Source organism: Lampetra planeri, chromosome 42, assembly GCF_965212315.1.
Source record: "Lampetra planeri chromosome 42, kcLamPlan1.2.h2, whole genome shotgun sequence".
NCBI classification, from domain to species: domain Eukaryota; kingdom Metazoa; phylum Chordata; class Hyperoartia; order Petromyzontiformes; family Petromyzontidae; genus Lampetra; species Lampetra planeri.
The window spans coordinates 6,630,000-6,751,895 of NC_136148.1; the positions used below are offsets into that span (position 1 = coordinate 6,630,000).

The 121,896-nt window shown below is 46.9% G+C and overlaps 2 protein-coding genes across 2 annotated transcripts; one reads left to right on the top strand and one right to left on the bottom strand.

The window, feature by feature from the left end:
* Nucleotides 1–50,820: 50,820 nt before the first annotated feature.
* Nucleotides 50,821–69,111, bottom strand: LOC144732342 (uncharacterized). The gene is made up of 2 exons (XM_078613821.1): nt 68,917–69,111; nt 50,821–52,786 (listed from the first exon to the last, which is right to left on the bottom strand). Exon 2 carries the CDS (start codon nt 52,766–52,768, stop codon nt 52,100–52,102), a length of 669 nt encoding a protein of 222 aa, XP_078469947.1. The 5' UTR covers nt 52,769–52,786; nt 68,917–69,111; the 3' UTR covers nt 50,821–52,099.
* Nucleotides 69,112–74,240: 5,129 nt separating this feature from the next.
* LOC144732343 (cytoplasmic dynein 1 light intermediate chain 2-like) lies at nt 74,241–112,848 on the top strand. Its single transcript, XM_078613822.1, has 14 exons — nt 74,241–74,415; nt 74,540–74,613; nt 76,818–76,934; nt 78,522–78,752; nt 90,029–90,210; nt 92,228–92,321; nt 93,794–93,929; nt 94,792–94,903; nt 95,467–95,526; nt 96,395–96,439; nt 99,595–99,706; nt 100,934–101,059; nt 102,216–102,368; nt 105,073–112,848. The coding sequence occupies exons 1-14, from the start codon at nt 74,312–74,314 to the stop codon at nt 105,180–105,182; spliced, it is 1,656 nt and encodes a 551-aa protein (XP_078469948.1). The 5' UTR covers nt 74,241–74,311; the 3' UTR covers nt 105,183–112,848.
* The last annotated feature ends 9,048 nt before the right edge of the window (nt 112,849–121,896 follow it).

Here is a 121,896-nt window from a genome sequence, read left to right on the forward strand (position 1 = left end):
AATGAAACTGAAAAAAACTGAAACGTGCCAACGTTGAATATTTCCTGGGACGCGTGGCGATGAGGCCTTTGTCCAGCAAGGTAGGTCGGGAAAAAAAAATTCTTAGTAATAAAAAAAAACACATTCCTGCGGAGGGAGCTGGTAGGAACGTTGGGTTGCTCGGTCAATGGCCAGGGTCAACGACGGCGTGGTGTATTCCGCAAATATGGCCGACTGTGAGGGCGGGCACAAGCCGGTGTGAGTAGGTTAAACGTTGAGTTTTATAAGGGCACCACGGGGTGACCAGCCCCTCCCCACCCAGCCCCACCCTCCTGACGCAGCCCGTCCCCACCCTCCCCACCCAGCCCCTCCCTACCCTCCCCACCCAGCCCTCCCCACCCTCCCCTCCCCACCCAGTCCCACCCTCCCCACCCAGCCCCTCCCCACCCTCCCCTCTCTACCCAGCCCCACCCCTCCCATTGTTGGATCCACGACGGACGGACGGACACAATAATCCCCTGTGGGCTGGTGGAACCAGGAGTTTCCTACCAGTAAAATATTGCATTTGTACCTGAATTCGAAACGAGATCATCTGGAGGTTAAAACCCACTCTGGTCTGACACCGGCTTCTGCAAGGGCCCCTACGTCCCGTTGCCATGGCGACAACAAGTCGCTGCGTGGGTGTGGGACGGAGGCTTTGGGAGCTTTAACGTGCAACAACGATAATCAATAATGTTATCAATCATTTTACAACAACATTGCTTTTCACTTTCAGCATCGAGTCACGCCGCGCTCAATTTACTACACTCGTTCCAGATGCAGCCTTTTATCTATTATCTATGTATATAATAAAAGGGAAAATTGTGATTATGTGTGTCTGTTCAAAATGTTTAGCGTACTTCCCGACACGCAACAAACTTGAAATGTATACTCTTTGTTTTTTTTTCGGTAAAGTCACGTAGGTAAAACAATAAATAAATGAAATAAATGGGGAAAAAATTCATTTATTTCATTTATTTTATTTATTGTTTTACCTACGTGACTTTACCGAAATAAAATGAAATAAATGAAAACAGCTAAAATTGTTTGTTGTTTTCATTTATTTCATTTATTTTATTTATTGTTTTACCTCCGTGACTTTACCGAAAAAACCAAAGAGTATTAATCCTTGCAGTCATGACATCTTCAAATCTAGAATAGAAACTTGAAATTTGCCATGTGGGTACTTTCCAGACGGAACACCATGCAAAAATTATAAAAATACACTTTTGTCTCAAACACACGCACACACACGAGGGGGATGGGGCAGCCACACGAGATTGCACGGCGAACACGCAGATCGTATCGCTGCTAATCATTTCACGTTTATTTAACGTTAATTGTGACCCCACCTCCACCACCACGTCAACAAGGCCATGCTGCAGGGCCAGATATATATAAATATTATATTATTAATTCTCAGAAATGTTCCGTGTAAATAACCTTGCTGGCTGCAAGGTAGCGTAGCGTCGCCACGAGGGAGACAAAGGCGGCCGGGAGTGGTGCTGCCCCCCCCCTACCACCTCGTGTGCCGTGCCGGCCTTCATAGGTGCTCGCTGCTAACAGCACTTGCCCCAGTAGTCTGTGAAGGCTACACGGGGGATCTTTGTCTTTGTGTGTGGAAACGGCAGTCAGCACACCAAGCCATGAGGTCTGCCACTTTCTAAGGGCCAAACAAACATGCGACGATGGGATGAATTTTAATAAACAAAACCATAACATGAGAGAATTGTCTCTGCATGTTGAACTTCTTTCGCACCGTACGTAGCCAACCGTGTTCGCTGGAGATCAACAAACTATACGTCTACACGAATTGCCCTGTGTGTTGTGTATTATCTACACAGCCGTTTCATTTTTCATTTATTTGGAATAACCCCGTGAGCCAATCGGCTCTTGATTCGAGTGCAACCGCAACAAACAATAAAACTACAAGATACATTTAAAATTTACTGTACGCAAATTGAAACATCCCCTACAAAAAAAACAATAAAATCTTCCAGAAAAAGCACCATTGTTGCGTATTATCTACACAACCGTTTTGTATTATCTACACAACTTGTGTATTATCTACACAATTTGTGTATATTGTTGTGTATTATCGACACAACCGTTGTATATTGTCTACACAACTTGTGTATTATCTACATAACTTGTGTATTATCTACACAACTTGTGTATATTTTGTGTATTATCTACACAACCGTTGTATATTGTCTACACAACTTGTGTATTATCTATATAACCGTTGTGTATTATCTACAAAACTGACAAACAAAACTGTGGACTTTTGACAGCTTCCGCATGAAGGGAATGAAAGTGGTAAAGCCAGGACGAGTGGCCACCCCAGCAAGCTCCCCTCTCTGCTCCACAAAGATGGCAGCTGGGCCGTTAAGTGGGCCCCGTTGAGATTGACGTTCAGCTCAAACTACGAAAGTAGATTATTTTATTTGACCAGGTAAGACCCACTCAGATATATTGTAGATTTTATCAGAAGCGACCTGGCTGTCACAAATAAGGGGCCGTCCATAAATGACGTCACGTACCTAGGGGGGGGGGGGGGTCAGACATTTGTGGCGATTAGGGGGGTTGAGAAATGTGACGTCACATCAAAATGCGCAACTTTAAATAAATATAGACAACACGTTCTACTTAATTAAATATACTGTTTAATAAATGTTTTCTCCTACAACATAAAAGTGCATCGCCACATGAAATACACACTACAATGACAATAGTTTAAAGCTATTTGAAGCATGTTTTATATTTGGGGGGGGAGTAGAGCTTCTGTATATGGGGGGGGGGGGTCAAAAATCGTCCAAAATCGCGTGACGTCATTTGTGGACGGCCCCTAATAACTCAACGAGGTGGTTTATCACGTGGAAATGTGTTGCAGCTAAATACTCCAAATGCATGTTTCTAAATGTGGAGGGGAAAAAACCGGAGGACCCGGGGAAAATTCCAAGTAAACAGGCATTCAGGGTCGGGATCGAATCCACGACCTCCTGCACACCAGGCAAAGCAGTTAACATCTCGCCACCATAAAGCCCCTACTAACCTGTCAGGTCCACTACTCAAAACTTTACTCACTCGGCCATCCAAGGGACAAATCTATTCTAAATATTAACTTTTTACTGGTAGGAACCACCTAGTTCAGGGGTCGGCAACCTACGGCTCCGGAACCGCATGCGGCTCTTTACGGGCTGCTTCTTGACGATATGTACGTATGTACAGTATGTACATAGATGCATTGCGGCTCTTGAAATACTGAATTTTGTACCAAATTGGAAAGAAATGGCTCTTCTTGTTATTTTGGTTGCCGACCCCTGACCTAGTTCCACCAGCCCATAGGGAATTATTGTGTCCGTCCGTGCGTCGTGCATCCAAAAATGGGAGGGGTCGGGCTGGGTGGAGAGGGGAGGGTGGGGAGGGGCTGGGTGGGGAGGGTGGGGAGGGGCTGGGTAGGGAGGGTGGGGCTGGGTGGGGGTGGGAGGGGTGGGGCTGGGTGGGGAGGGGCTGGTCACCCCGTGGTGCCCTTATAAAACTCAACGTTTAACCTCCTCACGCCGGCTTGTGCCCGCCCTCACAGTCGGCCATATTTGCGGAATACACCACGCCGCCGTTGACCCTGGCCATTGGCCGAGCAACCCAACGTTCCTACCAGCTCCCTCCGCAGGAATGTGTTATAGCGCCGTTCATTCAAACTGCATTTCATAATTGACGAGAAACCACAGACAAGCTGGAAGGCTGCCAGGAGGTGAGTGGGCCCCAACAATTGCTCTTCAGTGCTCTCTATATTCAGATGTGTTCAGCCAATTCGTGTCCACACGTGTGTGGAAGAAACGGGTGCATCTGGAGAATACCCACGTATGTGAGGGAGCAACACGCGATCCCGTACAGAATGGGCAGGTGATATCAGTCGACACTTTGCTGTCCTGCATTCTGCTGACGAGCCGGGGGGTACGGCACCTCCTCGATGCTCACGGGAAGAGAATTTCAGATCCCATCTGTGTGTGATCCACCAGCCATCGCCTGCACAACGCTGGAACACATTCCTGCGGAGGGAGCTGGTAGGAACGTTGGGTTGCTCGGTCAACGGCGGCGTGGTGTATTCCGCAAATATGCCCGACTGTGAGGGCGGGCACAAGCCCGCGTGAGTAAGTTGAACGTTGAGTTTTATAACGGCATCACGGGGTGACCAGCCCCCCCCCCAGCCCCACCCCTCCCACCTCCCACCCAGCCCCACCCTCCCTACCTAGCCCCTCCCCACCCAGCCCCTCCCCACCCAGCCCCTCCCCACCCTCCCCTCCCCACCCAGCCCCACCCCACGCTCCCCTCCCCTCCCCGCCCAGCTCCTCCTTCCCCACCCAGCCCCTCCCTGCACGACGGATGGACGGACACAATAATCTCCTGTGGGCTGGTGTAACCAGGAGGTTCCTACCAGTATAACGTTACACTCACTTCGTTTAACTCACATTCACTGTTCGGCCCGTAGAGGCAAAAAGTGCCATCTTGTGGGTTCGGTCGCGTGCTGAGGCATTGCTTCTCTCGGGCTCACTGCGAGCATCTTGTCGGGCTGCAGATCTTCGGGAGTTGAAGACGCCCCGCGGACGTGCGTGGCGATATCTCCTCCCATCCCCTGCGCAGTTGCACCGCCTTCACACTCGACGTCTGCGTCGTCGCAGGCTTAGAAAACATCGCCACGACGCGCACTGTGAACCGCGCTGTTCTTCGGCATAGTGCCCGTTGGACCGGAGCACTATGAAGTGAGCGAATAAACAAATATAATAATTGCGTGTTTCCGCTAGCTTGCAAGCACACGACAAACGCTACCCGCCAATCCCCTCTCGTCACCCCCGTGGCCACGCGTTCTGCCATGGATCAGCAGGGTTGGCTACGTAGGGTGTGAAAGAAATGCAACATACACATCCACAGGGCCACGTGCTGCCTATTGACGCTAACGCCCGTGCCAGTGTGTTGTGATCGCGTCTGTTTTATTTTATTAATCAAAAATAAACCCGGCAAAACATTCGCCAATAAAACTATGGGGGATTTTTTTTATTTATTAAATCAGGTAAGGCCCACTGACGTATTAGTTCTTTTTCAGACGCGACCTGTCTAAACATGATAGCTCAACGAAGAGGCTAATCAGGTGGACATGTATTGCAGCCAAATACTCGAAATGCACGTCGATTGTAAATGTGGAAGGAAAAACCGGAGGACTCGGAGAAAAATCCACGCGACAATGGGGAGAACACGCAAACTCCAGGAATCGTCAGGGTCGGGATCGAACCCACGAGCTCCTGTGTACCAGACGAGGTCGTTAACATCTCCTAGCCACCGTGGCGCCCCTAATAATACTGTGGCCTTAAAAGGGAAAACATAAAGTAGGCAACGTTTCGAGCAATGGCCCTTCTTCGTAGCACGTAAATGTATTTATTTTTAAGGCGATGTTAGTTATGAATGTGTTTAGTTTATGTTATTAGTGCTTGAGCATCACTACCAGCGCAGCAGTAGCATAACCAAACATTGTTTTTTTGTTATATCATGGTTGTGAAGCACAGGCCCAAAGCCTCACAAAGACTGCACAATTAAGGGTATACGAGATAAGAGATAATGTTTCTCAATCGAGCAGGGTTATTAGAAGAACGCGTGGAAAGAGACGATGGGAGGGGATCCAAAAGTGGAGACGTATGAGTAAATAAGCAGATAGAGAGAAGGATTTTGACCTGCGGTGTGGTGGTGGTTGGTGGTGGTTGAACACAGTGTTATCAGGGCCGTCACGTTAGCGAGATGTTCACTACCTCGCCTGGTATACAGGAGGTAGTGAATTCCATCCCCGACCCTGAGGTCTTATATTTGGAGTTTGCATGTTCTCCCCGTGGTCGCGTGGGTTTTTCTCCGGGTCCTTCGGGTTTCCCCTCCACATTTAGAAACATGCGTTTAAAGTATTTGACTGCTATAACTTTCCACGCGATAAACCACTTCGTTGAGCTATCAGTTGTGACCAGGTCGCTTCTGAAAAAGAGCTATATGGCTCAATGGGCCTTACCTGGTAAAATAAAGAAATGTAACAAAAAAATGTTGACCTTCTTTCGTACCGTACGTAGCAAACCGTGCTAATCAGAGATGCAATACTTTAAAAAACATATATATAAGCGAATGCACTTGAGGTGACAGAGTGGCTCACAGCGTAAGAGCGACTGAGCCGACATCGCTGAGATCGTAGACATGTATCCTGCTTTCAAGCCATCCGTGATTAAACTGGGTTCTCAAGTGAAGTGATGTCAAGATCTGATCACTAATGCCGGCACATAAAACATATTAGGTTTAGTTTTTCACTACATTTTACAACATTCCAGCTGTGAGAATTAAAAATTGCTTCTTTTTCCTGTTTGCCACGTCACACATTTCTTTACGGCAGGGTGCGTGGAAAAGTGGTCACTTGAGATTCCAGAAGGAGTTCTGTGAATTATGCTTCTTTGAAAGCCATTCCTCCACATGCACTGCTCTGAATGGACACTTTTTCTCGTCACATTCCGCCGGTTGCACAATTGACATTAAACTGGGGTGAGGGGGGCAGCAAGAAATGTAATAACGAATTAAACATCGTGACCTGGATTATCAAGGTTGCCACACACACATGACCCCACAGGCACATGACATCGAATATGCCAGCCGTGATGGTCCCAGTTCCGGTCCAGCAAACACCCGCAGTGCCGTCCCATGCAGATAGAGCCCAATTACCCATCAGTCAAGGTTAGGCTGTTTGTTGCATTGTTATCACTGGGTAGGGTGGCACACGCCTGTGATCCAACACTTTGGAAGCAAGTGTTGGTTGATTTGTGAAACTCATACCCCCCCCCCCCCCCATTGGCTTGCGATGTGGCTAAGATAAAGTAGTCGAGCAAGTGGGGGTTTGAATACGTCCAATACTTAGCTCTGGTTGTTCCCCCCGCATATGCGTGGGTTTTCTCCGGGCGTACGAAGACGCCGCCTTTGTCTTTTTTCTTTCGTTTTTTTTTCCCGACAACTTTATCTCGATTGTGCTATCGGTGTCACGCGGCGAAGCGTCCGTGAAAATCTCTCGCAGAGCAACGAACCCCTTCATTTTGGGAGGAAGGCCCACGGAAGTGGATATCACAGAGTTACCTCTGAGATCCCTTTAAGTTATCTTGGTCCATACAGCAGGGGACAGCACTTGCCCACACACCGCTACCACGCAGTCATGTTCTTTGCGTGACAGTCGCACCCATATATTTGTTTTTTAATTCTCAGAGCTCGAACACAGCCCAATTAACTGCAGAACTTATTTTAATTTCAAGGCCGACCGGACAATCAACTCACTGCACTTGAGAACCCGGTTTATCAACAGGTTGCTGGAACCTCGACTCAAACTCGACATCTCTGTAGTGACAGCTTCGCTCTCTCACCTTAGAGCCACCCATCCTCCTCCACACTCCACACTTTTAAAGGTATCGCTCAAACTTTGCATTGCTGGACTCTCTCTTTAAAAAAAATACACAAAGTCTCGACGCTCAATGAGGTTTTCCTGGAAAAACAAATATTATTATTATTATCCTAGGGGTTACAGCGAAAGTGGTAGGGTGCTAAGAATGTGCGGAATGCGTAGGATCAGGGGGCGTGAAGTGAGCCTGGGTCAAGCGTAAGGCGAGGTCTGCTTCGTGTTTTCCCGATCTCCCCTGCTGGGCGATGTGTGCTTAACGAAGTCATAATTGAGTTGGAAAGGGCCAGAGTTTAGCTCGGTTGTTGAGCAGCAGGGCTCCCCCACTTGAATCATTCTGAGTTAAAATCCTAGCCAGGGGTCAACCCAGTCCCATCACCATCGTCATTTATCCATTAGTGGTTGGTTGTGAGCCACGTTGTGAACATCACTCAGTGGAAACCAACAATGGTTGGTGTATGGAATGATTTGTTCCCTCCATGGGAATGTGGAATTTCCACCATGGTTGCAAGTCATCCGATTAGCACGGTTGGCTACGTACGATGCGAAAGAAGTTCAACGTACAGTACATAATGAGCATATTTTAACAATTGGACGGTAGAAATGCTTGGACTTATCATCATCATCATCACCGTGGTCCTGATGAACCATGTGACCATTCAACCCCCCCCCCCCCCCGATGAGCCAATTAATTGCTGCCGTTCGATCTCACGAGTCAATACAAAAATGAATGGCTTCATTGTCTCGATAATACCATCTCGTTTGTATTGTTTATTTTTTCCGTCTCATTTGCAATGGTGTGTCTCTATCAGTCATTGGACCTACATATGGCATTATAGTGCATCACTTGAATATAATTTGCGTAATTTTTTTCTCGATGACTCTCACACGCGCGATGGGAATTGATGGTGATGGCTTCTGGAGGTGTCGGGGGGGGGTGGAGGGATGGGAAGACCGTGATCTGGGCGAATGTGAAACTTCAAACACTGGGCGAGATGGAAGCGATCTCAGTTGACAGATGCAGGCACGGACACAGAGAGGGTAATGCCACGGAGATATCGGTGAAGGAAACGGCTCTGCCCCAAAACGGACAATAATCGTCCACCACTCATGGCAATGGATTTACATACAGACCTCCCCACGTTGGGTGTTGTGAGATATTCTCCCTCCCCATGTTATGCCTCGGTTTGTTTACGCAACAGAGAACGAATCTCCGCAAATGACGAGAAAGCCCCATCCATCGTAACAGGACAAAAGCGCAGGCCGGAAATCCATAGCTTTCAATGAACAATGCATAAATGTGTAAGGAGCACTAAACTGTTGTGCATTATGCAAATACGACTGCCACACAAAAACCCACCAACATTTCCTGAAAAACTGCAATTGTGGTCCTCTTTCCTCGTTGCGATGCTCGCTTCTTGTGACCGCGATGCGGTTTTTCAGGCAACGCTGATGGTTTTTCGGCGTAATGCCGCAGAGGCTGAGTGCTTTCTGCACGCGTGAGGTGACAAGCCTTTAAGCCAGACCACGGAGTGCTGCTGCACCGAGCTTCGGAGCCCCCGTCACGCTAATCACCCGCTCGACCCCCCTCCCCCCCCCCCCCGGGGTTGGCTTTTAGAGCCCAGCCGTAGCGGCGCACCGCCGCGGTCAAATGTTAATGAGTGATAGGACGCGGTGGAGGGGTGGCCGATGGGTTGGTGGGGGGGTGAGCCATTAGCGACTATTGATTGAACCCTCAATTTCGCGTGTGCCACTGTGGGATCTGGCACTGAGGTCTAACGCCAAACGCGCGCGCGGCCACACTCGCCTACAGCGCCAGCATCGTCACGGGCCACGGCAGTGGTACATGCGAAGAAGGGGGCTGAGTTCGATTGCTGACTCGGGTGCCTTGGAGATTGTACGTTCTCCCCCTTTTCTGCATGGCTTTCCTCCGAGTCCTCCGGTTTCCTCGAGTGAGCGGACCGAATCTATCTGTGGACCGCACTCATCGCGAAAACTGGCATCTTGCTAGCACCTCGCAACCATCGCAGCCCCACACACGCAACCGTCGGGGCTGTGTTGCGGTCGTGTCGATCTCTGGTGGTCACCCATCCAAGCGGTGAGCAGGCACGAGCCTGCTGAGTTTACACGAACTGGCGAGACAGTTCACATTCAGGGCGATATGGTCGTAGGCAAACTGAGCTGATTGTAAGTGGCAGTTGAGTGACGCGTGCTAATCGTCGAGTGGGTTGTGTTTGATGAAGCCGCCCGCCATCACCCCCTCGGAGCCCTTGACACGCGATAAGCGACTCACATCTCTCCATCTCATCGCAACACAATTCAAGGTGCACCCCTGCGGCAACTATTTGTGTGTCGCACGAGGTGACTCAGTTCGTGGCCGGCGAGGGAGCATTACTCTACCAATTTGTGGGGAAGGGACGATGTTTGCTGCTGTGTGTGATCCCAATTGACTAATTTGCTGTGTAAATTTGGAATGTTGGAGATTTAAAATTACGAAACAGTTAGATTTTACCAGGTAAGGCCCACTGAGCTATGTAACTCTTTTTCAGAAGCGACCTGGCAACAAATGATTGCTCAACGAAGTGGCTTTTGTGGAAATGTATAGCAGCCAAATGCTCCAAACGCATGTTTCCAAATGTGGAGGGAAACCCGGAGGGACCAGGAGAAAAATCAATGCGATCACGGGGAGAACATGCAAACTCCAAAGATGCAGGCGTCAGGGTCAGGATCGAACCCACGACCTCCTGTATGCCAGGCGAGGTAATTAACATCTCGCCACCACGGCAATATGTTAACCATGGCCGACTCGTTTTTATTCACATCCGGGGGTCTTTAACGTTCACTCTGAGTGGGGTCGACGGCGCGTGGGATATTATTGTTGATGCCACATTCACGGTAATAACCAGGGCGGCCGACGGGGTCGAACCGCGATTTTCTACATCAAGCGGTGAATCACAATTCTGGCTAATCGCCTGATGAAGCTCGTTGTAATCACCAGCGAAACGTCGTCCTCGAATTGTGAATGTTTATGGGTTTACTTTCCAGCACACTGGTGTGCCTAAAGTCGTAAATAATTGGCACGTTTTGTTCAAGTGACAAACCTTACTAACTGATTATATATTTGAAGCTTTCGTGACTGCAAGGATTCATACTCTTTGGTTTTTTCGGTAGAGTCACGTAAGTAAAATAAATAAATAAATGGGAACAACTCTATTGAATCAAGACGTTTCGGGCGCAACACAAGCGTCCGTCACCTGATGACGGACGCTTGTATTGCGCACGAAACGTCAGTTAGTAAGTTAGTACTTAGTAAGTTAGTACTTACTAACTGACTTTGTCGGGCAGTGGTGGGTGAAGGACACGTTTATATTTAAGCGATCTAACACACGCACACAAAACAAAAACCTTTATTATGGATAATAAACTGAGCGCCAGGCCACGTTAGCGCTGGAGGTTGATAATGAATGACGTCATCATCACGCCGTTTGTATCGAGATACCTGCATCGCGGTCCAGTTGCTTGCCAGGATCATGACGCCCGACGATTTTGTTGGGGCACGGCCACGCGAACTGATTTTTTTCTCCCCTCCCAGTGCCGAAATGCAATTACACAGCAAGAGTTATCAAGAACGTTCCACGGGAAACGCTGAATAATTTACGAACGTATTTTATATTTGCCCCACAGTGTTTAATATGGCCATCGCGCACATTGATAGCACCCTCCGTAACCCGTTGGAGGTTATTAGAATCTTCATCTTCGTTATTTTAATTACTGTGATCCTGAGAAAAGCAATCAAATATTAACATACTTAAATACATTTATTCAGACGAATGCAATGCTATTGCATACTGTGCATTTAAAAATGTGACTTTTTTTTCTTCTATTTAATAATACAGACACACACACACAACATAGTTACTCATGAATGTAGCCAAACATCCCAAGGCAGAACCACGACAAAAATTTGAGCCTTGACACTCAGGGAGGCTTTCTTGTTTCAGTGGTGGTTCAACCTGACCACATGAGTTCAATTCCCGGCCACGGCTAACATATGTGGTACTCTTAGGTTTTTTCGGTAAAGTCACGTAGGTAAAAATAAATATATATATAAAATAGAATTAATAATATAATAAATAACTGTACAGTGATTTTGCTGTGCCTTTTTACACCTGATGAAGGAAGCTTGTGTTGCCTCCGAAACGTCGTGATTTATTATTTTAATTATATTATTATTTATGAAATTAATTAATTATTATTTATTTATTTTGCCCTATGTGACTTTACCGAAAAAACCTTAGAGTATGAATCCTTGCAGTCACGAAAGCTTCAAATCTAGAAAACATATGTGGTGTCTGATATCGAAACGAGTTGTTGGTACCTCCTCCATCAACCTGCACTGACCAGCGTGGTTTGCTGGCAAGGTGGCCCAGTGGTAACACTTGGAGTCTCGCAGCAATAACCCCTGGGTTCGATTCCTGACTCGGGTACCGTTCTGTGTGGAGTTTGATCGTTCTCACCCTGTTCTGGATGGGTTTCCTCTGGGTGTCTCCCTGTATGTGTTCTTTTAGATGTCCCTTAAGGGGCCGTCCATAAATGACGTCACGCGATTTTGGACGATTTTTCACCCCCCCCCCCCCCTTCGTCACACGGCGTCACAAAAAGTCAGACGCCCCCTCAAATATGACGTCACAAAGCTCTGCGCCCCCCCCCCCCGCCAAAAAAAATAAAACATGCTTCAAATCGCTTTAAACTATTGTCATTGTAGTGCGTATTTAAAGTGCCGCTGCACTCTGATGTTGTAGGACAAAACATTTATTAACAAGTATATTTAATTGAGTAGAACGTGTTGTCTATATTTATTTAAAGTCGCGCATTTTGATGTGACGCCACATTTCTCAAACCCCACCCCCCCTCGTCACACATCGTCACAAATGTCTGACCCCGCCGCCCCCCCCCCCCCCTAGGTGCGTGACGTCATTTATGGACGGCCCCTAACCGCATGACACGTTTTTTTTTGCCGAGCGTACGCCGAGGATTCTCCGCACGCCCACAGCGACCGCTCTACCGATGGAGTGCAGAGGCTGAAGCTGTCGCTCAACGCCGAGTGATGGTGACTCATGTGCAAAGGGCCCAATTCGTGCATTCCTATGGACCCGCCATGGCTTGAAGTGGCAGAGCAATGACTCAGCCGTGTGTCATTCCACCGCTGGATGAAGTTCAACCCAGCCAGCACAGATTCGTTATCAGGGTGGCTACGTGTTTAAATAACTCGACCCCTACGACACAAAGACACAGATCCCCCGTATAGCCTACACAGGCCGTTGGGGCAAGTGTCGCTAGCGAGCACCTATGAAGGCTGCCACGGTGGCATGCAAGGGCATGGCGTGGCCAGCACTACGCTCGGCCGCCTTTGTCTCTCCGCTGCCGATGTTTACACAAGGCGCAAGTAAACACTGAGAGACTCGGGTTTCCCTGAGAGAATCAGTTCAGATAATTACCGCTGATGTGTTAGCCGTGAAACGAATGGGGTTCATAACAGATTGCGCTAACCACTACACTACCACTCCCCACGGAGCACGGAAAAAACAAATATCCCCATATAATCTCAACAGGCTTTTGGGACAAGTGCTGTAATCGAGCACCTATGAAGGTCGGAACGCACACGAGGGGATTGGCGGCCAGAACCACGCCCGGCCGCCTTTGTCTCCTGATTGGCGATGTTTACACACCGCACCAGGTACTCATTTGAGGCTGAGTCGGCCTATGGGAGGCCTAGGACCGATTTAGATCATTGTCACCGGACACACACACACAGTAACGTTTAACTAACAAGACACACGTGCACACAAACACACGTGTGCGAATACACACATGTGACTGCAGCACCCCCCCCCCCCCCCCCATATATATACTAGACTGCCCTCTACTGCCCACCAATTAGCCCCGGAGCCTACGACAGCATGTTAGACAAGTACGACCCTCGCCCGTCCAAGCACTATCCAGGCTCAATCCAACTTAGCTCCCGAGATGTGACCAGATCCGGTGCATTCTGGGTGGTTTGTTAATTCCCACACATCGTGCAACGTCCACGTAAAGCGATGGCTGCCACACCGAGCGCAGCGTTGTGAATAATAAGTCAGTCCACGTTGAGGACTGAGTGCCCGTTTTGCTCATTCCGCACGGCAAATGACCCAGGCGACCACGGGAGTCGGATCACACAGCGGCTCGGTGGTGAGGGCCACTAACATCATTGCCATGTCACGTGACAGCGTCCCACAGCGGTGTTTAACTCGCCAACATTCTGCCTGTGCAGTGCACGATAGAGGAAAATGTGTACGTTCTGCGATTCCACTCTTTCCTCCCCGAAATGTCAAATCGCTTATTTTGCTCAGCGCTAATTTGTCTCGTGTGTCATGCAAGCCTGCGACCCGCGCAAATATCATGCACGGTGCGCCCCCTTTAAAGTTCGACCGTAATTGGTGCTGAGCCCTCTCCACGGAACGGTTTTTCCACTGGCTATTTGCCGAGCTGATTCAGAACCAACCTGTGATATGCTGGCCCCACAAGACATCGGAATCTGGCTAGTGGTCAAGCAGGGCCAGGGGCGGGGCTATTGAAGCATTCATTGCGTGTGACGTCAGTCGATACGTCGTAGGGACGAGATGTTAACTACCTCGCCTGGTATTCAGGAGGTCGATAGTTCGATCCAGGCCCTGACGCCTTGCCGTGGTCGGGGTTTCCCTCCACATTTAGAAACACACGTTTAGAGTATTTGACGGCTATACATTTCTATATGATAAGCCACTTCGTTGAGTTATAATTTGTGGCCGGGTCGCTTCTGAAAAAGAGCCATATAGCTCAGTGGGCCTTACCTGATAAAATGAATAGTTGAATTTAGTCACCGTATCATCTATACACGTCTCGAATCGTTTGCTGTGAGCGACGTCAGTGGCATGGCTCAGCTTATGCAGTAGAAAATCTGCGTCAGGCTGGCTGTGAACTGCCCTGACCTGGCTCGGTAGTACAGCAGGAAAGAGGTGAGAGTGCCCAGCGAGGAGCCAAGCTCTCAACGCAAGGATCGGAGCAGGGCCGGATAAAGACAGCGGCTTTAGGGGACTGGAGCACATGGCCTCAGATAAACGAGAGGCCCTCAATAATACATATACTGCTTTATAATGATTTAAATGCAACACTGTAGTGCTATGATTAACCCTATAGATAATGTAGTAATTAATGCCATAGCATCACTGTGGGCATCAATAGAAGTTTATTGTATCGATGATTTCAATTAATAGTCGAACATCAAATTAAAAATCAGAGCAGAAATAACCACGGTGAATATCAAAGGAGAGCTTGGAATCGGCCACGGGTGGCGGTAAAATGGCCAAATGTCGAGGAACGGAATCGATAAAGGGGGCCCCCCAAAACTATAACCCCCCTCCCCCCCGCCGTCAAACTGAATTCAGCCCTGGAACCAGACCCACGGAAATAAATCATGGCGAGGCATTTCCGCGTGTCAGTAACCGAAAGGGCACTCCTTGCAGAACAAACATCCCACAGTGGCACACAGCTGAGACAGCTCCTCTGAGGTTAAAGGTTAAAATTTTGTCATTCTCCCCTCCCTACCCATCCCCTCCCCCAAGCGGCCTGCCGAACGTTGTGCATGCGTAAACAAATCTGAGTGTTTGCTCACATCAACCGTTTTGCAGTCTTCGTTTGTGCACATTTGAAGCAGCTTATGATGAGTATTTCATTCATTCAATGACAGGTAACTGCCATTGATGATACACGAGGCCGTTGGATGGAGAAAAGTGGGCGCCAAATGAGATGAGACCTTTCAAGTGGGATTTCCATTAATCACGCAACTAAGAGACCATTATTCATGTGTTTTTTGTTCAGCTATTCAATTGAACAAAAACAGTCTGGTACAATGCCCAGCCGTAATTGCAACAAAACAAATCTATTAATGCGCTGTATTGTATCTTTTTTTTCTCTCTCTCTCTCCAAATAAAATGCATTCCAATTAAGACTGCGATATAACGCCATCATTTTTGTTAATTATATTTTATTTACTGAGAAAATAAATCCCGGGCAAAGGATGATGGAACAAAGATGGGTCAGCCATTTTGTTTTTGCTCATTGAACTTTGCGCGTAACCTCGATTACACAACGGTACATGAACGTTGAGAGGTCCTTTTTGTCCACTTTAATCCTGCAGACGTGCAGAAATGTCAAATTAAAACGTGTCATCCTGTGGCACGGATTCTGTCCCACGCGGGGTCCATAATTGTCCTTGCAACATGACAGCAACTGCTCCGATAAACGAAAACACGAAAATATTGCAAATAGTCGCAAATGTTCACCTCGAACTGCAATCCCCGCAATAAATTCCCAGTTTCGTTCGCATTCGTCTTTCTCCATAATTATACTTTTGTATATATATGTTTTTCCATATTCTTTGCATTTCTTGATCGTATCGTAATCTTCGTTTGGGCTCATCGAGTTTTGGAAGCTTTCGACAACATGGCCACAGCGACTTTCGTCAAATCCCTCCCAAGGCCGAGTGAGTGCAAACAAAGACAAATATTCCCCGTGTAGCCTTAACAGACTGTTGGGGCAAGTACTGTTGGCGAGTAGCACCTATGAAGGACGGCACGGCACACGAGGGGGTGTGTGGCCATCACGACGCCCGGACGCCTTTGTCACTCCAGTGGCAATGTTTTTACGCACCGTGCCTGGTACTCATTTGAGGCTGAGTCGACCTAGGGGAGGCACAGGACCGGTTCAAAATAATCATCACCGGTCTTGATGGCCGTGAGCGGAAATCGAACTCGGGTCACCGGGTTCGTAGTGCAGTGCAGCGTGCTAACCACGACACCACCGCTCCCCATAGCTACCACGGCAGGGTGAGTGCAAACAAAGACAAAGATACCCCGTGTAGCCTGAACAGACTATTGGGGCAAGTGCTATTTGCGAGTGCCTATACATGCCAAAACAGCACATGAGAGGGGGGGAGACAGCACCACGCCCGACCGCCTTCCTCCTCATTGGCGATGTTTTGGCACACAGCACCAGGTACTTATTTGAGGCTGAGTCGACCTAGAGCACACACACACGCACAGACACAACCAAAAAAAAACCCAAACCTGCCATCGCAACAATAAAAAATCGTGCGTGGCTTCTCTGGAGTAATAAACGGGTTCATGCGAGGGGATTCATTTCCGTTGAGCGAGGCCAGCAGGGACGGCTGGCCCGGGTATCAGCAGGTGTGAGTGTGTGAGTGTGTGAGTGTGTGTGACAGAAAGACAGAGAGAGACAGAGACTTTTGACTTTTAAACCAATTTTATTGCTGCCATCAGCAACAGCTCTGAAGCCACTTGTGATACGGGGTCACCAACACGTGCGCCACACCGCCACGTGCCGTGCGAGCACCACCTCGTCACGCACATCGCCCGCTTAAAGTCGACCGGTCAAAACGTGAAAGTCGTCGTCGGTGCACCGTTTTTTGTTGGTGCAGAGGGCCTGACCGGGCCCCCCAACGTTCAAGGAACACGGCGTGCGCGTCCCCGGCATAGGAATGGAGAGAGACAGAGAGACAGACATAGAGAGACTTTTGACTATTAAACAACTTTTATTGCCGCCAGCAGCAACAGCACTGGAGGCGATTTCGATTCGAAATACACAGTCACCAGCAAACAAATGAAAATAAACGCTACAAATCCACGCGATGTGGCGCTAAATGCACCGCGCACAACACGAAAGAAAAGTCATGTGGCGGTGGTGGTCATCGCGCACGCCACGGTGACGAGCGAGCGCTTCAGAAGGTGAACACGAGGGTGCCGTCCACGCTGGTGCAGAGGGCTTTTTCGGCTCCCCAGCGTTCGAAGAAGACGCGCACATCACCGACATGTGTGTGGTACGCGTGCTCCAGCCGGAGCCACGCCTTAAGCAGGCTTTTGAACACTGGAAGCACAGAGCAGCCGTCAATGTCACCCTCCAGCATCTTTTTTTCTCGTTCTGTACACCGCCATCTTCGCCTGAGCATAAGCGAAGATAGCGAGGTCATGGCGCTTGTTAGCCAGGTAAGGCACCACCCCATGTACGAAGCTGCTGCTGTTGTAGAAGGGCACCCCCAGTTTCCTGAAGATGTCCCCCAAAAGGTGGAACATTGGTTTGAGCCGCTGGCAGTGTAAGTACTGGTGGGGCAGATCCTCACTGGCACCGCAGGAAATGCACAAGTCTGTTACCCCCGGCGAGATTCGGCTGAGCCGCACGGCCGATGGCAACGTGCAGTGTGAGACAGAGAGAGAGACAGAGAGAGAGAGACAGAGAGAGACAGACAGAGAGAGACAGAGAGAGACAGACAGAGAGAGAGACAGAGAGAGAGACAGAGAGATACGAAGGGGGTCACGGCAGGGTTGGAGCGCCAGACCCTCGGGCCCCCAAGCGCCGTCTCCACGGAACGCGGCTTGGCAGCTCCCAGCGGCGTCGCGCGCGTGACGTTGGCGGCGGTTGCCACGGCAACGGAGAGCATCGCGGACGGTCTGAAGGGGGTGGGGGTGGTGGGCAGCTGTGTGGTGGGGGTGGTGGTGGTGGTGCGGCTGTGTGAGTGTGTGGGGGTGGTGGTGGTGGTGTTGCGGCTGTATGGGGGTGGTGGTGGTGGGGATAGTGGGTAGCTGTGTGGTGGGGGTGGTGATGCGGCTGTGTGGGGGTGGTGGTGGTGGGCGGCTGTGTGGGGGTGGTGGTGGGTGGTTGTGTGGGGTGGTAGTGGTGTGGCCAAGATGGCTAACGTTAGAGAGCAAGAGAAATCACATGTTTTAATTAATTCGTTGTTATTCTATATTATCGTGATCCTTGCTATTATACAACGATTTTTTTTGCACGCTAGATGCCGTCATGGTTGTTGTGTTGGTCAAAAATGGTATTTCATTTTTTGTCTCGGCTTGAGATTTATTGATAATTGTGCTGCATTAATGAAGGTCGTTATTACGAAAATAAAAAAATATATATTCAAGTCATCATTATTATAATTTAATCATTCATATTTCAAGGAGCTAATCCAGAATTGACTAGAAATACTTGACCAAAAAACAGCCAATAAAACATCATCAATACAGTAATATACGTACGGTATATATTTTTACGAAACTAATTAACGCTTTAAGAAATCTGAATATCACACAGGGCAACGCATCTGCTCCGCGCGGGCATTTAATTTCTCATCATGTTGGGGCAAGGTGCCACGGCCATCCAAAGGGACGCAGAAAATCTGCCGTTCTGCGTTGCAAGCAGCAGCAGAAGTGTCTACCCAGGAGATGATTTCTGCGTTGTCCAGCAATGATACAGGCTGGCCCAAAAGTCAGGACACATGTGGTGATTTTATTTATTTTAACGTTTGAGTGGTTTATTATTTAAGTTAATATATTGTACCTATTATCATAATTCATATAAAAAATATATATTTTTCGGTTGGTATTTAAAAATGGAAGGAAAATTGACGAAATAGCTAAATTCGTTTTTACTCAAGCTAAATAAGACAGCTGCAGTCTGGAACCAGAAAAAAACTCCTCACTTCATTTCAAAAGATCATCCATGCACCATGCATTCATGTTAAGGGACGTCAGTTTGAACATTTGCTAGAATAAATTAAATAACTGTGTGATTTATTATAATAAATATAATCGGCCGATGTGTCTTGACTTTTGTGCCACCCTGTACAACTGTCGTGACATTGAATGGGTCACTGGAGCGTGTGGCGCTGGTAGATTGGTAGACAATTAGATTGGGGGTAGCAGCCCGTTCTACCACTTGGAGCTGTGCGCGAGGCACGGAGCCTTCTGGGGGATCCAGAAGGGGGTGGGGCCGAGGGCGGAGCCTGGTCATGCTGGCGAGGATAAAAGACTAGCTCCGACTCACAGTCGGGGCTGCTGCCATCTGGAGTAGAACTCGTCGTGCTGCCGTTGTTGTGGTCTTCGCCTCTTCGAGCAGTGGGTCTGGAAGCATGTTGGCTGTCCTGACCCGGTGTGTAGTTATCCCCTATGGCTGTGAAGGCCGGAATAAACAAGAGAGAGTGCCTCCAACTCGTGTATCTGAATTAGTACACTACACAACGACCAGGTGCAGCGCCACGCCCGCCCGGCACTCAGTAGTGCACGTACATCCACAGCGCCGCTCACAACAGCCCAGGGTTGCCACTCGTCCAGGTTTGATTCCCCAGGAATTGTCGTCTCTTTGAGGTATCATCATCATCATCGCCACGTCCCATGGGCAGATAGCCCATAGTAGGTGTCCATTGCACATTTCGTCGTTTGTTTCCAATTTCCTCTGTCTTGTGCCAATATTCTCAAGTAGTGAACACATCTTTCTGGCACAAATCTCTGATGTCGTTATGCCTTCCTCTCTTTCCGATTCCTTCCATTTTCCCGAACAACACAGTTTTAATTTTCCTGTTGTCCATCCTACTTGAATGTCCATCTTTTGTGGTCGTCATGTGCATTGGAATTTTTTCGTCTTTAATCTTCATGACCGAAGTCTCAGCCCCCTGTCGCCCAAACCCTCCTCCTCGTTATCCAGGCTTTGGGACTGCCTCCGATATCCACTGCATTGTGGATTCCCCCAGGCAGAGTTTGTATTTGAAGTATAGCCATCCCAAAAACATCTGTAGTCTCTTGACTTGGAGCTTTCGTGACTGCAGGAATTCATATTCTTTGGGTCTTTCGGTAAAGTCACGTAGATAACCTATCTACGTGACTTTGCCGAAAGACCCAAAGAATACATCTGTAGTCTTCCCACAACATTTAATATCACGGCCTTTTTTTATTGTTGCCAGTTTTGTAATAATACTCGAGTCAAGACAATGCTTTGATGCGTAGTTCTTCTGCTATTCTGACATTCGTTTCCTTCCATGATATGTGCCGGGGCTTTTAGACGTCAGAGATGACAATCACATGACAAGCTCCGCTATCACTGACCAATGTAAAAAAAATTCAGTTGATCGTAATTTTTGGTCAAGCGTCGGAATGTCCCCTAGTATTTAAACGTGGTAAGGGATGGGAGGTGTTGTTTTCTTTGATGTATGTATTCGTTTCAGGAATTGTGAAAAAATATTCTTCCTATGATATGTCCTGCATGGGTTTGTTGTTGTCGTTGTTGCCATGTGGTGACGAGATGTTGGGGTGTCACGGTGACGAGATGTTAACTGGTATACAGGAGATCGTGGGTTCGATCTGAACCGTAATGCCTGTACATGTGGAGATTTTATGTTCTCCCTGTGGCTCTGTGGATCCTCCAGTTAAACTGCAAAAATCGTTTTTACGTCGTTTAGTTTGAAATTCATGGACATGCCCAACTCAGGGTGAATGATCATGGCATATTTTACCACGAGAGTTGGCATTCCGCAAGACGAGTAAGTTTGAAATAAAATAAAATTGCATGGCATTAAATAACAAAGAGCAGAGGGTAAGTACCAAGTGCTTTCCAGTGCAGAAGGATCACAATCACAAGCATCATCAAGTGACTAAGATCTGGGTTTCGGACTATTACGACGATTAGGGGAAGATATGTTACCATACTTCACCTTATTCTTGGTTCTTTCGGTAAAGTCACGTAGAAGGGAAATAATAAAATAACATAAATATGAAACAATAAAAAATCTCACGACGTTTCGACTGCAACACAAGCAATCATCATCAGGTGTGAAATCCACAGCAAAAAAATTAGAAAAAGTGGCTACGATGCCACAAAATTATATCATTTAAACTGATAAGAAAAGTAAGCGGCTTTGGGCAGAATGCGTCATGGCTTCAAGGGATGATAACCGATGTCCAAGCACAATAACGGAGTCGCAGTCAAGCAATGGAACGCATCTGGGGGGATGTCAACCGAGGACACAGATAGATTAAAGTCGTTGGTGTACAGGTGCCAGGTGGATTGTAACATTGCAGGATCGTGCGAGGCGATGGCAGCTAGGGGAGGCCTTCATCCAACAGTAGATGGACCATGGCTGACGATGATTCTGCCACATGAAAGAAACAATGTTAGAGAAACGGGCTAGACTGAGCTGTGGATCCGTACAGCTACATTCAGACTTTATGCGGTCGATGCAATTAGGGATTCAGTGCACTCCTGAAGACACTAGATATGAGCCTCCTAGCCATACAAAGCTGGCCCAGAGGATTTAATTCCTGATCTGTATTCAACAGTCAAGGCCAGTGCATTGCAAACGTTTCCATAGCCAAATATGCGTCTATTTTTTTGGTGGAACTGCTTCCGATTGATAGCCACACTCTCAAACAATAATTTACACTTTACAAATCCACTGCCGCGCTGTGTTGGCCGTGGCAGTTGTTTGACCATACTTCACCAAATTGGTCAGTATGGGTTGGGCCCAGGACCGGTTTCAGATATTCCTCTGTAATTATGTTAGACGTGACCCTGTGAACCAAAGTCTGGTTGCCATGGCTCAGAACGCAGTTTTCCTGTGTTGTATCTGATATTGCATGTCCAGTATGGATACTGTGGTTGTGCACAGACATCTTTCATTGCCCATTTATTAAATCTCGTTGTGCAATCTGCTATTTATATACACAATGAAAACTCAAGGTCTTTCAGAACTCCTGGAGCAATGCCAAAAAAACCTGTCAAAGACTTTTCAGTAAATTCTTGTGGCAGCTGACAAACAATGGCAACACCAGGAGCAATTTTCTAAAAATAAATAAATGAAACTCCAGAAAGATTGACCAACGCACTGAAATGCCGTTATTATCGTGAAAAAAATAAAGCTTCGTGGATCTCAAAGAAACTACGGTGAATACTATTGTGAGTATAAAAATGACAGATTATCGGGCACCTTTCATAACATGTCAAGGCGCTGTACTTCAATGACAATGCGGGTGGGGAGGTTGGAGTAGAAGTGGCTTCAAGTTAGAATAGGAACCCCTTCTCAAAGAGAAATGTCTTTTGGCGGAAATACTTGAAGATCCCAGCCGAACCGGATTCCCTGACAGCCTTCGGCAGAGATTCTCGCAGTCCAGGTATCACGGGAGTGAAGGCCCAGAGAGTTCCACAGTGCGGGTGTCAGGGGAGTGAAGGCCCAGAGAGTATCATCGTCCAGGTCACACAGAAAGTCGTTCACTACTGTTCACCACTAGAAAATGTGGCCTGTCACCAGGGCCGTCCATAGGGGGGCGGGTGCAGGGCCCAGGGCAAATCCCAATGTGTGCCCCCTCCCCGAAGCCTTTAAACTAAACCGGAAGTATTACATCTGACACCGTGGCTCCCCAAAGTGTGGGGCCCAGGGCGGTGGCCCCAATTTGCCATGTAGCCTGTCTATCACAAAATCAGATCTCAGAAGCTAATCTGGGTCGAGCCTGGATAGAGCTTGGATTTCGAGCAATTATATTCGATTTCAATTTCACTGCCACTCATTCAGATGACTCTGATTCCTCCACCAATTATCACTTCGATTACTCGAGTAGCCAGATAACAAAATAATTGCTGGGGGGGAAAAAAAGTCACACCTCTATTTTCTACATGTGCCATTGGACGGGAGGTGACGGGGGAAGGTCTTGCTGACGTCATCAGCATCATGGGCTACGTTGCACCGGGCGTGGCCTGTAGGGGTTTCCAGCCTTCAGGAGGCAGGATGTAGGAGGTGGCCTACATATTTAAAGGTGTTTGAGTATAACGGGACTTTTCCTCCCCAGCAGGTGCTGCTGAGGTCGTGACGACTTTCGATGGATAATTTGGTTTCAAATTTGGTTTCTGGGCGGCAGGGTGTTGCAGTGGTAACACTCGTGCCTCACAGCAAGAAGGGCCTGGGTTTGATTATTTACCGGCTCAGGTGCCTTCCTGGCTGGATTTAGTTTTCACCCCCAGCTCTGCGTGGGTTTCTCTGGGGTTCTCTGGGTTCCTTTCGTCGCTAAAAGAAAATCCGTACCATGCAAGGGACATTGGCCAAATATCCCAATGCTGAAAAATGACCTCTCAAATTCTTCAATTGGAATTGCAGGAAGCAACATTGCCCCCTTCTGCAAAAGTCTGGCAGGACTCTCCTGAAAAAGAGTCTTGAGGTTCAGTTTCCAGGCCCCCCCCCACATCCTTCAGTTCAGTTTCAGTTTATTAGGTATAGCCCTGTGAGCCATTCGGCTCTTGAATCGGGTGCAACCGCAACAAAACAAAAAACATGAACAAGAAAACATCTTAAAGTGACTATGCACAAACAGAAAAATCCAGGAAAAAACTGCAAAGCCTTCCAGAAAAAAGGCACCGTACACCAACTCTGTGTACAAAAATCCCAGTGGGATGCAAGTCAAACAACATCAACCACAAGACAACTTAGATTAAAGCCATCAGTCTAACTCCGTACTACAACAAACAAAACATGGCCAAACCAAAACACTTTTCGAAATCACCAAAATAAATCCATAAGCAATGTAACAGTGATCATAGGAACTGTGACCGAATTTTCATAATTAACGACATAAACAACAAGTAACACCAAACCCTGCAGCCATAGCTGGCTGCATGAGTCACTCCACAACAGCAGGAGCATCAGTAGGAGTATCAACGTTTTTCAATGCACCTTTAAGATCAGCACACTAAATCAAAACACAAGATCATACTGTGCAGCGGTCATCCAGAGCGAAAACATTTGATTTTAGGCCACTGAATAGCAGTGGCAGCTAGGGGTGTAAAACTCCTCTAGAGCAGATTTGAGTGAAGATCTCATAAGTAGTGATTCAAGTTGCAGTTTATTGGCAATAGCATTCCAGACCCTGGGGGCATCAATAGCAAAGGCCCTTCCTCCAGTATTTGTACGGCAATAAGGAATGTGAAGCTGGTAAATGAGCGAAGACCTTAGGTCACATTTGTTCTTCGAAACAGAGAGGAGATCCAGCAGGTAGTATGCAGATTTTTTTGTAAGTACATCGTGAATAAATAAGATCTGGTGCACAAGCCGTCGAATATTAAGATATGTTAAGTTTGACCCAATGTAGAGATCACAGTGGTGAGTCCGATATGGGCAGTTCAATGCAAATCTTAAGGCCGAGTGATAAATTGAGTCAAGCTTCTTCAGTACAGTACTTGGGGATGATTTATATACGATGTCACAGTAATCAAGTAGAGGCAGTATGGTAGCTTTTATCAATTCCCCTACAAACCACACCCAGCTTGACACGGCTGATGATGGCTTTCCTAGGTAAACAAGCATTATACTAATTTTTCACTTGATTCTAATTTAGTAATCTTTGGCGAACGTAATCAACCAGGCTATGCGTTAACTGTGTGTTAGCCGACTCTCTGTGTTGCATTGCATTACATTTCCAAAAATTTGGTAAGTTTGTTTTCTCAAACTGCCTATTTCTCTCTCTAAAGTTTACCAGGCTCTCATAGGTCCATTCGCTCTTTCTCTCTCCCGGCCGCCGTCGGGTGGATTTCCACACAGCTCTCTCATTTCGATTTAAAGCTTTCGTGACTGCAGGGATTCATCTTCTTGGTTCTTTCGGTAAAGTCACGTAGAAGGGAAATAATACAATAATAAAAATAAAACATAATAAAATAATTCTCACGACGTTTCGGCCACAACGCAAGCAGCCGTCCTCAGGTGAAGAACAGGTCTGTCGGGAAGACAGCGTCTGAATGAAACACCCCAGGCTTGGAGCGTATATTTAAGCTGGGTTGGAGGGGGAAGAGCGCCTTGACAAAATAATTTGCATATCAAGAGGAATTTAGCATATTTATGGGAAACTGATGATACTATGTAGTTTATACTTTTTTACGTGGTGGTTTAGTTACTGCAGCTACATACTATTAACATTCCTTCCCTTTATTAATGCTACCCCTATCCCCTCCCTTTCATGCTGCTAATCCTGCATAATGCACGGGCCTAATATGACTTTGAAATCCCCCGCCCACCTCCTACGCATTTCACAAGTAGTACTAATCTCATATCTGCATTTCCCATAAATATACTAAATTCTTCTTTATATGCAAATTCTTTTGTGGCCGAAACGTCGTGAGAATTATTTTATTATGTTTTATTTCTATTATTTTATTATTTCCCTTCTACATGACTTTACCGAAAGAACCAAGAAGATGAGCTCTCTCATTGACATGCTAATTTCTCTCTCTCTATTTAAGGCCTCGACACAGAGGCGTTGGGTCTCTGTGTGTCTATGTTGTGTGTCTCTCTCTGTGTGTCTCTGTGTTGTCTCTCTCTGCTTGTGTGTCTGTTTGTGTGTCCCCGTGTCTGTGTTTTGTCTCTCTCTCAAATTGAGCAATCTTTGGAAGAACGTAATCAACCAGGTAAGGTGCTGACTGATGTGTTAGCCGACTTTCTGTGTTGGATTTCATTGTATTTCTAAACTGACTAGGTTTGTTTTCTACCTGATGATGATTGCTTGTGTTGCAATCAAAACATCGTATTCTATTGTTTCGTTAATTTACTTTCTACCTGACTTCACCGAAAGAACCAAAGAGTACATATTTTTAAAATAATCAACTCTCAAAATTGTGTTTTAATTTTTCCCTGAGAAGAGCAAGTTTCGTCCTGAGAGAATTCCCCTCGCCTCGATCCAAGGTTCAAGGAAAACGCATCAATCTTGTGAAGCCACCTCATCGTGGTGGAATTGATAACGGTCGGCTGAATTACATCTCTCCAAACGGGATGAAGCCCAGGCAATAAACCCGGCCGCCACCCACCACCACGTGGTGAGGGAGCGTCTTCATCAGGGCCCAGCGGCCCAAATTCATGATACGAGAGCGACGCTCAACGCCACGCCGTGCCTCGGGGTGTAATTCTGGCCGTCAAGCGCTACAAGCGAGAACCAATTTGTGCTCGGGGAGAAATCGAATTGCTGTGCAGCCAATACTGTTGGCACACTGGAGTCGAGTGCCCTTCGTTGTTTCGGAAACAAAAATATTTAGTCACTCCAGCCGCTTTTGCCCCCCGCAGAGCAGCCTCGTAGCGTCGAGGACAAGGGGGGGGGGGGTTGAAGGGGGCTGAGCCCCCCTGCTAAATTTTAAATCCCCCACCTCCCCCTCCCCCACTTTAAACTCTTATCGTGTGGCAATGACTCTGCTCCTCCACACGCACCGGCTGGTTTCACATACAAACTACACGATTAACCGCGCGGTCCGAGTTCGATTCCCCACTACGCGGCTAATATCAGTAGTGGCAAGCGATGTCCGATGCGGTTTTGAGTCCCCATTCTTCACGAACCCCACGCACTCGCCGCGATGGTGACGTATGGTCCATAAATGCCCACCACTGACTCGGTCTTGGTGAGAACGTCGAGCAGTAGATTAACAAAGAGCTGTTAGTTATCATTAAACTAGATTCGAAGCTTTCGTGACTGCAGGAATTACTCTTTGGTTCGTTCGGTAACGTCACGTAGAAATAAAATAAATTAAAAAATAATAGAATACGACGTTTCGATTGCAACACAAGCAAGCATCATCAGGTAAGAATGAATGAGAAAACAAACATAGATAGATAGATAGATCGTTTATTGTCATTGTCACCAGTACAACGAAATTTAAAATGCTCACCAGTCAGGGCATCATTCATAAATTTAAATTAAATAAAACAAGAAAATAAAAATAAAATTAAATGAAAGATAATCAATTTATACTATATATAAAAACAGCCCAAGTATACCCACATACCCACATACGGTTACATTTTGTCATTGCACATCTCTATTTCACATTCAATTGTAAACACTATTACTTAATAATTAATTAGCATTATTGAGTGTGGTGATCGCTGTAGGATAAAAGCTCTGTTTGAATCTGTTTGTCCTTGTTTTGACTGATCTGAATCGTCTGCCTGATGGCAACAGCTCAAACAGTGAGTGTCCAGGGTGTGAAGAGTCCTTTAGAATAACGTAGTAAATTTAGAAATATTAAAAATATAATGAAATACAACACAGAGTCGGCTAACACAACAGTAATCAACCAGGTAGGGTGCTGACTGCTGTGTTGTATTGCAAGCGACCGTCTTCAGGTGAGATGGTCGCTTGTTGTTGCGATCGAAACGTCGTGTTCTATTATTATTTTATTTTTTCTACCTACGAAATATCCAAAGAGTAGTTATAATTAATTAATGTTATTCAATCGTCTCTTAGCTGCCAAAGGAAGAACACAGTGGAGATGAAGCAATGATATCCATTCATTGCGCCGGAGTGTATGTATGTACGTTGAGCTTCTTTTGCACCGTACGTGGCCAACCCTGCTAATCGGAGGTGCCGGGGAAGGACAACAAACTAAACACCGAAATCAGTTTTCAGTCTAGATGATTTAAAAGTGCATAGCTGCAGTGGCTTTAGAATATCGGAAAGAGGAGCGTTCCAGACGGCCGCAGAAGCGCATCTGAAAGTGCCACGCGATGCGGTGACCATCTTTGTTCGATGGCTTAGCCAAACATGAAAGTAACTTCATTCAGGATAAATAAATGAACAATTTTGTCAACATTGCGAGGTGTGGTAAATCTATGCGGTCAACTTCCGCACTTATTTACTTATTCAGTTAATGGTTAGTGGCTGCAATTACGCAATTTTTACATAGTGCGTTTGGTCAATCATCTTAATGAATGCTGTTCATAAAAAAATATATATAATGAGCATAATTATGCATAACGTGGCTTAATTATGTGAATTATTGTCTACATATTGAAGCCAAAAAATATTGGCAAATTATTGTTTTTATATTTATAACGGTCCTTTTAAAATGCTGCCTGTCCAGAGGCAGTCATCTTGGCCTAAATGGGAAGGAATAAACTCGCGGGTGTTTCGTGACCCCGTGGCTTGAAGCAGCACAACATGTCACATGCCATTTTGATTATTATCTTTATAACGTAACGAGTCCAACGTGTGTGCTCCTCGTGACTTCACCACCCGAAATGCGTCCGACCTCGCCTATACGCCAGGTGCTTCAGCAAGACTGACCCTGCATCACGCTTGAACATGTGTAACCACGTATGTTCAAGTTCAAGTTCATTTATTAGGTATAGCCCTGTGAGCCATTCGGCTCTTGAATCGGGTGCAACCGCAACAAACAAAAAACAAAAACATGAACAAAAAACACACGTACGTACGTGAATGTTGAACTTCTTTTGTACCGTACGTAGCCAACCGGCAGGTGCGGGGAAGGACAACAAACGAAGACGCAAGCAGGCCGTCGCGGAACAAACCTACTATTATTTCGTTTTAATGATCCAAATGACCTCCAAGATCGATTAGAGGCGTTTGCGGTATCGCATTTCAACCTTTCAATCAAAGGGCTCTTTTATAGTTGTTTGGTAGCCACTCAAACAAACCGCTCGCTATATAAATATCCGATTGTCGCAGGGGCTGCAAGCCGCCTGCGTGAAATCGCTGCGCAGTTGCACCGCCTGCGCACGTGGTGCCTCGCGCCACACTTGGCTACCACATTCGTACAAATGCCCTGGGGGGGAGGGGAGGGAGGGAGTTTGGGCGCGTGCCCTCGGCGGCGACCCCCGCCTGGGGCCGGGTGAATGTTCGAGGGGCAGCTTTTAGCGACCCACCTTGAGGAATGTCACCAACACCACCACCCCCACACACACCCACGTGGCACGCGCCCACTCTGCTTGGAATGATTGACAGATAAAATAAATATATATAGAGAGAGAGAAAACATCGGCCAACTTTGTTTCAGCACTTTGTGTGTGTGTGTCCATTATGCGGGTTTGAACTTCTTTCGCACCGTGCGTATCCAACCGTGCTAATCGGAGGTGCCGGGGAAGGACAACAAACTAAACGCAAAAATTAGTTTTAAAGAAACGAGTTTTCAACCTAGACGATTTTAAAGTGCATAGCTCCAGTGGCTTCCTAATTTCGTAAGGAAGAGAGCGTTCCAGACGGCCGGCAGAGGCGCATCTGAAAGCGCCACGCGATGCACTAACCGTCTTTGCTCAATATAAATGTTGCTTTTTTAAAATATCAGTTAATATTATCTGGTTTCCGATATAAACTATACTATTAACCGTGCGAACCGAGTTCGATTCCCGACTACAAAGCTAAAGTCAGTGGTGGCAAGATTCTGGGTCTCCATCCTTCACGAACCCGCACTGCCCGTGATGGTGAAGTATGGTCAATAAATGCCCACGACTGACATGCCCTGAGCGAGAACATCCTTTGGTGGACTGACAAAGTGCTGTAAGTTATAAATAATGTTATTCGTGTGTCTTTAAACTGCCCAACGAAACAGTCCCGTGCAAATACGACACATTGTTGCGAAAAAAAATTACGTGACGCAAACTGGAAGCAAATGTTTGACGCGCAGCAGAATGGGTCTGAATCCGAATCTTTATTCATCCTGGAGAAATCCGATCAGCGATGAAGCTCTTTCACGCAGATGTCCAGGAGGGGCGAGTCGACGAGCACGTCACGATTCCCTTTCGTCCGTCGTGCTTCTTAATCTCGCCCCGTCCAAGGGGCCGTCCATAAATGACGTCACGCACCTAGGGGGAGGAGGGGGGTCAGACAATTGTGACGATGTGTGACGATGGGGGGGTGGGGGTTGAGAAATGTGACGTCACATCAAAATGCGCAACTTTAAATAAATATAGACAACACGTTCTACTTAATTAAATAGACTTTTTAATACATATTTTCTCCTACAACATCAGAGTGCAGCGCCACATTAAATACGCACTACAATGACACTAGTTTAAAGCGATTTGAAGCAAGTTTTTTTTTGGGGGGGGGGGGGGCATAGCTTTGTGACGTTATATTTGAGGGGGGGGTCTGACTTTTTGTGACGACGTGTGACGAGGGGGGGGGGTCAAAAATCGTCCAAAATCGCGTGACGTCATTTATGGACGGCCGCCAACGACTGCGGACAGTTTGTCTATGAAGCCACTAGGTTTATGTGTGTGTGTTAGTACAACACGTGTTAGTACAACACGTGTTAGTACAACACGTGGAGCTCAGTCATTGTTACCACACTGTTAGAGATTAGCATGCTCGGGCTGAGCCTTGAGCAGGGGGAGGATCAGCCTCCCCCAGCCTCAACTTGACCCCCAATGCCACAAGACTGCCACCTGATGATCGTCATCAGCAGCAGCAGCAGCCATGGTCAATCCACTGCTGGACGCAGGCCTCCCCAAAGCCACCGCCGCCTCTCACGATCCTCCGATTGGCACCTCCGACGATGAGCACGGTTGGCTACGTACGGCGCGAAAGAAGTTCAACATAGACGCGCGTACAACAAACATCCTGGGATGCAGCGATCCACTCGGCGATCGCAGACTCTGTTGACAAAATATCCTTTCGAAAACATTTTACTTTGGCGACGAGCAAGCGGTGGCGTGCGTGTGCCGGTGGGAATCGCCAAGGCGGACGGTGCCCGTGTTGACAGGAGGATATGAAGTGAGCCACGGGCCAGACGCTTTCCGTTCATGGGCGATAAGAAGTCGAGGTTTGACCTTGGTCTCATCACTGGCTGTCGTTTTTGGCACGCGAATCGAACGAGGCGCACGCGCGCACGTTGCGTATCCACGACGCATCGCCGGGAATATTTAAATTGGGATCTATACTCTTTGGTTCTTTCGGTAAAGTCACGCAGATGAAAAAAAAATACAAAGTAATAAAATGAAAATAACTAAATTAAATCACGACGTTTCGGAGGCAACACAAGCTTCCGTCATCAGGTGGGACAACCACCGCAAAATCACTGTAGTGAGTATGGATTCTTCAAATCTAGACATTGGGATGTATCAAATTTTTTTGTTGCCAGTATCAAAATGAAGAAAAATGAGAATAGGATTCGTCGTTTCTGGCAATAAATCAAGTGGTGAGATATACTCTTAGTTCTTTCGGTAAAGTCACGTGGAAAAAAAATGAAATAAAAATTATTAAAATAAAATAAAAATCACGACGTTTCGGAGGCAACACAAGTCTCCGTCATCAGGTGGGACCATCACAGCCAGATCTGCTGCATCTGGCTGTGACGGTCCCACGTGATGACGGAGACTTGTGTTGCCTCCGAAACGTCATGATTTTTATTTTTATTTTATTAAAAAAAAAATTCATTTTTTACCTACGTGACTTTACCGAAAGAACTAAGAGTATGAATCCTTGCAGTCACGAAAGCTTCAAATCTAGAATTAAGTGGTGAGATGTTCAAACGCCAAACGGAAACCTCTTGCAAGGCATAAAGTCTGCATGACGTCCCTTGGGGAAAGTGCGCAGCAGTGAGAGGATGAGAGCGAGCAAGGCGACGATCTGAAAACACAAAACTAAAAATGCCAGACGGACTTCATGAATACATTTTTTCGGAGAAATATTACCTGCATTTTTAGACGGTTTATGAATTTTCGAATCATATGGGAGTTCATGTAGAAAAAACAATAAAACGTTCATTTTATATAGCATGCCAACAGCATCCTACAATGCTGTAATGAATTCTATATATATGGACCAAATCCCATGTTCATTCTAAATTTGAAGTTTTCGTGACTGCAAGGATCCATACTCTTTGGTTCTTTCGGTAAAGTCACGTAGGTGAAAAAAAAACTATAATTTTTTTTATAAAAAATAAATAAAAGTACATTTAATATTTTCCAGCTGTGACTTGTGTTGCAATCGAAACGTCGTGATTTAATTAACTTTTATTTATTTTTTATTTCTAGTTCTACTTATTTTTTATGTTTATTTTTTTTACCTACGTGACTTTACCGAAAAAAACCAAAGAGTACAAATCCCATGTTGGCTATGCACGGCGCAAAAGAATCCCAACACACACGCGCATGGAGCAAATGACAACCCACGACTACCAAGCGACATCTAAAATGAATAAAAAACAAATTGAAAGTGGCACCGCCTTATGCATCCAGCAATCTGATCGCACTCGCCAGTCACGGCTAACATCAGTGGCGAGTGGTTTCTGACCTGTCACTCAAACGACCACCTCCCCTTGCACCAAGCCAACGCTGGCGAGCAATGAGAGAAGTGTGACAATGTGGACATTCAGGGAGTCTCCCTGCATTATTGTAGCCACCCCCACCCCCACCAATCAGGCCAAAGCAAGCCTGACTCTCCTGATGAGTCACTGAATGTCGAAACCGGTCCAGAGTCCGGCTCCTCCGATTGGCACGGTACGGTGCGCAAGAAGTTCAACGTCCATACAGTTCGCTCGGCATGAAACCCCTGCCGCCGCTGCTGCCGCTGAACACAACAACAAAACCACAGTCCCAGAAGGCCGTGTCGCTTTGGGGGCCGTCCATAAATGACGTCACGCGATTTTGGACGATTTTTGACCCCCCCCCCCTCGTCACACGGCGTCACAAAAAGTCAAATATGACGTCACAAAGCTCTACCTTCCCCCCCCCCCAAAAAAATAAAACATGCTTCAAATCGCTTTAAACTATTGTCATTGTAGTGCGTATTTAATGTGGCGCTGCACTCTGATGTTGTAGGAGAAAACATTTATTAAAAATGTCTATTTAATTCAGTAGAACGTGTTGTCTATATTTATTTAAAATTGCGCCCCCCTTCCCCTCGTCACACATCGTCACAAATGTCTGACCCCCCCCCCCCTAGGTGCGTGACGTCATTTATGGACGGCCCCTGAGTTTCTCCCCCATTGGACCCTCGTTCATTCGTCGCTTTGGAGCCTCTGGTTGCACTTCACGGCCCACGTCTTTCGACATCTCTCGCGAGCAGACTCAACCTTTTGTTTTTTTGCCGGCGATATCAACTCAAAGATCAAACGGCCTCAGGTTATCAAATAGAAGGCGATTGTCTTTATGGGCCCCTCATTGACACTGCAGATTTTTTCGCGGCTTATTTGAAACATAAAATGAACTTTGCACCCTCCCACAACTTGCTGCCACTCTCCCCAACTCCGCCACAATAATACGAGGAGGGCTGCAAGCTACACGTCGGTCTATATATACAACAAAGACAAGGATCCCCCGTATAGCCTTCACAGACTGTAGGGACAAGTGCTGTTAGCGAGCAGCACCTATGAAGGCCGGAACGGTACACTCCATCTCTTCTCTAGCCCGTGCCGCGCCCGTTTAGCCCCCTCGATCCGGCCGAACAAAAGCTGTTTAGGCATGCGGTGGCTGGGCATGCGGGCTACATGACCCAGCCAACGCAGCCTTGCCTGCCGGAGGAGCTCACCGATGGGACTTTGCCCAGATCTTTCAAGGATTTGTGAGCTCACACAATCCAGCCTGGTTAAACCCAGGATGGATCGTAGGAAGGCCAGCCTAAATGTTTCTAACCGGCGAAGATGCTCTATTAGGGGGGGTCCACGTTTCGCAAGCGTATATATACACACACACATACACACACGTCGGACAATTATTCAGGGACATTCGTGGTCACTGAAAGATGCTCTTTGTGTTGGAAATAAATTTGTGGTGATATAAAAAATAAATAAATATTCCCACCCAGAAGGGGCTGGGGACCACACGTCTCTCGGCTTCTCACTTTATTTCGCTTGGCACTCTGCCAGTCGCCGTGTTTACTCAAACGTACCCAATGAGTGTGCAACAGGATGTAGCACATTGTCGTTATCGTGTTGATACAATGCGTGTGTGCATATACAAATGAATATGTGGTGCGCGTACGCATGTGGGTATGTGTAGCGTGTGTGTGGAGCGTGTTGGCACAGTGGGCAGCGCAGACGTTGCACGTGCCAGTCTTATGTAGCCCCCCAATCGTACTCTTTGGTTCTTTCCGTAAAGTCACGAAGGTGAAAAAATAAAAATAAAAAATAAAAATAAAAAAATAAAATAGAAATAAATAAATCACGACGTTTCGATTGCAACACAAGAAATCATCATCAGGTGTGACAGCCACAGCAATATTTTTTTCCTGTGATATCTTGTCCTGTTGTCTGTTAAAAGCTCTAACAGATAAGTGGAATCCCTCCCCGTAGAGATGGTTCATTCTAGATTTGAAGTTTTCGTGACTGCGAGGATTCATACTCTTTGGTTCTTTCGGTAAAGCCACGTAGGTGAACCACCTCTACGGGGAGGGATTCCACTTATCTGTTAGAGCTTTTAACAGACAACGAGACAATACATCACGGAAAAATGTCCTTGCTGTGGTTGCCACACCTGATGATGATTGCTTGTGTTGCAATCGAAACGTCGTGATTTATTTATTTCAATTTTTTCTTCACCTACGTGACTTTACCGAAAGAACCAAAGAGTATGGATCCTTGCAGCCACGAAAACTTCAAATCTAGAATTGACCCTCCTATCGTGTTGTTTGTGTTGTTTGCTGATGGAACTCGCTGAACCCGCCCATACTGGACATGTGTCAAAAAGAGCTTCACAGCTCATCGGATTCCTCCTCCTGCAGTCGAAATACAAATTCCGTCGTCTCAGTTGGCCCACAAACACCTGGGTCCGTCACGTTTCTTCTCTGCCAGCGAGCCTCCACGTGATCGCCTTTAAGTGCACCTAGCCTGGCACAAGCTGTATGGTGACGCCACAATCGCTAGGCTCTAAGAAAAGCTGTCTCGGGTGTGGACCAATCAACTTCAAGGACAGTGCATACATTATCAGAGTTGTGTTTTTGTTTGCATTACGACCGCAGGTATTGTGGTCAATGCAAACATGACTCCTTGTAAAAAAGGTGTCAGTTTTGTTGCCAGATAAAAGGGTAAAAACCCAATGATCATATTTTGCTACTGGCAAAGGAGGTTCCAATGGTGAGTACATGGTGAGCTGTGGAAACATCAGACAAAGGCGGTCAGCCGTGATTGTTGGCTAAACCACCCCAATCACAACAGTTTATGTAGGCGACATGGGGCATCGTTGCGTGAGGGTGCATGCACCATCACGATCCCAGCGGCTGGGTTCAATTCCCGGTCACGGAAGTCATTGGCAAGTCAAAATAAATGTGTCCTGAATGACATATCAAGTGCCTCGTGCGGGGCGCGAACGTCACCATCGGGCGGGAGACGAAGGTGGCCGCATGCGATGTTGGCCACACCAACTGCACGTGACTTGGCACGTGCTCACAAAGGGCACTTGCCCTCAACAGCGTTTTTGTGTCGACGCAGAATTCCCTCGTTATTCGCGAAGGAATAGAAAATTCCGCGGATAATGATGTTGACTCTGTTTTTAATGATTTACCTTAAATAATCTTGATTTGAAGCTTTGTGACTGCAGTAATCCATACTCTTTGGTTCTTTCGGTAAAGTCACGTAGGTTTAAAATAAAATAAATCACGACGTTTCGGGCGCAACACAAGCGTATGTCACCTGATGACGTGACTTTACCTTAAATAAATGCATGAATAACGATACATTTCATCGTTTTATCTTCCATCGCTTTATCTTGTCACCTTTTCGCATCACCTTCTCTGTCATCACTTTGTCTCATTACTTTCTTTCTCTCTCTCGATGCAGTCGTGTTAAGTTCCTGATGCGATTCGCAGATAGTGAGTTCGTGAATAACGACGGAATACTGATCTCTATATGTGTGCATGTAGATACACATCTGCGTGTGTGCATGTGTGGGGCTGTGTAGTGGTTAGCGCACTGCACTACGATCCTGGAGACCTGAGCTCGATTCCCGCTCACGGCCAACACCGGTGATGATTATCTGAACCGGTCTTGGGCCTTTCCTAGGTCGACTCAGCCTCAAATGAGTACCTGTTGCGGTGTGTGAACATCGCCACTAGGGAGACAAAGGCGGCCGGGCGTGGTGTTGGCCACCCACCCCCCCGTGCGCCGTGCCAGTTTTCAAAGGTGATCGCTAATAGCACTTGCCCCTACAGTCTTTGTATTTGTGTGAACAGCAGAAATTCAAACGGCGACCTCCCCAGGGTTCTCCTCTGTCAAATCAAATCTATGCAAATATTTAAAGCGCCGTGGCGGAATCTCCCGGGACAACGCGGAGACTCTGAACCCGGAGCCGTGCAAACTGCAGTCCTTTAGTTTTCTCCACACCCTGGGTTCAAATCCTGGGGGGGTGGTTCAGTTTGCCGGCCAGCAACAACTTTACAACGGGAAAGCCTTCGCCGGGTCTGGCGCCTCTTTGCGTAACGTGGAGTGCTTGCCAGGTGTCCCCCGGCAAGGGGTGGGCCATGATAGCGATGTTACGGCAAGTCCTCGCTTAACGCGTGGCGGTGTTCACGCCACAACGCGCTTTCGCTCGAGACGCGGTTGCTCCGATCGGGAGCACTCGCGGGCGAACGACACGTGGCTGAGCGTTGAGGCAGGGTACGCAGAATGAAACGAGAATCCTCAGTTAGGGGTCGTCCATAAATGACGTCACGCACCTGGGGGGGGGGGGGGGGTCAGACATTTGTGACGATGTGTGACGAGGGGGGGTATGAGAAATGTGACGTCACATCAAAATGCGCAACTTTAAATAAATATAGACAACACGTTCTACTTAATTAAATAGACTTTTCAATAAATGTTTTCTCCTATAACATCAGAGTGCAGCGCCACATTAAATACGCACTACAATGACAATAGTTTAAAGCGATTTGAAGCATGTTTTATTTCTGGGGGGGGGGGGGGGCAGAGCGTTGTAACTTAATATTTGAGGGGGGGGGTCTGATTTTTTGTGACGCCGTGTGACGAAGGGGGGGGGGTCTAAAATCATCCAAAATCGCGTGACGTCATTTATGGACGGCCCCTTAGCCCGCGACACACGACCTGGAGGAAACCGTTTCCGTTTAAGGCAACTATCACCGCGCCTATTCGGTAGCGCGCTCTCCTGTAGATCGATAATTGCCGGTGGCTTATGACCGGCCGCGATCGATCTAAACGGTCGCCTGAGAGAGAGAGAATGAGAGGAGAGAGAGAAATCGGGAAGTGAATCGATGCGGTTAGTGGCGCTCGTGGGAAACGCGTTCCAACGACGCTCAAACTCAGGCAGAGGAACCACGGGGCAATCTGACCCTCGCCAATATTTATTTGTTATTTTGTGTCCGATTTGTCTTTACAATCTTTGCACCCTGTCGATCAATAAGCAGTTGTCTGACGTTGGGGAGCGGGTTGTCCGGAAGGGGCCTTCCATCTCGTTACCATTGCCGCGATATTTGTCCGGGGCGAGAGACGGTCCCACGATGTTGTGACTGGTGGTCGCGCACTGGACTATATTAGCATGGACTATGTAAGCCTAGGACGATGTAAACATGGGAATGGGTTTTTTCGGTAAAGTCACGTAGGTAAAAAATAAAATAAATTAAAATGAAAACAAGTAAATTAAATCACGACATTTCGGAAGCGACACAAGCCTCCGTCTTCAGGTGGAACCGCCACAGTAAAATTGCTGTAGTGAATAAAGAGATCTGTTTAGAGAACCGTGATTATATAGGGTAAGAGGGGGGGGGGGAGCCAAGGAGTCGGGGAGGGGGGGATTAGCTGATTAATAGTTAAGATAAGGACACAATTTTATTTTATTTTACGTGACTTTACCGAAAAAAACAAAAAGTATGGATCCTTGCAGTCACGAAAACTTCAAATCCAGAATGTTGAACTTATTTCACACCGTACGTAGCCAACCGTGTTAAATAGGAGGGGGGCGGAGTCAGGTCACTGCGACCTCTCTATTCCACGACTGAGCTGACGTCCCTGGAAGCACGGAGAAGCTGTCATGGAGAGATATTCATTCATAAGGCAATTACCCAAAGATGTGAACTTTGTATAACAGATGTATTATTGCCATAACGAATTCTCTACAAATCTGCGACTCGTGTCTGATTGTTTGTTCACGATTTCTAAGATGCTGTCCGGAGCTTTGATTTGAAAGCGTTTTATGTAGCTGCTGTTCTAAAGTCTTGGAAGTAACCTTGTTGATCACCACTCTACAATCTCTCTGCTCTTTTAAACATACATTTTTGCGGTCTAAACAATGCAAATGCGAATGTAAATACTTGTTTTGGAAGAGCATTTGGTTGTAATGACTTTATTTATATTTGTAATAGATTTTATCATGTCTATTTATTAATTGGTAACTCTTGCCGCTGCTGCTGTGTCTGTCTTGTGCACGGGTCACCCCTTGTAAAAGAGCGTCGGTACCTCAATGGGTTATCTACTCGGATACGAACATTCTCATTCTGAATCTTCTTCACGCACTTTTCAGTTTTCACTCCACTTTCTTTCCGGGGCACCGCCGTGGCGAGGAGATGTTAACTACCTCGCCCGCTATGCAGGAGGTCGTGGGTTCGATCCCGACCCTTACGCCTGCTGTTCATTTGGAGTTTGCGGTGTCTCTCTCTCTTATCATCATCACGGTGGCTAGGAGATGTTAACTCCCTCGCCCGATACACAGTAGGCCGTGGGTTCGATCCCGACCCTGACGCCTGCTGTATATTTGGAGTTTGCGTGTCTCTCTCCCCGTATCCTCCGGTTTTTCCCTCCACATTAAGAAACATGCGTTTAGAGCATTTGGCTGCTTTAAATTTCCACGTGATGATGATAAGCCACTTCGTTGAGCTATCACTTGTGGCCAGATCGCTTCTGAAAAGGAGCTGCATTGCTCAGTGGGCCTTACCTGGTAAAATATAACACAAATAGTTTATTTAAAAATTTTAATTTTTCGAGTTTCTCAATGTCCACGTTTCTGATTCTTTTCATGAATGTCATTAAGCATCGATCCCATACAGTCACGGGAGCTGGAAGGGGTAAAGCCCCCCCCCTCCTCCTCCCCGCCAAATATTCAGCCCCCCTTCTAAACTCTTAACGAAGTCTAAAAGTATCGGCACGAGCGATGGTTTATATTCAGCTGTCCCGCGTGTACACAGGCAGTGACGGGGGAGATCCGTTCACACGACTCACACAAGCGGATCGCGTCGTTACTCCTCGTCCTGTTTATCGTTGAACGTTTGTTGAAAGTTTCCTTCACGTTGAGTGTGTCGTGCCCTTCTCGCGTTGTTGTATGACCCCCCCTCCCCCAACCACACACACTCGACTTACTGTTAAACAATGCACCACTGCAGGCTTGTACGTACGCGTGTTGAGGTGCGGGGAAAGGACAACACACTGAAGACAGAACGCGCGACTTCACACGCATGAGGTCGGTCAGTAGCCGCTGAATTCTTCCTCGTCGGGACAATTCAATTCGCCGTGCTATCATTTCTCCATCATGCCCAGCTGCTCCATCGTCGGAGACGTCCCCGCTTGGCGGTCATCTGCCGAACAAAGCGAGTTTGCAGAGGCTGTTGGGATCCATACTCTTACCCACCTGGTGACGGACGCTTGTGTTGCGCCCGAAACGTCGTGATTTATTTCATTTTATACCTACGTGACTTTACCGAAAGAACCAAAGAGCATGGATTCCTGCAGTCACGAAAGCTTCCAATCGAGACTGTTGGGATTATTTCGTATTCTTCACCCGCGGTCCGTTTGGCATGCCTCGTTATCGAATAAAACACATTCTTGCGGAGGGAGCTGGTAGGAACGTTGGGTTGCTCGGTCAATTGCCAGGGTCAACGACGGCGTGGTGTATTCCGCAAATATGCCCGACTGTGAGGGTGGGCACAAGCCGGCGTGAGTCGGTTAAACGTTGAGTTTTATAAGGGCACCACGGGGTGACCAGCCCCTCCCCACCCAGCCCCCCCACCCTTCCCTCCTCACCCAGCCCCTCCCTCCCCACCCAGCCCCTCCCTGCACGACGGACGGACGGACACAATAATCCCCTGTGGGCTGGTGTAACCATGAGGTTCCTACCAGTACAAGAGGCTTCGCCGAGCTCACTGCAAGCACGGGTCTCTGGACAAGTGAAAGTGCGCGATTGATCTCGATTGCAGAGCTACACACGTAGCAGCTATGGGTTCCGCACTTTCAAGGGCCCCGCGCTAAATGCTTTCAAGCTATAAATTCCGGTTCAGTTATTCTGCACTTGCTCTATTACTACAGTACTATACCGCCTTCAACGTTTATGAACGACTGGGTGTTTAAGGTTAGCGATTTGTCATATTATCTGGCTGTATAGCAAGTGAAAAAATACAATTACTTTACTATGCAAGTAAAAAAATTATGTTTTTTTACATTTTTTTAAATTTAGGGCCCCTTCATAACATATGCTACAGGCCCCGCACGAGCTTAATCCGGCACTGCATGTTATGAGGTTTGAAAACACTGCGCGCGTTACGCCACTACATCTGTATATGAAATGCACAGCATGTGTCGTGCCATAAATGGTGTCACTACACCGAGTGAAGAGTGGTACTGACTGCATGCGTGGTGCCGCTCTATGGCACCAGTGTGGAGCATGGCACGTAATGGCTCACGAGAGGGCAGGGTCCGGGTGTCACCGAGGTCGTCATACCCTGCGTGAACCCGAGAGGGCTCGTGACCGAACGAGGGGGCAAGGGGACCCCCAGATGGGGGTGTGAAGGTCACGTGATGTGGACCCAGGGTCCTCGCCGAAGGATCTGGAAGGGGGCGTGGCCAAGGGCGGAGGCGGCTACCCAGGAGCGGTTATAGGCCAAGTTCCGGGAGGAGCTGGGCTGTTCTGGTGGGTCAACTCTGGGAGTGAAGCCGCCAACTACGATCCTCCGTCTCGTGGACCACCAGGCTGCCTGTTAGCTGCCCTGGTGGTCTGACTATATAGATATCTTCTTGGTTCATCTTCTTGGTTCTTTCGGTAAAGTCACGTAGAATGGAAATAAGAAAAATAAAACATAATAAAATAATTCTCACGACGTTTAGGCCACAAAGCAAGCAGCCGTCCTCAGGTGTAGAATACATAAAACCGAAAGAACCAAGAAGATGAATCCCTGCAGTCACGAAAGCTTTAAATCGAAATATATAGATATCCCCTCGAGTGTTAGTTAGGAGCGGTAGTCACCACCCTATGTCGTTATCCTGTGAACGTTGAGTTACCTGTTGTGTTAGTTAATAAAAACGTGTAGCCTCCAAGGTCCAATGTACGCCTCAATTGAACCCACTACATAGGCACAGGAGGTTTGTTCATACTCCTATCGCACCCCACGCAGTCAACCGCCCTCTGTCGACATCCACAATGTTGAAAGCAGTCCAACTCAAGTCCAGAAGACCAAATCGGTGACGCTCTAGCGTTCGTTAACGTGGAGGCGTTTGGGAGCCTGGTTATTGTTTTATTTTATTGGAAGCTTTCGTGACTGCAGGAATCCATACTCTTTGGTTCTTTCGGTAAAGTACGTCGTGATCTATTTTTTTTTATATATATACCTACGTGACTTTACCGAAAGAACCAGAGAGTATTGTTTTTATTTTATTTAGGACAATTATAACGATGATTGCACAATGCATCATTAGGGAAATCGCCTCTTGGTTTTTAATCATCGGCCATGGTCAATCCACTGCTGGATGAAGGCCTTGCCAAGCTGCCATTATCTCTCGCGGTTCCTTCGACGTAAGATTCCACCGTGCACCCGCTCACTTGCTGGGTTGTTACGTTGCAGGAAAAGACGACGGTGCGTGGGAGGGCCTTCACCCAGCAGTGGATTTAACGTGGCAATCCACGAGTTGCTGTTAAATTAAAGTTGTATTTCAATTGTGCTTTGTGCCACATGGATGAACACATTTCCACCTTGATACTTTTGCAGGTCACGCACAACGAATGTTCAAACATGGTCGGATACCTTCAAGTAACTGCCTCGGGTTTCTTAAATCACATTAATAAATCGCTTTATCTACACGACAGGCACCGATTGTATATGCCTTGTTAACAATAGCTTATCAGTGGAACCTGTATATTTTTATGAGTCAATCCTATTCAGAGCTGGAATTTTACAAACCAAGACATAAAAAAAACGCAATGCGATTGCCACGTGGCTTTTTGCAATGCACTCGTTGTCGATTAGGTCGATAATAACATCGATTGACGACGCTTGTGAACCCGGCTATAAACCGAGCTTGGAGTCCAACCGAGGCTCTAAAGGGTTGCCGGTTCAGTGATTCTCACACGGTATCGACCACGTGAGCCAACCGAATCACGTGTATGTTACATTTTTATTTGAAGGTATTATTCACTCGTAACTTGAGATTTGGCGCTCATTCTTTGATGAAAGAGAAAACAACTATTTAGTTCAGATGATTACAACGCAAGTTGCAAAAAATATCCCACATCAAAGATTGTTTTTGTATTTCGTATAAAGAAGGCTACTGGTACAAACAGTGATCTATCATAATTTTCAACAAAAATAAACACGCACACGCTGCCTTAAAAGGAAAAGTATATTATAGGCGACATTGGCACTTTTACATGTGCAATGTTATTATTGAGGGTCTGTGTAGCCGTTGTTTTGGTGCGGTCTGCGACTGTTGTTGCTGTTGTGTACTTAAGCAATTCGAAATGTTATACGTTTCCTATTTGATGTATTTATTTTTTTGCGATTTTTCTGTTCCTACACTTTGCACTCCGATCGTTTGTTTTGCTTATTGTCGACACGTTGACCCGCTCCTGCTAGACAGAATCGCTTCATAGCTCATCGGATCTCTCCAGGATATTTAGATTTAGATTTCATGATAGCACTTCTAGATTTGAAGTTTTCGTGACTGCAAGGATCCATACTCTTTGGTTTTTTCGGTAAAGTCATGTAGGTGAAAAATAAAAAGGCTTGTGTTGCTTCCAAAACGTCGTGATTTAATTTAGTTATTTTCATTTTATTTTCACCTACTTTACCGAAAAAACAAAGAGTATGTCCATGATAGCACATTTACAGACCTTCGTTATTCCACTGCTGGATGAAGGCCTCCTCTTGCCACGTCAGTCAACTTGGATTATTTGACCACGCTCAGCCACCCTGGGTCAGTGTGGGTTGGCAGAGATTCAGGGTCAGTTCAGATCTCGCTTGCCAATGATGTTATAGCCAGGAATCAAACTCAGCTAGCCAGATTCAAAGCAGTGCGCACTAGCCATGTTGCCACCACTCCCCCAATGCTCTTTAAACAATAGTGGCTGTATTTGGAATTGCTCATAACTCAACTTTATTTGACCAGATAGAGCCCACTGAGCAATATAGCTCTTTTTCAGAAGCGAACTGGTGTTCACAAATCACGTGGAAATTTACAGCAGCCAAATACTCTAAACTCATGTTTCTAAATATGGAAAGAAGAATTGGAGGACCCGGAGAAAAATCCGCGTGACAACGGGGAGAAACACACCAAACTCCAAATATACAGCAGGCGTCAGGGGCCGGGATCAAACCCACGACCGCCTGTATACCAGGCGAGGTGGTTAACATCTCGCCACCGCGACGCCCCAAATCAAACTCGAGCACACTTTCAATTAACAAAAAACGAGCACAACAAGAACCATTTAACCTTTTTTTATTGTTGCTACATCAGACCGAAAAAAATCACACCGAACTTCAAAGTGGTCTGATGGTACAAGGAGTAATGTGATACTGTTTCTCACGTAACGCATTCAAAACTACCCATAGTAAAGCTCAAAAACGGGAACTTTTCTGAGCCCAAGCAGAACATGGTATGGCACGCAAGCGAGGCTGTATGGCACAAGTGAGCTGTCTTTCGGGTCAAATGAGAATCGTTGAAAACACTGAAAGACGGTCGAAAAAAATAAAAGCAAAAATGTTATCGCAGAGGAAAACATTTCATTGGAGTTTGAAATGTCTTTACTACAAATCCTAGAGGACACATTCTAACCATTGGCTGTGGTTAGGGGTTAATTGTGATGAATTGGCATTAGTTTTAAGATCTTTTTTGAAACTCAAACGCGTTGTTCACTTTCTGTAAGGACATTTACGTTATAGCAGGTGGCAAGGTTTTGGATTTCCGCCGCATCGTTCGAGCATCGACAAACGCGGCGTACATGTCAAGTTCTCCCGAGAGCTGCGTCCCGACACACCCTGCACAACAAAGCCTCCAGAAAATCGAAATTTCTCCAACAAAATCATCGTACAATTCTCCCGTGCAGCGCGCATCTTCAATTCACTCCACCACCACCGCCACCATTTAAGATGTTTTTATAAACAACAAGACGGAACACAATGTTATCATTGTCAGTTTCCGTCGCCCCCGCTACGCGCTTTACACGGGTGTCTCGCCGCAAGTACGCAAGGCTCACTCCATGAACCGGGCATGGAGAAGCGCCGAATGACAAACCAGCGCACTGCCAAATCGATTCCAAGTGGAAATCGGCGAGCGGTAGAGCAGGCCAGCAGCGGAGAGAACCACATGCTCGGTCGGTGTCTAATCCCCCCCCCCTCCCCACTTTACAAACGCATATCGGGTCTCAGAAACAACAAGCCAGGCTTACGGTATCACCACGAGTGGTTGGCATTTCACGCTGGATTCCATTCAAACGTGGTTTGCAATCCGTCGGGATTCGGGCTTATTTTCTTGTAAGACATTCTGTGCAGGAATTGTGGAAAATGTTTAAACGAAAACATCGAAAACATTGTTTCTTATGCTCCTTTTTCGAATGTGTTTGTGTGTGTGTGTGCTGTGTGTGAACCATGAAGCAATGCACGAACTTGTGTTTGTCTGCATGTATCTGTGCATCTCCGTGTTTATGTGTGTGTGGCTATATCCGCGTGCGAGTCTCAAGCGTGCTGGGTGTGTGCTCGAACGTTTCTGCCCTTGTGTCTGTCAGTGTGCGTCTGTGTCACCACGTGTCTACGTGCCTCTGCGTGTACGTGTGTCAGTGTCTCTCCACGCTGTGCACGAATATTTAGCCTCCTTTTTTTGTTTAAACCCCACTTAGATTTCTGAAAGCTTTTCGAACCGGGCGGCACTCGTAGCCGGGAACCAACCCTAAATCTGTTCATCAGTGGCCTGTGAAGTGGGATTTGACACCAGGAGTATAAGAAACACCCGGGGAGTCTCGAATATTTTACAGAACAGCTAGGGGCGGCAGTAAAAGTTTGCTGGTAAAAAAAATCATCTCGATCCAAATGCACGCGACAACCCCTTTAAAGCCGGCGTGGAGTGCGAGGAATGCTCGCAAATACTGTCACTGCGGCTTCGGTGTTCATGACCACGTTTCCCCGCTGCTCAAGCTTTTTAACAAACAAAAAAAGGCCCTGCTGTTCAGCGGGATTTTACACAGCGCTGTTCATGTATTTTGGTGGCAAGCCGACTCAACACGATTGCCGTCAATCGCTACGTTTCACGTTTTTTAAAAGGATTTTAATTTTTTATTTTCGGAAAATAAAAATGTAACCGTTGCTTCTGAATAGATAATACTGCCGCTTTTATCCGGGCCGTAATATAATTCGGCAAACTGAAATGGACTTATTTGTCGCACAATTGAATCGGATGATTTGTGGTGGTCCTATTTAGCCTCTATTCGGTGGAAAGTGTCTCTAAGATGGGGAAAAAAAGTCAGCCGATGGAAAATGACTGCTGTATAAACTTTCTTAACGGAAAAATAACCTGCGCCATGGTTTAGAATGTTAATTAATCTAGGTGTGAAAAAGAAAATACTGATTGCGTAACATCTCAAAACGCGAACATAACGAATGCGCGCGTTTCTTTCTTGGTAGAATAGTATCCCCTTCGTGTTCATATGGTTCCATGTCCATTTTGTTAAGCTACAGATTAACACTGTCACACTGGCTCAAAGATCGCCAACACGTTACGGCTCTTTCAATTCATTGTGAAACTCGGCGGTTTGGAAAGCAACAAGCAAATCGGCCACCTCCCCCCCCCCCAAGCTCTCGAAAATCTCCTTGGAATGGGGTGCAAGCTTGCAAAGCAAAAGGCTGCATCTATCGTCTGCATCACCGAAGAACCAACATCGGCCAATCACACGCCAGGATACTCGAGGTCGTAGAATTTCCCGAAATGGTAACAAGAATGCCCATGATTTACTCAGGGAAGCCACACCGAGTCTCAGGGACTATTTTTCAGGAGGATCCTGCTGTATTTGGATGTTTGGGCCAATTGCATGTCCAAGTGTTGGGCTTCGTGAGTGCAGGAAATTTGGAAAACCCGGAGAAAAAGCCCCACTCAGAGAGGGTGTCACACTCGGAGCTGCACGGAGAGGTTAAATCCACAGACTAAATTCATTGAGTGAAGCATATCAATCTGTGGACCCACGCTCATGTGCTCGACTGTCTCATGGCACCTCTCAGCCCTCGCACCTGGTGGTCACCCACCCAAAGCTTCCAAGACGGGGTGCATTCGAAATAATTTGGCCAAAATCCAATCAAAATCAGCAGCACGGGAAACACCGCCAAGGCTGGGCATTAACGATCGTTTTGCTGAGCAAAAGCAAAACTCGAGAGCAATATCCCGCACGTGCGATTGGTTTCCAAAAGAGAGATTGGCTCGACTGCCATGAGTAATTTTGGAATTCTCCAGGATCTTCACCCGCCAAACGATGATTTTAAAGTAACAATAAATCAAACGAAGCCGCGCCACGCAGATCGATTCCTCCCGGACATTTGTATCGCCGGTGCATTTTAACGGCTCTCCGATGTTCGCAATATCCGATTGCGCTTTGCGTTCAGTAAAACCGCCGCGAGCGATCTGGCCGGACGGAGGCTGTGGCCATGCCGACGGAGAAACAGCGTTTAAAGTGATTTTTTTTTCTTCTTTACTCTCACATGTAAGCGTAAATCACAGACACACAGTTTCACTAAAAAGCCGACCATGCGGAAAGCAAGACGGGTGTTTGTGTTGGAAACCCACCGGCCAAGCCGCTAAGCGGACTCCGAATAGCCCCTAGCTCTCCCCTACGCACGCCTCTGCCTTGGATACTTTTCAAAAAAATAGACTTTACAATATCCCACAAGTTTCCTTTCCCCCACGAGATAGCACGCCGAGGCTCTACGAGCCCAAGAGATGATTACGGGCGGAAGTTAGCCTTGTGTTAAAATCTATTTTTTTTTTGGAGTAACATGCGTGACAATAATTTCGCGGTTTACATTCTAAAAAAAAAAGAAAAAATTTGCAGGAACCAGCGGGAGTTGCTTAACCGCACCGCGTCCGTCCGTATGAACGTCGGCAAAACGCCTTCCGATCCCTCCACCCCCCCCGCCTCACACAAAATCCTCGCTACAATTCATGGCGGATTTATCTACGACGGGCGACGGCGTCGCGGCACTGCGGACGGGAACGCTGCAGCGGGACGATTTCCAACGGCCGCATTTCCACCGAGGAGACTTGTCCTAAATAAATGCCCACCACTTTGGTCACGGGATCAGATCAAGCTACCACGCATACGAACCATGTGTTCGTGACAGAAGATACTCAGAACCGAGTGAGTGTAGCCATCGGTTCCCCTCTGATGTCATGTCTCCGGCCATGCTCTCTCCAAGTATCATGTGGCAGGGGAGGAAGTTTTTGGGCGAGAACCAGGATGGCGCAGGGCTTTCCTTGAGGCCAAGTAAGCGATATATTAACCTTATGGCTGTACCCCGGCTCTCGCACTGTCCGTGGTGCAGTCGTTTTTAGCCTCTGATGGTCGGCGATGCGGCAATCGACTCATCTCGACGAGCTGTACACGATGCACCACTACGGTACATACCACGAGCATTCAGAGTTTCAGCACAATCGTCCTCGCTGCGTTTCGAAATCGCGGAGTAGCACTGATTTCGGAATGATTGGTACCCCAGTCGCGGAGGTAAGTACACCCCTGGGAAAAATAGTGTCCCAGAAATAACATTAATAATTGGCTCGGCCATTTTGTATTCTTTTCTTCCCCGGGGTACCGCCATAAGGATCATATAGTTAGTTCTGAACAGATCAGTTAACGTCAGAAGAGACCTGATCAGAACGAACGGGGAGAGGGGGGCTGTTGTGTACCCCAGTGTGGCCACGCGTTCATCACGGCCGGGAGTGGGAAAGCATCGAGGCCGAGACCGTGGGAGCCCAGAGAGGTGGGTTCACGAACCATGGCAGATGTGTCCGAAGACTCATGGTCCCCACTAAAATCCAGCCCCAATTGAGTTCCTGAAAGTGCTGGTATTTAACTGAAGCTTAAAGTAACCATTATAACAGGACCAGAATAGAACCAATGCTAATCCATTGCTGTAAGGGCGATGACTAATTAATCCTTTCACACCAAAAAGCCATTCGGGCCAATAATTGTTTCACAACCCCCCCAAAGCTTTGGAGTAATTAACAACCACTTACTAAATGTGTTACAATTACCGCGTTTTTCTAGCTCAGCCGAACCCGCCGCCCACTCTCCCCTCCGGAGCCCACGCGGTCACATGGCGCGCCTGGGGAGGAACTTCCACCCCACGGCCCGCACATTCACCGAAGGACACGGCCACAGATGACCCCAATCGGAGCCACACGACCCCAACCGCAGGCCTCCCACGCCTTTCCCGAGTGCCGACCTCTCAAGGTTAACAAAGATAAGACAAAGAGCCCCCCCGTATAGCCTTCTGTTGGGGCAAGTGCTGTTAGCGAGCACCTATGAAGGCCGACACGGTACACGAGGGGGTGGGTGGCCAGCACCGCGCCCGACCGCCTTTCTCTCCCAGTGGCGATGTTTACACACCGCACCAGGTACTCATGTAAGGCCGAGTCGACCTAGGGGATGAGGCCCAGGATGGGTTCAGATAATCGTCACCGGTGTTGGCCTTGAATACGAATCGAACTCGGGTCACCGGACTCGTAGCGCAGTGCACCAACCACTACAAACCTGCTCCCGGTCTTTGTCAAGGTTAACACCACCACCACCCCCCACACCCAGCCCTCACGCACACTCGAGTTGTTTCGTTACAAGTTCGACATTAAGTCAACAAGTTCGTTGAAACCCGCGTACGGATCCTTCACGTTTGCCGTCGCGACCCGCGTGCGCTTTGCCAGCGGCGGACTCTCTGCGAACGTTGGGCAAACATGGAGGAGCGGCAGAGGCTTTGACTTGAGCTTTGAGAAACCCTGGGGGGGGGGGGGGGGGCGTGTTACCCCACGCCACTCGGGGAGTCTGGATTAATTAGTGGAGGGGGGGGCGCTAATTAACACGTCTTGCTCTAAGCATTGGACCGTTTGGTTTTAGTCAGCGATGCAAACACAAGCAAACACGCGCGCATACATACACACACACGCGCACACACACATGTACGTACACTAACGCGTATATACAGCATATATATTTATATACACTGTATACACACACAGAGGACTCGGTTAGTCAAAGATTTCAAACTAATAATCCTACCGGGAGTTTTTTTTTTTTTAAAGCTGGCTGATTGGCCGAAATCGGCCGCGTGATTGGGGTCTGCGTCAAAGACTAACACGGGCAGCCCGAGCAAAGCGGTGTTTCCTCCTCCATCTCGGCTCGTTGCTGTAAAACAAACACTCGGCTGCAAAGCTAAAGTGCTGCCCCCCCTTACAAATGTCACTCCAACCCGCCGCCTGCCAAGGCCAACCCGGGCTGTGTGTGCCACCGGTGTTACTGGAACGGGAGCTCAACCCCGGTTTAATTATACAGTACCGAGGGCTCCCAAAGTGACGCACAAAAGACCTTTAACCCTGTGTTCAGATCGGAGGTGGCTGTCACGCCTCGGGCCCTGTCGCCCTGCCTCCGTCGGGGCCACCAGCCACACAAAAAGCCAATAAGACCGTAAAAGGGCATCCACTCACCCCCTCTTTCTCCTCTCACTCACCACCATCACCCCCCCCCCCTAATTGCCGCTGCCCCCCTAATAATCCCACAAAGTCGATCGTCGAAACGCTTCGCCGATCGATCCACGCTCGCTCGCACAAATGCAACGGCCAAAACTTCGCACAACCCCCCCCCCCCTCCCGTGGATGGGTCAAATGCAAGCACCAATCGATTGGACAACGGGGCCATAGAGCCCGGCTGACGTTGTCGCCGCTTCGGGCTTTCCCACGTGCGGAAATGCGCAACGTCGAAATGGCAAAAAAATCATACCCCAGAACCGGTCCCATCCACCACCATCCCCGGTCTAATTTGACACCCCACGCCCCCCCCCCCCCATCTCGTGCCAGGGTTGAAGCCCTCGGAATCGGATTCGAAGCATTCTCACACCGGCAAGGCCTGCGGCTATTTCACTCTTAAAGGACCTAGTGTCCTATAACTTAAGGATAATGTAATCAAACAAGCTTCGTTTGCAGCAAGGTAGAGTTAAACTTCTCCCCGCGGGCATGCAATCGGATTACTGTACTTGCATTTCTTTAAAGACCACCTGTGTTTTTTTGTGGCTTGCCGGAAACAAGCCGCTGCGACCTTGCAAATCGATGCTGCCTCAGGAGGGAAACACACGCCTGGCTGCAAATGTGGCCTGCGTGAATTATGTTCTGCAGGCCTCTACAATGGCAACTCGTTTCTTAGTTTTGGAATCTCAGCCAAATTTTATTTGTGGACCTTTTTGATTGAGATTATTTGTCCGAACTATTTTCATTATCAGCCTACAGCCCAGTGGCCTATGCGTTTTTTTTGTTTTAACACTGTAAAATTATCTTCCTAGAAATTGGTTTTGATTGTTGTTGTTGTAACACTGGGAAGCCAGCGCACATGCACGCGCCGGTCTCCCTATGGCTTTGAAATTAAATGTCCAAATATGGTCACTGCATCATAGGCCCTGTGCTGTGTTTTGTTTGTTTAAACTTCTGCGTCTCCTCCCCCCTCCGTTTGTGACAACAATGAGCTGTGCTTTGAGGCACAGGGGTCGTTTGGGAACAAACTTAAAGTGGTGAAGATGGTCACGTAAAAAAAGTAAGCTAGAAAAAAACCCACCAGGCTGTGCAACAAAAAGAAAAACTTGCCCAAATTACTCGTACATTCAAATATATTAACCTTAAATGAGCCTTCAAATTAAATAAATGGAACGATGCACTCGCGCACGCACAAAGTTTAAAAAATTAAGTCACATTGGGAATGGTTAGTGTTTTTATGAGTCATGCAATGATGCTTTAAAAAAAAAGGGAATTAACAAAAAATGTGAACTTTAAGATCTTTGTGGAAATGAGTGTGGCTATTTTTTTTCGTCTCAAAATTTTTGGGTTCTCAAAATTGGCCATTTTGGGTGAAAAACTAAATGTATGCATTTCGTTGTTGAATACGCTGGGTAAGTCGATTGTAAAAGTATGCAAAAAAGTTTGCATCGGTCTTTATCAAAATCGTATTCAAGGTAAAATGTGCTTGGATTATATACTATTGCACGGTTTAAAAGTTGGTAATTGTGCCCAAAAAAATATGGCATTAAAAAAATGTCTATACTTAGTTGATTAAACGGTATTGTATATTCCGATAATCGAATACAAATTTGAATGTCAGTGCAAGAGCCAATCATAAATTACTTATCACTATTTTATGGGATGGGTTTCTTAAATTTTGTCATGGCATTTTCTGTCCTCTCCTAAATACAAAACGTTGTCATTGCATGCAGGATGTTATATTTAGTGTGATTTTAAAAAAAACTGGTTACTCTTTTTTCCAAAGTGGAATGCAAGCTTTAAGATTTTGATTTGTGTGTGTTTATTTAAATGATAAAATAGTTTAATAACCACCATCACTGTGCATCGGTATGCACTCTTTACCACTATGACCTACACTTACTTCCTGTGCCTTTAACTACAGCAATTAACCCCCCGTCCCTTCGTACACCCACAAATTGGCCAATGGTGAGATGAAAAAAACAACCTAAAACAGAATGAATACAAAAGTAAAGGGAGAATTAATAATACAAACAAAACAAAATAAACCAACAACGGCTGTAATAACAAACACCGGAATCTCATCAATTACTCATTGGTAGCAACAGTTTGTTCTGCGTTCACTGTCAGCTCGATGCCCTCCACCGCATTTTCGGATGCCCCTTGTTTCTCTGACGCTGCCGGTTTGGCATCGGCGACCGCCTTGATTTCCGGAGCGGCCACCCCGGCCGCCGGAGGATCCGCTTTGCTGTCGCTCGCCGCCTTGCCCTTCCCGTCGGCGGCCGCCTTGCCCTCTCCAGCCTTGCCCGGGCTCTCCGCCTGCGCCGCTACCGCCTCCGTCGCCGACTCCTTGGCCGGCGTGGCCGGCGACGTCACCACCGTCGGGGGGTTCGGCGGCTTCGCCGAGCCGCCCTCTCCGGCGGCTCCGGAGTCGGCCTCGGCTCCTTTCGGCTCCTCCTTCTTCTTCTCCTCTCCCTTGGCCTCCTCTTTGCCGCTCGCCGCCGCGGCCCCCTCCTCGGCCTTCGGCTTCTGCTCGTCGGGTTTGGCGTCGGCGGCCGCTTTGTCGTCGGCCTTGTCGGCGCCCGGGGAATTCTTGACGCCGTCTTCGGCGGGCGAAGCGGCGCCGTCGGACGTCTTTCCGTCCTCCTTGCTCTCCTGCGCTTCCGTCTTGCTCTCCTCGCCGCTCTTCTCGCCCTCCTTGTCCTTGGCCTCGCTCACGTCGTAGCCCTTTTTCTTCTTGCTCAGCTTGCCGCCCATGGTGCCGACGATGCCGGTCTGCGGGGGGGGGGGGGCAGTGGGCACAGCGGCAAGGCGATGGTGAGTTCACCGGTAGCGCCGTGATGTCAGCGCTCTCTCCACAAGGGCAGACTCAACAACGATGCGCTTCACGTGTTGCGCCGCATCTCGAAGGGTTTATCGTGCAAAACGAATGCTCAAAAGGTTTGCAACGTACGATAACAACCAATTACTGTTCAAAGAAACATGCAAACAAATAGAATTTAACTATATAATCATGCTGGTGGCACTTGACTCATTATAAATTGAAGCACTGATCCAAGCTCTCACAAAACAAGGCCTAATAAAAAAATGGAAAAATCTAATAATGGACAATGACAACGACAATTCAATAGAAGCTGAACAAAGCGCACAAAGAAACATTGGCATAGCGCATGCTTGGATTTGCACCGAGAGATACAAATTGGAACACGGATCAGAAAACAAATACAAAATTAGAGACGTCATATAGACAATTGAAATAAGTAAAAGGGCTTGGCAGGACACATGGCTAGAAGGGATGATGATAGCTGATTGCCGAGACTAACGATGAAGTGGCATCCAATGGAGAGAGAGGATGCCCTGGAGCACGGAACTCGCCGTGGTGGTGAGATGTTAACTCCCTCGCCTGGTATACATGTGGGTTCCATCACGAACCTGACGCCTGCTGCATATTCGGAGTTTGCATGTCTCTCTCCCCCCCCCCCCCGTGGTCACGTGGATTTTTCTCCGGGTCCTCCGGTTTTTCCCTCCACACTTAGAATCAACGTGCATTGAGAGTATTTGGCTATGGAGATGGAGCAATAAGAGAGAGTTTGTGACATGGCAGGACTTTGAGGGATGGTGTCGGTGTGGTGACCCCTTCATCCAGCATGGTTCATGATGATAATTAGAGTAAAAATTAAGCAACCGCAGACTCAAATATCGGTGATTTACTACTGACAATAATCATAATAATTTACATTTTTAAAATATTTTTTTTATTGCCTGCAACAACTAAATTAACGTTCAGCCATTTCTTTTTACCACTGACAATGATGATAATCTTGTTCATGACAACCATCATTTTTATAATAATTTAACATGAACATGATCTTTGCTCAGAAACAGCAAGCTCTACAAAATAAATGTAATTACACATTTACACGTAAATATAAAAAAGCAACGGCAATTATTTAATCGGCAAAAGGGGACTCAACATTCGGTGATTTTCTACTGATGATTAGTTTAATGGTAATAAATTCAAATTATTTAGTTTTGCGTATTCATTGGAGGTTGGGCCATCGACTTGCTACGTGAGAGAACCCGGTCTCATCACACGCCACTTGAATCCAAATTCAAACCGAAGATCCCAGTGGCGCTGGTTCAGCACTCGGAGACTTGAGCCACATCAAACACATTCCTGCGGAGGGAGCTGGTAGGAACGTTGGGTTGCTCGGTCAATGGCCAGGGTCAACGGCGGCGTGGTGTATTCCGCAAATATGCCCGACTGTGAGGGTGAGCACAAGCCGGCGTGAGTAGGTTAAACGTTGAGTTTTATAAGGGCACCAAGGGGTGACCAGCCCCTCCCCACCCAGCCCCACCCTCCCCGCCCAGCCCCTCCCTACCCTCCCCACCCAGCCCCTCCCTACCCTCCCCAACCAGCCCCACCCTCCCCAACCAGCCCCACCCAGCCCCTCCCCACCCAGCCCCTCCCCACCCTCCCCTCTCCAACCAGCCCCACCCCTCCCATTTTTGGATGCACGATGGACGGACACAATAATCCCCTGTGGGCTGGTGAAACCAGGAGGTTCCTACCAGTAAAAAACAATCACCATCATCAGCCAGGATCAATCCATAGCTGGATGAAATGCAAAACAAGCAGGATGAAGGAGGTCCCCCTACTCTTAAGATCGAACATGTCAAGCGCGGTTACAGAAGCTGGAAAACCCCACGCACTCAAACTCTACACAGATAGTCTATCACCAAACTATTTCATGTACTGCCTGTTACAAGCACGTTGCTGCCCAGCAGAGTTAGCAGCTGAACCACATCTTGACTCCATCTATCCATGATCCACTAACCCCACCTCCCAAGTCACAAGATTACCGAGGCATGAATCACCACCATACCCGGGAATTGGAAATGAACTATGATATAATGCAAAGTGATGGTGATGATGCTTTTTCAATCATTATAATGGATTGCCGATCACTTATTTTTGGTGCTGGAAAAACAATGCAGGTGGTGACAGTTGTGAAGCTGACGAAGGTGGTGGTAGTAGTAGTAGGTCGGCGGTCGTAATGCTTGTGGTAACGATGGCAATGAAAGCGACAATTATGGTTTTTAAATGGCGATGAACACTATGGTCATGGTGATGATGATGAATGTGGCGAGTGATAGTGGTGATGGTCATGGTGATGAATGTGGCGAGTGATAGTGGTGATGGTCATGGTGATGATGATGATGAATGTGGCGAGTGATAGTGGTGATGGCGATGGTCATGGTGGCGACTTATCGTGGCGACAATGAGAGACGTTCCGAATATGTAAACAAGTGAGTGAAAGGCCCACACGTCTCCATAATGAGAGCCCATGCCACGGGGTGTCATCGACCCAGAGAGTCTCACAATTATGGCTTTGTTTTATGTTTGACAGGAAAACATTTGCACGGTGATCTATGCCGATCAATTCCGGCCCGACTTCAATAGACAGTTAACACCCACGATTGATTGGGCCCACGTGACAGATACGAACCCCGATCATGCATATGCTTCTTTTGTATCACACAAAGGCGGCGATTGACGCACCGAGGAGTTGCACACTGCCTCCCATCTCGTGTACACAATTCCAGAGGGGCGATAAGATTCAAGTTCCACCGATCGAACCTTGGAACCCCAATGAAAACACCCAGCGCCCTCGCACAATTCTTATGGCAGGTGGGTGGGTGAATGGCCGAGATCGGATCGCCCATCGCTGCTGCCGCCGCCTCTGCTACTGGACAAGATGAGCAAACATTCGCTGGGTGTAAAAATCACCAACTCAATGCGCGTAAATAAATCTCTCGTTTCAAAAATTAATCTATCTTCCAAAAATGTATCTCTTAAAAGGTTAACATTTAAATGTATGTTTGGCAGCACAACGTCGCATATTCTAACATCGCATATCCGACCTGACCAATTAACCGTTCACAAGCGGTTCAGTTTTTGTGCCCTTTGTAACTGTCATTTTCTATAGATGTTCACATATACAACCTTTTAACATATGCGCACTTGCCTCATTCCACCAGCGAGTCAGACACGTAACGTTTGACTGTAAGACGCACATTCAGTCCTACCATGTGGACATGCAGCTCTTTAATGAACTCAATGTAAGCTTGACCCATATAAAGCAGGTCTGACTATGCTCAAGCTCAAAAAAGAAAACCGGTCCAGAACTTGCCAACTTAAATCAATTCTGCTGGGAAATAAACGTTGAAATGTAAAGGGCAATAATCAGAAGCATTTATGATTCAAACTAGAACATAATTGGACCTAAAGGCCCCTAGGCTACCATATAGCAAACAACGCAGAGACATCGTGTTGATTTTTAAGCCAAGCGAGTGGGCTTTGGTCGGACACGTCCACTGAAGGTACGATTGGTCAATGGACGGGACTAGCGATGGAATGGCAGTGCGAGGTGTCCACCGAGGAGATGGAGCCTATTGGAGTGGCTCACGTACAGAAGAAACGAGATAAAAACTGTGACATCGCAGCACCGCGCGTGATCCACTCGAGAGTGGAGAAGCTTCCTGCGACAGTGGAGAGGGAGACTGTGGGCTGACGATGATTTCAGATGCGCATATTAACTTTAGAAAAATGTTTTTGAAAACCACAAACGTATTGCTGGGTGCAGCACAGATGGTGCTGTGGTAGAGGCAGGGGAGTCAGCTAAACACATTTTTGTGAAATGCTTCAGTTTGTTATTCGGTTTTTGTGCTGGTACCCAGGCTGAAACTATAACATCACTAAACTTTAAACCCCAGTTTTTAAATATTCGTCATCCTTCGACCCAGGCGATTCATTGAACCGTCTCAATTCACGGCGATAGTTACAGTTTAGGATACATTTCTGTTTAAAGCTTTATTGTTTTATTTTTTTTATTTCCCTTCTACATGACTTTACCCAAAGAACCAAGAATATTTGAGGATATAATTAAGTTTGCCTTGCTGGTATCGTCTCTCTTGACTGTGCCGTCGGTCTCGTCTTCACCATGCACCAACTACGAAGTTGGTGCGTCATCTCAAAATCGGTCTAATTTTTCTGTTGGATCCATCCTGTCTCGTCTGTACCCACTCTATCCGCTGTGCGGTTAAGCATCATTCGTACTCCATTTACTCATCTGTAATGCCTGACCTGTACCGTCGTTTTTAATGTCCCTTGAACTGCCCGTCGAATCTGTACCGTCCCGCTCGCACCGTTTATGCCGTCACATCTGCGATGTGTCTGCACGGCATCATCGTTTGTCCTGCGCATCTCATCGGTGCTATTTAGCTTACACTGCCCGCACAATCAGCAATGTTTCGCTCCCTTTTCGTTCGTACTATTTATTGTTCATTCTGACCAAACACCTCAAGGAACATTTGCAGTAATAAAGATGATAAAATCTTACGCTCACGATGCATGCATGAGCATAGCAGTCCATTTGAATCGATTAATCATTACATCTACTGGTTTAATCCTGAGTGATGCCCAGACATAGACTCGCAATCTCGGCAGTGTTGGCACACTATAATACTTGATTTATCTTCAGCTAGCTTCAAATATTATATGTAAATAAGTAGTAATCTTCATTCGTGACCAGGTGGCAGCACATTGAGCATACAAGTTCATTTTTCAAAGGAGACCTGGAATCACAATAAACTAGTTTAAAAAAGTTTTTTTGTAAACAACGGTTTTATTAACAACTTCGTTTAACTCGCGGTCTTTGAGAAGTTCGTCAACGGCGCCTGAGATACACGCGGCGCCTGCTTCTTGTGCGAGCCGATTCCACAGTTTAGGGACCGCTGTTTCTGACCGACACAAATATATATAAATAATAAGGCGTCCATATAAAATGTAAATTGCGAATTAATTGATTGATGCCGATTTTGGTACAGGCATGCATTGTCACCAGATCTGAATACGCGTGGAAAACGTGGAATTGATTGGACAACGGGAAGTAGACGAAATTTTGATTACAAGATTTGACCACGACAAACAGAGGAATCAGGTAAAACCGTTGAAAAACCTCCGCACTTTTCGTCTCACCGTGGCCAATAAAAATTGGTACCACTTTGTGGGAAATCAACATCAATTAACCAGACACAGTGTCTTGGCCCCTGCCATAGAAATGCCGAATTTCCACCACCGTTGTCACTGCCCCATGTCTGTTTTGAAGAGAGTGAACACCCATTTTAGCTCAAATCATAAAATAACAAAATATTGCCAATAAAAAAAAACACATTCGACATGAACTCAGGAACTCTACTGCTCGATTGAAGCCCGATAAAAAAGTTATCCTATTTTTGGTTTTTATTATTTTACGCTATTACTTTGAGTAAACTCTACTACATGACTCATGCGATAAGTGAGACAGTGTGCACATAAACGCATGCCGGGGGTCTTGTGACACAGCCCACGCACTCCCTGCCATTGGGGAGAGGGGATTGGGGGTGGGGTATGAATGATTAACAGAGGTCTGCCGCCAGAGAAGCAATAAATTACTGGAAAAGGCAGGAAAAAAATCATGCATACGCGTGGATTACTGCAAATTTCAGATTATAAAATGCACCTTTTCCACCGCTGCATTTTAAAGAAATCCAGAAAATGGCACATTGTCCTCTGGAAGACTAACCTCCCATGTTCACTAGGAGACGTATCTTGAGGAGTACCCTTGGCTTATCTGGCCGTTCACCAGCATCGAGTCAACAGAGCCGGACTTTGCTGATGAGAAACTGCGTGTCAAAACGAGCCTAGGTTTTCTTGTATTGAATCATTTCTGCTGAAATTATGGACTACCATAATGTGGTGGGGGACCGCCGCTGGGTTGTGTAAAAAAATACCGTTATGTGGAGACAAGATATGAAAGGAAACCATTGTCTGCTCATCCATTTCCCCATTTTAAAGCAGCACATTCAAAATCATCTGCCGGAAGACCAATTCTCAATAACGACCGTTTTCTCTGGATTGTAAAAACACGTTTCAAAAAAATGATACCATTGTTTGGGGCAAGTCTTACTTTGTGAAGTATCTTATAATCCCAAAAAACATCAGTTACGCTTTCCAACATGCAATGGTCCTCGGAAGTATATAATTATCAGCACGGAAGCGGCGATGGCAAAAACCATGCTTGCATATTTGCAAATAGTCCCTTTTGGTTTGGTCAATGCGTTCATGAATGTGGCTTTCTCCACTGTTAGTAGCCAACAGCAACACGACTTGACGCTAGAGTTCTATTCGCATTGGGTTATCGTGACCCCGCCACGTTACAGACAAGACAGCAAAGAGAGCTACTGCACTTTCAACTTTGGTTGGGAAAACATGAAAAAAATGGCCTCACCACGCAACGCTCACTCAGGAATCCCAAGTGAATTCCTGGAGCTCATATAACCAAACGCAGACGCTCTCCCGTGATGAGACAAAAGGTCTGAAAAACAGCGGGAGATGAAACCCAAAACATGCTGCTGTTTGCGAGGACGGGGAGCTGAAAAAAACTATGCCACTGGGGTTTTTTTTATCGAAGTGGGGGCGACATTAATGTGTAACCATTTTCGCTGTTTATTCCAAAAATAGGGTGGAATGCACCTCAATTAGTTGGGATTTCCGCATGACCAAAACAGCTGACAATGAGTCACGGCCAATGTGTTTTTTTAAAACATATTGAACGCATAAAGGATGACTGCACGATATATAAAAACAAGCTGCATCAACTTAATGTTGGGTTCCACTGTTTTTTACAAACTCCTCTTGTGTTGAACACAATAACAGTTTAACCTTGAGGCCTTTGTCAATTTACTCTGGATGAAAGGATCCGCATGCCGTGGGAGATTATTGGACCATACTTCGCCGCACTTGTTAGGGGAGGGTTGATAAAGAGAGGGACGGGATACAGGACTAGTTTAGAGATCCACTTACCGCTGATGGTAGCTGTGGTTATGAATTGATATCGAGTTACTGGGTTGTATGTGCTTGCCATTGCACCACGACTCCCCCCTCATACCATCACAATGTCCTCTATTTACCCAGAAAAGGTCCCAATGAGTTTTCGTGACTCATGACTCCTGATGATTCATTCACAAGTCTAATGGCTAATTTTCAGAAGAGGGCCTTCATTGTGATGTTTGGCTAAATCGATTTACTTGAGTGTATGGAATGTAAGAGGAAACTGGATTAACCATAGACCACCCATGCCTCCAAGGTGAGATGACTCAAAGCGCTGCACAGATGGGTTCAATAATTAATTTCATGCACTGCTATATCCTGGCCACCCTGTAGCCCAAGTAAACAACAGCCGGTATTCCCAGGTAGGTTCCCATCTGAGTACTTACCAGGATAAACCTGCTCAGCTTCCAAGATCAAATACACTTCGCGTGAAAAGAGAATGTGTTATGGATGACCAAATTTAAAATCTGTGCACCGCAGTCCACGTGAATTCGTGTACATTTTTCCCCATTGTATTCTCAGACGTTGACAACTCTCGTCCTAAGTACACATGGTGGCATTAGTTTATACCGACGTGTCTAAACATCTCCGATTAAGACTAGCTTTACTATTTGTTGCAGCAAACTCACCCCCCCCCCCAGAAAAACACGTATGAGCAATAGGCTTTGCGGGGGAGGAAACCAGAGAAAAGCCACCATGAACACGAAGGCATAACAACCAAAAAACACTTCAGTAAAACATTTGTTGTATATAAAATCGTGTAATGCGAGAACTGGTTTCTGTTTACACAGGGGGTGATTATGTTTATCAGGGCACATCTAAAAACCCTTCCATAACTCCTGTTTTTAAACTTCTCACTATCTGGCCTCGTGGCATTCCATCCATGGCACTTCGACTCATAACTGTAATTTAGCAAGCTCAGGTCCATACTGTATTTTGGATCAACTCATTCCAGAATTTCTCAGGAGTTGATCAAATCGGTACTGCTTGGTGAACAACAGGCTTAGGTGGTGGACTGGCGCCCGCCATAGGAATGTGGAATCTCCACTAATGTCTCAGGGCTGACCACACAAGAGTACCACCACATGCTCAATGCTGCAAAACATACTTTGACATTTTTTACTGATTACAGTACATCACTTGTACCATTATCACCAGAAGGAAGCGGGTGCCTTGGGTATTGGCGGTGAGCTGTGCACGAATAGCTTCGTAAAATTACACCAAAAATCATCGACCAAACTACAGGGAAACAAGTCAAGCCTCCAATAGAGGAAAGACGGATTTGACGAGTGACATTATTTCACAGCACGTTCCGATTCTACTTGTTCTGCTTTCAGAAGAATAAAGCTGGACAGCTCTCTGATGTGATTTCTGGCTGCAGTTATCGGCACGATATCTGGCATTTTTCTCCACGTGCTTCTTCATAAGCGGAGTTCATGGCGGCTGCACATTTCTAGACTCGGCTATGGCGTCGCTGGCTGCTGCCGTTCGCCATGCGATGCGGATTCATCAGCTTCGTCAATCGAGCACAAGTAGCTTCCCAAGTCGGTTCCTGAAGAAGATCCCAGCACGGGGAGCGAACAACACATGCGGCGCAATCCGTAAACACATCGGACGGAGCCGCTTTTCGTGCCCATGCGCAAAACCACGCAGAAAAACAACGCAAACACCAACATCCTTCCCATGCTCGTCTCGTGCCACATTTATTTGTGCACGCAAATAAATAATGAATAACATTGTTTGCAAAAGCCATCGGGCCCACACAGCATTCTGGTGGGCAGGGGGGGATGGGTGCATCTTATCTGTCGCGCTGGTGCAGTACAAGCAACCCCCGGCTGGGTTTCATCAACAATCGGCGTCTCAGCAGGAGAAACAGGAGGGCCGACCTAGAACATTCCGTGCAAGTCAGTTGCAGACTAATGAAGCTGTACACGCGCACAGATTGGTGTGGCTCTCGTGTGTCATTGTTTGCAAAATCTCAGCAACAGGGGTGGGGAGAGACGGCAGTGATTGCCCGCCTGGCTTTGTTGAACTATTTACTCAACCGAAGATAAATAATCTATGGGCACAGCACTTGTGAGCTCGTAAAGCACGTTGCTAGGAATGCATTCCTTCGGTGGCAAGTGGCTTCCATAGCAATATTTGGCGATGGTCAAACAACAACAAAACTGCTTCAGAAAAAATTTACACGTTGCAGTTTTTGGAACGTTACGAGCGTCGATTTGCTTCCTAAGCGCGCCGTTAAATCTCCGTGAGCAGGGCAACGATGCCAGCTTGAAGCAATTACGGCGTTGGTAGAGAGTGTGTAACTACAATAGCATCTGTTGGCTATGCGCGTGTCTGCTGCTCTAAGCCCTGAGAACACAAGGGAGCATGCGTTCTTCGTTTTGCTGCGGGGACCAAGTGTCCCCCCCCCTCCGACATATTTTCGGTGGCATGTCCGACATGTGGGTGCGGTGGACCTACCAAGTTGGCCGCAAACGCAGATGACATTATTTTTATTTTATTCAAATCCAATCAACCAAACCCGGCGATTACTTTCATCAACTAACAATCAACTTGTATCTCGAGTCAAGACGATTGCGTCTGATCACACACGATCATGCGCAAAACCAAATCAGGCAACTGCGACTACCCAACCCATCATCTTGTGGATGTTTTTAACCTTTTAACGTTTCACTTCTCCGGCGATTCCGAGGACTTGTCACGATCCACGGTCACACACCGAATCAAGGAGCAGCTCTGAAATTGCCTCGTTTCAACGTCTCGTTTGCTCCGTCAGTCTCAGTCTAACATTAGCATATCGTTCCATTCTGTCATCGTGTTTTAAGCAAAGTCAAGCGTTTTGAGCCAAGGCGCTCTTATAAATATACATCAGATTAGATTTACATATCATTTTCATAAATTATTAATGCTCTAATTGCCACATGCTCATGCACCGTGAGCATAAATCGATTGTAATCCTGGAGTCCGTGCATCGCCCCATGAAAACTGGATTACAAGGGATGGGGGGGGGGATTACTTAAAATGCAACAGCAACGCAAGCTAACATTTTCAGCATCGCCAGCCACATAACAGCAGCACGTTGTGTATAAATAATCTGTTTTCCAATGCAGAGGTGACGAGGTTGAGATAATACAGAGCTGAAATTAGAGGAAAAAAATTATGCTCTTTTGTGCAGTCATTGGCGACCGCTCTGACACCATCAAACTCACTGCACTAGAGATCCCGGTCACATCACGGGTGGCTGGCCATATCCGAGAGCCCAGAGACTCAGCCATGCCAACGCATTGCTCCGGCATGGCCATCATTATCCCCTTAATCCGCGTGGCTACCTCAACAGTGCCGCGCGGCACGGCTTGAAACCCACAGAGAGCGACAGGACACCAGGTCTGGCACTCACACTGCGGACAAAACATTCTTTGTTGTAAAACCTTGCATTCTCACACAAATGTACTTTATTCCTCAGTTGATCAAACATTGCCCTTCAGGCTAGCTCCTTTGAGCAAGTTCAAATCAGAGGCAGGCGTCAACTCGGCCCATTGTCCCTCCAGGGTTGATAAAAAAAAACGTAACACTTTAGGGACCCATCTTCTTGGTTCTTTCGGAAAAGTCACGTAGAAGGGAAATAATAAAAATAAAACATAAAATACAATTCTCACGACGTTTCGGCCACAACGCAAGCAGCCGTCCTCAGGTGAAGAACAGGTCTGTCGGAAAGACAGCGTCTGAATCATTCAGATGCTGTCTTTCCGACTTTACCGAAAGAACCAAGAAGATGAATCCCTGCAGTCACGAAAACTTTAAATCAAAACTTTAGAGACCGTTAAACAACAGTGAGGATGAAGCAACCCCTGCCAAGGTAACGTGGAATTTCCCTCAGCTGGTGCAGAAACACGGAGACTGATCTAAAAAAATTGATTTAAAGCTCGAAAGTGTGCTCAGAAGCATGGAGAGATACATGCTTGGAATTGAGACGGGTAAGGAAACAGATTAGAAAAGATGCAGATTAGGCATCACATTTACTCGCGAGTGGGCTTGGGCAAACCACATCTCAAGAGATGACGGCTGGCAGGCCGTCCACCACAGAGATGGAGCAATGAGATCAGCAGCTCTGTGCAGGCGCTCGGGTGGATCGTTGCATCGCGTGACCACGAAAGACGTCGACGGCTCGGGGGGGGGGGGGGGCGCTGGTGGCGTGTGGCCTCCATCCAGCAGCGGACGATGCCGACGGTGCAGCAGGACCACCAAAATAGGTTGCCGACCGCCCGGGTTCTCAAGATTCTGAGCAGAAACGCGCTCGGCCGTTTGCGAGTGGCGACGGTCGACGGGGCGAGCGGAGGGAACGTCAGCGGAGGCGAGCGAGGGCGTGACATTTTGGCCGTCGTTAGCGCTGCCCGATGACATCAGTCGGCCTCGGCTGGGCCCCCGTCGTCACGGCAACGCAGATGCGCTCAGCTAAAAATCAATAGGTGTAATCAAAACGCTGCTAGGGCGCCAGCAGGGGCCAGAGGGCGTTACCACGGTCCTGAAATTTTTCGTTTGTTATCTCGCCAAAAGAAAAATGTTGACGAATTGCAGCTTGACCGTAGGTTTTTCTGCTTCTTCTGTTCACGGCACCCGACCCTTGCCTGTCTTGTCACAGTGAACAATTACCGACTCGATTATTTTCCCGTCCAATTATAGAGTTGTTGAATTTATGGCACGGCCGGAAACTTTACGACAGTTCCTGAGAAATGTACACAATATCCTCTTCTCCTGGCGCACACGTGTATCAAAATTGATGATCCGAGAAGAAAACGATCATATTTGTCTTTCCCTCCCCCACAATTGTATTACAATTGTGCTATTGGAATCATATCAGGAGGGGATGAAGAATCCATTTGGAAATTGCCAAGTAATGACTGCGGAAGATCTCATTCGTGGGACTTCCCAAAAATCCATCAAGAATCCTTTTTTAAATGCAAGTGACAGCGGTTGCACTTTCCCAGACTGGCTCGTGACCGTCAAAACCAATATTTGTACCGCTCAGAAATGTAATTTAGCAAAATAAAATTGGAAAAACCAAAGTTTACATAAGGATTGCTTTTGTGACTGGGCCGGGTTAATCATTGGCAACTGCTCAGATTTGAACCCAGGATATCAGCCGACCCCTGGACCACGCAGATTATTTTTTTAGTCATCTGGCTTTCATATATTTTTTTTAAAGGACTCCTAACCTTGGACATGGGAAACCCATAGCATAAATACATTACAGCAGACGGGGGTTCATCAGGGCATTTTCCAGGGAATTAAAATTAACGATTTTAAATCAGAGACTGCGAGGAAATGAATCCAAGCTAACTTGACACCCCTGTGCTTGGCCAGCTGAGCAATCGGCTAACGGCACGCACATCTTGTAAAACCTCCGATCCGTTTCGATTTTTAGTGAAAAGAGTGCATTGAATTAATAATAAATTAATATTCAGCATTTTGCTTAAGGGCCTCCCCCACACCTGGGTTAATGGGGATATGTTTAACCAAACAGTACCACCGTGGTCAGTGCTAGTGGTGGTGGGGGGTGGGAAGCAAGACCAGTTCCAGATATCACTTGCCACTGATGTTAGTCGTGGCTTGGATTTGAACTCATTTTGCCAGGTGCATAGTTACCCTTGCAAGGGCATCACCGAATCTCAACTCGTTTGCGACCCTTGCAATTGGCACAAGACTGTTTTTTTTAAGAATGAAAAGTAATTATGATAATGCACGCCTTTAATATAGCGATTCCGAGGAGTGGGTGGATCAAATGGAGATAGAATTTGCACGAGGCTGCCTGCACTGCAATTGCGTGTTTGTACGTTACTGCACAGCAAACGGGTCTCTGACAGGTGATGTGTAAGTGGAGTTTAAGTATCCTTCTCTGGTATGCATGGGGTTTTCTTCTGGCTCTCCGATTTCCTCCAGCATGCATAAAATACTGAATACTAAATCGCACCAAACATCCCAAGATGGACCCTTCCTGAACAAACAAAAAAAACGAGTCTACAAACTGTGAGGCTTTCCTGAATAGACACGGATTAAATTACGTATTCCGGCTGCAGCTTGACATTATTGCCATTGTTATATTTCATGGTCCGAGTGGATGAAACGGTCTTATGGGTTTTTCTGACACCGATCCCCGACATGGAAAGCTTGCAACACTGCCATTTGCTATCGCTGTGCATTTCAATGCAAGGATTGTTTTTTTCGAAATATATTTATATATTTTTGTCACACCGCCTCTGCTTGCGAGGCGTAGGCGTACAGCAATAACTATTCCCATCACGTGCCGCACTGCGCTCCGTGCACAGCTCATTAAACCAACATCTTACATTGAATGCACTGATAAATGAATGAATGCGGCGAGAAATGAATGAATTAATGAAAAATCTCTTGCAAATAAATAACCCGACTAGCCTCGGTAGCCATAACGGGTCAATTATTTATTTTTTGCACCGACATCAAATTTAACAATTGAACGTGGAAAAAAAGAATTGCCTCTCTGCTGTCGTGCCTAATACCATAATGGCATAATCCAAATGTCAAAATAGGTTTACTGCCGAAACCATCAGCAGACGATAAGCAAAATGCGCCGAGTAGGCTCTGGAACTTTTTGTTGTCGCTAAATCTATCATTTCGCCTGCCAATGTTTTCCACTGTGCGGAGCCACAGTGAAAGATTTGGACGCATGCCCCTCATTGGCACAATGCACGTCGCCAGTCAATGCAGCCCCCCGTCAGTACAGCCCACGCTGCTAGCGACCATGCGACGGCATTGCTTTGGCAAAAGGAGGCGACCACGCCCATCGTGGGTCTTCTGTTCTCTCCGTGAGAGCAATTGGGGGGGGGGGCACCGCTTGGTAGAGTGGCTTTAATGATCGAGCCAATTTTTCTACAGGTACAATGTTACTCAATGTGACTGCAATTGTGATGGACTCTGGGTAGCACGGCGTTTTAATGATGAATAGAGGACACTCACGCTTGGGTAAAAAATATTGATACCAAAGACTGAGATTACAGAAATAAATAAATATTATCTCGTGTAATGTACAGCACTTCATCAATCCACTGCTAAACGTAGACCTCCCCACACATTTCAGTCACAGGGAGCTGCAGACGAATGGAAAAAAACTGGGCTTGATAAATAATAAACCATCAAATACGGAATACTTGTACGTATGGAACATTGATATTTCTCACGTGAAGAGAGATGTAGCAATGGCTCGCTGATGCAGGTGAAAGTGAAATATAATTTCACAGACAAGGCCAGCTTGCTGGAATGTTCAGCAAAAAAAATATTAGTTAAATGATGTTATTTTACAAAACATATTGTGAAACCCATTGCATTAACTGCATGTGCGGTATAAGGAGAGGCTTTGGGAAATTTTGCTAAATACCTTCTATGAAAATTCTGGATGATAATTACGCTATATGTGTTGCTAATCCTGGAACGCTAATTACAGATTAGAGGGATGATTTTTTCCAGCCCCTAATTGTGCAAGGACTTGATAATCTAATGTTCAATGCATTTCCTCTGCTAATCAGTATGAACACATCAAACATCGGTCTCTCCGCCATTGTGCCATCCACCAGTTAGCACATCATTAGATCATATTAGTCTCCTTGGATATTTCTGAAATCACACATGCAAGCACGCATGTGTTGTTTTAGATATTTTACCACGTGCAAATATTGCTGTGTTAAGAAATACATGTGCATTCACCAATGGAGCATTTTAATCACCTTAATATTTTTAGATAAACATTTGCTATGATTCCACATCATCAGCAAGGATCAATCCACTGATAGATGAAAACCTCCCCCAAAGCTGTAGCCATCTATTAGATTTTATTATTTGTATATGTTAGATTATGATTTTCTGTAATTTGCATACCATATCAAATCATGATTTTACAGGTAGCGTTAAGTTAAATTGACAAATACAATATAGGAGTCAATATAAAAAAAACATCTGAAATTTCAGGCAAATAAAAGCATACTGGGTACGTGTCTTCTCTGGTTCCCAAAGCACATTGCAAAGATAAAAACAAATATTTCAGCTAATGAAATAAAGGAGAAATATAGAAAAAATCGTCTAAATGCATTAACAAATGTGCGTAAATGTCATGGGGTGAAACACCACAAAAAAAACGTATACATATACTCTTTGGTTTAACTGGAAAATTACTGCACAAACAGGCGAATGAGATGGCTCAAATGGACGACATAAATGTGGCATCTCGGATTTAAATGTTGTCTCCAGACATATAACAGACCGTAGCATCGAGAAATATCCAACCCATTTAGTGACAACGGTGCACATAAAATGGCTGGAAGGAAAATATTAATGAATTAACCTTTTTATCACGTCGATAATAAAACGCCGATAAAAATGAGACAAATAAATTATGGCCAAAGGGACATGCAACGGTGGTGGACACGGATTGGTAAAGCAGAAAAAAACCCGGTAAAAAATAAAATAAAATGTAAGGAGACATGAGCTGCGTGTGAATTATATCCACAAGCCCCGTCTGCTGTATCTCGCTTGGTTACTGCAAAAAAAAACCCGCCTCGTTTAATTTTCGAAAAATCCTGCCAGTAACCTTCTCGCGTTCCTCATCTTAATTCGCTAACCATTGCATTTTCTGTTACATATTAAAAAACCAACAACAGTCGCTAAGAAGGCAATAAGCCTTGCAAAGAGCAATTCGCCGTAAAATAATCACCGACCACAATAAAACAATGGGGCGATATTTTTTTATTTAATTAGCGCAAAAAGACCGCTGTAGAAAAAGCGCAACGCACGCATATAATCTCCCCCCACCTCCTCCTCTGCCTTAAAACACACACACAATACGCTTGCTAAAACGTGTGCTTCGCGAGCAAAATCAACATTCTGGCGGTAAGAATAACCGTGTTAAAATTGCGTGCTTAGCGGATCGTCCTTTGCGTACCTTGTAACACAGAAAGCGCTCGCAGAGTTTTCTCGTCTCTCGCTGCCTCTCCTCTCGCCCGACGATGGCAGCAGGGCAAGAGCTGCAATTCTCAAAATGGCTCGAGAACGAAGAGAGAGAGAGGGGGGAGGAGGAGGTTCGGTGGAAGAAGAAGCAAAAAAAAATCTACGGGGCGTGAGATTTAAAATAAATAAAGCAAAGCGTGAGGGAGGGAGGGGGACGTGAGGGAGGAAACGATAGGGGGTGGGTGGTGGTGGTGCAGCAGCAGAGGATTTTGTTATTGTATTCGCGCTTGAGTTGCCGTGCCCAATGCAACAGTGCCACCCGGTGGTTAACACGCTTCACTTTGTACGTTGAATAATAAATTCGTTTAAAAACGACGACGACGACGACGATTTTATCGACAACTTCGTTTAACTCGCGGTCTTTGAGGAGTTCGTCAATGGCGCCTGCGGTTTGTGCGCGACGATTCCACAGTTTAGGGACCGCGGCGTTTTTGACCGACACACAAATAAATAAATAATAACGGGGCGTCCATACACAATGTAAATTGCTTTAAAGTAGCGAATTGATTGATTGATTGATGTCGATTTTGATACGGGCATGCGTTGTCACCGGATCTGAATAGGTGTGCAAAATGTGGAATTGCTTGGACAACGGGAAGTAGGACGAATCTTCTTGGTTCTTTCGGTAAAGTCACGTAGAAGGGAAGTAATACAATAATACAAATAAAACATAATAAAATAATTCTCACGACGTTTCGACCACAACACAAGCAGCCGTCCTCAGGTGAAGACCAGGTCGAAACGTCGTGAGAATTATTTTATTATGTTTTATTTTTATAATTTTATTACTTCCCTTCTACGTGACTTTACCGAAAGACCCAAGAAGATGAATCCCTGCAGTCACGAAAGCTTTAAATCGAAGTAGGACGAAATTTTGATGACAAGATTTGACTACGACAGAGGAATCTAGTTAAGTAAAACCGTTGAATAATGTATATTTTAAAAACTAATGATAGAACTCCACGACTCCAAGAAGTGGCCCCGAAGCTTGCCATAACGTAAGGGACCGTGGTGATTTACAGCCAACGTGGACAATTAGACCCAAGCCGAAACATAAAAAATAATGTTTTAAATAATATATTTTTTATTTTTCATGATAGAATATAGTATTGTCATCAGTATGACATAAGTATACCAAGTTTGCAGTCGATACCACATTGGGAAGTGGGTTAAAATTGAGTAACAAGATTTGAGGATACAACAACAGAGTTAAATAAAATCGTGTAAAATAATAAAAACACCTCCATGATGAAGGTTTATTTCGGGGGAGATCACCTAAACATAAATGTGTCTTTAAACCCACTGCCGCCAGACAACCAATTAGAAAGATTTGTCACGTAAACAACACGTGGTAATTAATGACTACTTCGACATACGAGGTGTGCTGGAAGAGTAAACCCACAACATTTTACAGTTCGAGTACTATATTCTTGGTTCTTTCGGTAAAGTCACGTAGAAGGGAAATAATACAAATAAAACAATACAATTCTCACGACGTTTCGACTGCAACACAAGCAATCATCATCAGGTGTCTTGCTGTGGATTTCACACCTGATGATGATTGCTTGTGTTGCAGTCGAAACGTCGTGAGAATTTTTATTGTTTTATATTTTTATTATTTTATGATTTTCCTTCTACGTGACTTTACCGAAAGAACCAAGAATATGAATTCCTGCAGTCACGAAAGCTTTAAATCAAAAGTTCGAGTACTGTGACGTTTCGCTCGTGATCACAATCAGCTTCATCATGCGATTTGACAGAATTGTGAAGAACATATCATGCCATCTGTCACGTGAACAGAACATGCGATCTAACCCCCCCAAAAAACACCCGTATTATGGATATTGGTCGCGAAAGATCCCGAAGTGTTAAACAGAATATGTAATTCATAATAAAGTTTTTGGGTTTAGATCACGTTATTTATAAATGTGTCGTAACCCTCCACCACCCGACACGGCCAATCAGCAAAAAAGTGTCACGAATTGCCCGATGATGCTGGATGTAATTACCAGCGAAACGTCGTACTACTCAAAAATTGTAAATGTTGTAGATTCACTCAACACACCGGTGGGCTAAAGTAGTGAACTATTTTGTCTTTTGTCAACGTGACACTTTTTTGCTGATTGGCCGTGTCGGGTGGTGGAGGGTTACGACACATTTCTAAATAACGCGATCTAAACCCAAAAACGTTTATTATGAATAATATTGGTCGCGAAAGCCTGCTACGTGTTAGAACATGTAATAATGTTGGGCCAATGTGCCAATTTAGAGGGAGAGATGCAGTCCTGCAATGGATGATTCTGCAAACTGCACTGCAATGTTTTTTTTCGCCTCCCACTCGATAATCGCGATTACATTTGAGACATTGTCTTGTCTGTTGCATGATTTTGGTCCAATACTTCAGCTGAAGAAAAAAACCCAATGGTAATTAACGATCCTAGACACAAATCGCAGCATCTTCATCGCGTTTTGAAATATTTCGTTACTAGCTTCGCCCGGGACTTGGATTCACCACGCCCGGCCGCCTTTTTTCCCCCAGTGGCGATATTCACACACCACAGCAGTTACTCGTTTGAGGCTGAGTCGACCTTTTGATACAGTAGACCATCCTGCTTAGTAAAATAAGTTGCCTCGGTTTTTCTGAAAACACAGTAAAATGGTTAAAAAATTACCTCTTTTCTCGCACCCAAACTGTATTCACAGATGGTTGGAGGTCAAACAGTGTTAAGATAACAAAAGGGGTTCCACAGGGTTCCATTCTCGGCCCCCTCTTGTTCTCTCTTTATGTAAATGATTTGGGCACTGAACTGGATTATTCCAGGGTTAATCTTTTTGCAGATGACACGGTACTGATTACTGCTGGCCGCTCTCCGGATGACGTGATTGCTAAGCTCCAGAGTGATTTCAACAAACTACAACATTAGCTAGTTGCTCTTAAACTAGTCCTAAATCCTGCCAAAACCAAGGTGCTATGCTTCTCACCAGGACTAAAGCGGGAAGTTCTTTTCCCCCAATTACATTCCTTAAATAATGATCAAATAGAGCAAGTCAAGATCTATAAGTATCTTGGGGTCATCCTGGATTCAAAACTGAAATTTGAAGATCACATTGATTATATTGGGAAAAAGACAAAAAGAAAAATTGGTTTTCTATATCGACACAAGCACTGCTTCCCCCCTATGTTCCGTTTGGAATTGATAAAAGCTACCATACTGCCTCTACTTGATTACTGTGACATTGTGTATAAATCAGCCCCAAGTACTGTACTGAAGAAGCTTGACTCAATGTATCACTCGGCCTTAAGATTTGAATTGAACTGCCCATATAGGACTCACCACTGTGATCTCTACATTGGGTCAAACTTAACATCTCGGAATGTTCGACGGCTTGTGCACCAGATCTTATTTATTCATGATGTACTTGCAAAAAAATCCGCAGATTACCTGCTGGATCTCATCTCTGTTTCAAAGAACAAATTTGGCCTAAGGTCTACACTCATTTACCAGCTTAACATTCCCTATTGCCGTACATATACTGGAGGAAGGGCCTTTGCTATTGATGCCTCCAGGGTCTGGAATGCTGTTGCCAATAAATTGAAACTTGAGTCACTACCTATGAGATCTTCACTCAAAACTGCTTTAGAGGAGTTGTACACCCCTAGCTGCCAGTGCTATTCAGTGGCCTAAAATAAAATGTTTTCGCTCCGGATGATCGCTACAAAGTATGACCTGTGTTTGATTTAGTGTGCTGATCTTAAAGGTGCATTGAAAAATTATAATACTCCTATTGATGCTCCTGCTATTGTGGAGTGGCTCAAGGTTTTGGTAGTACATGTTTATGCCATTTATTGTGAAAATTCCGTCACAGTTCCTATGATTGCTTTTTCATTGCTTTCATGGCTTTATTTTGGTGATTTCGAAAAGTGTATTGGTTTAGCCATGTTTGTTTGTTGTAGTACAGAGTTAGACTGATGGCGTTAATCTAAGTTGTCTTATGGTTGTTGTTGTTGTTTGACTTGCATCCCACTGGGATTTTTGCACACAGCGTTGGTGTACGGTGTTTTTTTGTGCAATATTTTGCGGCCTTTTCTTGGATTTTCTGTTTGCACTTAGTCACATATTAACTTTAAGATGTTTTTTGTTCATGTTCTTGTTTTTTTGTTTGTTGCGGTTGCACCCGATTCAAGAGCCGAATGGCTCACAGGGCTCTACCTAATGAATGAACTTGAACCTAGGGGAGGACCAGGACCGGTTCAAATAATCGTCACCGGAGGTGGCCATGAGCAGGAATCGAACTCGTGTCACCGGGTTCGTAGCGTAGCGCGCTACCTGCTACACTACAATACGTACGCTTCCACGTGCGCGGGTCACGTGACAGATGTGACGTCACATCTCACTTGCCGTGCAAAAAAGCTATGCATTATTGAGCTCCTCCCCCCCAAAAAAATAACAAAAGTGTATTTTAATAATTATTGCATGGTGTACAGTCTGGAAAGTACCCACATGGCAAATTTCAAGTTTGTTGCATGTCGGGAAGAACGCTAAAACATTTTGAACAGACACACATAATCACAACTTTGCCTTTTATATATATGGAGATATCGCGACTACATCATTATCCGTTATAGATTGTGGTTGTTGTTGTTGTCATCTCAGTCAAGTCAACCCATGGCACCTGGGTCTGTTCCGTGACCTCCTGCCAAGCGGGCAGTCGACACTTCACGCGGCCTCGAAGTGCACCTAGCCTGGCACAGGCGCCGTGGTGACGTCACCGCCGCTTCGTGGCGAACGGCGGTTGTTGTCGTCACGACTCGGCGGAAGGTGACGTCACGCAGACGTGACGTCCGCGACGAACACAAAAAAATAGACATCGACTACGTCACATCACTGCCAGACACAAAATCAGACGTCACACTGACGTCACGTAAACCCAAACGCGCGCGAGTTGTCATCGAGCGATTGACGTCCCCCCGCCCCGCCCTACCAAATCGTCGCCGTGATGTCATCTTCCTGCTTAATGACGTCACCTTTAGACCTATAAGTTTGACATCGTTTTGACTGATGATCGAAACGTCGCGGGGTTTTTTGCTTTTATATTTTAAATTTCATATTCTTGCTTCTTAAAGATAATACATTTATTTTACATTCATTATCTTTAATTTAAAAATTTAGCTTTCTATCCACGTGACTTTACCGAAAGAAACCAAGAAGATAAATTTGACGTCGTTAGCGACCGGTGACGCGCGCGACGTTCGTCGGAAAATGACGTCACCCGGGTTGTGACGTCATCCGGGTGGCTCAAGCTCAACAAGCCGAAGGGGAGAGGCGAACATGGCGGCGTCAACGGCGGCGGGCGGTGGCAGGCGGCACGAAGACGCTGAGGCGGCGGCTTTTGATGGCCACAGCAGCAACGAAGACGAAGGACAGAACCTGTGGCAAGTGGCGGAGCGATCTGACGGGAGACTGACGCGGCGATGGGGGCGAGTTGGTGTTGTTGTTGTGTGTGACGGCTGCTTTAACCGTGTTGCGTGTCTTCTTGTCTGTGTATGTCTCGTCTAGGCTCTCCATCTTAAGTGAGGTGTCTACCAGGTCCAGGTCAAAATTGCCGACGGGCAAAAGCATTTTTGTTCTCGGTGAGTGAGAGTGCTTTCGTCTCGTCTTTGTCGCGCGCGTGTGTGGTGTGTTCATGTGAATGCAAGGTGGTTGGTGGTGTTGGGTGCTTGAGATGGTTGGGGTGTAAGGCTCCCTTTGAATTGTGTTGGGATATGTCAAAATACGCCCTTGCAGCAATTAAACCTATTCCATCTCTGCACATGTACTTTTTAGTTTCAAAACGATGTTAACCGCTGTTGTCGTAGTTATCACTTGATGCTGTTGTCAAATGGATATACTGGCCACCGGCCATGAGAATGTGGAATTTACTTCACTGCCCAAACAAGGGCACGTTAATGATGACGACCACCGCCATACACGAGTCTTAACTAAGCAGGGATGCAGTTGTTTAATCACAAATATTGCTTCTGTTCTGGATATACTGGCACCCGCCATCGTAATGTGGAATTTTCGCCATCGTCTGAGGGTTTATCAGATGGCCATGACCTAACATCGGTCTGAATACGATGACAGTTATGAATATTTTACTTATGAATATACAAGCATCGATCGTGGGATTGTGGAATTTCCACGACTACCAAAGGCTGCCAAATAATTGATGACCACCCCTCACGTTCATTCACCTGAGCAGGGAAATACTTTGACTTTTTGTATTCTCTCCTCTGTGTTTTTGGTTTATTCTGCACGTTAGTTTAAGTTTGAAAGCTGACGTCTGTCTCCACTCGCTGGGAGATTCATCATTTGGTTCCTCGGTTCAGTTCGGGAAGTAGCTCCCAAGCACGTGGAGCGAAATGTGCCCAACAAACAACACATCGGGTGCTTTACAGCACTACAGTATCTCGAAACTCTACGCACAAGTGGTAGATTCCTAATTTATGACGGTACTACTGGTTCTCCCGTCATAGTCATTTAGAATATACATAATTGGCGATGTGTTCCCATCAATCATTTGAGCATGTGGCCACTTATATTCCTGGTTCTTTCGGTAAAGTCACGTAGAAGTGAAACAATAAAATAATAATTTTATTGTTTTACATTTATATTATTTTATTGTTTCCCTTCTACGTGACTTTACCGAAAGAACCAAGTATATCAATACCTGCAGTCACGAAAGCTTTAAATCATGTGGCCACTGTTTAAATACATGGATACTTTGGAGGTACAGTTTGAATAGTTTATGTATCGGTACTAAGTCTCACTGGGGGCAGTGTTTAATTATGACGTTCAGTCATAATTATGCTCCGTTACATTTTCACACATTTCTTTTTGGAGGCCAACGGTGTGTTCCAGTTGCGTTACATAACTCCACGTGACCCTAGTAGCACCATCGTATTGACCTGTCCAAAGTAACTTTGTTTAAATATTAGTCAAGTAATCCAGAGACAAAACAAACATTGCCTCAGTACTTTGATCAATCCACCCAGTTTTAATTGTTTAAATGTATGCGATTAGTACTTGAGACACAATTGTTATAATGAGCTCATCGCATAGAATGTGTTCAGCCTTGGCTAACGACTTCACTCTCCTCAAAACCACTCATCTGTTCAAACCACTTGCAGTACTTGAAAAACTTAACCATTGAGATACATTTACAACCATGACACTAGCCACACGGGCACATTGTCATGCAATAGTTTTTTTACTCTCCCAAAGAGAGTGCAGAATCCTTGAGAAATGGGTTGGGATGGAAGGAGAGGCCTGGAAAGTTTTGACACCTCACTGTAGCTGCCCAAAGTCACACGGCAATCTACTCTATATTTATAGGAAGCCATTGCGTGTCTATTGTCGTACTTGAGGTCGTTACATTATGGGCCCTGCAGTCTTTCACAGCTGTGCTCGCCAGATACTAGGGATAAAACAATCACATTTATTATTCCTAATGCTCACGATGCATGCGTTGATGTTTTCCATTATTCATCCATTTTTTATTCAAGTTCTTTTTAGATGAACCGTCGCAATGAAAAGATGGAAAAATCAAAGAGGATACACATGCGATGGGCAGAACAAACAAGGAATATGGTACAATGAAGATAAATAAAAATAAGATGAAAACTTGACATAAATGAAATAATATTTGAATCTAATCACAACTCCAAAACATAACAGTGCATAGAATTATTTGATGTTGAGTGAATGCAGTGGGAATTGTTTGTATCATTTGGATGCTGTTGTCGTATGTGAACAAGTGTTCACTCTGACCTCTTGTTCGATGGTCCAATACCAGGCGAGGATGGCTCGGGAAAGACATCGCTCATCGCAAAGCTGCAGGGAGCGGAGGACGCGAGGAAGGGACGCGGGTTGGAGTACCTCTACCTGAACATCCACGATGAAGACCGAGACGGTGCGCTGATTGGAAATTATTTGTCACGCACAGTAAAAAAAAAATGTATTGCCGCTGCTTGTACTTCTCTTGTGCAGATGTAACGACAATGGGGTTAGAGCTCATAAGCAGGCTTTGTTTGTGGGTTAATGATTAAAGGAAGACGACCAAAAAAAAACAGTTTATCTTGCTGATGGCAACCTAAGGCTGTCTGTCCCAGATTGTCCAACGCAGTCCGAATCTTCGTTAACGAAAAAGTAGATTTGGTTCAGAGCGAAGTGCGTCATAATGCAACGATTTAGGTCACTGCAATGTTTATGCCATATGTTTTACTGGAATGTTAATGCAGTTATGACACCAGCTTGTTATGATGGACCCTTGACTGCTTATGAATTTGTTTTCTTCTTAATTAACCTTCAAACTCAGGTCAACCAGCCTAGATTCACAGCCTGGGTGTGCCTTTAAGACAAGAGCTATCTTTGTTTTTGGTTCTATATTCATATAATAGCATAACGTGGTGGTGAATTCCAAGTATAGCTTATAATTTCTGGCATTTGTTGACGATGAAATGCAAATTTCAATAATCTTATTTAAATAGTGACAATCACTTGGCGTTTTAGTTAACTAAAATTCCAAATGAGAGTTTACATTTCCAGAACATTTTTGCAGTATTTTTTAATTCTACTCTTGTCCAAGATTGTAAACCATTATTTGCAAGACCAATGCAATGTATGAATGCATTCATAAGTTGAATAATGTCACGTTAATGGTTATTGCCTTACTGGGTTGTACAGCACAGTGAAGCAGAGTACATTGTACAATATACCATTTGTATGCCATTGGACACCCAAACAGTGCAGAGATGATTTTTGTAAAAGTCCAAACCACTCTGAGAGTCACATGGTTATGTTGACAGTAAAAAATAAATCCTTCTGCTGTTTAGTCTTGACAGCAGGATCTGTGGGGCAGCGTCACATGAGCCTGTGCTGTTCAGCAGAGCCAAATTTGAAGTCAAATACTCGCGCAACGATCACCGATGCGTGCTCTTTCATGGACACTGAAGTCTTTCACAGCGCCATGCTGGGAAGTCAAAGCAACAAGACACAGGCAGTGGACCCTGTGCAATGATGATGCCTCACTGCTTCAAACATACATAGCTATACAAAGATGAGGAAGCGATGCTCTATGTTGCCTGTTATTTACCTCGAAATAGCCTCAAATGCTATTGAAGTGGGTTCTAAATTTAACACACAGGCTTTTGCAACCTATGTTATGATTCATAATTTTTTATCCGCTGCTGGATGAAAGCCATCGCTTTCTCATGGCCTTCCAATGTAAGAGTTCTAAAATTGTATCCACAATGAGGTGTTGCTGCCACTTATGAGCTAAACTTGCAATCCAGAGGTCTGGTTTGATCTTAAAACAAGGGGGCAGGTTTCTTGAATCCTCCTCAACTCTGTCTGCGCAGCAGTAGAATTGCGTTACACTAAAGTTAGTCAATAGGGCACCTTCGTTGAAGACGCCTGTGTGGGAGGTCTGCGGCCCCTTCTGCCAGCAGTGGCATAAGCAAGACAGCTCAAGGGCAGTACCTTTCTACCTGTGATGCAGACCACGCCCGCTGCAACGTGTGGCTGTTGGACGGCGACGTCTACCACAAGGGGCTGCTGCGGTTTGCGGCGACGCGGGAGAACGCGCGCGACTCGCTGGTGCTGCTTGTAGCCGACCTGGCGCGGCCCTGGCTCATCATGGAGACGCTGGAGAAGTGGAGCCAGGTGATGCGCGAGCACCTCGACTCGCTCGCCATCCCACACACGGAGCAGCGCGACATGGAGCACAACCGTGAGCCACCGCACGAACCTAACGCACGCATGCGCACGCACGCACGCGACGATACCTCTGCTTTGCTGTGTCAGAATCTGAATCTTTATTTACCCTACAACAATCCAATGAGCTGGGAAGCTCTTTTTCACAGATTTCCTCTATGTATGTAGAACTTGTTTTTTTTTCGATTTAAAGCTTTCGTGACTGCAGGGATTCATCTTCTTGGTTCTTTCGGTAAAGTCACGTTGTGGCCGAAACGTCGTGAGAATTATTGTATTGTTTTATTTGTATTATTTTATTATTTCCCTTCTACGTGACTTTACCGAAAGAACCAAGAATATGTAGAACTTGTTTTACATCGTACATCGCCAATCGTGCTAATCGGAGGTGTGGGGGAGGAACAACAAACTAAACACATCAAGCAATTCTCAAGAAATTAGTCGGCGGGTCAGAAAGTCACAAGAACAAACAATACAAAAACTGATTGGCGTGCAAAGTATGTGAAAGGTAAGCGAGTCATAAAAATATATAAGTGCTTTTGAAAAAGGACATCGGTTCCTTTCGATTTTTGAACACTAAATGCATGCTTGGGCAAGGCAGCAAAACAACACTCCCAGACCACACCAAGACAACAATAACACAATCACTCACTAAAATTGGACGTTAACATGCATGCATATTTGACAGCGCTGATAAGCTACTGGGTGACATGATTGGAACGTATTTACGCTTGTCCGTCTGTACAAATGTGAACTCTTCACACGCATTCACGAAAACGAACAAAACCACCAAACGAAGGGAATGAAAATGACAGCCGTGTGGCCCATGACTGCATCTCACGCCCCACGGCTACACGAGACCTGCCGCTGTGAAACGGCCTGCAAGCAATGTTTATTCATCACTGCGAGCATCTTAGCGGCGATAATTGGGTACGAGAGGGAAATGTGTTTCTAGCTTTTGTGTGCTCATTAACTTCTGACACTGCAAGGTTTTCTTTTTACTCAGTTTACATGTGCATTTTGCATTATTATCAGGAAAAATTTCCCCAGCCTTACCCTAATCAATCTGATTTTTTTTCTTAAGAGTTGCAATAATAATTCAGTGTTTCTCCTTAAACAAAAATATGCTGTGTACCAGCATTGACAGTTGAATCCTGAACGCAATGGACACTTCCTTAAGTGACTGACTTGCAGCTTGTGTTAATTTCTACCCACCCCAAACTTAAAAAAAAATCTATTCCTGGTTCAATTGGACTGAAGCACAATCCTGTCATAACATTAAGAAAGAGGATAATGTCTGCAAAATATGGTATCACAGAACTACTTGTGAAATTACTTAAGTAGACCTCTATCCCCACTCCCGATTAGCATGGGTGGCTATGTACGGTGCAAAATAACTTCAACATACAAACTAGGGCCACACCTTGTATGTGCCCTGCTATGAGTGTTGATAGCATAAAAAAAGTATTCTCAGAGCAAAATTTTGCCAAATTAAGTGAAAACCCAAATTTAGAATCGCGTGTGTTTTTGGTGCAGTCATTGGTGAGCGGGCTGAGACCAATTCACTTGACCCGGTTTAATTATGCGTGGCTGCCTGTGTGCGAACCCAGATTCTCAGCAGTCGGTGTCCTGATGTGATATTAACTCCGTGAAGCACCTATAGCCATCTCCGGCTGATCGTTGGAATGCATATCCAGTCTTTCCTTTATAATCTCATGTGGCATTTCGGCTGTTAGATCATTTATATTTATCCTTTCGTTGATATTACATCACTTTAACGTGAACCTTCCTCTTGATTGAAAACGTAATATGAAATCTTATCATGGAAACTATTACAGTGAGTCTGGAATAATATCAGGAAAAGGCTCTATAAGATGCCACACAACTGCGGTATTATCCGGATTATAAGACACTTTTTTCCTCTGTATTGTGTAAAGCAAAAGTGGGGGGTGCATCTTATTATACGGTAGGTTTGTTGTGTGACCAGGTATTTATAACCTTACTAGCGGGAAGTACCCGGTGTTGCCCAGGTGAAAAAGACAGACACACACATCGACTTACACACACACACATCGACTTACACACATCGACTTACACACACACTAATGGACTCCCGCACACATATGGACTCCCACACACACATGGACTTACACACACACATCGACCCACACACCGATTCACACACACAGACAGATTGCCTCGCACACACCGACTCACACACACACATCGACTCACACACACAGACACATTGCCTCACACACACACACCGACTCACACACACAGACACACTGCCTCACACACACAGACACATTTCCTCACACACACACACCGACACACACACACCGACTCGCACACAGACACATTGCCTCACACACACAGACACATTGCCTCACACACACACATCGAGGCAGACACGCACATCGACTCACATGCACACATGGACTTAGACACAGACATAAATATAAAAAAAATGTACTAACTAAATTATAAAATATTAGTTATCTACTCACACAGACCATGCACACACATTCACTAACACACACACCGACTGACACACAGACACACATGGACTCACACGCACACAAGGACTTAGACACAATAGTAAATATATAAAAAATTAAAAAACTCATTTGGAAATATTAATTGTCAGCACACAAACAAAAATATTGTAATATTTGCAAGGTGATTATTAAAATAATAGGTTTCTATGTAAGTGAGTTTGGCGAAATAAGCAAGGAATATAAATATTAGTTGACTGCACACAAACATTATTAATGTAATATTTGCAAGGGGATTACTTAAATCATAGGTTTATATCAACGTGAGTATTGCGAAAGAAGCAAGAAAATAGTACTTAACATTGCCGTGGTGAGGCCTAGTCCCGTGCAGAGCCCCTGGCGTCACCTAGATTGCCCAGCCGGCCGAGGTGGCACCTGGTAAGCTGGGGCTGGGCTGCTACCCCTCACCCCCCCAGCCACAATCCTCCCACGCGCTCTGCAGTAATATCTACGGCCTATAGTGGTAGAATCTACCGACAGTATAGTAGTAACTGCACGCATCGGGGGTGGGGGGGGGGAGAGGACATCACACTGAAGAATTTACCTGAGCGTGTTGTGTATTTTTATTGCATTTTTAACGCGAAAGAAAATGTCCCCCTTACCCCCACCGAAGGTGTGTGAGTTGGAATGGGCGAGCGAGCGCAAGAAATAATTAAATAAATAAACATCGCGCTAAATCGCTAATTTAAGTACTTTAAAGTTGAGGGATGGGAAAAAGGAATAGCGCTCGCTCACCACGGGGCTTACGGCGTGTTGCCTGGGAGCCAAATCCTTCGCAAGTGTGCGAACACACAGACGGACAAAAAGTGACGTTTATAGATAAGATTGGCAGTGGGTACAAGTTTTGGATATAGCTTATGATTGGACCATATTATAATAAGGAAAATAGGTCTTTTGTATCGAATGATAAAAAAGTATACCTTGATACCCGTGAAAGTGTCCCTCACAGCTACAGCATTTTGTTGTCTCTTCAACAGACCTCCTTAATACAGCGTGCGACATAAGTCAGGAACCGTGGGGATGTCATACGAATCGAGCTCGTTCCTAACATCAATGTGGACATGTGGATCGACGTTTAAGCGTATTACGTGAAACAGTTTGAGACGTGTGTCCCAGCAAATGGGGTGCAGTTCACACATTTGCTATAATTTACCACACAGATTTATGGGGGTTTCTGATTTGCCACACCCTGCACAGCAGCAGCAGCACTCGTCTGCAACTGCCCCAGTTGTCTGGCATTTCCTGCCCCTGGCTGCCTGCATTGCACAGTCACTGCTCAAGTCTTGGCTCAAGGTCTTCATCTGTTCCTCTGCCTGTGGCTGAATTTCTCGATGAAGTGTCTTCCTTCACACTCTCCCGTCAGCTGCTTTCCCCTCTCTGCCCAACCGCCGTACACCCACCGTGGTATAAATGATTTTAACCAAAAAAATCCCCACTCACTTCCAAGTCCCCTTCAGCCACATGCCTCCCCTACGTACACAGTGTCTTTTTAGATCCGGTAACCTCTATGTACTTTTACTGGTAGGAACCACCTGGTTCCACCAGCCCACAGGGGATTATTGGGAGGGGTGGGGCTGGGTGGAGAGGGCTGGGTGGGGAGGGGCTGGGTAGAGAGGGTGGGGAGGGGGAGGGTGGGGCTAGGTGGGGGGTGGGGCTGGGTGGGGAGGGGCTGGTCACCCCGTGGTGCCCTTATATAACTCAACGTTTAACCTACTCATGCCGGCTTGTGCCCGCCCTCACAGTCGGCCATATTTGCGGAATACACCACGCCGCCATTGACCCTGGCCATTGACCGAGCAACCCAACGTTCCTACCAGCTCCCTCTGCAGGAATGTGTTTATGGATGTTGAACTTGTTTCGCACCATATGTGGCCAACCATGATAATCGGAGGTGGGGGGGAAGGACAACAAATTAAACACAAAAAGCAGTTCTTAAACACTCTAAATCCATATTGTAATAGTATAGTCGGTACTCTTCCAAACCGTATCAATAAGTATTTTCTGTGTGCGAGTGTTATCTAATTATATTATCAATAATTTGAAGCCATTTGTCAATCCACTGCTGGTTGAAGGATGCCCCCACACCGTGTCAGCTGTGGGGGATGTTTGTCCATACTTGTCGCATTGAGATGTATTGCAAGGGAGGTGAGTTATGAATATGAAACGACTAGCTTTACTAGCCGGACTTGGAATCACCACGCCTGGACGCCTTTGTCTCCCCAGTGGCGATGTTCAAACACCACACCAGTTACTCGTTTGAGGCTGAGTCGACCTAGGGGAGGCCCAGGACCGGTTCAGATAATCGTCACCGGTGGTGGCCGTGAGCGGGAATCGAACTCGGGTCGCCGGGTTCGTAGCTTCCACATGCGCGGGTCACATGACAGATTTGACGTCACAGCTCACTTGCCGTGCAAAAAATAGATGCATTATTGAGCTCCCCCCCCCCCAAAAAAAAAAATTACTTAAAAGTGTATTTTTATAATTCTTGCATGGTGTACAGTGTGGAAAGTACCCACATGGCAAATTTCAAGTTTGTTGCATGTCGGGAAGTACGCTAAACATTTTGAACAGACACACATAATCACAACTTTGCCTTTTATATATATGTAGATAAGGGTGCGGATCGGTGAAGGTAGCTGGGTGGATGATGGGTGGGAGGCTTCCCAAGACTGGGTTCAATGATGTTTATTATCTGTGGCCAGGAATCGTACTTAGGTCGCAGGGCTCATAATGCAGTGCAGGGAACACTGCCAGTATTTGCAAAAGTTTGCACTTCCCACTGGGCTGTGCTAAATTATCTTTCTCTGGCTCTTGTCAAATTAAATGAATCGTCACCGGTTGGGTGTGGCCGTGCTTATTGCTGCTTGATTTGCTTTCGGCTGTTCACCCCAGTCTTCTGTTTTTTTATTTGAGACATTTTACACGGACAAAGTGTGATTACGCAGATTCATTTATTCAATGTGCACTGTGTGGGAAACATCCCGTCGACTGGACATCTGTGAAAAGGAGCTTTAAAATTGATTGGATTCCTCCAGTATGAATAAAATAAAGGTTCTGAAGCGTGCCATCGCTTCTCATGTGATGTGCATACCACAGATGCCTGGGCTGGCTACTCATGAGTGCCGTCCAATTCACACTGACCTCACTCGCGCCACTACGCCTGGTACATTTTTTTCTGGAAGCAACTGCCCAATTACTTTCACTGGTGACAGCCTACAACTAAACTTTAAACAATTTTTTGTTCTACCAAGTAAGGCCCACTGAGCTATACAGCTCTTTTTCAGACGCGACCTGGCCACAAATGATATCTCAACGAAGTGGCTTATCACATGAACATGTTTCGCAGCTAAATACTCAAACTCACATTGATTCTGTGTGTGGAGACAAAAACCGGAGGACCCGGAGACAAATCCAAACGGTGACACGGAGAACATGCAAACTCCAAATATTTAGGCAACAGGGTTAGGATCGAACCCAAGACTAGGCAAGGCAGTTAACATCTCAGCACCGTGGCAACAGTTTACATTCATCGTTTCAGGCGTGGTAGATTGTTGCATGTTCTCAAAGCGCCTCGTGGCCAGTTGAGCCAATAAAGGGATTTAAACACAGGGGCCAGAGCGTTGGCATTAACTGCACTGACCGCACGTGAGCTTTCAACTGAACCTTGGTTCATTGGTGTGTTAATGGGTTTGTATTTGGAGTGTTGACGTAGTTGTTAGCAGTTGGTAGTGCACGGCGTTGTGCACTAGCCATCGGAGTTTGAATCCTGACTTCAAGCTTTCGAGACTGCAGGAATTCATATTCTTTGGGTCTTTCGGTAAAGTTCTTTGTTATTTTCTTTGAACCTATCTATGTGACTTTACCAGAAGACCCAAAGAATATGAACACCTTAGTTTGATTTTGATTTCTGCTCTTGGTTCAAGTCAGTGGTGAGTCATGTCTGAATTGGTCCTGGGCCTCCCCTTGGTCAACTCAGCCTGGTGAAATGTTTGAATGTGAGCATTGGGAAAACAAAGACGGCCGAGCACCCTCTTGTTAATAGGTGCTCTCTAACAACACTCGCCCTAATAGTCTGTAACGGTCTTTGTATATTTGAAGCATGAGTGCATTACCATACACTACGATCCTGATAACCTGGGTTAAATTCCTGGTCATGGATAACCATGAGTTGCAAGCAGTATCTCAACATTTCCTTCATGGTTGCAATGATTCATGCTGATTTGTTAAGTGTCCACGATTCAGGTTTTTGATTTGATTTTTGATTTGATTACGTTTTCCACATTACGGTAAATGTTAGTGCCTCTAGTGGCTTCGGAAGTGATGTTAACCAATTACTTACAGCATATAGGAATAAAAACACACCGATTCTTCCACGCATTATTCAATATATATCACAAGCTTAAGAATGGATGTTATCCTATGAATCAATACAAGAGTTATTCACTACTATCCAGGCACTCCCCAAGAACATTTACATGTGCAGCCCGTTGTACTGGATGTGGGTTTCCCCATGCTGTGTCGGTCATGGGGGTTGTCGGAGCATACTTCACCACACTTATCACTGCTGATTATTGAAGACGGGGAGCATTGACATGGGACCATTAAAGTACAAAACAGTGGATTTTGCTGCACTTCTCTGTGCTGCCCTGCAAATAGCAGCTTGGTAAACGGAGCCTTAAATGAGCAACTGTGTAAGCATCAGCACTAGAGAGACAAATGTGTTTAGATGGGTTTATATGAGGATAGCAGAGTGTAAGCGTATGTGTCTGTGAAGGATTTCCATCTTCCTGTAACCCATCCCAGAGCTTTATTTTTGTCCGTGTAAACTGTAGGCGTACCACATCAGCACCTGGGAGATATTGGGTTTTGGAATGCCATTCCGATCACTACATTGCGACCGCCGTTATTTACGTGCGCTGTGAAGTGTATCTGGAGCTTGACGGCGGAGCGCATGTTGCGTCTTGTCTCTTTTTATGCTACGTTTGGAGGGTGAGCTCATCGCTTGGTCGAGTTCCAGTGCCGTGAATTGAGCTGTGTAGACGTGGTCTCTTTTTTCTCTTGTGTGCGTGTGCGGTTTTTTTATTGCACTGGGTGTGGTTAACCCCGGAATTGAAAGAGAATACTGTAATGTCCTTTACTCACCCGGAAAAATCCTCACCGAGCCTCCAGACTTCTTTTTTATGCAGCAGAGCCCTGCTGGGTTGATATGGTTGGCCATTTTTATTAATGAGTGTTTGTGGCTTTTGATTGAAACAGAATCCGAATTTTAAAAAAATATATTCTCATTACTCAAGTAATGAGGATATTTTCACATGGGAGGGGTTGACACTCGGCTTAATAAGGTGATCATCTCCTGCCCACATTGCAGCCCACACCTATAACATCTGATTTGCAATCGTGCTCTCCCATCGAAGAACTAACCAGGAGCCCCCCACCCCTTTTTCTCTTTACTTTTGTTTCTCTTCCCTTGCCTTCCCTTCCCCGTATAAAACTCTACCCATGTTCCCTGCTGCTCGCAGTCGCTGCGTGAGTGGGGCAGTGTGCCCCGACCTTCTCCCCTTCCCAGAACCCAGGAACACTGAGTTTGGACTTCGGTCCACGGAGTTTTTGTACCGCCCCTCCCCCTCCCTTGTTGCGGTTCGTGCCTTTTACCGAGATCTGACAAGATCGGGCACATTCAGGGTGATTTGGAAATAGGCGATAATAGACTGAGTGCATTGGCCTAGAGATGACGAAGTTGAAAAACACAGCAGTGCAGTCAGTGCATGTGAATCCATGCATACATTTTTCACTGCTTTCTCACAACCTTTTGGCCCCCTGCTCTTGGGAGATTTTGTTATATGGTTCCTGACTTATAATGCCAAGGAGTGTGGTACCATGCTTTGTTTGTGTACATGTACGGCTTTCTTGGCAATCCACTGCTGGATGAGGGGCTCCCTACCCTGTACGGTAAATTAAGCAAAAGTGTAGATGATATACTTGGCAAAGAGTCGAATAATAAATAGATCAAATGTGTGAATGAGTAGGATGTTATTTTGGTATGCATTTGTCTGGAGATTGATCGGTTGGAAACTTGTTACATGAATTGTCTTTGTTGCTGGGTTGCTCTTAAATGTTAAACGCCAATGTTGGGTGCACTGCGCCAGCAAACCTGGGGTCTGGGTTTAAGCCCCAGGTCACCACCCTGGACAAACAGGTTCTCTCCTGAAATTGTTTCTTTGATGGTCTCAGACCAGCAGGATTGTTGATGAGAAAGTTGTCGAGTAAAGAAAGGACACGGACAGATGCGATCGAACGCGCACAGCTTCGAGAATCAAATGTACAGCTGTAAGACAAATGCGCAGCTAAGAGATGCACACGCGCAGATAAGATAAAAAAATAAACGTCCGACACGGGCACATGCGGCAATATAGAATCTCACTGGACAGACAATGGAGATGGAATTGTAATGTCTCATTCAGTAGTTGTTCACCTCTTGGGTGCAATAGTTCTGCTGTCGGGTAATTGAATGTGTTTTTGAGTGCACAATGTTTTAATAGGCATTGATTCTTAAGTAATCTCGTACGCACATCAGAAGGTGTCTGTACATTAACATGATTAAATAAAACCATGTTATGATTTTCCAAGATCATTTAAACGTGCGTGCATGATTTAGGTTACTGTAAACATTTTCTTGAGTGTACACTTGGAAATGTAATATTATCTGGTAAGGACATTTGTGATTGAGTGATGTTAATTTTACTCTCTTTTTAGATTGGCTACAAAACCTGACATTTGGCACTTATAAAATACTAGCTTTACTACCCGGCTTTGCCCGGGACTTGGATTCTTGTCTTGGAGTAATACACGGCCTACGCGGAGGGTTGGGGGGGGGATGCGTGACGTCAGCAGGCATACTGCGTGACGCTGCCGCATGCGGGTGACATCACAGATGCGACGTCACCGCTCACTTGCCGTGTAAAATATATCCATTATTTCGCCCCCCCCCCCCCCCAAAATACAAAAGTCTATTTTTATACTTTTTGCATTGTGTACAGTCTGGAAGCTACCCACATGCCAAATTTAAAGTTTGTTGCATGTTGGGAAGTACGCTAAACATTTTAGACAGACGCACATATTCACAAATTTCCCTTTTTTATATATATAGACTAGCAGGAAGTACCCGGCGTTGCCCGGGCGAAAAAGACACACACATCGACTTAGACACACACACAGACATCGACCGACACACACTTATGGACTCAAACACATACATCGATTATAACGAGAAAAAACGAAAAACCCAGTGTTATAATTTGTTTCCCCAAACATTTTCACCTATCTTTGTAAACCCAGACTTATCGCATTTTTTTCTGTGAACATTTTTAATGGCACTAAATCCAAATACAAAATCATATCGTCGATGATTAATTTTTACAGATAAATTTTCAAGAGTGATGCCAAAGGCAATAAAAAGCAGACGAAACCAGCTATAGGTGGCTAGTAATTTTATTGGCATGACCCTAAAAATATCACGTGAATGATAATGTTCATGGTAAACGATGTGTTCACGTAATTTACAGTCTGCCAAGGTGGCACTGTCATTGGCGCTGTCAACTCGCAATTGGAAGTGTGCCAGTTCAATTCCCGGTCAGCCGTCAACTCGCCCTTTTATTTTTCCAGTCAATTTAATACAATTTACATTTCTTGCTAATTAGGCATGTGATGATTCGCCCCAAGCAATAATCCAATCCAAATTACCCTTTGGTTTTCAGTACGTTCCAGTTTCTATTGACTGTCTCTTGCGCTCTGTTTGTACCACGTGTCTCCTTCGTTTCATCATCAGCAGCCATTGTCTATTCACGTTAGGTTGAATACTTCCACATGGTTATAGATTTGAAGCTTTCGTGATTGCAAGGTTATCACCATTCGTCATGATTCCTCATGTAAAATACATCCTTATGTAATTCAATACACGTACGTTGAACTTTTTTCGCACCGCACGTAGCCAAACGTGCTCATCGGAAAATCATTCCGTGCCTCGGATGGACATGCCCTTGGCAAGGGAATGTAGAATTTCTCCCCACAAGTGCACGGTCACCTGTGGAGATGAGCACCTACCCATGCTTCTTTGAGGAGGAAATTATTCCAAATGTGAATCGTGCAGAGTAGACAGGACGCACGAAAAGTCAAATAATAATTTGCATCCCTTTGTTACTCCACTGATGGATGAAGGTCTCTCCACACTGTGGTCACCGGGGTTGTAGGACCTTGCTTGACCACGCTGGTCATTGCCTGTTGATAACAGGAAAGCCCAGGACTGGTTCAAATGTCACCCACCACTAATGTTACCCGTTGCCGGGAGTAAAATATAATTTTGGCGAGGTAACATCGTGGCGCACTCGCCACTTAACAATACCTCGCTGCGCTGGTCAATGTGAGTTGAAGGTGGGAAACATTGTACAATGCAACAATGGATTTTGCTGTTCTGCCTCTGCTGGCAACTGCCCTCTGCAGCAGCCTACGACACATGTCTTATGCATTGTGGTCACCCATATTAGCACTGTCCAGGCTCAGAATAAAAATATTAATTTATACTGGAGAAATCCGATGAGCTATGAAGCTCTTTCTCACGGATGTCATACCTGCTTAGCTTCCGAGATCTTTATATCATCATCGTAATCACATCTTTATTATTATTATTAACGTGTCGTGGCTGGTGCGCTGTGCGTGGTGGGTGGTGGTGGCGGGTGCACAGTTGTGCGCGATTTCCAGAGCTACACGGAGCCGGGCGAGGATGGCTCTTTGGCATCGCCGCGCCGCACGCACGCCACCTCCACGGCCATCGGCGAGGGCGACGAGGAGTCGGAGCCGCTGCCCCTGGGAGAGAACACGCTCACCCACAACCTGGGCATCCCCGTCGTGGTCGTGTGCACCAAGGTGTGAGGATTTGTGTCGTATTTTGTTCGTTTCTTCATTCTCGATCTGAAGTTTTCGTGACTGCAATGATTCATACTCTTTGGTTCTTTCGGTGAAGTCACGTAGGTGACTTGATGACGGACGCTTGTGTTGCTTCCGAAACGTCGTGATTTAATTTATTTTATTATTTTTCACCTACGTGACTTTACCGAAAGAACCAAAGAGCCTTGCAGTCACGAAAACTTCAAATCTAGAATTAACCAAAGAGTACGTTTCTTCATTGCTTTCCAAACTAAGATTATTTTGTGTTTAGTTTGTTGTCCTTTGCGCGCACCTCCGTTAAGCATGGTTGGCTACGTACGGTGCGAACGAAGTGCAACATACGTACATAACATACATGGAAAGCGTTTATGCCCCCTATCTGTCGCTCCGTCTGTCTGTAATATGGGGTGATGACCATCGTAAACAAGATCCAATGTGAACATAACGTAAGGTTAAAGTATTGTTGCTTGCAGGAACATCTGCTGTATTGAAAATTGGCTGCCCAAAATATGGTGACAAAAAACCAGCGCTAAAAGGCCCAGCGCTGGCATCCCCTGCTGCCTTCTTCCCGTACAGAGCCACTGTCCCAGTCTGTGATCTCATCACGGCCTTCGAGCACTGCCGTTATTTTTCTATTGAAAGCTTTCGTGACTGCAGGGATTCATATTCTTGGTTCTTTCGGTAAAGTCACGGAGAAGGGAAATAAAATAAATAAAACAAGACAATTCCCTTCTATGTGACTTTACCGAAAGAACCAAGAATACTATCAATTATTATCAAGAGCAACATTTTTCCAAGGACAGACGCTTTACAGAAAACATGCAAATTGCATGTTTTTTTTGTTTAGCATTTTGTTTGCTTTTTATCCCCTTCAATGCTTTGTGTACTTTTTCCCCTGATTTTATCCTAATTATGCTATCGGTGTCACGACAAGATATGAAGGACCCATTCGGAACTCTTGCAGAGCAGTGCAACTTCTACGTGTTAGAGAATGGCCCGCAGAAGTGGATATCACAGAGCTACCTCTTGAGATCCCTTCAAGTGACCTTTGTTCAACACAGTAAGAGGCAGCGCTTTTCCACCTGCTCTACATACGAGTGTAATCTTTTTCACGTGAGAGTTGACCCTATATTTTTTTTTATTCTTACTGCTGGAATTTAGTTGCAGTAAATGTAGATTTGAATTAAATGTGGTGGATTTTTTTGTGTACTCTGTGGTGACTGGACTGAGACCATCAACTTTACTATGCTTGAGAATATAACCAAGTATGGAGTCGCTTCAATTGGCCTCTTTATCTGCACTAGGTGCACACCTTTTATATCCCCTAAAGTAAATCGGTCGATCAAATCGATTTTTTTTATTACGAATGCTGAAATAGGCCAAATTAACACAGCACATTTGATTAGATGGGTATTTGTCCACATTGGTTATCAGGCTGGCACTGTCAACATGCTACAATTACAAATTTGGACTAAACCCAGGTGGCTGGTGGCTGCATAGATTCCAACCTAGGGTATCAATTTGTTCGGTAAAATGTCATGTCCGTTTGTGGCTGATTAGTGCAGTTATGATTAGGGCTAGTGCTCTGGTCTAGTTAGCTTAGCGCGATGGGTGACTACCATACAACAGGTTGTCATAGGGCTGCAGCACTATATTGCGAGCAGAGGGCAGAGTAGCAGAATCCATTGCTGTGCTATACTATACTCCCAACATCTATGCTCCCCGCCTTCACCAACCTGCACTGACCAGCGTGGTGAAGTATGGTGTCAAATAACCAGCATGGGGAGGCCCTCATTCAGCAGTGAATTGTCAAGTGCTGTGTATATTCATGATGGATTTATTTTTGTCTGGGAAGGAGACAAACACTCAGAAGAAACAACGGCTATTTCCTCCACTGCAGAGTTTGTTTACAAAAGACGTAATGCGATGATGTTAAAAAAATGCAAACGTTTTGCAGCTCTGTGTGATGATATTTCTTGTTTTGTCGTTGGCGCAGAGCGACGCGGTGAGCTCGCTGGAGAAGGAGTACGACTACAGGGAAGAGCACTTTGACTTCATGCAGTCGCACATCCGCAGGTTCTGCCTGAGGTGTATCCTTCAGTCCCACCTGCGAATCTCACTCACCCGGCCAACCCAGCGCGCCAACAAAGTGACCGACCCCCCACAAAGCTCGGTTTGGAGCCACGTGTATATATATATTTGCCGCGATGTAATATTTCATTTTAATTTTAATCGTAGATTTGAAGTTTTCGTAACTGCAAGGATTCATACTCTTTAGTTTCGGTAAAGTCACGTAGGTAAATTTAAGCGGTGTGCTTTCTCTAAGTGGTCCCCACCTGAAGAAGGACGCTTGTGTTGCGCCCGAAACGTCGTGATGCAATTTTTTTTTTTTTCCCTACGTGACTTTACCGAAAAAACCAAAGAGTATACATTTTAATCGGACTGTGTTTGAACAATGGTTGAATGTGTTGGATAATTCCATGAGTGATGTGTGATGGTGGTGCAGTGGTTAGCATATTGTGCTGTGATTCTCCAATGTCCTGAGTTCAATTTCCGGGCCATGCCCGGCACCAGTGGCAAGCGTTCATCTGAACGGGTCCTTGGCCCCTCCTTCCACCAACTTGCACTTACCAGCGTTGCCAAGTCACCCGTCCTGTTGGTCTTATGGGGACAGATGGGACATTAAGACATGTTAACTACCTCACCTGGTATACAGGAGGTTGTGGATTCGACTCTGATCCTGGAGTTTGCATGTCTTTCTCCCTGTGGTCATGTGGATTTTTCTCTGGGTCCTCCGGTTTTTCCCTCCACATTTAGAAAACGTGTTTTTTTAGTATTTGGCTGCTATACATTTCCACACGATAAGCAACTTCGTTGAGATATCATTTGTGGCCAGGTCACTTCTGAAAAGAGCTATATGGCTCAATGGGTAAAATAAACAAATTTTGCTTTTAGTTTCATATCGGTGGTGCGTTTAGGCGTCATTTATGATGCATGCAAATTATTATCTTGAACCCAATTACATATTATTTCATCATTTTGAGAGGTCTGTTAGTAATAATAATAATGTGGTCTGGCAAGGTCCTGACATTTGTTTAGGCCATACTTCCTCTTTAAAGACTCGATCCGTCCATTAAATGCTTTGCCTTCTAAATAATGCATTGCATTTTTATTCCATTGGGTAAGGGTCTGCACAGCTCTAAAATGAGGGATGGTAATGGGGAATTAATGGTGATTGCAAGCTGTGCCCCTATTATCCTATCATTATTTTAACTTGATACGGTATATTGTGCAGTGACATGAAACAGAGGAGAGCAGTCACCGTGGAGATTCGAGCGATGAGATCAGTTCAGAGGAGTGAGATGGACGAGAGCAGCACTGGACCTTGAGTGATGGCGACGGCAGTAGCGGAGTGACACTGTCAGCCGATGCTGCAGACGACGATGATGAAATTAAACAAATGCTTGTGCGTCATCGTAAATTGAGAGTGACAAGTCGGGGGGGGGGGGGGCGGTCGGGTTTTTGGGACGTGACGGCGTTGGGTTTCCTTAACGTGAACCAGACGGCGCTGCTCTGATTTACACATCGCTCAAGGAAGACAAGAACGTGGATCTGCTCTACAGATACCTGCTGCACAGGCTCTACGACTTCCCCTTCCGCACCACCGCCCATGTGGTTGAAAAGGACTCGGTCTTTATGTGAGTCGTTCGTTTTGTTTTATCCCCCGTTGGAGTGGAAAGCAAGCAATGCCCGGGAGGTCAGTGCAGCTTTACACAGGAGTAAGATCACGGCTAACATTAGGTTGTGAATCGACATGTCCAAAATGCTTTCTCAAGTGCGCTGCAGAGATTTGCACCACAGGAAACTGTACGTGAGCTAATTCTGTTTTCATTCTTTTTATCCTGATACATTTATTGGATAAATCCTTGCAATGGAAACATCACTGTGTGCGCATTGCAAAGCAGACCTCGAAAAAACAATTAGAACACTTGGAGAATATATTATGATTTCGTATATATCATCAATTCACCCTTTCCTGTGTACCATCAAAGCATTAATAGGCATGCAAAATACTCCACATGATTCAATGTATTTACACGATTAGGTTAAATAATTATATTATGTTGCCTCAATTGTATTGACTCTTCCATTAATTCTGGTTTTCTTCATTTGCCTAAATGCAGAAATAATAATTTTAATGAATCGTTTACAATGAATTCTCACAAACATAATGCATGGCACCAATCGGTGAGCCTAGGAATCCATCTTAATCGACAAATCATCACATGCCCGAGAATTGTATCAGAACAAATCTGAATCTTTATTTATCTTGGAGAAATCCAATGAGTTATGAAGCTCTTTTCTTACAGATTTCCAATAGGGGCGGGGCGGGTCGGAAAGTTACACTGACAAACAGTACAAACATACGATAGAGGAGTGTAAAGTACCGGAGCGGTAAGTAAATAACTAAAAATGAACATATTTAATTTGTGCACGGCGACAGCGCAGCGACGGTTGGTGTTGGGCGTTAATAGTGTGCTGCCCTCCTCACCCTCACAGCCCGGCGGGTTGGGACAACGAAAAGAAGATCGCCATCCTGCACGAGCACTTCCAGACGGTGCGACCAGAAGATTGCTACGAGGAAATCATCGTCAAGCCGCCCATGCGCAAGGCAAGCAATCGCTGGGAGCCGTTGAGACGGCGCAAGATGCACGCCGTCACAGCCTCAACGGCTGGGATGTGGCGCAGATTTTAATCTTCGGTGTTGCCAGGTGGCCGGGTCGCTCAGAGGTCTCTCATCCAGACAGCTCCCTGTGATTGAATCTGGTTCTCAGTCGTAGTGAGTTGCTGGTCTCAGCCCTGTCCCCAATAACTGCACACACAAAAAACCCCATCACGATAAATATGATGCTACATTTAAGTTGGTTAAATTCCAGCACTGAGAATTTAAAATATTGAATGTTACTCTCGGTGGCAGGGTGGGATGGAAATGCGCTGCTCTCTGCCATGTGAACCAGAGGTCACTTTCAGGTATCTCAGAGGTAGCTCTGTGATATCCACTTCCATGGGCCACTCTCGAACACGAAGGGTTGCACTGCACTGCGAGTGTTCCAGATAGTTTATTTGTATTTTGAAACAACGCTGACAGCACAATTTGGATACAATACAGAAGAAATTACAAGAAACCGTGTGGAAGAACCATCTTCAATGTATCTTCGCTTTTTTATTCTGCAGTGGGTGCAGGAGAAGGAGGTAACGGTGGAGGATGAGCAAGTATTCCTCATGAAGCAGCAGGTGAGTTTATTATTTTAGTTTCATTTTTTTCTACTCAGCCAAAAAATGGCCAACTCTTGCAAACAGTAACTGGAATGCGCTGTTAAAATTCAAGATACGCTTTGCTCTGGTATACAGCCAATCTCCCACAGTCTACATAGTGTGTAAAGGCTCGACATAACGGAAATTGATAATCATTTGTCTGTTCCATAAATTTATCGATAGTATGTATACAGTATGTGGTCAATAATCAGAGTATGTGTAGGGAAGTTATTGAAGGTGGACCTGAATTAAAATTAGTAAGTAAAAGAGGTGGGCTCGAGCAGAAGGTAGATCTATTGATAATAATGATGATGATGAATATCTCAACCCTGGCTGCTGATGTTTGACCCTACATAGCATTTGTTGTACACTGTACTATTTTCATAACTAAGGTCTCCATTGAACAAGAGACCTGTTCTCAGTTTAATTAAAGGATGCATCTCTCTGTGGAATAAACATTCAACTTTAGATTTGAAGCTTTCGTGACTGCAAGGATTCATACTCTTAGGTTTTTTCGGTAAAGTCACGTAGGTAAAAAGTAAAATTTATAAACGTAAAATAAAAATCACGACGTTTCGGAGGCAACACAAGCTTCCGTCTTCAGGTGGAACCATCACAGCACGGTTGCTGTATCAAGTAAAGAGTTTTTTTTTTTCTCTTACTTGATACAGCAATCGTGCTGTGACGGTTCCACCTGAAGACGGAAGCTTGTGTGGCCTCCGAAACGTCGTGATTTTTATTTTACGTTTATACATTTTTATTAAATTTTTTACCTACGTGACTTTACCGAAAAAACCTAAGAGTATACATTCAACTCTGCCCTGTTGTTTGTGTTCTTGCTCAACAGGCACTTCTTTCCAAGGTGCCGGCTTCACCTGCAGGGCGGCCTATGGTAAGGAGAATACGCTTGTTCTTAAATCCACAAATCACAATCGCCGATGACCAAATCACTTGGAATGCTCCCAATCTTGTCACAGCTCGGAAGAAACTAAAATAATCCATCTCTTTTCCTAGTATACAAATATAGTCCATTAAGTGTCGTATTCTAAGCAATGGTTCGGCCCTTATTTGGCCTAGTTACACATTCAGCTCAGGCTTGAGATGCTCCGTTGCTTCCATAGATGCATGAGTGTCGCATATTCTTTGGTTCTTTCGGTAAAGTCAAGTAGATAGAAAATATAAATTAAATGAAAAATGTAATTAAACATAAAAGCAAAAAACCCACGACGTTTCGATTGCAACACAAGCGGTCTTCAGCAGGCGGATAGAATATAGGGGGCAAGCCTCCAATTGCAACTGCTTACAAGGGCTTCCAAATTTGTGAGTGGGCGGTGGACTAGGGTTGCGAGCCAGGAGCAAGGAAATCTGTGCGCCATAAACATCATGGGCGGAGCAGCCAATGCTAATGTCGAAGTAAAGCGCGAGATAGAGGAGGGGCTGAAGGTGAGGGGCGCAGTCCAAGTGTGTTAGACAATGGGGGGGAGCGAGGGGGTAGAGATGGGGGAGAGAGATGGGGGGAGAGAGATGGGGGGGAGAGAGATGGGGGGGAGAGAGATGGGGGGGGGGGAGAGAGATGGGGGGGGGAGAGAGATGGGGGGGGGAGAGAGATGGGGGGGAGAGAGATGGGGGGGAGAGAGATGGGGGGGAGAGAGATGGGGGGGAGAGAGATGGGGGGAGAGAGATGGGGGGGAGGGAGATGGGGGGGAGAGAGATGGGGGGGAGAGAGATGGGGGGGAGAGAGAGAGATGGGGGGGAGAGAGAGAGATGGGGGGGAGAGAGAGAGATGGGGGGGAGAGAGAGAGATGGGGGGGAGAGAGAGAGATGGGGGGGAGAGAGAGAGATGGGGGGGAGAGAGAGAGATGGGGGGGAGAGAGAGAGATGGGGGGGAGAGAGAGAGATGGGGGGGAGAGAGAGAGATGGGGGGGGAGAGAGAGAGATGGGGGGGGAGAGAGAGAGATGGGGGGGAGAGAGAGAGATGGGGGGGAGAGAGAGAGATGGGGGGGAGAGAGAGAGATGGGGGGGAGAGAGAGAGATGGGGGGGAGAGAGAGAGATGGGGGGGAGAGAGAGAGATGGGGGGGAGAGAGAGAGATGGGGGGGAGAGAGAGAGATGGGGGGGAGAGAGAGAGATGGGGGGGAGAGAGAGAGATGGGGGGGAGAGAGAGAGATGGGGGGGAGAGAGAGAGATGGGGGGGAGAGAGAGAGATGGGGGGGAGAGAGAGAGATGGGGGGGAGAGAGAGAGATGGGGGGGAGAGAGAGAGATGGGGGGGAGAGAGAGAGATGGGGGGGAGAGAGAGAGATGGGGGGGAGAGAGAGAGATGGGGGGGAGAGAGAGAGATGGGGGGGAGAGAGAGAGATGGGGGGGAGAGAGAGAGATGGGGGGGAGAGAGAGAGATGGGGGGGAGAGAGAGAGATGGGGGGGAGAGAGAGAGATGGGGGGGAGAGAGAGAGATGGGGGGGAGAGAGAGAGATGGGGGGGAGAGAGAGAGATGGGGGGGAGAGAGAGAGATGGGGGGGAGAGAGAGAGATGGGGGGGAGAGAGAGAGATGGGGGGGAGAGAGAGAGATGGGGGGGAGAGAGAGAGATGGGGGGGAGAGAGAGAGATGGGGGGGAGAGAGAGAGATGGGGGGGAGAGAGAGAGATGGGGGGGAGAGAGAGAGATGGGGGGGAGAGAGAGAGATGGGGGGGAGAGAGAGAGATGGGGGGGAGAGAGAGAGATGGGGGGGAGAGAGAGAGATGGGGGGGAGAGAGATGGGGGGGAGAGAGATGGGGGGGAGAGAGATGGGGGGGAGAGAGATGGGGGGAGAGAGATGGGGGGAGAGAGATGGGGGGGAGAGAGATGTGGGGGGGAGAGAGTGTCGCAGTCGGAGCATGGCTCGGACCCGGCTCATGGAAATCCTGAGCATGGCTGAGACCGAGCTCAGAACCGGCTCCAGTTCCGCATGGCTTTGAGACGACTTACTTGAGCCAGAGCCAAACCAGAGACCAGCCGTGACTAAAAATACGGGCCTAAGTGTTTTAGCGCTCGTTGTTGTCTCACATTCATCATTTCCACCGTGATGGATCAATGTATTGATCTGTAACTGCATTAGACTGGCCACTTTCGGAGAGAGCTCTTATTTCCAATGAACCCCTGTACCTCCATGTCTGTTTCCTGGGAGATAAATAAGATGGATTGACTGGCCTATTAAAACTAATAGGTTTGTTATTATAATAATGACAATTTAGATTATGCGCTTTATCTTTGTATCAGATCTTGGGGTGTGTTGACATGATAGCAAAAATTGCAGTGGAGTGGTGTCAACAAACATACAACGGTAATGTATTGTGTACAAATTCAATGCCCAGATATAAATAAAATGTGTTTTAGTCTGAAGAAATACATTTGTAAAAAATAATCTTACATTTTTCTGGTAAGAATGGAGCTGTGGTGCAGTGGTTATCGCACTGTACTTTGAATTCAGCAACCCGAGTTGGGTCTTGAGTTGCCCCCCCTTTGCCAATCGGCGCTAACTAGAGTGGTGAATCTTCTTGGTTCTTTCGGTAAGTCACGTAGAAGGGAAGTAATAAAATAATAAAAATTCAACATAATAAAATAATTCTCACGACGTTTCGGCCACAACGCAAGCAGCCGTCCTCAGGTGAAACCAAGTCTGAGGACGGCTGCTTGCGTTGTGGCCGAAACGTCGTGAGAATTATTTTATTATGTTTTATCTTTATTATTTTATTACTTCCCTTCTACGTGACTTTACCGAAAGAACCAAGAAGATGAATCCCTGCAGTCACGAAAGCTTTAAATCGAAATTTAGAGTGGTGAAGTATGGTCAAACAAAGCCCCGTAACCAACGTGGCATGGGGGAGCCCTCTTCCAGCAGCGGATTGGCAAGCGGCTAGAACTGCACACGTGGCAGACAGCTGGCCAAAACTGGGGCAATATGGCTCGCGTGAATGTCCTCTCTGAGCCGGGCTGCTGCCACCGATCCGCCACTCACTGCTCTCTCCACCGCCGCAGTCATCTCTGACCGCATCGCTTTGGTTTTTTGCACAGGACGTATCGGGCGGATCCCCGCGGGCCGTGAGCCGGCCGGGCCAGACCAACGTGGCGAGCGTGTCGCCTCTCCAGACCCCTGGCAAGAAGCTTGACCCGGCCAACATCAAGGGTGGGAGAGAGCCCTCTGGAGGACTTTGGCACAGTGCGGCATGATGCACGCATCGTGCCGGTCACCGTCTCTTCTCAGTCATTGTTTGGCGTTTTTATCTGGTTGGGCACGTCGCCATTTAGCATTGCGATAAAATTGGAGAGTACGGTTTTATTTTTTGTTTCTTTTTTGCCATCGCCTTTGCGTTATTTTTTTCAGTCTTACTGTTACAGTTACGTGCGCACCATTCACCATATCCTTTGCATTTCATTTGCGTGCATTGTAAATGATTAACACTCGCACACGCAATTTTGTACGTGCATTATGAGCATTAAACATACATTTTAATTGATACGTTATTGCACACTTAATGACACCGAATTTAAAAAATGACCCGCAAATTACTCAATTGGGATTATATGTGATGTAATATATTTATTTATAGAGTGCCTCTACTCAAGGTGCTTGGCAGCAGTCATTGCCCCTTCTGTGCAAACATTGCAGGACCCTCCTGATAGAATCATGAGGCTTGATGAGGCGTATTAATAATAACTCATGTAAATTATTACAGGAATGCAAATATCGTTCAGCAGATCGTCAAAAATGTAGGGCACGTGCAAATACGACGGTTTCCTTCTGCACAATAGCGAAGTATTTACTGTCATGGTCATTCCAGTAGCTATCAATACTTTATCACGTTTTATTTTGGTTTTTATATGTGTATATAATATATAAAAATATGTTCAGGAGTCTGGTGGAAATGTTTGAATTTGCTTTGTCAGTTTACAATTTCAACATCGGTTTCATAGGAATACAATTTACTTTTTCACGTTGTTACATCAACTTGTGAGCCATTACATTAATTAATATGTTCACGTTTACATCGGCACTTAATGTCACGTGACTATTTTACAATGTGATATCTTTAGACCGATTCGTATTGAAGGAGTATTTTGCATTGTGTTGGAGGGAACCTGAGTACTTGGAAAAAACACATGCTTATGATGGGAGAACACTCACGTGTCCGCACGTTTGGCTTTACAAACCCACTTGCTAGACTGCCACCTGTAGGCATGCAACACCAACTCCATGGGTTTGTACATATGTATGTATGAACTTCCTTCGCACAGTGCTTAGCCAACTGGACTCATCGGTTTTAACCACGTGGGTTAAACCCCCAGCTGCACGATATCCGTGTCCCGGGGATGTGATCCCTCGTGAAGGGTTCGGCTGCTCGTGTACCCGCAGGTGGCGCGACCAGCGAGGGGGTCCTCGCCAACTTCTTCAACAGCCTGCTCACGAAAAAGGGGGCTTCGCCAGGGGGGCCCCCCTCCCCCGGCCAGGCAGCGTCCCCCGGGAACGCTAAGCCCCTGGGTAAGCGATCTCGAGTGCCGCCGTACCACACCGGTTGCCGCTCTCTTCAATTCGTTTTTCCCCTCTCCTGTTGTATTGCGGTTCTTTGTGAGGTCAAGGTTGCTGAGCGCAAGCCCACAAAAGGCCCAAAATGCCGAACGTGGCGTGGGTGTGACGTACGTGCCTCGGAAATGAACGCCGAGAGAGACGCACGCGCGGATTGGAGAACATGCGCAAGTTAGCGATGTGATATTGACTCCCGAGATAAGTCGGTGGGCTTGGGCAGGACGCGTCGCTAGAACGGACGACGGTTGAGGCTAACGACGGAGCGGCAGCCAAATGAGGGAACGTGCCCGAGAGGATGTCAACTCTGCAGAGAGGGGGGGGATTATGTGCGGGAACCTGCAAGATTGACAGATGTCAATGGCTGGCTTTGGACACCTTCATCGAGCAGTGGATTGATCATGGCTGATGATGATGCCCCTTGTTGTAATAGGCAGTGAACATTATTGAAATTCTTGCGACACCCTATCGGGCACAACAGTGGCTGGAAGTTACATGTCCTGTAACAAGTAACCAAGTGGGATGATGCAAGGGATTTCAAATAGCCTATTCTGAGCACACCTCCTGAATTCCCAAAATTTAGTTTGCTTGGTATATCCGTAATACAAATCCTATTTAAGACCTGTTCCACAATATGCATCTAATACGTTCTAATAAGACATGTTGCACTTTGCTGGGGTCACAAGAAGCTGCTTACTAAGCAGCAGCGATGTTAGTGAAGGCAGTGTAGGTTTCATAATAATTATCGCGGTGGGTCGGTCGAAACAAAAAAGCTTAGTCCCTCGTGATATTGTTACTTTTCGGACGGTCGTCATCTCCACGTTGGTTTTTGTATTGCACTGCTACAAACATTTCTTCTGCATTGAAATGTTCACTAACCACTAACGGCGTAACTAAAGCAACACTTGTACCTCTCTTGTGCTTGTGTGCATCTTGGTGTCCGTGCACGCGTGCGCGCGCGACGGGTTCCGATTGCTCGTGCCATGCATACGTAACCATCTGTGTCCGTGCACATGCGTCTGTCTCGTTCTGCGCGTGAGCCCCCCCAACCACCACAACCCCTGTCTGTCTGCCTGTGTGTCTCCATGTTCCCGTGTCTCTTTGCGTTTCCCAGTCCACAGTGCCCGTCCTCTCGCCTCTTGTCTTTCCACCTCTATTCTCTCCCCCTGTCTCTGCGTGTCTATCTCTCACGACCACACCGCCCCCCACCCCATCCACCACCATCACCCCCACGTGCCCGGCGGGGAGACTGCCCCGTGCCAGCAAGGTTGGTAACTGGCCAGCTGTCCGGCCGACCGGCCGTTGGGCGAACAGATACATTTAAAAGTAAATATGAAAGGAAAGCAATAAAGAATGCAGGCCAGACACCAGATGGCTTTCCCAATCCCTGCCACAACCCGAACATTCTTGCACGAGACAATTTTTAATGCACGTATGTACATTGAACTTCTTTCGCACCGGACGTAGCCTTCCGTGCTAATCAGAGGTGTGGGGGAAGGACAATGAACTAAACACAAAAAGCAGTTCTAACGAAATGAGTTTTCAGTCCAGACGATGTAAAAGTGCATAGCTCCGGTGGCTTCCTAATATCGGATGGAAGAGTGTTCCGGACGGCCGTGGAAGCGCATCTGACAGCGTGCGATGCAGTGAGAGGAGTGAACCTGACGATCGTCGGCAGTGGCGTAGCTTTCCAGTGCACAGGCGGTGCAACTGCACCGAGGTCCACTGGCCGAAGGGAGGTGGGGGGTTCCCCAGGCTCTAGGCTACTAATAGGGGGGGAAACTTTAGCGGGACGCCGCATTTCATTCTTTGCACCAAGGGTTCATTCCAACTTTTTTCCGCCACTTGATGTTCCCGCGTGGGGCCAAGCAGGGATTGTGGAGGCCCGTTCTGGCAACAAGTCCTGAAAGTGTGCGGACAGCTCCCTAGGCATTGCGCAGGCTGACCGCTCCGTGCCGTGTCCTTGACTCGGCTCCGTGGGTACGCGTTTGTCCTTTCGCAACTCTATTAAGTCTCAACTCGCAAATGTACGTGCGGCCAGCGTGGAGGTGCAGGCAAGCTTGGCGTGAGTTTATCCCGTGTGTGTGTATACTTCTAAGTCTAACTCCACTGATGCTGCTTAACTTAATGTATATAAGCTCAAAATGTAGGAAATTTAATTAAGGCCACACTTTTACTAACAGGTCTGTCTGAAGCTGTTCAATGCCTAGAGGTTGAGCGCGTTTCATGGGTGTCGGCATGCCTGTGCTTGTATTTATTATTTTGTCTTTGGGCTAAACTTAATTTTAAGTTCACGAAGTAGACACTGAACGATGCGATGCCACCTCATATCCACAGTTGTAAAGTGGCCCTCTTAATGTTGAAAGAGAAAGTTTCTTTCGCACTAACCGTGCTAATTGGAGTATCGGGGAAGGACAACAAACTAAACACAAAAAGCAGTTCTAAAGAAATGAGTTTGTAAATTTAGACAATGATTTAAAAGTGCATAGCTCCCAGTGGCTTCCTAATATCAGAGAGAATAGCGTTCCAGACGGCCGCAGAAGCGCATCTGAAAGTGCGCGATGCGGTGACCATCTTTGTTCGATGGCTAGCCATGTTACAATACTCAGGTTGTAACTGAGCCATTCCACAAACCTCGTATGTTGACAATCCATCAGGGATTGTCATTTCGAAGGTAGTTCTCTCTCTTTTTGGAAAATATGGCTTCATATATAAGATTGGAGGCAGGTGGATGGCTTCACTATTCTGGCAAATAGCCCGAAGATGCTGGATGTAATTACCAACGAAACGTCGTACTACTCAAATTCTAAATGTTGTGGATTCACTCTTCAAACACACCGGTGGGCTGAAGAAGTAGCTATTTGGCGTTTTGTTAACGTGACACATTTATTACTGATTGGCCGTGTCGGGTGGTGGAGGGTTGCGACACATTTATAATAACGCGATCTAACCCAAAAACCTTTATTAAGAATATTACTGGTTGGTAAAGCCTATGTGTTAAACAAATATGGCTTATTTCGTGGAATAAGTTAGGAGTTTGACATAGATACGAAAGTGAACACACCGTCGCCATCATTCCAGCTTGGATTGAGACGTTACTTCATCTGAGTGTCCGATACCGTGGTCATTTGAGGATTTTCCCCTTCCTAAGCAAAGTTGTCAAACTTGTTTCCATGTCAATTACGCTCCTAATTGGTTGTCATACTGTAACCAAGTCAAACGCCACCCCATGATAATTCCTAACTATTACCCACCTCTTTCAAATGTCTTCAATGTCTATCCACAATTGTGGAACTGTACTTCTTACTTTTGTGAACTTAAGATACAAGTTGTTCCATATTGTATGTGTGCCTTTTGCATTGCATCGATGCATATTCACATCCCCTTCCCGCTCTCTCTCGCATCTGCTTCATCGTGAACGCACCGTGCATGCATCAATAACCCTATTCCCCTTATTCCCTCCTTTCAAGCTTCCTGGCTTCTGCCGAACCAGATCGGGGGCATTGGCCCAGGACGGTGCTGCACGGCGTGTCAGATCATCTGTTGGTTCAGTGGTCAAAGTCTACCGGCCTCGCTTGAGTCTGTGGGCTGACGTGCTCGCTCACACGCGTGTCTGTACGTGCCCGTGTGTGCATGTGCGTGCGCGCCGTTACGTTGCCTAAACCCAGAAGGACTGCCTTGCCAAGGCCTTGGTGCTCTTCACTGCATGACTCCTAATACTCCCCTTCGATTGTCAATCACCGAGTTTCACAATGACATTCGATGCTTTTCTCTTTGTGTTAAATATGTACGCTTTGGCTTTTTGTGAGCAGGCACTTTCATGAACCATGCCACACGCTTGCTTGTGGATTTATCGTTAAGCGTACACAAATGCCTCAAAGTACCGTTGGCTGCTTCTTAGTTTGTGTGTTTCGGTTGCCCTCATGCCGCTCTAACAATTCTCGTCTGTCCATCTGTCCGCACACTCGCAGGTCCGAAACCGGCCATGACCGATGTGCAGGCTGAATTGGACCGACTGGTCCGCAAACCGGACTCGCCCGCTGCCCAACCCACGCCCTCTGCCCAGAACGAGGTCTTGTGAGATCCTCCACCTCGTCCTCTTCCACCTCCTTCCCCTCCCCGCCCACCGCCACAGCCACCTCCGCCACCGTTCCCAGCGCCACCCCAAAACCGTTGGTCTGCGGGATCTGCCCCATCGCCCTCGGCCCGGCACCAGCAGGAACACGTTTGTTCCATTACCTCCCTTCCACCAGTACATCCGAGCCATACAGGTGGTTACACGTTTGGCTATATGCTGAGCCAGTACCAGACCATGAAACTCTGGTCTCGCAACATATCTGAATCTTGCTTGGGGCCATGTAGGGCCAGGGGCGCATGGTTAATCGTGTGCATCGTTGCATATGCCGTCATTAGCTCGGTTTTGCAGTGGACACAACCTCGGCGGGCTTCCTGAGCCCCGTGCCAGACTGGCTCGGCATGGACCCGGTGCAGCTCAGTTGTACAGTGGAATAGAGGTACTACTTTCCACACTTTAAGTCATCTGGTTTATTTATTTCTAATTTGCAATTTGTTTAGTTCGATATTCCCCACCCCCCACCCCACCCACCCACACTGATGCGACGGAGCAAGTAATAAGCGTCGACTTTTGTTGATGTTGTTGGTAAGCAGGGGCAGCGTGCGTGGTTTGCCTGGCCGGCGGTCTGGATGTGCGGGCCTACTCGTACTTTTGGCGTAAAACTGTCAACCAGCTGCGGCACGAGATGTGCTTTTTCGGCTTTGCTGCGGTCACACTGGTTTTTGCCCTGAAGAGTTTGAGTCGCGCATTTGTCAATGTTAAAAGGTGGGTTTGTATCTCTGATGGCACAGAAGGACACCTGCATGTACAGCTATTGGGGTGGTGCTCTATTTAGATTCAGCTGCATTCAAGTCACACTTTGACCAAGTGATCGATGTCCATTTGTGCATTTTCTCTTTTGCAAGGGAGACTTGGAGGTCGACACAATTTTAAAATGTAGCCTAGTTGAAGGCACTTAAATTTTAGGGGGTTTTTTTGGCAAGGTGGGGTACTTGCAAACACTTAAAAGTTACTTTCCTGTACATTTCAAATAATGTTATTTGAAAAAAAAAATCATAGCACTCACAAATGACTGTGCAAAGAGAGGCGGCCACTGATTTGGCATGGCTTTGAATTTGCAGTTTATTCCAGAATAGGATCCGTGTTCAGTTATTTAAAACTGTTTAAATTATTAAAATGCAGCGGTAGTGATTCTACGTGTGTGTTGAACACACAGGATTTGCATCCTTAGATTCTGATCGCCGCGCTTAACGTGAAGCGGCAAGCCAAGTGTTTACATGGCATTTCAGGACGAGAAACCACATTGGTAGACTGACACTGGGAAAATACACTCCGGCATCATTTAGTGACTCTCAATGAGGGCTGAAAAGAGTCAGAAAAAATGCTTTCGACTTGGCACGACAGCGTCCTGAAATATGTTCTTAGTAGGAGTGCAGTAAATCGTGTCATTAATTTCCGAACCACTTTTAGCCAGTTTGCCATTTTCGATTGCCGGAATGTGGTGTTCTGGGGTTTGGGCTTTACTTTGGCAGGAGGCAGAGTGGTCTAAGGAGTCCTATTAAAAGCCGGTGGGCCAAACTTGACTTATCAAAAAGACTATTTAAAATTGAGAACGTTCGTTAAACTACATCGTATGCAATTAGCGCTATGAGTTTAGAAGATGTAATTTGTATTGTTTTCACGTAATTTTCAATGACAGATTTCAAAGTAGAGCGGTGTATAAAACTGTTTCTTATAAATATTGTCGAGGCGGCATTGACAAAATCAAACTTAAGTAAATGCTTCATTGGCTTTTTGTAGCCTAATCTTTGAAGATGAAGCTGCATGATGATTTAAAAGTTAACAACGGTTACAGTAATTTGTTCCACCACGAGCCACTTTTTTAACATTCAAGTACCTCCGTAATGTTCAGCCAGCAGTGGCCTTGTAAATAGCCACACAGACGTTATTACTTGAATTCATGACAAAAAATTACATACATCTCATGCATAGCTGGGTTTGGAGACATTGCTGCACAATATCCAAAAGAAAATGACAACTTGAGCTGCATAGGAAATGATGGAAACGTCACGTGATTTAGAAGGTGTGCTTGGGTTGGACGCGGAACGAAGGACAGGTTTCAACGCCAGATGGGGGAGGGGGGTCCTGTCCTGAATCTGGCCGGCAGCAGGGGAAGTGTGGCTGATCAGTCTTCCTGTCGCTCTGTTTTGGCTAAGGTGAATGACCTCATCGGCAAATCACGTCATCACCGTTGTGCTGACGTGCCGTTGTGGAAATGCGGGTTGCGTTGGCTTGTGCAAAGAAGGGTGTGGAAGGTGTGAAAATCTCATAATGGGATGAGTTGGCCTGCAGATTATTCAGATGAAAGCACGTACATTTTAACGGCAGCAGACCATTTGGTGCCAAAGCGGCAATGAGTCGTATGGGTGGACGTGTAACGTTACGGGAGAGGCGACCGTCACTCTGCAGCGACTAAACTGTCATTACGAGTCTCACTGCTTAAAAACCAAACCTAAAACGGCACATCTGCGCGTTGTCCAAATTTGTCGCCGTGACTCACCGTACGTCTAATTTTGAAGCTGGGATAGGCAGCCAAGCACTGTGTTGTGCAGCAACCTCCACGCAACCCGTGCTCTCGCCAGGGTGTTGCATTCGATAATTAAATTACCCCCTTAGTTGTTGCCACGGTGGTGAGATGTTAACTACATCACCTGGTATACAGTAGGTCGTGGGTTCGATCCCGACCCTGACGCCTGTATATTTGGAGTTTGCATGTTCTTCCCGTGGCCGTGTGGATTTTTCTCCGGGTCCTCCAGTTTTTCCCTCCACATTTAGAAACGCGCGCTTAGAGTATTTGGCTGCTATAAATTTCCACACGATGAGCCACTTTTTGTCGAGCTATCATTTGTGGTTAGGTCGCTTCTGAAAAAGAGCTATGTTAGCTCAGGTGAGCCTTACCTGGTAAAATAGAAATAGTTTAGATTAGTTGGACAAGCCTGCTCAGTGTCACCACTGATAGCTGAAATGATAACGACTTTTAATAGGGTAAACGGTTCAGCATGTTTGGGTGCTATCCCACCTTGCTTGACAAACTACTCCTGAATGCAGCAGGTTTCTTGAACATGTGCATCTCCCTTGCAAAAGAGATCTTCATCGCAAACTCGCCAGGTTGCTCTGTTGATGTATTTCATGGACTCTTCCACTCTCAAACCCATTCTCCTACATCGGAGTTGTCAGGATTTGCCGCAGACACCAGCTCAAATTGTAATCTCGACCCTTTCAACCAGCCGTCTGATATATTTTTTTTACTTAATTCATTTTGCATGAAGGTATGAAAGAGATCGGTCAAGAAGTGGGAGGCTAAAAGTCCATTGCGCAGTTGTGATGATTTACACAATCATGGTGTGCTTTAACCAGCTGCTGAAGGGTGGGGGGGTGTGTAGTCTTTTCTTTGGCCAAACCTCTTTTGTTCTTATTAGAAGTGCCCAGAGCTTGCATAGTGCGGGCTTCTAAATGATCCTGTGCGTCCGCCATGTGCTCTGTGACCATGTTGAGTTATAAACAGCAATCGGTCAGGCATTGGATACATTTTTGTTTTATTTTTGGCCAGAGGGGGGCAGGGGTGGGCGGAGGTGGCGAGTGGGCGAGTGAAAGTTTCAGCTCAATGCTTCGAAATAAAAATTGCCTTAAAACATAAACAAGACAAAATGAGGAAGACCAAAAACGACTTAACTTCACAGAGCTTCGAGCCCTCGGAGAAATTGAATCGTTGGACTGGCCGCTGCGTCACATGGGACACGTGTGATGCACGACTCGCTCAACACAGCTGACGGATCTCGGTCCATGGGCCCAGACCAAATATTTCACTTGTTGGAACTACCAGAGGATGGGTCACACTTGCGTTATACCGACTTCTTTAAATCACCAATAAAAAGTGAACGACAACCTTCTATAATAAGCATGTTATCATGTTGGCCACGTAGCAGAGTACTGCACTTCAGCCTGGTCCAGTAATTTACACGCAAAACTAGAACACTGCAACCGACACTTTACCCCCATGGCACGTGACCTACCGATCGACTAACCGTTGTGGTGCACTCGTTTATACTGCTGGGTGGACAGACGTGGGGGGGCGGGGGATTTAGGAAACACTCTCCCCATTGTTTTCACCGCCGTACCGGGAGTTCGAAACGAACCGGCGACGTCTGAATCGCAAGTCCCAGTGCGCTCAACGACTGGACAAGACCAGACTCGTGATCCGTCCAGGCCGGAGCAAACTTCCGCCAGTGTGTCGCGATAACATCCCATTCTGTGACGTGTCTGTGTCGTTGAGCCTCTGTAAAATGTCACCGCCGTAGAGAAGGAATTCTAATAGAGAACCCCCACCAAACCCCCACCACGGCCATGGTGGCCACGGTGGCGAGATGTTAACCACCTCACCTGGTATGCAGGAGATCGTGGGTTCGATCCTGACGCTTGTATATTTGGAGTTTGCATGGTCTCCTCGTGGTCGCATGGATTTTTCTCCGGGTCCTCTGGTTTTTCCCTCCTCCACATTTCGCATTGATACGCGGTTTAGAGTATTTGGCTGCGATAAATGTCCTTCCGATAAGCCACTATGTTGAGCTATCATTTGTGGTAGCCAGGTCGCTTCTGATAAAGGAGCTGTATAGCTCAGTGGGCCTTACCTGGTCGCAAATAGTTTAGTTCTGATGGGCTGTGCGGCCGAATCTCGGTGAGCGATGCATATGCACGTGGGAAGACTGCCGTGCAAAGCGTTCACGCTGTGGAGAGTCGCCGTGTCGAGACTCGAGGGGGCCCGTACCGCGACGCGGGGTGGGGATGCCGCGGGGTAGCAAGGCACCCGCGCGGAGCGGAGGACAAAAATGAGTTTTGTTTACCGCCCATGCAGGCTTGGGACCGTCCACTTTGTAAAAACCAAGCGTGTGATCACCTCCAGTCGTTGCACCTTTTTTCTAAAAAACGAAACGTTATCGATTCACTCCGACTCGCCCAGATTGGGGTGCGGTTAATTGTGCCGGGTTTGGTGTAGGGCCCCAGACGACTTGATGTGTATGTATCCTGTAAGGAACGGTGACATTTGATGGGCTTCAACTATGGGACTAAATTATGTTAATGGTGGCATTAAAAGCAAGCTGTTTAGTATACAGTTAAGTGCACTAGCTTTGTTGAGCCATAGACTAAAGTTAATTTTGGCTTTAGCCTCTGGCTGCATGTAGCTTAGCATACTGCTAGTGATTAGGATGCATATAATGATACACGTGCTGTTCGAAAACAAGATACACATGAGCATGTCATTCTTAATTTAATTTTCAATGTTTTGTTGTTCATGGTTTTAGAAGTTGGGTTTTCTTTGAATGTCGATCGCCATTTTAAGCTAATTGTACCCAGGGGCAGATTTTTGAAACGTTTTCATTTGAAAGCACATCATGAAAAGAATGCATTTTGTATTCATTTTGTACATAATTGCTTCACGGTTTTTTTTACTTGTAATTTTGAAAATGTCTGCTAAAGTATTCTCCAGCGTGTAACACAGTGTGTTAACGAAAACCAAGTTTTTATACAATTTTGTTAGGTAAATCACAAGCAAAAAAAACCCGTTCTCGGCGACGGAAAAAGGTTGAGCGGAGGAGCGAGTTCGGGGCTTAATGCGTCTAATTAACGACGAATGACGATCGCTCGTAGCACTACAAATCATGTACAGCAGCCTGCTTGTTAATAACAATAATATTACAGGAACCATTGTATTCCTCCAGTGGTATAACGGTAAACTGCAAACTTATTTGAAAGAAGAAAACCATTTATTGCTTTATTCAGGAGTGTTATAAGCATGTACTCCCATAGGAAAATGAACGCATATTAAGAGTAATGCACACGCGAGGTGGCTGTGTGTGGACGAATAACATAGCGCCGGTGTTGATGAAACCTCCAGGGGTAATTGGCCGAGCCTGCTGTTGCATTGCTTTACAAGGTTGTCTGGAAATCCATTCGGTTGAACAATCCACCAGCCCCCCCCCCCCCACCAAGTCCATTTCACATTGAAAGTTGTCAGCATTGCATGCAGGGTGCTATCATTTTTATTTGCTAATGTTTAAAAAGTCTTCATTACGTGTTTTTTTTTTCCCTCATTGTTTTGTTATTTTATTGGACTGAGAATTGTAACGCGCCTAATCACTGTACTCATTACCACTCTCGTAGATTCGGCCCCGCACGTTGGAGGCAAGCCTGCCTATTTCGCACCTTTGCCATGTACCCCGACTGTCAGATTCAACTACAAGGGAACGTTTACATAACTCGGGATGACTTGACATTCAATCGAGTACAATCCGTGGACCCAGATGTTTGAGCTGTCGCTACCAAAGCGACGATTTCTTTATAGAACTAATCAATGATGGTGAATTATACCTCAGCCTTGTCAAACGAGCAGTTTATCACGCAATTCACGATTTATTGGCCGTATAAAAGAAATGCTAGCGCTTAGGTTTCACCTGCTTGGGCCTTGGCTATTTTGTTTGGTGTTGACTGGCCCATTAACACCTTAAGGCTGAGTGCTAGATCTGGACGTATGATTCGCCACTTCTGAATTAACTGAACCAATCAATTCAATGCCTAGGATCGTGTTAAGTACGTCCTGTCATGGTGTCTTGGGTGAGCACATTAACCTGTCTAACAAACGTGACGGCGTTCTTATTCACCAATCTTAAGATATTTGCTGTTGCACATATGTATACATGCCCTGCGCTGTTGTCCTTTAAAGGTCCAATTTTGGCTGAAGTCTTTGAAATAAACTTCCATCTGCACTGCATGGACGTCGGGGTCAACACCAACATTGGTGTGCTTCTACGGTGGCTAGGAGATGTTAACTAGCTCGCCTGGTATACAGGAGGTCATGGGTTCAATCCTGACCCCAACACCTGTATATTTGGAGTTTTACATATTCTTCCCGTGGTCGTGTGCATTTTTTTCTGGGCCCTATGGTTTTTCTCTCCACATTTAGAAACGTGCATTGAGAGTATTTGTCTGCGATACATTTCCACGTGACAAGCCACTTCGTTGAGATATCATTTGTGGCCAAGTCGCTTCTGAAAAAGAGCTGTATAGCTCAGTGGACCCAAGCTGGTAAAAATAAAGAGTTCATTGGTGACTTAACATCAGCCCTGTGACCTCAAATCGCGCAACCGTGATTGTTAACGTCAGCCTCTTCCGACTCCCAAAAGCAAGCCACTCCAGGAGAGAGTTTTCATTACTCCAGTATGAAATTATCGCCTGAGGCGAGATCTTGTCAGGGGATTTAGAGGCGTCGGTGTGAGTTGCACGAATCAACGCTCGAATGGATTTGACGACTTCCTCAATGCAGGAGTCCGATATGAACCAGGTTTCCAGCCAAACATTGTTTTGCATCTAATTACTGTTAAGGAGCCGTTGCGTTTAATTCGTCAATAATTCACTCATTGGCAGAGTGGTGTGTGTGCTTAGCGGTATTCCACTATTAGCACTTGCAACGTGTTTTGGTGGAAGCCTGGTTGTAGAAGTTCCTTGGCACAAAGCAACGAGTTTGCAGAGCATAACGTTGTAATGTCTAAATTACAGTAATGTCATTTAAATAATGTATTTGAACACAAAACTAAAATAAACTGGAATTGGTTTTAAAGCTGCCTTTGAGTTTCTTTCAAAACTGTCATTGTGCGTGCCCTTTGCCCGAGTTGCTTTTTTGAGGTTTCATCATTAGAAGTTGATGCCACGTAGGCCATGTGATGGTTCTCTCTACCCGGCGATGTCACCATTCATCGCCCTCAGCTGCCCAGTTGCCTTGCATCAGGCTTAATTTGACTGAAATGCAAATGAATATGATGTAAGAATCTTGATTTAAAGCTTTCGTGACTGCAGGAATCCATAGTCACGTAGGTAGAAAATAAAATAAATCGCGACGTTTCGGGCGCAACACAAGCATCCATCATCAGGTGGGAAAGCATGGTCTGCACCTGATGATGGACGCTTGTGTTAAGCCCGAAACGTGATTTATTTTATACCTACGTGACTTTACCGAAAGAACCAAAGAGTATGATGTAAGAATGTTTTTTTGAATCAAAATTTAAAATCTGGAATGGTGCCAAATTACTGAGAAATTGAACCGCCTTAGGTTGATATGGCATGCTGATGGCACCTTCTTGATATGCACAACACCGATGCATGCGGTTGTGGAGTTTGATTTTTGCAGTGGCCGATTAGAAGGGAAATGTTCATTTAATGTGACGAGGTGCCAGTCACGTTCGCGAGTGATGTTGATATCGACCTGTGACAGTAAACACAAGGTGAGGGGCGGAAGAGAATGAGCAACCTCCTCCCACTGAGAAAAATAGGAGCTTACGTTTGTGGAGGTGATCTGAGTATGGGGAGAGGTAGGAGAGTACATGGAAGGGAGTAGAGTGAGATGAGAGGAGTGTGGAGGGGAGTAGAGTGAGATGAGTGTGTGGAGGGGAGATGAGTGTGTGGAGGGGAGTGGAGTGAGATGGGTGCGTGGAGGGGAGTGGAGTGAGGTGAGTGTGTGGAGGGGAGTGGAGTGAGATGAGTGTGTGGAGGGGAGTGGAGTGAGATGAGTGTGTGGAGGGGAGTGGAGTGAGATGGGTGCGTGGAGGGGAGATGAGTGTGTGGAGGGGAGTTGAGTGAGGTGAGTGTGGAGGGGAGTGGAGTGAGATGAGTGTGTGGAGGGGAGTGGAGTGAGATGAGTGCGTGGAGGGGAGATGAGTGTGTGGAGGGGAGTGGAGTGAGGTGAGTGTGTGGAGGGGAGTGTGTGGAGGGGAGTGGAGTGTGTGGAGGGGAGTGGAGTGAGATGAGTGTGTGGAGGGGAGTGGAGTGAGATGAGTGCGTGGAGGGGAGATGAGTGTGTGGAGGGGAGTGGAGCGAGATGAGTGTGTGGAGGGGAGTGGAGTGAGATGAGTGTGTGGAGGGGAGTGGAGTGAGATGAGTGTGTGGAGGGGAGTGGAGTGAGGTGAGTGTGGAGGGGAGTGGAGTGAGATGAGTGTGTGGAGGGGAGTGAGATGAGTGTGTGGAGGGGAGTGGAGTGAGATGGGTGCGTGGAGGGGAGTGGTGTGAGATGAGTGTGTGGAGTGAGATGAGTGTGTGGAGGGGAGTAGAGTGAGATGGGTGCGTGGAGGGGAGTGGAGTGAGATGAGTGTGTGGAGGGGAGTGGAGCGAGATGAGTGTGTGGAGGGGAGTGGAGCGAAATGAGTGTGTGGAGGGGAGTGGAGTGAGATGAGTGTGTGGAGGGGAGTGGAGTGAGATGAGTGCGTGGAGGGGAGATGAGTGTGTGGAGTGGAGTAGAGTGAGATGAGTGTGTGGAGGGGAGTGGAGTGAGATGAGTGTGTGGAGGGGAGTGGAGTGAGATGAGTGTGTGGAGGGGAGTGGAGCGAGATGAGTGTGTGGAGGGGAGTGGAGTGAGATGAGTGTGGAGGGGAGTGGAGTGAGATGAGTGTGTGGAGGGGAGTGGAGTGAGATGAGCGTGTGGAGGGGAGTGGAGTGAGGTGAGCGTGTGAAGGGGAGTGAGATGAGTGTGTGGAGGGGAGTGAGATGAGTGTGTGGAGGGGAGTGGAGTGAGGTGAGTGTGTGGAGGGGAGTGAGATGAGTGTGTGGAGGGGAGTGGAGTGAGGTGAGTGTGTGGAGGGGAGTGGAGTGAGATGAGTGTGTGGAGGGGAGATGAGTGTGTGGAGGGGAGTGGAGTGAGATGGGTGCGTGGAGGGGAGTGGAGTGAGGTGAGTGTGTGGAGGGGAGTGGAGTGAGATGAGTGTGTGGAGGGGAGTGGAGTGAGATGAGTGTGTGGAGGGGAGTGGAGTGAGATGGGTGCGTGGAGGGGAGATGAGTGTGTGGAGGGGAGTTGAGTGAGGTGAGTGTGTGGAGGGGAGTGGAGTGAGATGAGTGTGTGGAGGGGAGTGGAGTGAGATGAGTGCGTGGAGGGGAGATGAGTGTGTGGAGGGGAGTGGAGTGAGGTGAGTGTGTGGAGGGGAGTGGAGTGTGTGGAGGGGAGTGGAGTGAGATGAGTGTGTGGAGGGGAGTGGAGTGAGATGAGTGCGTGGAGGGGAGATGAGTGTGTGGAGGGGAGTGGAGCGAGATGAGTGTGTGGAGGGGAGTGGAGTGAGATGAGTGTGTGGAGGGGAGTGGAGTGAGATGAGTGTGTGGAGGGGAGTGGAGTGAGGTGAGTGTGTGGAGGGGAGTGGAGTGAGATGAGTGTGTGGAGGGGAGTGAGATGAGTGTGTGGAGGGGAGTGGAGTGAGATGGGTGCGTGGAGGGGAGTGGTGTGAGATGAGTGTGTGGAGTGAGATGAGTGTGTGGAGGGGAGTAGAGTGAGATGGGTGCGTGGAGGGGAGTGGAGTGAGATGAGTGTGTGGAGGGGAGTGGAGCGAGATGAGTGTGTGGAGGGGAGTGGAGCGAAATGAGTGTGTGGAGGGGAGTGGAGTGGAGTGAGATGAGTGCGTGGAGGGGAGATGAGTGTGTGGAGTGGAGTAGAGTGAGATGAGTGTGTGGAGGGGAGTGGAGTGAGATGAGTGTGTGGAGGGGAGTGGAGTGAGATGAGTGTGTGGAGGGGAGTGGAGCGAGATGAGTGTGTGGAGGGGAGTGGAGTGAGATGAGTGTGGAGGGGAGTGGAGTGAGATGAGTGTGTGGAGGGGAGTGGAGTGAGATGAGCGTGTGGAGGGGAGTGGAGTGAGGTGAGTGTGTGAAGGGGAGTGAGATGAGTGTGTGGAGGGGAGTGAGATGAGTGTGTGGAGGGGAGTGGAGTGAGGTGAGTGTGTGGAGGGGAGTGAGATGAGTGTGTGGAGGGGAGTGGAGTGAGGTGAGTGTGTGGAGGGGAGTGAGATGAGTGTGTGGAGTGAGATGAGTGTGTGGAGGGGAGTAGAGTGAGATGGGTGCGTGGAGGGGAGTGGAGTGAGATGAGTGTGTGGAGGGGAGTGGAGCGAGATGAGTGTGTGGAGGGGAGTGGAGCGAAATGAGTGTGTGGAGGGGAGTGGAGTGAGATGAGTGTGTGGAGGGGAGTGGAGTGAGATGAGTGCGTGGAGGGGAGATGAGTGTGTGGAGTGGAGTAGAGTGAGATGAGTGTGTGGAGGGGAGTGGAGTGAGATGAGTGTGTGGAGGGGAGTGGAGTGAGATGAGTGTGTGGAGGGGAGTGGAGCGAGATGAGTGTGTGGAGGGGAGTGGAGTGAGATGAGTGTGGAGGGGAGTGGAGTGAGATGAGTGTGTGGAGGGGAGTGGAGTGAGATGAGCGTGTGGAGGGGAGTGGAGTGAGGTGAGTGTGTGAAGGGGAGTGAGATGAGTGTGTGGAGGGGAGTGAGATGAGTGTGTGGAGGGGAGTGGAGTGAGGTGAGTGTGTGGAGGGGAGTGAGATGAGTGTGTGGAGGGGAGTGGAGTGAGGTGAGTGTGTGGAGGGGAGTGAGATGAGTGTGTGGAGGGGAGTGGAGTGAGATGAGTGTGTGGAGGGGAGTGAGATGAGTGTGTGGAGGGGAGTGGAGTGAGGTGAGTGTGTGGAGGGGAGTGAGATGAGTGTGTGGAGGGGAGTGGAGTGAGGTGAGTGTGTGGAGGGGAGTGGAGTGAGATGAGTGTGTGGAGGGGAGTGAGATGAGTGTGTGGAGGGGAGTGGAGTGAGGTGAGTGTGTGGAGGGGAGTGGAGTGAGATGAGTGTGTGGAGGGGAGTGAGATGAGTGTGTGGAGGGGAGTGGAGTGAGGTGAGTGTGTGGAGGGGAGTGGAGTGAGATGAGTGTGTGGAGGGGAGTGAGATGAGTGTGTGGAGGGGAGTGGAGTGAGATGAGTGTGTGGAGGGGAGTGGAGTGAGATGAGTGTGTGGAGGGGAGTGGAGTGAGGTGAGTGTGTGGAGGGGAGTGGAGTGAGGTGAGTGTGTGGAGGGGAGTGGAGTGAGATGAGTGTGTGGAGGGGAGTGAGATGAGTGTGTGGATGGGAGTGGAGTGAGGTGAGTGTGTGAAGGGGAGTGGAGTGAGGTGAGTGTGTGGAGGGGAGTGGAGTGAGATGAGTGTGTGGAGGGGAGTGAGATGAGTGCGTGGAGGGGAGTGGAGTAAGGTGAGTGTGTGGAGGGGAGTGGAGTGAGATGAGTGTGTGGAGGGGAGTGGAGTGAGATGAGTGTGTGGAGGGGAGTGGAGTGAGATGAGTGTGTGAAGGGGAGTGGAGCGAGATGAGTGTGTGGAGGGGAGTGAGATGAGTGTGTGGAGGGGAGTGGAGTGAGATGAGTGTGTGGAGGGGAGTGGAGTGAGATGAGTGTGTGGAGGGGAGTGGAGTGAGATGGGTGCGTGGAGGGGAGTGGAGTGAGGTGAGTGTGTGGAGGGGAGTGGAGTGAGATGAGTGCGTGGAGGGGAGTGGAGTGAGATGAGTGTGTGGAGGGGAGTGGAGTGAGATGAGTGTGTGGAGGGGAGTGGAGCGAGATGAGTGTGTGGAGGGGAGTGGAGTGAGATGAGTGTGTGGAGGGGAGTGGAGTGAGATAAGTGTGTGAAGGGGAGTGGAGCGAGATGAGTGTGTGGAGGGGAGTGAGATGAGTGTGTGGAGGGGAGTGGAGTGAGATGAGTGTGTGGAGGGGAGTGGAGTGAGATGAGTGTGTGGAGGGGAGTGGAGTGAGATGGGTGCGTGGAGGGGAGTGGAGTGAGGTGAGTGTGTGGAGGGGAGTGGAGTGAGATGAGTGCGTGGAGGGGAGTGGAGTGAGATGAGTGTGTGGAGGGGAGTGGAGTGAGATGAGTGTGTGGAGGGGAGTGGAGCGAGATGAGTATGTGGAGGGGAGTGGAGTGAGATGAGTGTGTGGAGGGGAGTGGAGTGAGATGAGTGTGTGGAGGGGAGTGGAGTGAGGTGAGTGTGTGGAGGGGAGTGGAGTGAGATGAGTGTGTGGAGGGGAGTGAGATGAGTGTGTGGAGGGGAGTGGAGTGAGATGGGTGCGTGGAGGGGAGTGGTGTGAGATGAGTGTGTGGAGGGGAGTGGAGTGAGATGAGTGTGTGGAGGGGAGATGAGTGTGTGGAGGGGAGTAGAGTGAGATGAGTGTGTGGAGGGGAGTGGAGTGAGATGAGTGTGTGGAGGGGAGTGGAGTGAGATGAGTGTGTGGAGGGGAGTAGAGCGAGATGAGTGTGTGGAGGGGAGTGAGATGAGTGTGTGGAGGGGAGTGGAGTGAGATGAGTGTGTGGAGAGGAGTGGAGTGAGATGAGTGCGTGGAGGGGAGATGAGTGTGTGGAGGGGAGTAGAGTGAGATGAGTGTGTGGAGGGGAGTGGAGTGAGATGAGTGTGTGGAGGGGAGTGGAGTGAGATGAGTGCGTGGAGGGGAGTGGAGTGAGGTGAGTGTGTGGAGGGGAGGGGAGTGAGATGAGTGTGTGGAGGAAAGTGGAGTGAGATGAGTGTGTGGAGGGGAGTGGAGTGAGATGGGTGCGTGGAGGGGAGTGGAGTGAGGTGAGTGTGTGGAGGGGAGTGGAGTGAGATGAGTGCGTGGAGGGGAGTGGAGTGAGATGAGTGTGTGGAGGGGAGTGGAGTGAGATGAGTGTGTGGAGGGGAGTGGAGCGAGATGAGTATGTGGAGGGGAGTGGAGTGAGATGAGTGTGTGGAGGGGAGTGGAGTGAGATGAGTGTGTGGAGGGGAGTGGAGTGAGGTGAGTGTGTGGAGGGGAGTGGAGTGAGATGAGTGTGTGGAGGGGAGTGAGATGAGTGTGTGGAGGGGAGTGGAGTGAGATGGGTGCGTGGAGGGGAGTGGTGTGAGATGAGTGTGTGGAGGGGAGTGGAGTGAGATGAGTGTGTGGAGGGGAGTGGAGTGAGATGAGTGTGTGGAGGGGAGTGGAGTGAGATGAGTGTGTGGAGGGGAGTAGAGCGAGATGAGTGTGTGGAGGGGAGTGAGATGAGTGTGTGGAGGGGAGTGGAGTGAGATGAGTGTGTGGAGGGGAGTGGAGTGAGATGAGTGCGTGGAGGGGAGATGAGTGTGTGGAGGGGAGTAGAGTGAGATGAGTGTGTGGAGGGGAGTGGAGTGAGATGAGTGTGTGGAGGGGAGTGGAGTGAGATAAGTGTGTGGAGGGGAGTGGAGTGAGATGAGTGTGTGGAGGGGAGTGGAGTGAGATAAGTGTGTGGAGGGGAGTGGAGTGAGATGAGTGTGTGGAGGGGAGTGAGATGAGTGTGTGGAGGGGAGTGGAGTGAGGTGAGTGTGTGGAGGGGAGTGGAGTGAGATGAGTGTGTGGAGGGGAGTGAGATGAGTGTGTGGAGGGGAGTGGAGTGAGATGAGTGTGTGGAGGGGAGTGGAGTGAGATGAGTGTGTGGAGGGGAGTGGAGTGAGGTGAGTGTGTGGAGGGGAGTGGAGTGAGGTGAGTGTGTGGAGGGGAGTGGAGTGAGATGAGTGTGTGGAGGGGAGTGAGATGAGTGTGTGGATGGGAGTGGAGTGAGGTGAGTGTGTGAAGGGGAGTGGAGTGAGGTGAGTGTGTGGAGGGGAGTGGAGTGAGATGAGTGTGTGGAGGGGAGTGAGATGAGTGCGTGGAGGGGAGTGGAGTAAGGTGAGTGTGTGGAGGGGAGTGGAGTGAGATGAGTGTGTGGAGGGGAGTGGAGTGAGATGAGTGTGTGGAGGGGAGTGGAGTGAGATGAGTGTGTGAAGGGGAGTGGAGCGAGATGAGTGTGTGGAGGGGAGTGAGATGAGTGTGTGGAGGGGAGTGGAGTGAGATGAGTGTGTGGAGGGGAGTGGAGTGAGATGAGTGTGTGGAGGGGAGTGGAGTGAGATGGGTGCGTGGAGGGGAGTGGAGTGAGGTGAGTGTGTGGAGGGGAGTGGAGTGAGATGAGTGCGTGGAGGGGAGTGGAGTGAGATGAGTGTGTGGAGGGGAGTGGAGTGAGATGAGTGTGTGGAGGGGAGTGGAGCGAGATGAGTGTGTGGAGGGGAGTGGAGTGAGATGAGTGTGTGGAGGGGAGTGGAGTGAGATAAGTGTGTGAAGGGGAGTGGAGCGAGATGAGTGTGTGGAGGGGAGTGAGATGAGTGTGTGGAGGGGAGTGGAGTGAGATGAGTGTGTGGAGGGGAGTGGAGTGAGATGAGTGTGTGGAGGGGAGTGGAGTGAGATGGGTGCGTGGAGGGGAGTGGAGTGAGGTGAGTGTGTGGAGGGGAGTGGAGTGAGATGAGTGCGTGGAGGGGAGTGGAGTGAGATGAGTGTGTGGAGGGGAGTGGAGTGAGATGAGTGTGTGGAGGGGAGTGGAGCGAGATGAGTATGTGGAGGGGAGTGGAGTGAGATGAGTGTGTGGAGGGGAGTGGAGTGAGATGAGTGTGTGGAGGGGAGTGGAGTGAGGTGAGTGTGTGGAGGGGAGTGGAGTGAGATGAGTGTGTGGAGGGGAGTGAGATGAGTGTGTGGAGGGGAGTGGAGTGAGATGGGTGCGTGGAGGGGAGTGGTGTGAGATGAGTGTGTGGAGGGGAGTGGAGTGAGATGAGTGTGTGGAGGGGAGATGAGTGTGTGGAGGGGAGTAGAGTGAGATGAGTGTGTGGAGGGGAGTGGAGTGAGATGAGTGTGTGGAGGGGAGTGGAGTGAGATGAGTGTGTGGAGGGGAGTAGAGCGAGATGAGTGTGTGGAGGGGAGTGAGATGAGTGTGTGGAGGGGAGTGGAGTGAGATGAGTGTGTGGAGAGGAGTGGAGTGAGATGAGTGCGTGGAGGGGAGATGAGTGTGTGGAGGGGAGTAGAGTGAGATGAGTGTGTGGAGGGGAGTGGAGTGAGATGAGTGTGTGGAGGGGAGTGGAGTGAGATGAGTCCGTGGAGGGGAGTGGAGTGAGGTGAGTGTGTGGAGGGGAGGGGAGTGAGATGAGTGTGTGGAGGAAAGTGGAGTGAGATGAGTGTGTGGAGGGGAGTGGAGTGAGATGGGTGCGTGGAGGGGAGTGGAGTGAGGTGAGTGTGTGGAGGGGAGTGGAGTGAGATGAGTGCGTGGAGGGGAGTGGAGTGAGATGAGTGTGTGGAGGGGAGTGGAGTGAGATGAGTGTGTGGAGGGGAGTGGAGCGAGATGAGTATGTGGAGGGGAGTGGAGTGAGATGAGTGTGTGGAGGGGAGTGGAGTGAGATGAGTGTGTGGAGGGGAGTGGAGTGAGGTGAGTGTGTGGAGGGGAGTGGAGTGAGATGAGTGTGTGGAGGGGAGTGAGATGAGTGTGTGGAGGGGAGTGGAGTGAGATGGGTGCGTGGAGGGGAGTGGTGTGAGATGAGTGTGTGGAGGGGAGTGGAGTGAGATGAGTGTGTGGAGGGGAGTGGAGTGAGATGAGTGTGTGGAGGGGAGTGGAGTGAGATGAGTGTGTGGAGGGGAGTAGAGCGAGATGAGTGTGTGGAGGGGAGTGAGATGAGTGTGTGGAGGGGAGTGGAGTGAGATGAGTGTGTGGAGGGGAGTGGAGTGAGATGAGTGCGTGGAGGGGAGATGAGTGTGTGGAGGGGAGTAGAGTGAGATGAGTGTGTGGAGGGGAGTGGAGTGAGATGAGTGTGTGGAGGGGAGTGGAGTGAGATGAGTGCGTGGAGGGGAGTGGAGTGAGGTGAGTGTGTGGAGTGAGATGAGTGTGTGGAGGGGAGTGAGATGAGTGCGTGGAGGGGAGTGGAGTGAGATGAGTGTGTGGAGGGGAGTGGAGTGAGATGAGTGTGTGGAGGGGAGTGGAGTGAGATAAGTGTGTGGAGGGGAGTGGAGCGAGATGAGTGTGTGGAGGGGAGTGAGATGAGTGTGTGGAGGGGAGTGGAGTGAGATGAG

Coding starts and splice junctions, on each gene's coding strand:
- LOC144732342 (XM_078613821.1), bottom strand. CDS start 52,768: ATGGGCGGCAAGCTGAGCAAGAAGAAAAAGGGCTACGACGTGAGCGAG.
- LOC144732343 (XM_078613822.1), top strand. CDS start 74,312: ATGGCGGCGTCAACGGCGGCGGGCGGTGGCAGGCGGCACGAAGACGCT. Junction 78,753..90,028: donor GCGCGACATGGAGCACAACC/GTGAGCCACCGC, acceptor GCGGGTGCACAG/TTGTGCGCGATTTCCAGAGC. Junction 95,527..96,394: donor TATTCCTCATGAAGCAGCAG/GTGAGTTTATTA, acceptor CTTGCTCAACAG/GCACTTCTTTCCAAGGTGCC.